General features: G+C 39.5%; 11 protein-coding genes across 14 annotated transcripts in view; 3 read left to right on the forward strand and 8 right to left on the reverse strand.

The window, feature by feature from the left end:
* Positions 1-10,641, reverse strand: part of elp1 (elongator acetyltransferase complex subunit 1) — a 12,813-nt gene extending 2,172 nt beyond the window's left edge. Inside the window, exons 1-32 of the mRNA XM_033985887.2 lie at positions 10,560-10,641; positions 9,967-10,136; positions 9,713-9,865; positions 9,468-9,549; positions 9,305-9,385; positions 9,088-9,173; positions 8,824-9,014; positions 8,624-8,747; positions 8,458-8,551; positions 8,022-8,252; positions 7,708-7,951; positions 7,481-7,636; positions 7,115-7,221; positions 6,574-6,677; positions 6,353-6,406; positions 5,717-5,822; positions 5,486-5,601; positions 5,163-5,236; positions 4,635-4,713; positions 4,477-4,556; positions 4,260-4,394; positions 4,102-4,187; positions 3,417-3,565; positions 3,218-3,341; positions 3,021-3,118; positions 2,623-2,824; positions 2,491-2,552; positions 2,362-2,424; positions 1,815-1,875; positions 1,584-1,697; positions 1,199-1,298; positions 988-1,115 (exon numbers count right to left, since the gene is read on the reverse strand). Coding sequence (XP_033841778.1) covers positions 988-1,115; positions 1,199-1,298; positions 1,584-1,697; positions 1,815-1,875; positions 2,362-2,424; positions 2,491-2,552; positions 2,623-2,824; positions 3,021-3,118; positions 3,218-3,341; positions 3,417-3,565; positions 4,102-4,187; positions 4,260-4,394; positions 4,477-4,556; positions 4,635-4,713; positions 5,163-5,236; positions 5,486-5,601; positions 5,717-5,822; positions 6,353-6,406; positions 6,574-6,677; positions 7,115-7,221; positions 7,481-7,636; positions 7,708-7,951; positions 8,022-8,252; positions 8,458-8,551; positions 8,624-8,747; positions 8,824-9,014; positions 9,088-9,173; positions 9,305-9,385; positions 9,468-9,549; positions 9,713-9,865; positions 9,967-10,113 — 3,631 coding nt within the window. The 5' untranslated portion in view covers positions 10,114-10,136; positions 10,560-10,641. The remainder of the gene's footprint in view (positions 1-987; positions 1,116-1,198; positions 1,299-1,583; positions 1,698-1,814; positions 1,876-2,361; positions 2,425-2,490; positions 2,553-2,622; positions 2,825-3,020; positions 3,119-3,217; positions 3,342-3,416; positions 3,566-4,101; positions 4,188-4,259; positions 4,395-4,476; positions 4,557-4,634; positions 4,714-5,162; positions 5,237-5,485; positions 5,602-5,716; positions 5,823-6,352; positions 6,407-6,573; positions 6,678-7,114; positions 7,222-7,480; positions 7,637-7,707; positions 7,952-8,021; positions 8,253-8,457; positions 8,552-8,623; positions 8,748-8,823; positions 9,015-9,087; positions 9,174-9,304; positions 9,386-9,467; positions 9,550-9,712; positions 9,866-9,966; positions 10,137-10,559) is intronic.
* A 2,886-nt stretch (positions 10,642-13,527) lies between these two features.
* On the reverse strand, positions 13,528-15,796 carry LOC117388426 (C-C chemokine receptor type 3-like). Its single transcript, XM_033985974.2, has 2 exons — positions 15,335-15,796; positions 13,528-14,418 (listed from the first exon to the last, which is right to left on the reverse strand). The coding sequence occupies exons 1-2, from the start codon at positions 15,532-15,534 to the stop codon at positions 13,575-13,577; spliced, it is 1,044 nt and encodes a 347-aa protein (XP_033841865.1). The 5' UTR covers positions 15,535-15,796; the 3' UTR covers positions 13,528-13,574.
* Positions 15,797-16,955: 1,159 nt separating this feature from the next.
* Positions 16,956-39,060, reverse strand: si:dkey-225n22.4 (collagen alpha-1(XXI) chain). The gene is made up of 32 exons (XM_055230313.1): positions 38,988-39,060; positions 32,459-32,567; positions 31,833-31,969; positions 31,631-31,750; positions 30,972-31,088; positions 30,716-30,902; positions 30,075-30,240; positions 29,745-29,964; positions 28,660-28,833; positions 28,029-28,106; positions 27,932-27,943; positions 27,745-27,834; positions 27,360-27,413; positions 27,231-27,284; positions 27,007-27,060; positions 26,882-26,935; positions 26,521-26,574; positions 26,397-26,450; positions 24,100-24,153; positions 21,348-21,392; positions 21,231-21,284; positions 21,051-21,104; positions 20,653-20,706; positions 20,460-20,531; positions 20,194-20,229; positions 19,703-19,747; positions 19,579-19,611; positions 19,258-19,413; positions 19,133-19,187; positions 18,773-18,967; positions 18,352-18,429; positions 16,956-18,164 (listed from the first exon to the last, which is right to left on the reverse strand). The coding sequence occupies exons 2-32, from the start codon at positions 32,559-32,561 to the stop codon at positions 17,977-17,979; spliced, it is 2,847 nt and encodes a 948-aa protein (XP_055086288.1). The 5' UTR covers positions 32,562-32,567; positions 38,988-39,060; the 3' UTR covers positions 16,956-17,976.
* Positions 39,061-40,101: 1,041 nt separating this feature from the next.
* Positions 40,102-47,645, forward strand: zcchc2 (zinc finger, CCHC domain containing 2). Its single transcript, XM_033985497.2, has 14 exons — positions 40,102-41,010; positions 41,685-41,745; positions 41,833-41,903; positions 42,360-42,431; positions 42,833-42,924; positions 43,050-43,123; positions 43,632-43,697; positions 44,099-44,147; positions 44,347-44,380; positions 44,671-44,714; positions 44,798-44,859; positions 44,932-45,072; positions 45,639-46,856; positions 46,946-47,645. The coding sequence occupies exons 1-14, from the start codon at positions 40,300-40,302 to the stop codon at positions 47,014-47,016; spliced, it is 2,766 nt and encodes a 921-aa protein (XP_033841388.1). The 5' UTR covers positions 40,102-40,299; the 3' UTR covers positions 47,017-47,645.
* A 150-nt stretch (positions 47,646-47,795) lies between these two features.
* On the reverse strand, positions 47,796-58,883 carry jcada (junctional cadherin 5 associated a). Of its 4 annotated transcripts, none has more exons than XR_008649163.1 (6): positions 58,752-58,877; positions 55,020-55,332; positions 53,814-54,563; positions 50,316-53,116; positions 48,293-49,898; positions 47,796-48,233 (listed from the first exon to the last, which is right to left on the reverse strand). XR_008649163.1 is itself a non-coding variant. In XM_033985496.2 (5 exons), exons 2-5 carry the CDS (start codon positions 55,256-55,258, stop codon positions 49,864-49,866), a joined length of 3,825 nt encoding a protein of 1,274 aa, XP_033841387.1. In that variant the 5' UTR covers positions 55,259-55,332; positions 58,752-58,883; the 3' UTR covers positions 47,796-49,863. The 4 variants fall into 4 exon arrangements, 1 of the variants encoding a protein (XP_033841387.1); XR_008649165.1 differs by lacking the exon at positions 58,752-58,877 and adding an exon at positions 58,573-58,659; XR_008649164.1 differs by lacking the exon at positions 58,752-58,877 and adding an exon at positions 55,418-55,508.
* A 3,287-nt stretch (positions 58,884-62,170) lies between these two features.
* On the reverse strand, positions 62,171-70,440 carry mtpap (mitochondrial poly(A) polymerase). The gene is made up of 9 exons (XM_033985884.2): positions 70,246-70,440; positions 69,265-69,434; positions 68,215-68,445; positions 67,226-67,450; positions 66,406-66,617; positions 65,783-66,009; positions 65,560-65,652; positions 65,394-65,467; positions 62,171-64,550 (listed from the first exon to the last, which is right to left on the reverse strand). The coding sequence occupies exons 1-9, from the start codon at positions 70,415-70,417 to the stop codon at positions 64,260-64,262; spliced, it is 1,695 nt and encodes a 564-aa protein (XP_033841775.2). The 5' UTR covers positions 70,418-70,440; the 3' UTR covers positions 62,171-64,259.
* Positions 70,441-70,906: 466 nt separating this feature from the next.
* lancl2 (LanC lantibiotic synthetase component C-like 2 (bacterial)) lies at positions 70,907-76,088 on the forward strand. Its single transcript, XM_033985885.2, has 10 exons — positions 70,907-71,196; positions 71,386-71,584; positions 72,078-72,195; positions 72,267-72,474; positions 72,545-72,692; positions 73,022-73,168; positions 73,273-73,455; positions 73,617-73,793; positions 73,995-74,067; positions 74,719-76,088. Exons 1-10 carry the CDS (start codon positions 71,027-71,029, stop codon positions 74,793-74,795), a joined length of 1,500 nt encoding a protein of 499 aa, XP_033841776.2. The 5' UTR covers positions 70,907-71,026; the 3' UTR covers positions 74,796-76,088.
* Positions 76,089-77,986: 1,898 nt separating this feature from the next.
* Positions 77,987-83,888, reverse strand: vopp1b (VOPP1 WW domain binding protein b). The gene is made up of 5 exons (XM_033985894.2): positions 83,597-83,888; positions 83,141-83,199; positions 82,116-82,193; positions 81,090-81,223; positions 77,987-79,804 (listed from the first exon to the last, which is right to left on the reverse strand). The coding sequence occupies exons 1-5, from the start codon at positions 83,861-83,863 to the stop codon at positions 79,653-79,655; spliced, it is 690 nt and encodes a 229-aa protein (XP_033841785.1). The 5' UTR covers positions 83,864-83,888; the 3' UTR covers positions 77,987-79,652.
* A 3,360-nt stretch (positions 83,889-87,248) lies between these two features.
* On the reverse strand, positions 87,249-103,415 carry LOC117388084 (E3 ubiquitin-protein ligase HECW1). Its single transcript, XM_055230064.1, has 29 exons — positions 103,251-103,415; positions 101,969-102,278; positions 101,448-101,555; positions 101,026-101,120; positions 100,579-100,654; positions 99,764-99,933; positions 99,468-99,610; positions 99,210-99,310; positions 98,035-98,861; positions 97,300-97,807; positions 96,361-96,459; positions 95,553-95,715; positions 95,159-95,262; positions 94,806-94,912; positions 94,495-94,680; positions 93,875-94,009; positions 93,677-93,785; positions 93,145-93,241; positions 92,956-93,039; positions 92,737-92,843; positions 91,935-92,049; positions 91,741-91,854; positions 90,924-91,076; positions 90,730-90,828; positions 89,927-90,056; positions 88,823-88,969; positions 88,587-88,701; positions 88,051-88,249; positions 87,249-87,382 (listed from the first exon to the last, which is right to left on the reverse strand). The coding sequence occupies exons 1-29, from the start codon at positions 103,275-103,277 to the stop codon at positions 87,271-87,273; spliced, it is 4,740 nt and encodes a 1,579-aa protein (XP_055086039.1). The 5' UTR covers positions 103,278-103,415; the 3' UTR covers positions 87,249-87,270.
* A 910-nt stretch (positions 103,416-104,325) lies between these two features.
* Positions 104,326-107,074, reverse strand: rbis (ribosomal biogenesis factor). The gene is made up of 4 exons (XM_033985548.2): positions 106,984-107,074; positions 105,941-106,056; positions 105,738-105,854; positions 104,326-105,654 (listed from the first exon to the last, which is right to left on the reverse strand). The coding sequence occupies exons 2-4, from the start codon at positions 106,049-106,051 to the stop codon at positions 105,586-105,588; spliced, it is 297 nt and encodes a 98-aa protein (XP_033841439.1). The 5' UTR covers positions 106,052-106,056; positions 106,984-107,074; the 3' UTR covers positions 104,326-105,585.
* A 402-nt stretch (positions 107,075-107,476) lies between these two features.
* On the forward strand, positions 107,477-114,060 carry LOC117388082 (carbonic anhydrase 1-like). Its single transcript, XM_033985546.2, has 7 exons — positions 107,477-108,122; positions 108,222-108,419; positions 110,041-110,159; positions 110,249-110,341; positions 110,630-110,692; positions 110,769-110,924; positions 112,281-114,060. Exons 1-7 carry the CDS (start codon positions 108,095-108,097, stop codon positions 112,398-112,400), a joined length of 777 nt encoding a protein of 258 aa, XP_033841437.1. The 5' UTR covers positions 107,477-108,094; the 3' UTR covers positions 112,401-114,060.
* The last annotated feature ends 27,001 nt before the right edge of the window (positions 114,061-141,061 follow it).

The raw sequence follows: 141,061 nt of genomic DNA on the forward strand, positions 1-141,061 counted from the left end.
TTTATTTGGTTGATATTGTATTTAAAAACTTTCACTGTACAATAGAAATAGTTGTTTCACTAGCTGACTATTCCAATCAAAAAATGTATTGCTGCTACCAAAAAAATCATTAGCCGCAGTCCATTTGCAAAAAAAAGATACATCTAGAATTTTTTAACATTTTTTCCCCTTCTACTTAATGACAGTGCACTGTAGTTCATTGAATTTTCTCAAGGTTGGATAGAATTAGTAGTATAGCTTTTTTATTGCACAAAAATCAATTTAGCTTTTGAAAACATTGACACAAAAGTAAATTGCAAGCCTCCAATGTTTCATTTTTTCGCAAATTAACTACTCTTATATAATATGCTTCTGCACTTTTTTTATACACCCACTTTTGTTCCAATTATCTTTCACTTAAATATATTCATATATTTTGAATCTTATTGCACTTTTTCTTAGTAACTGAATTGTATCATATATTAAAGGTGATTTTTTACTGTCTTAAAAAGATGAAAAATAGAACTAGTTCACTTTAAATAGTTTGCGGTGGTTCAAAGTTAATCTTCACTTATATGTATGCATTGCATGCATTATGCTAACAAAAAATAGCATGCTAACAGTGCACTTCCCAATTATGGAACAATAAAACACTTTATAATTAAATGCATTTTGAAACAAAGAGCTGCCTATACAATATACCTGTATTGGGTTAATACATGGAAAAAAAAATGGATACAGGGCCTTCAAGTGCAGATATGAAAAGTGAAGTTCTCCAATGTAATCAATCAACTCCCAGTGTCTTATCTCTGGTAACACAGTAACCAATGACACATACTATATTGCAAAGCTTGAATCATAGAGAGGTCCTATCAGTCCTATTTCTTTTAAGAAATAATACATTATTTATAGTAAATTGTCCATATACAGTCTGTATATTGATCCCTGCATAAAATTCTGCAGCATGACATGAACTTAAGTTCTATCCAAATAAGCAGGCAGGCGTACCTCTCATTTTGTCCACAGTGGTGATGATCTCCCCAAGGGCATGTATCAATGCTTTGTCCTCCATTGGACTTCCTTCTTTCAGACTTAGCTTTTTGCGTTCTGCTTTCCGACGGTTTTTCGATGACCTCCTTTGTAAACAATATATATAAAATAGCAGTGAAAGACTTGAATGCGTTGATATTTAACAGCATAAAAACAATGGTAGTCTTACGAGGAGATGCGTGAGTTGCTCTGGGAGTACTTGGATCCGGTCAGGACACTGCTGGCCTCACTGTACAGCTCTGCATCAGCACAGTCTGGGCCCTCTTCATCTGAAACGTTTTAAATGCTAGTTTCAAAATTGGAAAGTAAAAAAATGCATTTGATATCTCTGAAATATTGTGATAGAGCATTGGGATTGCAATCAATTAACAAAATTTACACCTGATTTGAAATGTAAATATTCCAAATACAAAAAAGGGGGGGGGAAAAGATAGCAAAAAGTTAAAAAGTTTCATATTAATTAGTTTGATTAAAAAACAAAACTATATTTACTCATCAAAACAATGAAAAAATATAAAAATATAATAAAATATAAGTTGAGATGTGATTCGTACCGAGCATGTCCACCCTGGCCTTGAGTTTTTGCTCTCGGACCACAGCCAGTCTGGCCCTGTGCCGTGTGAATGTGGACACCTGAGTTTCCAGAAAGGTTGATTGCGCACAGAATGCTGGGGACACAATAACAGTACTCAAGAGGTGAAATAGAACAGCTGTTCAAAAATGAGGTGGAGCATTTAAATGCAGATGAGGAGGCTTTGGTGCTACAACCAGAGCAGGAGAAGTACCTTCAAGCAGAGCAGGTTTGAGATTGGTCTCCGTGATGTCCTGCCTCTGATGTGTGTGAATCTGCAGGGGATAAAAGATAGATAAAGAGTTCAGGTACAGGTGAGGCTAGACCAGGGGTGGGCAAACTTTTTGACACATGGGCCACAATGGGTTTTAAACTTTGACAGAGGGGCCGGGCCAGGATATATTTCATATATATATTATATTAGAGATTTGGCCTGTAACAGGTAGCAAAACATGAATATGCCAGGCTCATTGTACAAATTGTTTTCCAAATGCATTAACTAAATTAATAATTAATTTATAAAATTTCAGTAAAATAAACACAGCAGAAAAACTCACATTCAGTTTTATCAAGTGCCAAAACATCAACAACTTGTTGAAAAGGTAAACTGAACTATTTTAATATAATTTGGTCACATTCGGCAGGCCGGATTAATAAGTCCAAAGGGCCGTGTGTGGCCCCTGGGCCGTAGTTTGCCCATGTCTGGACTAGACGTATTATACTGTTGATAGAATTGAAATGATAAGCCAAAATACACTAACCAATCGCAGAGCCTCGTCCCAAACAGCTCCAGTGATTAGAGCAAGGATGGCCTCCTCACAGTCCTGTTAAACACACCTGCTCAGTCAGTTAATTCATAAAATCAGCAAGGCGTCCTGTGACACACTTACATTGGCATATTGGTCCAGCAGGAGAGCCGCCTCAGAGTAACGCCGCTGTTCACTCAGCTTTTCTGAAACATTCAGAAGATCAGGAAATTTTACTTACGAAATGTACTAGTTTATAAAAGATGCTGTAGTTACCTGCCATGTCGCGGGCTAGGAGAGCCAGCTGGTCAGGGGGCAGAGGGATGACCTGCGCCACACACAGGGCCTGTCTCCAGCTGCAGCAGCTCACAAAGCTCTGCAGAGCCAAGTGTGTCTCTCCACACCTCCACAGCAACAGCCCTGCCTGCTCCATCTGCTGCTGACCCACCAGGTGCTCCGCAAAGGCAACCGTCAGCTCCTGGGGACAACGCAGAGGTGGAAGTCTGAGGGGTTTAACACTTTCACAGTATATGTATAAAAGTAAACGCTACAGGCAGGCATTACAATAGTGATAGTAAAAGTACTAGTTCATTCAGGGAAACCAGTACATAACAGTCTAGGAATCCAACATGGCACAATGAAGATGCTTCACAGTGCTACTACAGCAGAGGTACCTTATAGTGAGTCTTGTCAGCAGCAAATAAGTTAAGAGCTTCAGTGTAGAGCTTCTGCTCTTTGACCAGCTGCAGCACCTCAGGGAAATGTTCTTTTCCTGAACAAACACAAAAACATGTTAGAAATAGACCACATTGAACACATGGGTGCTGTGCTTCTTTAAGCCATAAAATGTATAACGTAGGCTTATACTGACCACACTGACTGAGATGGACCAGAGCCTTCTTGTAGCGCTTCAGATGTTTGTCGATGGTGTAGCGCTGATAGCTTGGCTCCAGCTTCTTCAGCATGTTTAAGAAAGGTAGATACTCCTTTGGATCCTGTATACAGACAAATATGAGTCCTATGCAAATGCAAAAATAAAAAAATACATATTTTTGGAATGTACTGCGTACCTTCTGAGACTTCTCAGCCACCATGAGCACCAGGTCAAAGTCATACGTGCCCAGAGAGTGTTCGTACAGGTCATTGACGTCCACCAGGAACAGCAGGTACTTCAGAGCCTCCTCAGCACTCACAGCCACCACAGCAGGAGGGGGGTTTACTGCACAGACAGACCATCAGAGAGAAAGTAATTCCACATTACATTACATTGCTATTGTGATCAGCTAACATATTTTTTATTAACTAAGATAAATAAAACACAATAATGTTAAGGTCCTCCATCTGATGTTGCAATTATGGAGTCACCCTTTAGTTATGATGATTGTCATAAACTTATTTTAACTCATTTTGATTATGATTGACAACAATGTTTAATTTACATTTTTGTTTAAATTTAACTAAACTTGTCTAAAACATATAAAAACATTGTAAAATGAAACATAGTCATCAAACATGTCATACATACTGTTCAGCCCTAGCTTACCCAACAGGTAAATGAGATATCCATGGGTTTCAGAAAACAGGTACATGAACAACAGGTAATTGAAACGTGGGAATAGAGGGTCAAGTTAGAGCAGCCATCACAGAAAATCATCTATATAGAAATTTGTATATTTGTCAAAGGTTTTACACTAGGAGCACTTTTTGACACAACCCTCATCAGCATTGAAATGTCAAAGTCATACTATGACTCACCTCGAAGTTCATGAACTTTCTGCAGAGCAATCTCCAGCTCTGGTAAGGTCTTTCTCACATGAGCCGTCAAAATGGACAAGCAATACCTACCCAGCAAAGACAAGTTAGAATCAAAACCTGAGGCAATTATTCAACAAGTTGCATTTACTAGCACTGACATGTTTGGGTCCATGGACTCCATAGTGTTCCTTAGAGCATCACATACAATATCAACCTTTGTCCCAGGCACTTTGTAAGGTTGGGAGAGGGAGTCTTCTGGCCTAGGGTACATGGTCTGTGTGGTATCTTCCTCCCTATAAAAAAAACAACAACAAAAAAACAGATTAGCGACGGTTGTAGGTGATGCAAATTCTAATAATCCAGATTGAATTTTACTTGAGTTCAGTGAGGAACAAGTTTATGTGGTTGATGGAGCCAAGCTGTGTGATAAATGTCGCAATGTTGTCCAAAAATAACTGAAAAAGGAAAACAAAAACAGTCTTTTCACTTTCTTTTTAGAGATAACTGAATTGAAATGAGAAGTCTAATCTTACTTTGGGATTGTGATCGTAAATGAGATTCAAGTTAATTCTCAGTTTCCTCATACACATAAAAGCTTCTTTGAATCGCAAACTGTAAACACAGATGTAGGGGAAAAAAACAGATTAATTTTAAAAACAGTTGAGTATTTGTAGATGTACAGCTAAGTATAACAATAAATAGAAGGGACTGCAGGGATACTACAAACATTTGTTACAGGCTATGTTCACATGCACACCAAAATCTGATTACTTTCTGATTTCTGGACTTTTAAGATTATTCAAATGACAAGCAAACTGCAAAATCTGATGTGAGTAATCAGACGGACCATGATGAGAACAATTATCATTTGATGTTTACATGCCATTTTAACACAGTCTTATAACTCCAAAAATCGTATTATTGTGCATATAAATGCAGCCAGTGGCAAATGAATAGAATAAACATTACAATAACTAATAAAATATGATAAATTAAGGTATATTAAACAGAAAAAAAACTTTATGCCCAGTAGTAGTATTAACATTTAGTACCACACAGACCTGTCTAGCCATTTTCGGAGCTGAGCCAACACTAAGGCGCGGTGATGCACAGTTTCAAGGTTCCCCCGCGGCATCTATGCAAGGTAAAACCAGATAATGTGTGAAATAAGCACACAATTCTAGTTAACATTTTATAATAACTACATCTTAATTAGCCTTAATAGAGCATGAACAAAGATTTAATTCTTAAAGAACAAATAATTTAACAAGAATGATTCAGGTTTTGTAAACAGTACCTGCACTAATTAAGGTATTAATTAAGTAGTTATTAAGCCTCACACAATTCTGTACTGGTCATGAATAATAAGCTAATGTGAGCAGACCTGTAGAATGACCCTGGTGTCCTGTGGCACTACAGTGACTATCCGCGCCCCTCTCTCCACTCTGCGCAGCGTCTCGTCATTCTGTCCTACATCTGCAGCCAGCGCCACCTGCAGGTCTGACCAGGAAAAGATGCTTATGTAAGGATCAGCTATGTCTTCATACTATTTTTGTACAGTACGCCGCTTAATAATAAAAAAGGTTTTGTCTGATAAAAAGTGCACAGAACTTACCTTTAACACTCAGGGAGGAGAGCTGGAGACATCTGCAGTGGTGCGAATGGGTTGTGACAAGCAAGAAATCGTTGCAGACAGAGAAGGATGAGACATTCGAGGCAAGCTAAAAACACACACACACACACACACACACACACACACACACACACACACACACACACAGTATGACATAAACCACTTAAAATAGTTTTCATTTACATATTTCTGTATCACTTAAATAATTATACGTTAATTAACCTTAGTAAAATATGAACAAAGCTTTAATTCATAATTAACAAACAGTTTATTAAAAACGATTCAATAAGTTAGTAAGGTTTAGGGTGTTAATTAAGTAGTTACTAAGCCTGGCTCATTCTTAATAAACTATTTGTTCATTATGAATTAAGAATTTGTTAAAGTTTTATTTAGGCTAATTCAAGTGTAGTTATTATAAACAGTTAATGTTACCCATATTTACCGGTATATTAAAGGCCAAGTTGTTAGTTATTTAAATCATGCTCAACAGAGTTTTAAAACGTTAGCTAGTGATTCATTCTTTATTTGGATCGCTATTAGTTTCCACCAAATGGTTGCTAATCTTTGTATGCAAATACACTGCACAATTAAAGAAATAGAGAAGCTTTGATAACATACCTTAGTGTCTCCAGCATACATGTGGCATCTGTCGGTCAGGCCAAGTACATACTCCTACAGACAAATTCAACCCAAAATGTGAATAGTACCACTTAGCATTGCATACCATTACTTGACTCTTTTGAAACAATTTTTGTCTGCATCTTCTGTTTTATACAGTATAGTTGTTACTGTCCTACCAATAATAAAGTTACAATCTTAGAGCATTATTTGTGTTGTACCTCCTGTACGATGTTGCACAGTGCAGTCAGGACACAGACCACAGGGAAGCGGACCAAACTGCCTCTGGAGTCCTCCCAGTCCTCCACCAATGGCTCATCACAATCTGACACAAAACACATTGCATTTACACTCTAGGTTCAAATGAGTTAGGAAAAAGGTACAAAGTTGTTTTAAAGAGCATTTTTACTATTTTGTCATGTTTGCACAGTCAAATAATGTGCATGTAATGTATTAGATGTTATAATGCAATTCTAGACAACTTAACAGCCGAGAAAAAAACAATTTAGTTCAGATGAGATTATGATGACTAATCACAAAGACTATAATGACTAACTTAATGATGGTTGATCATATACAGAGTACAAATATGTCTTAAATATTTAGAAATTGTACCGATATCAATATATTAATAAATGGTACAAATTGTAATTTTGGTTAGTAATAATCATCATTTGCAGCCCTATACTTCAATCATTACCTTATTGGGCCAAATGCCATACCAAAGTAATTGTAGTTCTTTACAGATAGAGAGTCACTGACCCCAGAGGAGCTTTTTGATGTTTCCGTCCTCCAGCTGCAGAGTCACAGAGCCGCTGTGAGCGCTGTGAGCCACACTGACCACAGCTCCAGACACCTCCACCTCACACCTGCACCAGAGGAAGACAAGAACACACATACTTTCACACATATGAAACTGCTCACATGTACTTCTTTGTGCAACAGCTTCTCTACAATTAATTGTAAAGCTTCAAAGGGCTTCTACTTTGAACTCCATAGAGTAATGCTCTAAAATGTTTGTTGCTGTATTTCTAAAATAATAAAACCAAAATGTATTTCCTTTTATCACTGCACACAAACAGAACAAATGATCATAATGCATAATGCCTGCTATTCCGGTCACCACACCTGAGGGCAAGTGTTTGATCCGAGGCCTGTGAGGGACTGAGGAACAGCACTTTGGAATAGTTTGTTTTTGGAAATGCTCTCACAGCCACAAACAGGTCCACTCTGAGCCACAGCAGGTGATGTAACTCCAGGGGGCGCTCCAGGTCAAGGTCAACGCTGCACACACAGAGAAGAACTCATGTATCTGCTCATCCAGTGCATTCCTCAAACCACTATGTGAAGTCTACCTGTATGTTCTCTTTGATACCAGCGGCTGGCACACTGTCCTAAAGGCACTGCTGTTTTCCTTCTCTCTCAGTTCTGGACCAAACACTGAGATGTGTCCATCTGCTGTATATGCAGCCAGCTCATTACTCCGGTTGGGCTGGCACGAAAACATCACTTGGTTGACCACAGAGGTCAGCTGGAGCTCATAGGAGCACATGGGTGGGGGTACCACGCACTGACGAAAGTTGGTGACAAGAATTTTACCTGAGGATAAAAACAACATTTACTGAGATGTTCACAAGGCTTCAGTCATTCTCATCTCACAATAACTCACTCCCGTCGATCACAGCCACACTGGCGTCATCAGCTCCATCCAGCCCTCTGCTGCGCTCTGTGGCCCAGCCCCACTCGTACATGAGTGTGGTCCAGTCCCGTAGTACCACATGCAGCTGCAGGGGGTGCACAGGGTCCCAGCACAAACACACTGGAGCTCTGTGGGGATCATCCCCAAAGGCCAGGCTCTGCTTCAGGTACCAGTGGTAGTTTCCAGTCGTCCACAGTTGAACTGCAGGCACAGGCAACAGAGTCAGAAACCTCACAATATGGTTAACAGCTAAATCATACAAATAGAACATTTAAAATGTAAACTAGTCTATTCAACACTATGGCAGTGGCACTATAGAGGACATGATGTAATATTTCTTTTTGTACAAAAAGAAATGGGTACAGACAATAGGCAGACTAAACTGCCTAATGTCTGTCCTGCTCACAGTGAGTGCTGAGCGCTCCCTCTCCAGCTGCAGTGGTGTCCTCCAGCCACAGAGCCAACACTGTGGAGTCACTGTTCCACCAGAGCTCCTTCACCTAAGGCACACAGATTACATCAGGACCTTATCACTAAGCACTCTTGTGAGGAGATTCAAGTGGAGCTCTTGCCTTGGTATGACTCGTGCTGCTGGGCAGGGTGAAGTCTCCATGCTGAAGCCCATTTTTCTCCAGAAAGACAACACAGTGCTTGTTGCGCTGTCGTTGGGTGCTAGCGATCAGATTTCCTGAGGGCCTGAATGCAGCACAAACATGTCCTGAGTAAACGCTTCAGTCACTGCACAGTGAGCACCACAGCTCTTCGTCCTCACCTCCAGCAGAGCGGTTGCTCCAACCCGCTGATGGCTTCACTGGTGGCCTGGAGCACTCCCTCTCTGTTCCACAGCCGGACCCTCCTGGCCCCGCTCTGAGGACACACTGCGCTCACAGCAAACAGTTGCCCGTCCCCTCGCCACGACACCCGTGGCCGGTGGTCGTCCCAGGCAGGGGCTGGCTGCAGCTCCTGTGCACACTACTAAACTTACAAACACAGTACATATTTTTGTTTCTTTTTAAACACAGTCTGATCTACTGACCACTGTCTTCTTCTGAGCTGCTTGTTTCCCTTCAGAGCCATGGAACTGAGTTTCCTTCTTTCCCCAGCCCACTGTTATAAACTTTTCTGAAAACAAAATATTTAACTGTATATAGACCAATCAGTTCAACTGTTTTTGTCATTTTATATTTAATGTATAGTTTTAACTTTAAATATTATAAATTAGTTTTGTATTGAGTGCAAGAGTTGTGCTGTACCTTCCCCAAAGTCTTCTTGGTGAATCCCCACTTCAATGATTGGCTCAAAGTCTTTGGTCATCATTATGAAAGTGTCCTGACCTGAAGTAACATGTAACATTTTAATAGTCTCAAAACTTTATTGTTATTTGTTGTTCCTGATTTGAAAGTTCAGTGCACAAACCTGTAGTGAAAATGACCAGCTCTTCATCAGGACTCCAGCTCATTGAGGTGAGGCCACTGTCTACACTTCCCACACACTCAAACTAGACAGAGGAGCACAGAGAGGAGATGTGAAAAATCAGCAGACACAGCCAAGACAGGAGCAGGGTCTTCTTTGAACTACAGCTATCTATCTATCATATCTGTATGAGTGCATCAACACTGCAGCATGAAAATGGTTCACTGAACTTTGTTCTTTTGACAAACCTGTCTGGAGCTGAAGTTGTAGAGGATGACATCCCCTGCAGCTGTGGCCACACAGGCTGATTCCAGTTCTGCTAGGTCCTGTAGTCCAACTACTGTCCCACTCCCATCCTCAGGGAGATAGCCCTCAGTCGTTAGGGAGGCCTCGTTCAGCACCTATAAAACCAGACAAAGCAATTATAATCATATTACAAATATACTTTTGACAGTACTGTGTTCATAAAAGTTAAAATTCTGCCTGTGGCTCACTCACTCACCTTCCCTGTGCGCGGGTCAAACTCTGTAATAGAGAACTGTGAGGCCCCCAGCAGAGAGCCGCTGTCACAGCGCACTGTTACACAGTGTGGGACCCCTGGCTGCTGCGCACAGCCTTGAGTGCTCCTTACAAGCACCAGGTTACGCATTCTGCTCCAGGATGCCTGGACCACTGACAAAAGGTGGGTTTTAGTTGCCTGGCATAACAAGAATGATATCTCTCTGTATTTTATACTGAGGGAGAAGTGAGTATTCAAGATCTCAGGCAAGAGTTTTAGTAAACCACCCAACAGCTTGATTTTAGGTGTAAAACAAACGGATACTAATTTAGCCTGGATAGTCTAGACATAATTATAAGCTCCATGATCATACAGTGTAAGATTAGCACACTGACAGTAGACGTTTCTGCCTAACCCATATCTTTTAAGAATCATAGACCTCTTAGAATGATGTCATATCATCTGAAAACCAGCAAATAAAACACAACAATGAGAAGACCGGATCTACAGACAAGATTTGGATAACAGGTAAGCGTGGCCCGAGTGTTCAAACTGTAATCTAGAAGAAAAGAATAGTCAAATCCGTCGCAACTCACCCTGAAGACACTATTTGCCGCAAAAACAGCAACAACAAACCCACATGTGGTCAGCCGTGACCTTTCACCGCTAGTACTGCCACATAATGGGAGCGCTGCCTCTGGTGGCGCGGAGGGGAATTGCCATGTAAACGTGTGTATCGGTCTGTGTGATGCTCTGTGCTGTATCGGTCTGTGTAATTCTCTGTGCTGTATCGGTCTGTGTGATGCTCTGTGCTGTATCGGTCTGTGTGATGCTCTGTGCTGTATCGGTCTGTGTAAGGATCTGTACTGTGTCGATGGGGCAGATGAGTAGGGGTTAAAATGAATATAATGTTTATGTTTTGTCACCATCAGATTTAACATTTGTGCATTTTAACTTTTGGATATAATGTAATCAATAGGAATACAGTTTTTTTTCTATTTATATGTATTTATAAATCATAAAACATATACATGTAAAATGACAACAACTTGAAATAAAAGAGAGCAATATAAGCAAACTATATATAATAACTTAAAGGAATACACACACATACATTTTGCACATGGGCTCAAAGGAGAAAAAAACAAAATAAAAAAACACAACATGTATATCATACAGTGTCTAAACTGAGTACATGAATATTTTGAAGAATTTTGATAGATTTTTACTTATAGGGTTTTACTTTGGCTGAATTTGGCTTTGTGGATGTGGTATTTGCCCAACAGTATAAATAAATGAAGACCTATATTGCAGTTTTGTGAGCTTGTGTGAGAAATAAGTAATTATATGACCACCATGTAGATGTATTCTATTGTTTTTTGAGAGAATAATGTTTTTTATGTGAATAGATTATTTTATCTGCATTCACAGAAAAGATGGATTACTGTCTCTTCATCATCATTACAGAAGGTGTATTTTGTTCTGGAGTCATTTTGGAGATGGTCATATTTGGTGGGTAAGTTTGGTGAACGATTCTCCAGTGCATTTCACAGATTTTCTTATTGATATAATATTGGAAAGGGATTAACCAAGTTGTGGACCAATTAATGTTAGGAAAATGGAAACTCTAGTAGCTCTTACAAATGATACGGTCACATTGGTAGATTGTACACAGTTTCTAATGTGTTTATTGGAGCATTTATGGCTATTGAAGTTAATTCCATTGGGGTATTGGGTCAGTAATGACTGGTGTCTGTGTCTTTTTGTGTGCCTTCAGTGCTTGGTTCCTTCAAACTTTTAGGGATGCTTTTTATTATATAATTAAATTCTTCGGAGGTTATATGGGATTCATGATCTCTTATAAAGACATTGTATTGTTTTAATAAGCTGTTATCATCAAATAAGTCTTGCACATATACAATTTTCTTTTCCAGTAATTTTTTGTAGAAATATTGATTTATTAAATTTTGTTATGTTCTCATTATTCTATATTGTGCATTTATGTGGTGAGAAACCGTGGGTTTTGCATATTTTCCACTCAAGACACTCAATTTAAAGGCAGTTTTGTTTGATTGTAATAGCATTTTAGTAAGCGAAAGTGAAGATTTTCAACCTTTTACATATATTGGCAGGAATAAAGCACCACAAAGATTCTGGGTTTTCAATATACTTCTTGATTTTAAAGGTATAGTTCAGTGTAGTAAAATCTAACAGTTCAATACCCCTGACTCTTTTGGACTGGTAAATAATGTTCTTTTGACACTTTCGTAATTGTTTTTCAATGTACATTTTGTCATCAGTTAATCAGTTTCTTTACAGGAAAACCCCGTGTGGGAGTGATGACATTATCACATTCTAGGATCTTAAAAATATGATTATTTTTATTATACATAATTCTTTTCCCCGCAAAGACATCAAAATGTATTATTTACTTTTTCTATTAGATAAATTAGGCTATAGTATTTAGTTGGCAAAGTAAAGTAAGCCTACCCTGAGCAAAGCTGCTTACTTTTAGTCCTAGAATCATTTTGACAAGCCTCAGGAGATGGCACCAGACACCAAAGAGTCAGCATTCACAAAACTCTTTACTCTAGGGCAAAAAGTGGTTGTAAGTTATTCAGATGTTATTTGTGGTTCAAAAGATTTCTTCTGAAAAACATGCATGTTTAAATGTGCATGTATAGTTTTCTGTAAGTTCACTCTACTCTGTGTACTTTGATTTGAAATTGAAGACTTGATAAACCTATGTGAATAAGTTAGAGTCAGGTTTGTGAAGATCCAAACTTGGATGAAAGGCAAAGTTGTTTATATGATTTTCAAGGAAATAAACACAACCAAAATGGATACGAAAAAAGCTGTTTAGTTTATTTTTAACTGTTAAAATAATACTGTAGCCAAGGAAAGACAAGTTTATTTGTATAGTACAATTCGTACACAAAGCAATTCAAAGAGCTTTACAGAATAAGAAAGACATTAAAATCCCAATACAATCAAATCAAAATGTAAATAATCATCATAAAATGAACATTAATAGAGAAGAGTGCAGAATAAAAACCTTTCAGTCATATGCACACCTAGACAGAATCATTTTGAGCCTGGATTTGAACATTGTCGGAGTAGAGGTCTATTTGTAAATTGTCCATCTAGCACCCTTCAGTCAACATATTTCACCCTTTTATTTGGTTAAAATGTGTTTTAAAAAACATCAGTTTACAATGGAAATAGTTGTTTCGGCCCTTGTTAATAATTTCACTAAAACATAGTTAAATTAACTATGTTTTAGTGAAATGAGTAGCCTAACCTGTCATATGAATTTTAACCCTGAGTTAGGAAAATCTAGCCCTTGCAATTAACAATTCAAAACAAAATATTATAACTTTTCAATGGGCAAAAGTTCTAAAACAACTGATAAACAGGAAGTTAAATGCACAAATACCTGACTCTTTTGTTCTAATCTGCAATCACTGTTGCTGTTTTCCACTTTCTGTCCATTACAGAAACAAATGAGACAGATCACGAGTGATAAAGGCTGTACAGCTGTGGAGGAAGAGAAACGCCACCACTGACACAAATATCTGGTAATCATAATTGGCAATCTTACAGACATGTGTCTACAGGTCATTGAGGGTACTTTTGGTGGAAATGTTGGTTTTGCTTTGACTGATAGAAATGTGCTTCCTTAGATCTGGGAAACGTTTCACCACTAACATGAGAAAGTAGTTCTGAAACTTCTTCCCCACAAAAGTGTAGAAGATGGGGCTGATGCAGAAGTACAGATGGGTGAAAATCTGAGTAACTTTCAGCACAGACGACCACTGTTCACGTTCATCAGGAGTGGAGGCGCATGCGTGCATCAATAGGGCGATATTAAAGGGGGTCCAGCAGGTAAAGAACAACAGCACTATGATAAATATGAGGCGCACTGTCTTAAACTTGGTGCCAATGTGAGAGGACAGAACGGTGCAGGCGATGCGCATGTAGCAGTAGATGATAAGGAGCAGGGGGAAGAGGAAGAAGAGCAGCAGCTGCATGTAAAAGCCCAACCCCCACAACACCGGGTTCTCCGTCTGTTCATCCTCCTGGCAGAAGATGCGGTCGTCCACCAGCCGGACTATCAGCTTCTGTCGAATCATGGGTTTAATGCAGGCCAGAGCAGTGACCATCCACACAACCCCACAGGAAACCAGAGCATAGGCCCTACTCCTCAACCTCCCCGAGCTGATAGAGTACACTACCGCCAGGTATCTGTCAAAGGTCATCAGGGCCAGGAAGAGCACAGAGCTGTTGAAGCCCAGGTAGTAGAGACTGCCCACTATCTTACACATGAGCCTACCAAAGGGCCAGTGTGACCTCAGCTGGTACACAGCGACGAAGGGCAGACTGCTGATGAAGAGTAGAGAGGACAGCACCAGGTTCAGCAGAAATAGGTTAGTCACTGTGGTGAGCTTCTCAAATCTGCACAAACACAACAAGCTTCTGTGAGTACAGACTATGCACTACGCACAGCACTGTGCAGACAGCTATATGTACAGTGATCTGCTTGAGTCATGAACAAGAATAGCCACAGGCCTCACACTATCCTTAAAGTTATTGGGTAGGGGTGCACCGGTCCGATACTGGCATCAAATATCAATGCCTATACTGAAAAAAATAGCTGGATCACATATTGTGTTCCAAATACTGATTCAGCCGATATCCTGGTTGGGCATATAATTTGATGTAATAAGTAAGACCATTCGCTGGTTGTAGTTGGCCCTTGTTCTGTAGTTACTTGAGATAAATAAATAACAGTTTTTATCAGTTTTGCCTTATTTTATTTTTGTAAAGTAAACAAATGGTGTTTTCAGTCTCTACACTGATATCGGCTGGTACTGGATATCGGCAGATACTTAAAGCTATTGTGTCAGAATCAATATCACAACTGAAAAAGCTGCATTGGTGCATCCTATTCCTGGGAATGTTAAATGGAGTCCAACATTTCCAAATTTATGAACAAATACATGATTACAACAAGTATCTTTATGTGGTAGTAATTCTCCACAGTTATAGTAATATTTTAAAGCACTGAAGAAATCCTTTACTCAAACACAGGTAATAGATAAGGACTATTCTAGCCCATATCTGGTTCATCAGAAGACGTGTCACTCATAGGCCTGCCTTATCGACTTATCGTTCAATATATGAAAGCTAGATTAATATATTTTGGGGTTCAATATTTATTGTGCGTGCAGTTTCTTTGCAATAATGGTGAGATCTTTCTGATTTGCATTGTAATACAAAAAAGATTCAGTTGTTGAGGGTTGAAAAGTCATTACATTTGTTGTGGCTCATGTCTTTTAATGATACTGTATATTTAAACTTTGTCACTCACCGATGGATGATGACGAGCACCAGCACATTGGCACAGAGGCTGAAGGCAAACACCAGGGAGTAGAAGATGGCCAGTATGTAGAGGCTTTGTTCCTCCTGCCTCACCTCTTCTGTATACCCGTAGTCACTGATGTTCAGAGACAGGTTGTAGTAGTCAGGGTACTCGGTGCTTGCATTTGTTGAATCCATTGCATAATCCATGGTTGTGTTGATCGACTGCAGATGAATGGTTACTGTTCTCCTTTCTTGTGTGGGTAGGAGCTATTGGGAGAGATAGTGACTCAACTTCTTCTTAGAATCACTCAGAGAAGGAAGGAAGTATGGCTCACAATCACCCCTGCTATCTTTGTATCACTGAAAATGTTCCATTAATGTAAATATCTAAAGTGCATATGACAGGTTTTCATGTTTTTCTAATTATCACTTGGTTTGGTGGGATAGTACCTGTGGTAAATATGTATAATAATTTTATATAAGTTAAACAGCCCATATTACACTATTTTTTAAATCTGTTTTTGATTACACATGTTTAACACAAAAACCCTCACAAAAAGTCTCTCAGACAGAAAACTCTTTTCTACCTGTGGTAATACAGGAAGTGCTCCACAGTGTTTTTAAACTTCATACACCTTCACTAAAAAATATTTGATTTAACAAAAAACGTGTTGTCATTTATTTTTATTGGTCTAATTAATTATCATATTTTAGACACGTTTTAACCCTTGTTAACATTATGGTTGCTAGATAACAGAATTGGAATTACATCTACCTACATATCACATATTGTCATATCTGCTGCCCGTGTCCAACCAGGAAATACAATTATAAATTACACCAGAATTTAAAAAAACTAGACAGATTTATGCAATCTTTTTTTTTTTTTTTTTTTTTTAAATCTTATGCAAATGTTTTTGTAAAAAATAATAATAATAATAATAAAAAATATTGCATAAATGCAATATTGTGGAACATGTCAACACCATTACATCTCACTAAATACAGATATTCAATCTTCAGAAATGTTACATAGTACTTTTTCCACCTATGTATGTGAGTAGCAGCAAATACTGGCTAAAATATACACAGTTCTATCTTACAGTATATTACTAGTTACTAAACTACTAAGACTATACAAAACCTGATTAATTGTGGACTTTGATGTACCCAGTAACTCATGCAATTTCAAATGTAACAGAATACAATTACAAGGCTAGAATTCTACTTAAATACAAGTAATTCAAGAAATTATCTACATTATGGTAATGCAAATAATATGCAATTGGTTACTTCCCCCCCATTCATACCATACAGTGGATTCCCTCTTGGTGTATTTCCTACATGCTCATGGCGTCAGGTCCTTCTCCCTCTGTTCATGCTTGCAAAGACTGACCCAGGTCAGCAAGAGGGGAGGCTGTTTCGTCAGACTAACAAGAAACAGCCATGACTCCTCTCACAGATGGGAAAGTTGCCCCTCCCATGAGTGTCCTAACTCAGGATCAAACCATATTCAATTTCGATGAAATGGACAAATACTGCTTTTCCTTTAAAATGACAAAGGTTTCAAGTGCAATTTGACTGTCATTATAACAATGATTTTTTATTTTTTTTCATGTTGAAAGCACAGAAACTCTGCAAGGGATCATGGTCTATAGCTTCTTGAGATTTTTAGCATGCCTCTGCAAATCAATGAACATGAAAATATTGTTTGGTCCAAAGTATTGTGGGAGTTCTCATCATTATAATCATATGTATATATCATAACATTACATTTCTAACATTACCTGTGCTTGACACAATCTTGTTTTATCAAATGGAAATCATTCCATTGTATTTTGGTCATTTACACAGAATGCCACACAGTATTTGCAATACTCTTAACTCGTGGTAAGACAGGGCATCACTGAAGAGGGGAGCCTCACATTCTGTGGGAGTGGAGCATTTGTGGAACGCACAGCTCCTGTGGTCCCCTATAGTTGTCCTCACAACTCCTCTGGGTAACTGTGAAATCTACATACAGCATAACCACATGTGTATGTTACACAGAGGAACATGCAGGCATGCATAGGTAGAACAGGAACTGTGTGATTATCAGGAAGTGTTAGTAAGTGCACTTAATAGAGCTCATAGTGGAGCTGGGCACTTAGGGTCCATACATTTTTTTCTTTTCCAAAACTCACCCACATGGACATGTGCTGCAGTAATGTCCAATCATAGGGTGTGGTCCTCGTTGCACATAATAAATATGACTCCAGTACAACGGCTGTCTCTCCCTCCTCTGTAGAGCTTATGTCTTCACTCCTTACTGTTCATCCACAGCTTCACAAAGCCATGCTGAACGATACAGTGTTATGTTCAGAGGAGGCTCCTGCACTACCTGCCTCTCATGTAAGAGAGACACTGAACTAATCAAAATACTCTAATTACAACAATCACAGAAAGTAAAAAATAAATATAAGTGAATGTAATTGTTTTTTACATGTGTGGCTCTCATGAGATGGAGGATTCAGAAGTAGGTATAGGCCTGTGACTGTTCTTAAGGGCACTGTGTTGTCCCTCACTGTCATGGTAGAAATGTCAAATGTGAAGCTCCAGACCACACAGCACACGGCAGAGCAAACACTCAGTCAGAAGTAGCCCCTGGGTTCACTCGCTGGGGCCTTTGCTGTAGTGGTCTCTGAGGTTGTAGCTCTGATAGCACATGGAAACATCACAGACCCCTGGTAGACCGGGGCCCCCACGTTTGCCAGGATATCCCGGAGGGCCCTGCTTCCCTTGAGGGCCTGGGACTCCTGGATGGCCGGTTCCATCGAAGCCTCGTAGACCTTGTGATCCTAGAATATACCAAACAGAATCAAAGTCCATAGTGCTTATACTGTAAGCTAGCAAATATAGGGAGTTTATTTTGCATACAATACAATCAGTTAAACTACATACACAATTTCAGATTACCAATAGCAGATTTTTTGTAATTGACGAAAATAAATAGTTTTGGTTAACAGATATTTCAGATGAGTATACCTGGCTGCCCAGGTTCTCCGGGGGGCCCTTGATGACCTTCTCCTTTACTGCCCTTCTGCCCTCTAGGTCCAACATCACCTGGGAACATTATATCACAGTGTTTTAGTGTGTTTTAGTGAATATATTTCTCAGACTACTGCTGGTCCCTGTACTGGATGTCTTATAGTGAATGAATGAGAATGAGCACTAGTCTGCTTTGTACAGTATGACCACTGACCACTGAGCCACAGAGACCAGTCAAACCAAGAAACTGAGAGATAGGTTATAGTAGGCCTTAAATAGCTTCTGTCAAACCATTTCTGGCAAGTGTTACTTTTGTATTGAGCTATGAAATTACAGAATGCATTTAACCCTGAAAGGTGTCACAAAAACTGCTTTAATTAGTTTAAATATTATTAGAGATCAAAGAAAATAGTCCTACCTTTAAGGCCTCGATCTCCCTGCGTGCCTGGAGGACCAGGATAACCTGTAGCTCCGTTTGTGCCAGGGTAGCCTGGAGGTCCAATAGAGCCTTTGGGTCCTGGTGTTCCACGCTCACCAGGGGGTCCCTTCACACTCATACAAGGGGCACATCTAGTTGGAGCGCTGACAGACTGCAGCAGCACGGGCAACTGACCTGTAGGCAAAGAAACAGCATTAAGAGTTAACATTTCCTTGTTTGATATAGCATATGGATACCTACCCTAATTAACTGTGAACTTTATAGTTGAAAAAAGATTACTATCATGTTTCGTTATAGCACAGTCCTGTCCTGTGCCTTTTGATGATGTGGTGTACTCACTGCGCAGAGCCTGGGTGCAGAGCTTCAGGAGAAGGTCATCTGATGGGGCTTTTCCCTAAGAACACCAACACTGTGACATATCTGTGTAACAGTGTGGTACATTTTCTTAAAAGCAAAGGGCTCACCGGTTTGCCAGGGTATCCGGGTTGTCCAGGCTGCCCAGGCTGACCTGGAGGTCCATCTTGGCCTGGAAAACCTCTGGGGCCTGCCACCCCTGTATGGCCTGTGTCTCCTTTAGCCCCCACAGCTCCTGTAGGGCCCATATAACCAGGGGATCCTCTCTGAGGAGCATAAAGATGCCGTTACATTTTATTTGGTCTGCCACTAGTATCTACCAGTAAACCTCTGAACCTAGAGCATACTTACAGACCAGATAAGTATGGAGTACAGAGTATGATGTGAGCAGTGTGTGAAGCTGTCATATCAGGATTATAGAAAATACAAACCTCTCCTTTCCTTCCAATGGGTCCCACATCACCCTGACAAAAACAGAAGGATAAGGATGTTCTGTTCACTTTTTACACATAAATAACCTCCTCCTGACAGCCTAACTAATGTAACCACACTTACAGGCAAGCCAGGATCTCCAGGATCTCCATCATGGCCTCGTTCTCCCTGAAACACACACACACACACACACAACCCCCCCCCCCCCCCCACACACACACCCACACAGACACACACACACACACACACACACAAACACACACACACATGCACAGACTTTATTTGGCAAATATTTATTAGAAAATGTATAATCTGGCTGCATTCTGTCTATTCTGAGTTTATTTCTTATTGCTTTGCCTATATTTCCCTTTCTTTCTTTTTTTACACTTTTGCTTGAGTAATTAAGGAAATATTTTAAAAGTGAATTATTATTTTTTTGGCTGTGGTCCTGTTCTGTCAAAAACCCAAGTCCTCTATTTCAACAAAGCCTCTTGAGACAGCTGTGGTAAAATATTGTACTATACGTGACCAGGAGACTACACATGAGAGACATAGTATATGAGAAGACACAGGCAGTAGCATACATAACTGTTAATACAATAAAGAGGGCATACCTGTATGCCTTTGCAGCCTGTTTCCCCCGTATTTCCCTGTGAGTGATAAAACCATGCATTTAGTAATCAAGATTTATATCAAATACAGTGAAATGTAAACTCTGCTCCTTTGAATTGTCATTCTGTTTAAGATAGGGTGTCCTGTCTTGAAAGTTCAGTGACAATTAGCCTTTAGATAGCCACAATTACAGAAACATATTTTATTTTGTTTATCCCTCTCACTGTGTGACACAGATGTAGTTCCATACATTACCCTCTGTACTCACCTTATGACCTTTGATACCTGGGAGCCCCACCCTACCGGGTACACCTGGGGCACCTGGCTCTCCCGAACAACCCTGCAGATAGCACTATTTACAAATAACTCCAACATTGCAGAAAGGAGTTATGTGAAGGAATTCTACATGGAACGGGTGCTGATAATTCGTTCACCTAATTTGTAATGTGTCTCTGACTTACCTTTTCTCCAGGTAGACCCAAAGTTCCAGCTGCACCTGGATCTCCGGGCTTTCCCTGAACACCGTAAGAAAGGTATCATTGGTACTCACATTAGCAATAATAAAACAGACACATTGGTTTAGTGATATGTGATGATGACACATGTTGGACATGGAATTTGAAGAGTCATATTTGACTTTTCAAATGTAGGTCAGTGCTATTCCTCTCTGATTCCCCTCTATGGTGTCCTCCAAGGAGCAATTTTAGCACCTATCTTTTTCTACACGTGTTGTCTTTAATTAAACTCTGTTTTATAGAGCACAACATTTACTTCTTTTCCTTATAATACATGAAACTGAAAGGTGTTTAGTTATCACATGTACCAAGCTATTTTAAGTAACCTGATACATATAACAAACCTTAGCTCCTTCAGGGCCAACTTCTCCAGGTGGTCCTGGGGCGCCCTGTGTTCCCTGTTGAAAGACAGCAGCAAAAACATGAAGCAGAACAATAGACTCGGGTTCTCATTTAGAGAAAAAATTAAACGGTTTATGTGTGCCATAAATATTTATGTAAGAATATGCAGAGGAATTACAAACCATTGTGCCTTTAACACCAGCAGACCCCGGAGGTCCAGCTTGGCCTTTGTCTCCCTGAATCAAAGTAAGAAAATGTAAGATACTCAAAAGATACCTAATGGTGCAGAGTGGACATACCGGGGGACCCAAAGGACCTGCTGCACCCACAGCTCCACGCTCACCCTACAACACAATAAAGTTTGGTTAGGTCTGTGCAGCTGCAGTTTGCTATGGGGAGTCACCTTTTTATCATAAAATATGCATAAATTACTGTGTTTTATGTGTGCATGGATTTGTTGAAGTTTGTGTGTAGACAGCAGTGGCATAATTTCCACCTGTATTGTTTGGTAATCTCAAACAATGATGTTGTTAACCTGTGCCATGACTGATCCTCTATGGTAGTCATGTTTTGGCATCCATTTCCTGGCCTCTGCACTTATCAGGACATGGAGTGGCCCAAACAATGCACTGGATAACTGCTGTGGTTGAATTACTGACTGTATACAGACTGGGTGTGAACATAATGACTTGAACAGTACACAGAGGATTCACATAAACATGAAACCACTTCACTGAAGCACTGCCAACCAGAGCCAGCACTGTCGGGGAATGCTTCTTTACAAAGACCCTTTGTGTCTTATCCTTTAATACTGCCCTGTGCATTAACGCTGGAGACTGTTTGTAATTAAATGCATTTAAACAGGACCTTGCTGAATGAGTAAATATAATGCTTTTCTTGTCTTTTAAGACCTGAATGCCACTGTTGGCACATACAGCTATCCTAGTCTTATGCATCCTGAAGCACAACGTATCAGCATTACAGGGTGCTGTATTGGCCCATAAAGAAATTTGTGGTGAACTAAGACATTCCCTGTACATCAATTAATTGACTAATTGACTACTTGAATAAATAGAGAGTGTGGTTCTCATGCAAAACCAACTGTGTGCAATGAGAAATAAAAAGTATGTTTATAAGTGAAAAGGCAGATTAAATTGTCCAGTCACTCCCTAAATTCCAGATAACTCACTCCTCATGCATGCATGCTGCTTTCAACTGTGGTGCATTTAAATCCTTATAATCCTAATAAAATGAATTAATTGACTAATAAAAAAAAAAAAGTTGGACTAAGAAACCATTGGAGCGATCAGTTGTCTAAAGGACTATACCTCCAGAAAACATTACAGTCCCTGACAAAAGTCTTGATGCTTATCCATTTTGTAGAAACAAAAGCTTATAACCTGACTTTAAATTAATCGATTAGTTTTAGAAATGTCTCATATGAAAGCTAAAACCCTCCCAAATTATGTTCAATATACTAAAATAAAATTGCTTCACTGAAGAAAGATTGATCATTTAATGAACACAGAAAGGTCAGATTTTGGCAAGGCAAAGGTCTTGTTGCCTTGTCATATGATGCACCCAATCCTAGATTACAGCCTCACCTGTGATCAGTTACTGATCAATCAATTAGTGGGTGTGTATAAAAAGAACCCTAGCACACCAGACCTTCACATCAACTGCAACTTGACCTCTGACAACATGCCTAAGATCCACCCTGAGACCAAAGCGTTAATTATCAAGAGGCTGAAGACCAGATCCACTGCTGAGGTGGCTGACACCTTCAATGTGTCTCAGCGTCAAGTACAAAGAATAAGAAAAAGATCTGAAAAGACTGGAGATGTTTTTGACAAGCCCAGGTCCGGCAGACCCCGCAAGACAACTGCTCGGGAGGACCGTTTGTTGATTCGAAAATCCAAGGCCAGCCTCTTTTCCACTGCAGCAGAGCTCCACCAGGCCTGGTCACCTCAAGTCCCTGTGTCAACCAGAACAGTTTGTAGAATTCTGTCTCGAAATGGCCTCCACGGTCGAATCAGAGCACAGAAACCAGCACTAAATAAAAGGCAATTAAAAAACCGTGTGGCATTTGCCAAGGCCCACAGCCTGCTAAAAGGATGAACACTGGAAAAGTGGCAGAAGGTGGATTTCTCAGATGAATCCTCGGTTGAATTACAGCCGCCGCAAATATTGCAGGAGACCTACTGGAGCCCGCATGGATCCAAGATTCACCCAGAAAACAGTTAAGTTTGGTGACGGAAAAATCATGGTCTGGGGTTACATCCAGTATGGGGGTGTGCGAGACATTTGCAGGGTGGAAGGCAATATCAATAGCCTAAAATATCAAGAAGTATTAGCTACCTCTTACATTCCCAACCATAAAAGGGGTCAAAGTTTGCAGCAGGATGGTGCTCCATTGCATACTTCTACCTCTACATCAAAGTTCCTCAAGGCGAAGAAGATCAAGGTCTTCCAGGACTAGCCAGCCCAGTCACCAGACATGAACATCATTGAGCATGTCTGGGGTAGAATGAAAGAGGAAGCATGGAAGGCAAAACCAAAGAATCTTGATGAACTCTGGGAGGCATGTAAGACTGCTTTCTGATGACTTCATCAACAAATTGTATGAATCATTGTCGAACCACATGGATGCAGTCCTTCAAGCTCATGGAAGTCATACAAGATATTAAATATGGCTCTCACAGCACCACTACTTAATTCACTGACGTTATACAACATATTTTTGTATTTGAAGTAAATTATTTGTTCAATTTTCTGTAGGCGACAAAAACTTTTGCCTTGCCAAAATCTGACCTTTCTGTGTTCATTAAATGATCAATCTTTCTTCAGTGAAGCAAATTTATTTTAGTATATTGAACATAATTTGGGAGGGTTTTAGCTTTCATATGAGACATTTCTAAGACCAATCGATTAATTTAAAGTCAGGTTATAAGCTTTTGTTTCTACAAAATGGATAAGCGACAAGACTTTTGTCAGGGACTGTAGTGTGCTTCTATCATTTTGAATCATCGTTATCAAGTGGAAAATATTTACCGGTTCCCCCTGAAGTCCAGCAGGACCTATAGGTCCAGGGTCACCTTTCAGCCCCTGAGAAAGAACAACAATGTATTTCATTGAGACTCACTTACACGACCAAAGACTGTAGTTTGTAATTTCACACACAGTAAAACGTGTCAATGTGCTGATGCTGCTGGGCACAACAAATGGGGAGAAGTGACACATAAATGTGGAGGACAAAACCGTACATTTAGCAGTCAGCTCGTAAAAAGCCACAGTGAATAGGAGCCAAGAGGCAGGAGCTAAAGTCATTCCACAGCACACAGTATGGATCATCTATCCTGTCCTTAACCTGAGGTTTTTTTGTTGTTGTTTTTTTTTAGCTTGTTGGCCTAACTAGACGAGGCGCTGACACTTTTCGTCTATATCCAATCCAATCCAATCCACTTTATTTATATAGCACATTTCATAAACAAATTGTTTCCAAAGTGCTGCACAGAGACAAAGTGACATAAAAAAATAAAATCAATAAAATCAATAAAACACATAAAAATAAATAAAAGAAAAGAAAAACACAGAGGACCACACAACTCACGCGGTGTTAAAAGCCAGAGAATAAAAGTGGGTCTTAAGACGAGACTTAAAACACTCCACAGTTTAGGTCCAACCACAGAAAAGGCCCTGTCCCCTCTGGTTTTAAGTCTGGTCTTAGGGACCACGAGCTGGAGCTGGCCCTCAGACCTCAGAGCGCGCACCGGGGTGTAAATTTTTATGAGGTCCGAGATGTAATCTGGGGCCAGACCATTCAAAGCTTTAAAAACAAACAATAAAATCTTAAAATCAACTCTAAAATTAACAGGAAGCCAGTGCAAAGATGCAAGAATTGAATTGAATTCTATATTCAAAGCCGTGATCATATTCGCTGACTTTGACCTGACTTTAAAGCAGGGGTGTCAAACACTTTTTCACCGAGGGCCACATCAGCAAAATGGCTGCTCTCAAAGTGCCAGGCATTAAATAAATCTAACTACTTTTTAAACTTGTTAAATAATTATTTCTGTATTTATTTCTTATTCAAGTTACAAATATTGTACATGCATTTTCCTAGATGTAAAAATATGGCTGTGTAACTGTGCATCTCCTGATAAAATGGCATTTTAAGACCATCGTATCTTTTAATTTACCCTATCGAGGGCCACATAAAATGATGTGGAGGGCCACATTTGAGTTTGACACATGTGCTTTAAAGGTATAGTATGTAACTTTCTGGAGGTGTCACGTCACCTGCATCCATGGAAACAGAAAGTGAAAAACATGTATTTAAAGTAAGATATGATTTGGCATGGCATAAGTATTATGCCATATTGTGGATGATCATAGCCAAGCATGGAAGCAAGTAAGACATGTTTTTATTTATCTATTTATTTATTTTATGGCTTTAACCTGTGTTCATAATGTTTATTGTGCTACATATATATATATATATATATATATATATATATATATATATATATATATATATATATATATATATATATATATATATATATATATATATATATATATATATATATATATATATATATATATATATATATATATATATATATATATATATATATATATATATATATATATATATATATGTGGGTGGTGGTATAAAAGATAATGATGTTAGCAGGTTAGTGGGGACAGACTGGGAGGAGCTGGTTAGGGCCTGTTCTTTTGGCAGAGAGGAAACTCACTTGGTTTTATTTCAAGTGTCTAGCCGCACTGCACATACAGAAGAGTGTGGGTCTACCACAATGACAAGCCCTTAATTACACAGACAAGTCGGCTAAACCAGAGGACAATGAGCGACACAATGTCATATATTTCAGTGTGTCAAAAAGGTCTGTTTGATGTGGCTTCTTCACAGATGAATGCACAAGAATACACTCTTCTCAGACTTAGATAGGCGTATATATATTGTTAACCTCCTTTTAATGCCCTTGTTTTTTTAATCATAGTTTATATTTACTATTATCATTCATTCTTTCATGTTCCACCATACCGCTGAAGCATGTTCCTAGTTTATGAGTTTTGTTCATTGACAATGGCAACAAAACTTCTGATACATTCAAGATACTTCCAACTCTATTTTAGGGCTCAAATGTGAATGAAATTACTGTCTGGTTAACACAAATAAATATCAAGATGATAATCTTGATCTAGTGGATGGGACATGAAGAAATACTATTCAATGTGGACTCGCATTTGAGTCATTAGTCCAAGGGAAAATTTATAAGAAATTGTTCTCCATTGCGCATTAAACTTTCTTTACTTTGTCTCACCTTTGGGCCTGGGGTTCCCACCTCTCCTCTTTTCCCCACAGGTCCTGGGTCTCCCTGTGCACACACACACAACATTTGAATAAGTGAACAGTGACACCATGGTCAATTCTCAAATCAGGTTTACCATTGGCCCGTGTTCTCCAGCTGGTCCTATTTCCCCTCTTTCACCAGGGACACCCTAAAACAAAGACAACAACAAACTTATCTAGTCACTGAAATTATTTTGACTGACATATACCAGATCTACACATTTGTGGCTCAGACCTGCACAGACTGATTTGGTAAGTGCCAAACTTATTTTCAGTTGATGCAAATTTGTACAAACTGGTGGAGAGGTTTAGACTAGTGCAGGCTCGATCAGACTGCTTTCAGCTCTAAAACTACTAACACAAAAGGCATGTATGCAGCTGAGCAAGCACTTCTTATATATAAACACACAACCAGAAGATAAAGCAGGCGAGGGAGTGCTATGTTATGATTATTACCTTTGGTCCACGAGGTCCGGATTCTCCAGGCACACCTGGTTCCCCTGGGTCTCCCTGCAAACAAGCATTTTCAGTTTTTTAGACAAAGTGTAATAACTGATCAATGATGTATTCACTTAACATACTTGAAGACCTTTGAGACCAGTCTCTCCTTGTAGTCCTGGGGGTCCAGGTTCACCCTGTCAAATTCAGACCCAAAAGATATGTAAGTTGTGCTATAGTGAGTTTTGCCATGAAACACCAGAATGTCACATTATAAAAACTATGTGCCCAGTGTTACTTGTTAGTACATTTAATGGTTAATTTAACATGGTGTGCTTGATTAATCAAATAAAGAATATCCATAGACCTTGTTCCCACGTGCTCCGGGAGGCCCAGGTGCCCCCACTTTTCCATCTTTGCCCTACAGAAGAAGCCATATGCTCATTACTTTACCTTCTATTTAGAATTTATTAAAGAGAGAAAAAAGAGCACTTACAGGTTTCCCATCAGGGCCTGGGGGCCCCTCCCGGCCCTTCTCTCCCCGAAAACCCTGCACACAGGACTGACGATTACTAAACATGAAGCCAATCAGAAGCATGTGTTCACCTGATGGATATGATGCAGTTACATGGACCATCAAAGTGGAAATAGTGCATGAATTGAAGATATATATAGTTTAATCTAAAGCAGATAACATATGTGTCATGTCACTGAGGGTGTGGTAATAAGAGTGAGGTTAGAAAAATACAGATTGGCCAAATGGCCACATTTCCACATCAGATCTGCTTGCTTTCCCTTTCATTGGTGAGTGTGGTCTCTCTCCTCTGCACCAAAATAACTAAATATAGGAGCACATAGTGATAAGGAGCAGCTGTATGTACCATGCGTCCTGGCGGCCCGCGTGGCCCTGGGGGGCCCAGGACACAGTTACAATCATCGGGCTCCTCTGGGGCTGTTCGGTTCAGAGGACACTGGGGACAGTGCACAAAGACATGTTATAGCACATGTTAACAGATCATTCACTTAAATGTAAAAATATTGAATTATTTCAAGCAATACAGCAATTACCCTCTCATCATCCTGCCCGATGCAAAAGAAGAAGACAAAGAGGTTATGGAGCATCAGACACAGAGAGCAGTGACTGTGAGAGGAACAGAAGGTTTACCACAGAGTAGATCTCACAGGCCGTCTCCCTCTCACTGTGCTCTGGGTCACAATATAGACGCAGCTTCTGGAGGTCGACCTACACAACAACAACATGCTCTGTGGGGTTTTAAAATACTCTTGACAGCTTCATTGTGCTCTGCTTCAGTACATGAAACTTTCTCTTCTAGAAACTGTGTGGTTTGAAGAATTTTGACAATAAAATTAGCAATGTGGCATTAATAGTTGTCAGCTTCCTGTTATATGTAACACTTGGTTTCAAAAGGTTTAATACTTTATTCTAAATAAGTCATCGCTAAGGCAAAGGTCCTAATTCTGTCTGAAACCCATAGATTGGCTATTTATGACTTTCAGTTTCCTGGTTAGAGGTGGCATTTTGAGGACTTTTGACCTTTCAAAAAATTTAAAATGTTCATTGCTAGACATGCAGCACATTTAAAAAGCTCAAGGAATTAATTCTGCACATGTCCACTTTACACAACATGGTATTTAGCCATTAAACAAAAATATTATGAAGCTGAAATATATTCCATCATTCCACTTTTATGTTATCTAACTATTTATTTCATTTCAGCAAACCATTACCTTTTTAACTGCATATCTTATTGTAATCCAATCATCAGGACTCCTACCGAGACAGTGACATCCGTGCGGCTCTTCTTGGCAACCTGCGTGTGTCCATTGATGAAGATGGGCTCCACAGGCTGCAGCTGGTGCTCCTGAATGAGTCGGTCATCCAGGAAAGCACTGACTTGCCTGGGCCTAACTACGATTTTCAACTGGTGCCACTTTCCATCAAAAAGGGCCTAGTAGGGAGAGACAAGAGAACATACATATTAGTTAACTCTGTAATAGATTCCCAATACGTTGCATTAACATTTTAGAATTACATGATGTCTGATGGAGGGCAGGGGCACATACCAATTTGTTTTTTGGAAGAAATATCTAAACTTATGCTTCACAAATGTTGACCCCTGTCATTGTTGGTTGTGAGGGATTGACTCCACAAACTCAAGCAAGCGAAAGAAAAAAAAACAAAAAAAAACAAACACATTTTCTAAATTAATGTTTTCCCCTCTGGTTTGTACAACAGCGTATAGGGGTAACAGTGAAAAAATTTATTAATATGGGCGCCACAAGAATAAAGTAATAACATTTCAGAAAACAATGATGCACTTTTTTTTTGCATTTGCCACTCTGGGCTGCATTTGCTGCTCTGGGCTTTCGTAATCTTCTGAATCTATTGTGAAAAAATAATTTCACTTTTGTTTATTTATACTAACAGAAGAATACAAAGACCTTGCCAGTTTTTTGTTTCATGTGGACAGGGCCAGCAATAAGAGAGATATTGACAATAAACCAGGTTAACAAATCTGCAGTCTGTCAAGTCAACAGCAAATTCTGCCATAAAATTCGACCCTGACCTACAGCTCAAGTTGAAACTATAATTACTGGATTAACCACATGAAACAAAAACAATATACTTTTTTCACAAGTGATTAATGTCAGCTGAAAAGACTTCAAAGAACCCCTGACTAATAATGATATGATCCAACAGTTGAGGATCAAAAATGTTGATATTTCTTGCAAAAATAATACACCTCCCATAGAGTTATACAGGTCCCTGGATCTGTTTGACATTTTAGAGCACAAGTAATCTACACAAAAAGAGTAATGTGAATTGAATGGGAAAATATAAATTGTCATACTGCCATACCTGGAAACCTGTGTGGAATTGGACTCTCTGCTCCCTGTCTGTCACACTTGTGGTGGTAAAGGTAATAGTTTTGTTCTGGCCGCTCAGGGTCACGGCTGCCTGGACCTCCTTGTTCTTGGACAGCACCCTCCACAGGTCAAAGGTCAGCTTGAAGCCACTCTTCAGACGCATTGTGGCCACAAACACGTAGGACGGGGGGAGGCCCTCTGGGAAAATGTTCCTGGAGAATAAATAAATAAGAGAAAGGAATAAGAGAAAGAAATAAGTCAATACATTTGTTCATAAAATAAAATTTAAAAAAGTTACTCTCTCCGACACGTGCTCACATACCTTGTGTGCTCCGTGATGTCCACATCTGCGCTCAGGGCATAAGCAGCCTCAGTGGACAATGATCCTGGGATGCTTTTGGCTTTTACAGGAATGTTCATGCCCAGCAGCAGCTCAAAGCCTTTCTCATCACGAGATGGTACAGGGATACGTGTAGGACATACTGACTCTGAAAATAAAAATAAAGAAAGCAAAATAATTATCCATAAAAACTAATTCAAAGTAAAGAGCACTATTTCATTTCAAGTGTGGAGATGTATTCATCTCCATGAAAAAGGAAAAATATTTTTTATGGAGATGAAACATGAATTGGCATAAAACTCCATGTAGACTGGTATTATTTTTTTTTTCTTTTTGGCAATAAAAATGCCTTGCAGTTGTCATAGCAATTATCTATTCAGGACAAATATATACTTCACCATTCAAATATATTTTGAATGGTGAAATCTCGCTTATATAAGCAGAAATTTTACATCCATAAATCCTATACTGTGGAACATTCCAGACAAAGAAATAGCATTTTCATTAGACAAGCATATGACCAATCCCCTGCCAGAAAGCTACATAGTGCATTTTTAAGGTCAAATATATTATAAAACATATTAGAATAAATTGGACTGGATTAACTACAGAACAGTGTGGACCTTCACAGAGGCGCTGCTGCATGGCCTCTCGGATCCGGTTGATGTTGGTGTAGTCCTGGGCATACAGGACGTAGGTGCTCGATGGCTTGTTGGCAATGGTGACCAGTTCTGATGTGGTGATTTCAGATCCTACCCCCACTGCGAACACGGTGATGCCTTGTGCACGGGCCGCCTCACTGGCATCCACCTATTAAACAGTGCTGATTAGACAAAAGCATCAGAGCATGGAGAGAGCATGGAGGTCTGACATACTGACCACATCATCCTGGGACTTTCCATCTGTCACGACTACAGTGATGCGATTCTTTACTGTACTGCCTCTCTGGGATGAGCCAAAAACGTGGTCCACTGCAAACTTGATAGCTCTACCTGTCTGTATGTAGAACAGAATACAGCATTTCAAACACTTCCTTTTACAAAATAGCATACACACAATATAATTTTAACATTCACATTGGTTACTTTATGAACTTTCCCTCCTCCTCTTTTATCAAGTCATGGGATTGGCACAATTAGTTAAAAGTAATTAATACAAATAGTCACGTTACTGCAATTGAGTTGATTTTGGGATAATTTTACTTTTTGTCACAATAATCCCACTGCATTGCCTGTTCTGATCGTCCAAAGCTCAGACAATGGGGCTCTGTAGTTTAAGTCAACTTTATTCAGCTGTAAACTGTTTGAGTAATAAAGTGTTATATAAAAGACTGGTTTAAAATGCTACTAAAACTAATTTGAGCAGGCCTAGTATTTTCTTGTGTACTTTATACTTTTTCTTAAGTGCAAATTGGGAAGGGCTGCAATACATTTACATTTACACTTTTACTCAACTTTCTGTACTTTTCCGCCCATTGCAATTAGACAGTCTACTCAAATGCATTGGCAAATATCACTTTATTCAGTAATAAGTCTTACCTGAGTGTTTCCTCCCATGTAATCTATGCTACTAATGGCTTGGATGAGTTCTGCTGCCCCCTGGTGTTTCTCCAGAGAGAACTCCAGTCGTGGTGTGTCACTATACTGCACAACGCCCACCTACATAACACATAGCAACAGGTCCATAGACTCAGGTATTTGAGAGTAGTGTCAGGTACTATGTGAATGGTGATTGTAGTACCTGTGTGTACTGAGGGCTGATGTCAAAGTTGCTGGTAATGTTGACGAGCCACTGTTTTGCTATTTCAAAATCTTCGGGACCTACACTCCAGGAGCCATCCACAATGTAGACCAGGTCATTCTGAGCAGTGCTGCAGCCTGTACACAGTTACAGAATATTTATCTCTATTTCAATCAAAGGGGCTGAATAATTTTTTTTTCATGTAATAAAGTAAAATTAGTTTTGCCCCAGCACAGATATATAAAAGCAGCTCTTAGAGTCAAAATTAAAACCACTGTGTGATGTCTGCATCTAATTATAAAGCATTTTTATCGTCTGCTAACCAGGAAGTAAGGCTGATGTGCTGTTAGCATGCTGTTGTTCACATTACCGTGACTACAAAACTCTGCTGTGGCCACTGAAAATTGTGAAAACCACTTATACACCCACTGTGGTGAATAATTAGGATGCTAGGAATGTGTTGAGAAAATGAATAGGTTTAAAATGAATCAGTTCAGTTTTTTACATTTTTATGACAGTAAAAATCAAGTACAGAGCCTTTATTAGAGTATGTAATGTCATTAGTGTGTGAATGATCTCCAAATATGATGTGATCGAGGTTCAGTGAACAGTTTGTAAAGTCTTACCAGCTCGTACATTGTCCTCGTCTTCAACAGCTGAACTCACAAGCAGCACAGCACTCCACAGGGCCCACAGAAACATGGCTCCTGACATGTCCTTCAGAACCATGTAATCCTGTAGAAACCAGCAAATAATGGAGGCCAGAATGTAAGGTATAACAGGATAAAATAACAACATCTCTTATATCAAACTTATATCTTGTTCAATTCACTCAATTACAGTAACATTGGTAACTGAGTGACCCATCTCATATCTGCAGTTTTTAGACAATCCTTGAAAAAGTTGTTTACCAACAGCTTACTAACTTTCTCCAAATTAACAACTCCTTTGGTATTTTTCAGAACAGACTGCTGTTATCAAAGTCACAAATTACATCCACCTGAACAATGACATGGGCAAAGTCTTTGATCCTGTTAGATCTGAATGCTGCTTTTGACACTGTCAATCATGGGATTGTCTTACAGAGACTAGAGGACTGGGTGCCTATCTCTGGTACTGCACTAAACATGGCCTATCTAGAAGACAGGAAGTACTTTGCTGAAATTGAAACTGCGTCTAAGATCACATGGCCCTAACCTGCGGGGTGCCCCAGGGGTCAGTCCTGAGACCTCTGTTGTTCAATCACAACAGTCACAACAAGAATGTGACTGACCACAAGTATGCAGATGACACTAAGATCTATGTCTCACTGGCAGCAGGTGAATATGGACCAGTGGATTCATCTACTGTCTACTGCACCCAAGAGATCGTTGTGTGGATGCAAAACAACTTTCTCCAGCTAAACTCAGATAAGACAAGTCTGTGGCTCACAGAAATAAGGAGAAAGTGTCAGCAGTCACCTTCAGTCTCTCTCTGTAAAAGTCTTAAATCAGGCTACAAATCTAAGGGTAATACTGGACTCAGACTTGAAATTTTATAGCCACATCAAAACAATAACCTCTACAGTTTTTGTCATCTAAAACATTACAAAAATCAAAGGTATACTGTCTAAACCAGACTTGGAGAGTGTCTTGTCTGCAGTAGATTAGACTACTGTAATGGCCTGCTCACTGGCCTCTCCAAACAAGCATTAAGACAGCTGCAGCACATCCAGAACGCTGCTGCTACTCAAGTCCTGACTAGAACCAGGAAGTACAACCACATAAGTCCTGTGCTCAGGTCTCTGCACTGGCTTCATGTGGCTCAGAGAATAGACTGGTTGTGTACAAGTCTCTCTATGGCCGAGTATCACAGTACATGTCTAACATGTCTCTCAGGACTAAACATGGGGAATCAATGTTTCAGTTTTATGGAGCTAAAACCTGGAACAGTTGACCTCTACTTTGACAATTGTTAAATCCAGGCTCAAAATGGTTTTGTTTAGCATATAACAGATTTTTATTTTTTATTCTGGACAGTTCTATTTTAATGTTAATTTTATTATTATTTATGTTTTGTTTGCATTGTGATTTGTTTGTACTGTGATTTTAATGTCTCTTATTCTGCAAAACACTGAAGGTGATGCAGTATAATTAATATATGTATAACTGATTTATACCATTTATATCATTGCAGCGGACCCTCTGTTCGAAAAGTTGCATAGCGCACCTTTAATGTACAACAATCATCAAATTCTTTTCTTCATAAAGTGATATGTAAACATAAACTAAAAATAAGTCCAAACTAAAGATGAAAAAATATTATAAAACTTCATGGTCATGATTCACTGTAGTAGTTTTGGCATATAAAAATAGCTTGGAGGGTGCATACTTTTGTAGGCCCATTATTAGAGAAAACCTTTATAGTTTTTATAGGCGCCACCATCATTCAATCCATCCAGTCTGACTATGTCATTGTCTCTTAGATCACATCTCCACAACACAAATAAAATTGTCATTCTCATAAACTCAAAGAGATGTTAGCAGGTTCATTTAGGGTTACTAGCAGTTGTTGTGTCCTGGGGTTAATAATAATGTGTGTCCATGCTAACTACAGATTCCAGTTATTATGGCCAGAGGTGGCGGAATGAGGATTTTGTTTGTATTGTCAATTTCTACTCAAATTTTAATTGTGCCTTCAAATTTGAAAATGCCATGCACCCCAGACACCCTGTCATTGCAGCACCAAAGATGTGGTTTTACCACCAACAACAGCAACTGCTATTCCAGTTAGTAACCTAGACTTTATCACCAGACTTTGCTAAGGAGAATTCAAATTATTTCCACCTGTCTCTCTGCTGCATGTTACCATTGTGTTGAGCATGACACTTATCCTTTCCTGCAGGGTCAGTGGATGTCACTATAGGTCTAGCTGTTATAAAATAGTTCTTGTGTTTGAGAGCTTTGTAGTATAGGAAATTTACAGTCATTTTGAGAGAAAGTCCAAGTGTGTATACTGTCTTTGTGAAAAGTCCAAACCATGGCACATGCTTGGGCGTCGCAGCTGTCCATAAAGCGGGCCATAAAAGCTGTCTGCTGCTGTTATGTGGACTTGGCATAAACATGAGATTTGATTTTCTTGTGAAATCCAGGCTAACCAGCAGTCTTTATAAGCACCATGTTTTCTTGGTGGTTGGGTTCATTGTGCAGAACAAACATGGTTAGAGTAACCGCAGAGCCAGATAAAACAACAAGCTCCAGAACAGGGATATCAGATCTAGCTAACAGGGGTCTGGAGGGATTAACGCCTGGACTCCAGACAATGTTGTAACGATGATGAGTAAGTTTAGCATTGTGGATGTCAACAGGAAGAAGCCAATAGTCCATGTATGATACCAGTCTAAAATGCATAAATGAATCCTCATTTGTGGAAAATGTAATTATCATAATTCATATACAGAAAAATGTGTGTGCATGTGTGTGTGTGGGGTGTGTGTGTGGGTGTGTGTGGGTGTGTGTGTGTGGGGGTGTGTGTGGGGGTGTGGGTGTGTGTGTGGGTGTGTGTGTGTGGGGTGAATTGTCCTTGTATTTTGGATGGAATTTTGTGTATTAATATATAATGGATTTTGTTTTAGAACTCAACTTTCCTTACTGTGATTTTGTGCATATGACAGATTTTCATGTTTTATTTATTATTACTTGATTAGTAGTAAATTATTATTATAGTTTTTTTTATAGTTATTATAGTTGAGAGGAAAAGCGCAAAAATACAGGAAGCTGAGGTGGGTTCTAAAACAGAATACTTGTATGTATGTCAAATCTGGTGTCCATGTCTAACCAGGAAGTAAAATTGTTTAGCTATGTATATATAAATATTTATTTTAATTCAAATGTTAAATATAATGATGTTAATTATGCTTTAGTAAAATAGTATAGTCTATCTTGTCCTACGCAATTTAAACCTTTTTCAACTTATTTCACAAGCTATCATTTGGCTGATATGAAACTAGGATGAATATACCCCATAAGTACTGTCCCACAAACTAATAAAAACATTACAGGAACATGAAAACCTGCCATATGCTCTAGGTCTTACATTTAACACACTCCTGGGTTCAAACATGCAAAGTAGTCATGCTCCGTCTGCTCACTTTGCTTATTTGTCCTTTTTTTCAATGTAAAGCATCTTTGAGTGTCCAAAAAAGTGCTATATATATGTTTGATGCATTCTTACTATTAATTCCTTGGGGTCATCTATCTGCTCAGGCCACCACAGGCTGCAATAAGGGACCAAATGTTGGCTAAACGACCCTTTCAGTGTCAATAAACTTACTTAAAATGTGATAGGACAATTTTGGAAAATGGCAAAATTAACTGTACAAAGGTCTGGTCCACATTTCTGCAATACATTTATTAGGTATTGCACAAATGTTGTGCAATACCTAATAAATTGCTTTATACAAAAGATTTATTGATTAATTATTGATGTATTTATATTTTGCTTGTTTACTTTTCTTCTGGTTGTAGGACTTTCTGGTTGTGGTTACACACCTCTTAGAAACCATATCCTTTGACTAATGAAAGACTGTGATTGCTGCACGATGAGATGGTCTGATCTTATGTCTTTGGGAGGAGCACAGTGATGCGGTCCAGATGAGATAGCTACACGCAACAGGACCAGTGAGGATAGGCCTCCTTTTTGAACTTTCCTGTGCTAACATCGGCTTTGGTTATTTCAAATTCTTCATGAGCTTTTAACCATCTTACAAAAGTGTTCCCTCATCATAGGCTTACTTACTTAAATTGTTTGATTCATTCATTCATGTTTAATATTATGTCATGTTAATCCCATCCTACATTGTTATTAACTGTGTTTAAATGTCTGCATTCTATGGGTCTACTATATTTGAGGGAGTTATTGCAGCCCTATACTCCAGTCAGAGCTCTGAGGTCAGCTGACCATCTCCTGCTGGCTGTGCCAAAGCCAGGCTCAAGACCACAGGTGACAGAACCTTTTCTGTGGCAGTGTCCAGACTATGGAACAGCCTCCATCTGCCTGTCAGATCCTCACAGTCTTTAATGCAGTTCAAGACTAGACTGAAAACACATTTCTTCTCCCTGGCATTTAATACTACCTAGACAGGATATCTTGGCGTTTTATTGTTCTTTTCCTATGTTATCTGTGTACTTGTTTTTTTTTTTGGTTTTTTTTTGTTTATCTGTTCTGAAGCAGTTTGGTTAGCTGAAGTTGTTTTAAATGTACTATATAAATAAACTTGAACTGAATTGAATACAGGTTTAAGTGCTTTGAAAATGCCTGTTTTCACCATCCCCCTATCTCCGTTCACAACTCTGCACATTACATTTGTGATTATTAAAAAAAAATCTGACTCTGGGTCATACAAGTCTAGGATTCAGAAATGTCATGTAACCTTTTGTCAGCAATAAAAACATGGAAATTAAATTCCTCTATGAAGCAGTGGGGTCAATCAATTCTGCTGTTTTCAATAGGAAATCAATGTACCTGTTTCCATAATCAAGCCGTTTTAGATCAATATTGCAGTTTGCAATGAACAAAACAGAAAAAAACATATTGTCTATAAATGGAACATGAAATTGTTCTTTGGAAAAGTGCACCTCTTCACAAACAAAAAGGAAAGTGACAATTGCGAAGCGCCTGTCCATTCCAAACCCAGGTGCACTTAGCGGTTGTGGGTGATGTGAGTCCTTTCATCTGAGAGCATCACACTAATGAGCAGAGGCCAGCCACAATCACAGCTCTGTGGTTGCTCCATCGCCCTCCTCTGGCCCCAGACCACATTGCATTCCATGTGTTGAAACCAGTGTCACCACCTTATAAAATATATGCTGTTTGATGCCCTTTCATACTTCCCGTTTATTTGTTTTTATTGTAGTAATGCAAGTAGCTCCTACAGTGAGTCAATTATCTTAATTTCACAAAACAAGGTGACATTTGTGTCTTTCAGAAAGAGACTTAATCTATGTTGAATTCTTCACATATTACAATGTAAGCTACAGTCTGACTTGTTATTGGATTGAAACAAACAAACAAAAATACGGGGATAAGTCATCACACCTTCAATGATAATCACTCATGCATTTATAATTGAAAGTTGTATGAAATTTGTTACTCAAGAGTACAACAGCAGTTCTGCAAGTAGCAGTTTTCAACTATTTTCAACCACAAATTTTCAAAATATTTGTCACACAATGGTCATATCTGTTGTACTATGGTCACACGTGTAGTACTATGTAACACCTGCTACACTATGTAACACTTGCTGAACCATGTAACACGTATTGAACTATGCATCACTTGTTATACAATGTAACACCAGCTGTACAATGTAACACTTGTACTATGTAATACCTGTCATACTCTGTGACACCTACTGTACTATGCAACACCTGTCATACTATGTAACACTTAGTTTTTAAAAGATCAAATCGGATTTTAATGACTAAAGGACTAAACAGACATCTATGTAACACTTGCCATACTATGGTCACACCTGTCATGTTATGCAACACCTGTCATACTAGGTAACACCTGTTGCACTATGTAACTGTCTTACTATAGTCACATGTGTCTTACTGTTGTTGCACCTGTCATACTTTGATTACACCTGATGTACCATGGTCACACCTGTCCTTCTATGGCCTCTCCTGTCATACTAGGATCACACCTGTCCGACTGATCAACTCTGCTTCCATCCCACTGTGATCACATCTGTCTATGATAACACCTGTTGTACTATGGACATACCTGTTGCACTATGGTCACACCTGTGGTACTATGGTCACACCTGTTATATGATATATGATTATATTATATGATTATACCATACTCATCACGCCTGCCCTTCATATTACACCTGTCTTACATCGCACACATGTCTCATGGACAGCCCTGTCTTTTCTCTTGACTCACACCTGTTGTAACTATTCCAGTTTTGACTCATTCTTCCTATTACATTCACCGGTCACACATGTACCATCCACCACATAGCCCCTCTGATACCACCTGTCAAAAACATCACATCATTTGCCTTGGTAATTGTCCTGCCCATCACACCTGTCTCTCTAGCCTCACCTGTCCTATCTACACACTGTACACAGGACATGCATGCAGGATCAAATCAATGAAATTACTTACCTCATGTGCTCTGCAGGCTCTGACAGAACCAAGTGAGATCCCGCAGCAGTCATCGGTACAACTACTGTGCAGAGGGAGGGACCAGTGGGAGGGGCCCCACTGCCCACACACTTAACACAGTAGCCTATACGTGCTATAGACAGTACTGCAAAAGACATAAATATAGCAGTGAGTGTCATGGGTAGAAAAGACATCCCATTCTTGCAACATTTATTTTTTTTAATATAACTACATAAAGTCTCGACGGTTTTATATTGCCATATTTCTCATCACTCAGTTTTAACTAAAACTAAAAACTAGTAATGGGTTTTGACTGGTCTATAAATGTAGGATATCACAAAGAAAAAAAATGGAATTTCAACTGAAACAGACAGAACAGTGTTTAATAATTGATCATCATAATTGCACAGTTCTACCTTCTGTCTTTTGGATTACAGATTAAAAATCTAAATTGGGTCATATAGTCGGTCATCTCTGTCATGTTATAGCCTGTATAAACTGTAATTATATAACATTTTGTTGTTAATTTTTATTATTCATAGGATCCCCTTGAAAACATGATGATGCATTCCTCCTGTTCTTCATGGAGAGCGCCTTTTTTGGTTAATAACAGACAAAGTAACAACCAGTGGTAGCAGTCAAACATTGTACTCAAGTAAAAGTACTTTTACTCAGGGCCAGCTCAACCTTATTTGTGGACTAACCAGTGCTGCTTTGGGCACTAAAGCCACCAGAGGGCCTCCAAGAGGGCCTAAAAATTTACTGTAAATAATGAAACATTGTATTGCATTAAAGCCTACTGAATGACATTAAACTACACAGGGAAAATGTCTATGATTTCATCTCTGATTTGGGCTAGTTCTATCGACCTCTGGCAAAAACATCACTTGTATTATTAAATATAAAGGTTTCCATTTTTGCTCTATATCTTCATTCTGTTTCTTAGTATATGCTTAAGTTAAGCTTCATGGTTTTACAAATCCAGAGTGAGAGGTGGGAGTGGGACTTGATCTTTGACAAAACTAGACTGATTTGAAGTAATGACGCTTTCTCACCCGAGGGAGGCAGCAGAGCGCCATTCTGCGTACAGTCCACGTAACGTGAAGAAGTAGATACCGGAAAAGGCTGCTCCTGCTCAGCCCGTTTGCTCCGGGTCTGCTCCGGTCTGCCCTGTATCTGACACATCTGACACTGAACACAGCACAGCTCATGAGACGGCTCCGGTTCTACACTTTCTAAAGAAGCGGAGAGCCGTCACACATGGGTCATACCCGCTTGTTTCAGCTCTGATGTCCTTTGTGAGGAACTAATAATGCCGAAAATGAAGCTACTGCAGAACACGTCCGAGGACGAGCCGCTCCAACGGCCGAGGGCTATGTGTGCCCCCACAAGTTCCCACGGACCGGGACAACTGCCACTCAACAAGGAGACGGTGTTTGAGTGGTTCGGCCTGCACCTAGACCCAGTCCGGCGTCTGGAGTTCATGTGCGGGCTGCTGCACATGTGCCAACCCCTGGAGCTCCGCTTCCTGGGCTCCTACCTCGAGGATCTCGCTCGGAAAGATTACCATATCCTGAGGGACTTTGAGTGTCGGGCGAACAGTCCCAGTGAACTGGGGAATTTAACGGACGTGAATGACCCTGTGGTTCGGTCCAAACTGCTTGTGTGCTTGTCGCTTCTGGGCTCTGACAGCAGGGAATGTGCTGGAATATTGTTCCAGACTCTGAGCCGTGTAGATCCTGCCCTGTTGTCCCAAACTTCCTTTCCCTGTCCTGCTCCGCCGCCTCGGGTGTCTGTGCGCTGTCAGGGCGGAGGAGAGGCTCCTGTCGACGGAAGCTCGGAGCAGAACCAAGCGGCGGTGGCTGCTTTGGAGCAGTTGGCGCTGCTGTTTACTATGGCGTCTCTCCACCCTGCTTTCCATTTCCACCAACGGCAAATGCTCCGAGCTCAGCTCGAGAAAACCCAGCTCATGGTAGAAGAGGAGCAGCGTCAAAGTCTGCTCCGGAGGACCGCCCAGGCCCTGGTAAAAGTTTAAGTTACAACCTAACATAACCATGTTAGCAGCTTATTCTTTTCCCCATACACCAGGTAATTTGGCTCAAGTTTTTGCTAAGTTAGCTAATCTGTCGTAACTGACGTATAGCAGGTGGGCTTCTCGCAGGGCTTGCCATTACATGAGCCATGTTTACATGAAGTCTGTCACAGACATAGGCCTGCTGTTAACACTTCAAGTGATTTCAATGCCTGGGGTTCTGCTGCATTGTTATCTTCATATCCATTACCAAATTTCCATTCCTAACTAGGAATCTTGTTTCCATGCATTTGCAAACATTTTTATCAGGTGCCTTAACTAACTGATAAACCTCTGGGATAGACAAGAAAATCCAGTTTCTATAAAAGCCATCGCACACCCATAAACAAGCCGAATAGTTCTACCAGTGTTTAGTGAGCATTTCATTTGTAATTTTAAGCTTGTTCACATTGTTTACATTTTATCTTCAGTATTTCCCTAAATATTAAGATTAAAACATATGACAATAGGTCTGTATTTGTCCCACAACGGGGAAATTGCAAAACAAAAGTACAAAATAGCAGAAATAGAATAAAATCTAAACTACACAAGACAACCAAATGATTCAAAACATGCTGAAGTACACTTTGGGACTGTACTTCTACACTTGCTGTGTTTGTGTCCAGGAGCTGCAGTCCCTGGTAGAGCACCGTTTGCCATCATCAAAAGTGGCTCCTCAGAAAGAAGGTACAGACTAGTTAATCATGCCATCACATTATGTAAATGTCTAATATTTTATATGAGATTATATTTATTTATGTTATTTTTGTGCAGCTGTCCATATTGAGAGAATTGTGCTGAGGGGCATCTCAAGAACAAAAGGTGACAGGGAATATAACTTTAAGGTACGCAACTCAAGCCTCTATGACAGTTTTGGATCACACTTTCTTCTGTAATAAAGGGACCTTATGTTTAAACTCAATTTTGATACTAAGGAATAGACTCGATGCTGAAATTGAAACAATTACAATTAAAAAATGCTCTTTTTTTAAATGCTACCACATGGTCATAGTGTAGTTCTATTAAAGCTCAAGATTATTATAAAACTGTTCAGGAAAGGTAAAATTTTGTCCTGTTGATGTTATTTCCTTATAACTAATATAGTAGTTTTGATGCTAGTTTTACTATTGATTAGTATCAGATTTTCAATACGTTTGGCAAGCCTAGTGAACTGAAGTACAAAGTAAAGTTGTTTTATTGAAAGTACCCATTTTATGCCGAAATTGCAAATGTTGTTGCTATTGTATATTCTTTTTTAAAGCATAAGAACGTTGCACTGTAATGGTGCTTGCTTGTTCTAGGTGACATGGTCCGACTCCTCCTCCAGCCGTGTTACCAAAACCCATTCGGAATTGGAGAACTTCCTCTTGAAGGTATGTCAATGCACAATATCCCAGACACATGAGCGGTAAAACAAGTTTTGCAGTGAACGTGATGCCCGCTAAGTAGTACTACCAAAAGTACACTTCTTCAGTAGATTACTATTCTGTCTAAAATATAGAATGGATTGATACTAAAGGCCATGTATCATTTTTTCCCCAATGTTTCTGAGCAAGTTTGTCTTGCCCCAGTACAGATATATTGTATAAGCCGCACTTGAGGTCAAAATATGTCTGTGGCTTTGTCCTAGGATCAGGAAATGTATGATTAACATGCTAGTTGTTGTTAGCTTTACTGTTTCAGTAAACCTTCACACTGATCTCTGACATTTGTGAAAAGCACTTATAAACATAGTGCACCTTTAAATAATCCAAACATTTGTGCTTTTCTGCAGCTTCCAAAACATCAGTGCAATGAGTCATTTGAAAAAGGCCTTCTTCAACTTTTGAAGCAAGTGGAGAACAAGAGCACAGAGGAACAGCTCAGGTACCACATTACAGTACTTGTGATCGGGAAATAATTTGATGAAGCTTTGTGGGAAGTTGTTGTTTTTTCTTCTTTTTTTTTGAGTTCGCCCAGTCCAGAGCTGATTATCTGTTCTTCTCTTGTAGGAATCACCTTCTGTCTGCTCCTCCAGTCTTCACACAGAACAGGAAAGTGTGCTGCTTCTTCACTTCAGACTGTGGTGGGTGGAAGACGTTCATCCTATGTTTCAATATTTTACACAATTCCTCAAATAAGAAAAAAACACCTAGTTGTAGAGGCTAACATTAGTTCATACTATTAGTAAAGCACAGATACTCTTCAAATTCACAAACCAAGATTCAAACTAATAGTCTCTGGACATACAAGATTACTAAGTGAACAAAGCACTGTGTTTTCATAAAGAAGTTATTGCCCTGCCTGGAATTCCACCATAGGGCATTAAACTCATATCCTGTAAAAATCACAAAAATCACAAACCCTCCGCCAGAAAAGTTACGCAGTGTACCTTTAATATGCTCACTAGTGACATGACTAGTATATATTGTCACTAGATGGTTTTGCGTTGCTTGTGCGATCAACGTAATTATGATAGCACAGGTAGCACATGTTTAAGGTAGATTGCATGTACAAAAAGAGTGATTTTCTTTTATAATGCAAAATTTTGTGGTTATTTTCAGTTGTATAAAATGTACATGTTGTTCTGTCAGGCCCAAGCGGTGACTCACGACAGGTGTACCGTGAACCTGCCTCTGATGGCTCCAGTCAGGACGAAGGTGAGAGCCATGAGCCCAGCAATGGAAAAAACTAACTGAACTAACTCCAAACTGAATAAAACATTGTATCAAAAAACCCATCTACACAAATGATATTATTAAAGTAATATGTATAGTTTCAAAGCAGGATCCTCCTTTTAGCTCTAACCATTCACCCATGATTCACTGTCTACATTAGCTTGTTTACTTGCTCTGCCGTTTCAGTTTCTGTTCTCAATTATTGCCCAGACCTGAAATGAAACTTAATTTGAGACATGCAGTACCTGTGTCTCACTGAAGGGGGCGTGTGTGACCAGAGTTTTTCTTACAGCTTAAATTCACTGCTCATAAGAGGTAGCTGTCACCTTATCACCTCAGGTAGTGTGTGGTGAAAGTGATGTCGTTTTCTCTTTTTCTCCTAGAGTGCTTTGTTCAGGGCTATAAGAAAAAGCACAGAAACAGAAGTCCAAGGTAAGTTTTGCCCTATATAATCCATGCAACCCAACCACCACCATCATTTCACCATTTCATACTTAACATAGTGGCAAATAGAATGGATAGTAATATGTGAATAGATTAAGTAAAGAGAATTCATTATTAAGGAATTTTTGTACCACAGAGCATCTGTAACCAAAGTTGTTTGTTGTTGTTTTTTTTTTTACTTCTGCAGCTTGACTTGCCCTGTTGAGAGCCATGTTACAGAGGTCAGTGATCCATTGCACATAATCATTCATTTTCACCATTTTTAATTTCAACGCATGATGTATATTATTTCTTTATTAAGTATGTCTAACTGAAATTCTAATATAAACAAAACATCTATCTATGGAACAATCATCAAGCTATTTTCTCATCAGTCTTGTCTTTTATGTCTTATGCTATTATTAAAGAGATATTAAAAAAAATTGCTGCATTTTGGTTAAATTGTTGTATATTATAATTGCTCGATTAAAAAGATCTTTAAAGTCACCTTTTACTGACATGTGTTTAATAGCACCACAAGTGTGAGAGCCAAAACTACGTGCAGCCTGCTCTCAGGTAGGTCTCAGAGTGCCTATGTGCCCATTGGCAATTTTAATGGCACAAGAAATGGTGGTTAAGTTTTCTCTGTTTGTATGCAGAGGCAAAGGAAAGACCAAGGGGACCCCCAATGGGAGTTTAGCCGCAAACTTTCAGTGGAAGGGTGAGTACGAGTGTGTGTTTGTCAGGTTTACAGTCACACACACCATTGAAACATTGGTCTGTTCCACTGCAGAAGCTGCTTCTGGCCCTGATACACTTGGTGAGAGTTCTTCAGAGCGCTCCAGTTGTGCCTCCAGTCCACAACACAGAGCTACAGACAGCCTGGACAGTGAGGAGGAGCAGCACTGTGCTGCCTGGAAACAAGCCTCTGCATGTAATTATACACTCATAAAGCACTTGAATCCAGCCATTTTTCATTACATATGGACTCATGGGATTTGGAGTCCTCTCCAGCAACTTTGGGTGGAACTTACATCTTACATATTATAAAAATATGTATTTATATGTTTTAGGATTATTCTAATAGCAAATAGTTCCTTGCTTAGCCATCTCTGGCAAGATACCACACTGCAGTTTTTTTTAAGTTTGACTTGTCCAGTAAAAAGGTACTTCTCAATAGAAAAAAAATTTGTTACTTTAAAGCGTGAGTATTATGCTTTTTTTTAAAGCTTTCTACTATGTTATAATGTTCCCTCATCAAAAACATGCATGAAGAGGTTTTTAGATCCATTCATGCAAGTTTCAGTACTGGTGATATCTCCTAGGCCCTAGTTGAACCCTTCTTAAAATTAGCTGGAAGCTTCTGCACAATGCTCAGCCTAGTTTATATTTTCGAATGAGTGAGTTCAGTTGAACTAAACATATGTTTAGTGACTGAGGCTGCACGAATGGTGTTTGACAAGGTTTTTAGAACAAACTAAAATCACTTTTTCTTCCCAGATCCTTGCAGCCACTTGGACCACACTGCTGAAGGCCTAGGAGCTGATCCACTTTTACCCATGAGCCTCCAGACTCAGATGGAGGCCATCAGAGTGGACAACCCAGACATCAGTGCAATCTCCTTTATGCCATATACTCTGCCCCCTGGAGCCCCGTCACTTTCCAAGCCTGGTCCTGGGGCAGTAAGGATGCATCTACCACCAGCGATGGGAGGCCCTGGCTTTATGGTGGAATCAGAGAAGGGAGACCATATCACTACATTTGGAGTAACACCCATCAGCCTACCCCCTCCAGAAATCTCTGCCATGCAACCACTGGTTCAGAGGTTCAAATCTCTATCCCATGCAGCAGGAGATGCACCCCCATCTCCCTCTGCCCCACCAACTCCTTTGCCCACGCCCATCAGAGCTATCAGTGTTATGTCCACCAGCCTGCCTTCCTTATCTGCCAGTCTTCAGCCTCCTTTGCCATGTCCTGATCCGGCTCCGATGCCCCTGGTGGAGACACCACATACCAAGCTCCCAGCCTTAAACCTGCCTTATTCCCTGCCCCCTACACCCACCTCTGTCATGACCAGCGTCGAAGCCGCAGTGGCAGCAGCACCCCCTGTTCAAGGCCTCTTACAGGCAGCAGTCCCTCCAGTGGTGCCCACACACACCCCCGGGCCAGCCCCCAGCCCAAGCCCAGCCCTCACTCCCAGCATGGCCCATAGTGACTGTACGTCTTCTAGCCCCAGCAGTGAGGTATGTGTGGAGGGCCCTGGGCAGCGGCCACAGCCTACCCTCAGCTGTGGCTTATGTGGTTGTCAGTGTGGCGGTCGCCCAGTGAGCGCCTCTCCAATGTTCTTCCACCAGGTTGGTTCCGGGGCACGACCACTTTTGGGCTTGCCACATCTGTTCCCACTCACAAACTACCTCCCGCAGGCACATGCTGCTCCACAGCCCCAGCCTAATGGAACCACTCTGGCCCCCATCTACGCCCCCTACGGCCCGCTGCACTCGCACACAGACCTGCTGGGTATACAGCAGCAAATGCCAGCCTCTTTCTGCCAGCGCCTGTACCCACAGCCCTACCCCAGCCCTGTTGGTATACTGCCAGCTGCAACAATGGGGGGTGGGCTCAATAAGAAGAATGGTATTGTGTCCTGTTCCAACTGTGGGATGAGTGGGCACTACACTCATGACTGTAACCAGCCCTCCATTGATTCCACACAACAAGGTAAAACGGGGAAAAGCACTTCCCACACAATTACTGGCATAAAGGCATAAATGTACACATAAAGCTATTCTACTCTCCTGTGTGTGTAGGGGGCTTCCGTCTGAAGTATGCTGCATCCCACATTTCTGAGGCACCAGACAAGGCTGAAGGCGCTGTGTGATGGAGGAGTTCACAGTGATAAAGTTGCCTGAGAACATCTGGTTCCACTGCTGACTGTCTTAAAGAGTTTTTATTTCCCAGTTTTGCACTGACAGATAACTTATTCCTTAATTATTAGGTAGAGAATGGCTTTGTTTGAGCATACTAATGTAGTCCTGTTTAAAATGTAATTCTAAAAGAATTCATGTATTCTTTGTGTTTTCACTGTTCTGTGGAATCGGATTGAACTGATTGAAGTGTAATTCAGTTGCATTGCAGGTGCAACCTTTAACCATCTTAAATGGGTTTTAAGATTTTGAATGTATTTAATTTTAGACAATTGCCATCAAAGTTTTGGCTACTTGACATTTGGTTTCAACTTAACTGCTGCTTTATAATTGAATTTTTTGACCAGGTTTTATGCGTTTAAAATACCCAATGGAATGGATACAGAAACTGCCAATCTGACCTAATATGCTGAGTGCAGAGATTACTCTTTGTGCCAGAATGTAATGCTAGCATTAGGGGTACACACGACCAGGTAACAGGCCTATGATCCCTGAAGAACACAAAGTGCTCTGTGCCCTTCAGGTGTCCTGTGGGAGGAGAGCAGGCTAGTCATTCTAATCCAATAAAGCTGATGAAAATCCAGATTTGTCTGTGCACCATTTTTTATTTTGCTTTTTTGTGATGGGGTTTATCATTATTATTCTTATGATAAATTTATTTCCAAAGTGAAAGTGTTCAACTGAACATAGTTATACAATGCCTCTTGAAAAAGACAAAGATAAAGAAAGAATAATCATGCAAAGAACTTTATTTCTGAAGACTGCAGCACTGCTCTGTACAGGTGCTCACTGTCTATGTGATTAGACAACACTGTGCCTCCAGTTCTTTTTTCACAAGGATCTAAAAATACATTGTTCTTATTTAAATATGCAGTATAACATTTGAAATAAAATATACAATATAGCAAATATAACATTGTTATTGGATAAACTATAGAGTACCAAATACACCTGTGTGACGTCACACATTCCATGCACAAATAGGAGAAATGCAGCACATACAAAAGAAGCTGAAAAGACCTCTATATGAAAATAGAAAATATTAAATCAAAATGTGCACCAGTGGTCTGTATGAATTCTGCAGTAGAAAAGTGAGCAGAGACACAGAGGTACTGGGTTCACTATTATGAAGACTGCCCCAACAGTTGAACTGGCCCTGGCAACCGGCACACTCGCCAATAAACTGCCCCACTCGCCAACAAATTGTCTCATTCCAAAAAACTGCCCCACTCCAACAAACTGCCCAACTCACCAGCAAACTGCTCCATTCCAACAAACTGTCCCACTCACCAAAAACTGCCACACTCTAACACACTGCCCCATTTACCCACAAACAGCCCCACTCACTTAGCAATGGCAAAAGCCATGCTATTAGCCGATTGCCACATCTGGATACAGACCATCCCATGAAGTGCCAAACCAGCAGCTACAGTTTCCAAAGCCATTGCCACAACTGCCCCTAATCTTGACTGATCCAGCCAAAAGCCACACACAGCAGCAAGCCCAGTGCATAGCAGAAAGTTCCATTTGGTAAGTACTCATCTTTACTAATAATAATATTGCTACCCCATATACAATGAGAGTTTACCAATTGCAGTTGCGCATACAATGTAATATACTGATATGTTATTTTTAATTATTGAGAAGATAATGTTAATCAACATTATTGTGTACAGTCTAAATACCACACTCAGTATCATGTTTCTATCAGAATTATTGCCATAAAATATATATTTTAAAAAGTAGAAAATAATGTTAAGTTGAATGAGTGAAATGCTTAATGGTTTAAACTTTACATTCAACCTAATAACCTGACTTGTCCACAGCAGAAGTCCTTACAAGGAAACAACACTTCACCAGCAGCTGAGGAACTGGACACTCAAATAGCACAGATACGCCACACGTTTGACTATGCCACAAGATGAGTTCATAAACAGATATCTCCAGACCCACCTGTAGAAGGGTTAGGCATTAATATTTTTAAATATCATAAACACACAGGGATTCATTTCCAAATTATTTAGCTTCACACTGGGTTTGTAATAATTATTATAATCATTATTTTAATAATTATTAATAGGTTGTGCTTTTGATAAGCCTTCCTTCTTGAACTACTCTAGTACAGTAAAAGTGAGCTTCACTGAGAGGAAAGAGTGGTGAAACTGGAGCCAGAGTACTGGGGAGTACTTTGAGTACATGAGGTGATTGCTAACATAAATGAGACTGGCGTACAGACACCACACACACTGTGTATAGGACAACAATATTGCTGTGAGTGAGACTCAAGGAGCACAGTGTTGATCATTTCAGTACATTCTCTATCACACAAAAGGATAAAGAGCAGGGGACACATACATAGTAGACTTGATCTCTAAAATGTAACACACTGATAAGAAAATATACATTTCTTCTGCTGAATAGTACTTTATAAGTCTGTAAGAAACGCCTTATGTACATTTGGGGGGAGGGGATACTGATTGTGATGCAATACTATAATGATATTTTCTTTTCTACTCTGACATGTAATATTCCAAAAGAGAAGCACTTCTACATTCATTTTCCACACAAGCTCAAGAAGCTAGAGTGCAGATGGAACACTGACATTTGCCAAAAGAAAGAGATGTGCTGAAGGCTCAGAGCAGCCCCTGCGGCCAGGACATGTAGAGGATGTGTGAAGAAGAGACTGGACCCAGAGGGACCCAGAGGAACCCAGAGGGACCCAGAGGGACCCAGAGGAATCCAGAGGGGTCCAGGACCAATGGTCATTCCACAGTGATGGAAGATGTTCCTCTGTGCCAGGCCTACACTCTCTCCACACGGCTTGGGTCGTATGTGTCTGAGGAGGAGAGCAAACAGGTCAGGAATCACTTCTCTTATTGCACCTCAGTCATTATGGTCTCAATTCCAATATTGACATATATTAATATAAAATTTGATATTAACCCTACAAAAACAATCACACTATTATCTATTTATATATAAATACATGTATTCACATACACCTAATTTAACTATGTAATAATATTACTTATGTACACAAATGTTTTGTGAATTGCTTAAGTTGGCCTGTGTAAAAACTTTAGATGTTAAGGATAAGTTTAAGTGTCTAGAGTTTACAAACTCATTATACACCACATAAGCTACATTGCCAATTTGATGTAAGTACTTGCGTACTTTATTTATTATTTATTTCCCAGAATTTTAATACAAAATCACTTTCCCATGAATTAACAATGACAAAGGATATGCTTACCAGGAACAGTGTCCGGGGCCTCCTCCGTGGTGCTGGTGCTGTAACGGGGCAGACTGATCTCCCTCTTGGGTACACAGCGCGGTTTGGGAAGTAGGGCTGGTTTTTGGAGCCTGGTACGCTGTTTGGGTTTCGGTGGTTTGGGAGGCGCTACCCGGCTTTCTTTGCTTACTGTTGCTTTGCCCACCTCTGGCCCCTTCTCTCCAATACCTCCCTCATCTGTAAGCTCAACTTTACCTGGATGCTCTGTTGTCAGTTCACCTACTTCTTTGATTCCCTCATCATTTACTAGTGCAATAACAACCTCCTCCTTCGACTCTAATCCCTGTATTTGCTCAAAATACATGTGTAAGTTGTCTTGCGTTTCATCTATTGCAACTTTCTCATCACTGTCTTCCTGACTTACTTCACTAACATCTCTACTTAACATTGCACATTCTCCCAGCTGCTTAGTCTCCTTGTTTTGGTTATCTTTCACAGAGTCCGGACAAATTGCAGCAGATAAGCTACGCTCCTCCACTGGACTTTCCACAATGTCCAGGTTTGTCTCCTCACAATATCCAGTTTTTGTTGGTTCTACGTTGTGAACCAATGGTGTGGACATTGTACATTTGGCAGGATCTTTCTCGACATTTCCCTCCTCTTCATCAATGTTAGACTCACCATTGCCTTGTATCTCCTCTTTGTCAACACACAAGGCTCCAACTGGAATAGCAATGCCCAGAATCCTTGCGGCTCTCTGCTCAATTGACTCATTTTCGGGGATCCCTTCGGCACATTTGATCTCATACAGGTGACTGAGGTCCTCCGCCGGTAGAGAATTGGTTTTCTCCTTTATTAACAAGCTCTCTAAATGCTCATCAGCTAATGTAGGCTGGTTACCCCCGGGACACGACTTGACACGGTTAAGCTTGTTGACATGAGGTGAACACTCCCTCTTATGAGAAGATCTGCTGCTCTCGCTGCGGCTCCGGCAGATCCTTAAACTCACTCCAGATGTGTGATGCTTATGGCTGCTTCTAGCTTTAGACTCTCTGTTTACCTTGTGCTCCTGGCTGTCTTTGCACATGTTTACGGTGGTCATTTTTTCCCATGATTGCTCATCAAAAGATTGAAAAGGTGGAACAGAGCTTGATCGTGGAGCTGCCTCCATTGGCCCAGTCTCAGTGTAGACTTTGAGGCCGACGTCTCGAAGCATGGACTCCTGAGGAACTGGGATGTCCTGTGGGGTTAGGTCACTGTCCAGAGTAAAGTCGCTGTGCTCTTGAGATGGTGGGACATTTTCATTTTCATGTGGCCTGAACAATGAACAGCTTATGTCCGTGTCAGTGTCAGCAGTAGAGGTAAAAGACTTTGAACGCATGTTAATATAAGTAGGCTTCTCTAAATGCATCTCTTCCATAGACTGTGCCCCTGATTGGTGCACATTGGCTTTCTTCTTTCCTTTCCTGCCCAAACTCATATTGGCCCTTTTGCTAATGGTGTCCTCCATCTCTTTGTTAATGCTTTCTAACTCACCAATATAATCACTGGGGCGCCGATCCACAGGTTTTAGCAGGAACTGACCAAAGTTGACATGCTCTGTGTTGTCTGCTGAGGGCTCTGGGGCGTAGAGTATGGGACTGGACACAGGCTGCTTCTCTTTGTTGGAGTCTGACAATGGAGGCTCCTTATATGGAGCTTGGGTAGGACTAATTAGAGAAAACGCACTATTGCTGGAAAGCTGGAGGTTTTTCTGGTCTTTTAGACAGTAACCATTTCCTGATGTACTGTCTACGCTGGTGTCTGGCACTGCCTGAGTAGGTTTATCCTCAGGTTCTGGACTCTTGACCAATGGGGAACCGGTCTGAGTTTCCTGGTTGCGGTACTGGTTCCCAGGCCATGACCGGGAGTACATGTCTTTGCTGTCACTGGCCTGAAGAGCCCATGCATCAATAATCTCTTTTCTGAGAGGAGCCCTCTTATAATTCCTCAGGGAGGAGGTACCACTGGTGTCAGGGAGAGAGCACTGGCTCCAGATGGGCACTTGGTTGACTGACCTGCTCCTCACAGGGCGGCTCTCCTTCAGGCCCACTGCAAAGGTGTCTGGGATGTTGTGGCTGGTGGCAGGGTCATTGTTGTTCTGGTCTGCTGGAGCATTTTTGTTTAAGTTTGTGGGAGTGTGGACTGGGACAGACACAAGGCAGAAGATGGTCTCACTGAATCTTCTCTTGGGGTTCCTGTTGTTGTCTGCGCCAAAGTCAGGTTTGATCTGCTTCACTTGGGTGATAGTTTCTAAAAAGCCTTGCTCTGACTTGCACCTCAGACTTGAGGAGGACGTTGGCACATGGAAAGCTGAAAAGGGAGATGTTGGACGGCCATGTTGGATTTTGTGGTATCTGTTATTGTAGTTTTGGTCAGTTGCTGGGATGTTATCTACAGTTTCTTTGTGCAAATGTCTGTGCCACCTGGTATTGTCACTGTCAAACTCCCCATAGGTAGAGTCATTAACCACGAGTGAAGAAGGTCCCAGTGGAGGGGGCAAAAAGGCACTGTTACCGGAAGCTGGCTCGGACACGGTGAGGCTTGGAAGCTCCTTGCGAATGTGGCGGATCTTGTCAGAGTCCGTTAGGGAGTTTCCTCCTAATGATGAGGGGTGGTCAAAGGGCAGATACTGGACCCTCCCTCCTGGCCTGTCCTGGGTCATGTAGACAGGGTAGAGCTGCCTGGAGTGGGGCGTGGTGCTGCAGCCTCCAACATGTGGGGGGCACCAATGAGAGCCATCTGGAGCCCTGTGCAGCTGCTGGTACATGTCTCCTCTGTACCTGAAAAAACACACGCACTCAGACTTCAGTAACTGTTTCAAAATACATGCACCATCATCACAGACATGGATCACAGATTTGAATTCAATGGAAGAATTAGCTGTTTAATGAATTTTTATATATATATATATTTTTTTTTTTTATTATTTTTTTTTTTTTCTGTTATTATCATTAATAGTGGACAATGCATGAAGACACAGGATTAATAGAAGTTATGGACTAATTGTTATATGAAATTTTGTAGTAAAACAGTTGACTGGATTGAACATTTCTGGATGTTGTGTTTGGATATTTGAACAGTAGACAAACTGTGTTGATCACTGGCAAAAATTTCATAAGCTTCTAATAATATTGACATGTTGAATGAGTGAATGAAACATGAATGTATCTATGGTAGAAAATTATTTTAAGTATTATTAGGGATTTACTATTAACTAGCTTCTATAAAAGCCAAACTTTACCTCTTCACTCCTACCCAAAAGACCTAATGTTACTTAGGTCGTGGTTCAGAGCTCCACAGTGGCTCTTTTCATGTGCCAGTCTGGCTAGCACAGCTAGTAAGCAAGTAAGATATAGCCTACAGAGGAAAGTGAATTTGAATGCATTTTGAATGTCTTATCCTTGTTTTGATTTTCATAAAATGTTCACAAAATAATAACAAATGTGATGCATATGATGTTATTAACTGTAAGTATACCTATAGTTGATGGCAACTTCCCCATAATCCCTGCAGACGCCTTCCATGATGGGGGCTCTCTTATAGGATGGGGGAGGGATGTACCCTGGTGGTCCACAGTCCTGTGCAAAGTAGTCCAGCTGAGACTCTGTTGTTCTTAACCTTGGGAGGGGTGTTCTCTCCCTGGTCAGCTCTCTCCCAGACAGTAGCTCACAGCTGCCCCTGATCTGCTGGTGCATCTCATAAGAGGGGGGCCTGGGGGGGCGTGTGAAGCGTGGCTTTGGTGTGATTGACAGAGGGTTTGCACTGGCAGGTCTGCCGTTTTCTGGCCAGCGTGGGGCTCTGTAGGTGCTCTGGTGAAACAGAGGAACGTACTGCCGACAGTTGGCCTGCATCCTGGGCAGAGACTGAGTCCTGGCTTTAGTCCGGGGGAGCACCATGCCCTCTGGAGTCCTGGAGAGCAGGCGTTGTTCAGCTGGGTGCCACTCCTCTGCACCCAGGCTCTGGCACTTCCTCTCAGCCGTCCTCCAGGGCAGCAGCAGCTGACTGTCCCTGCAGTGAGGCCTCTCTGACCTGGGACACTCCTCCAGAGGCCCCGAGCCCCTCACCTCCTCAGCCCTGTCTGGTCTTACATAAGCTCCTTGTCGACCATTAGCAGCACCTTCTTTGTAGTCTGTGTAGTCTAACAACACAGCAAAGTCCTGCCCTTTCCTCCTCCAGTAGGACACATCCTTGGCCTGCAGCTGAAGACTGCGGTTTGCATCACAGAAGCTAAAAAGGAGAGGGAGTAATTTAATGTGATTTCATTTATGTAATCTGTAAACATTTATGTATCTTGGGGTAAATGAACACTAGATGGAGCTAGATGGCTGCAAGCAGCTACAGGTTTATATCAATCTAAAATAAAATAAAAAATAAATAAATAAAAAACATTTGCTAAAGTGGCACAGATGGAAAGAAGGAGATGAAATATTAATCTGTTATTTTAAACTTGTAAAGCAAATATTAAACTCAATTTTGACATTCATCTGATTAAAACAAACTGGGCCACTAAAGGCCATGTTTTGTTTATACATTACATAACACATTTATCTTTACTATTTGCACAAAAATTGAGCTTTTGTATCAAATAAAGACCCACATAAACAAACAACTATAACCTGGAGATAGCATCTCTGACCCTGACTACCCTGTCTCAGAAGACTACCTACAGAGAGAGACACTCACCCGGTGTCGTTGAGGCGGCCCTCTTGTCTTGACTGGCTGCGGTCCCGCGTGTGGCTGTGGCTGAGGGTGTAGCTGCAGAAGCCGTTGACGGTGCGGGGCCGTTCCAGGAGCTGCTGGTGCCTGCTGTAGGAGGGGGGTGAGGCCGAGGGGGCGGGCCGGGCAGGAGGGCCCGAGCTGGAGGGCTTGTGTTTGGGCAGCTTGTATCCATGAGAGATGAGGAGGTCCTCCACACTGTACATGATCACATCTGAGGCAGGTGGAGGAGTGGGTCCTCAGTGTAGCAGCAGGATCAACGCCACCGCAGGCTCCATGGCTGAGGCAGAAGAACAGAACACACATGAATGACACAAGGACATAAGGTCTGTAAACATATGCTGATTCTTAACAGGTTAGATCACCTGTCTGACCTCCTGCATCAGTAATGACACATTTCAGACACAAACATCCACAAAACAAATAGACTGAATATTGTGCTTTCTCATTGCAAACAAAACACTGCTGCTGCTCTTGTGCATCATAATTACCCTATTTATACCAATCCCTCAGTTTGTAACAATGAGGGCTACGTCTTCCTCTTCCAAACATGGAAGCTTTATGCACAATACCTCAGAAGGAGAGGGGGAGAAACAGAGAGTGAGAGACAGAGAGGGAGAGGGTGAAAGAAGGAGAGAGAGGGGGGATGAAAAAGAGTGGAAGATAAAAAAGAGAAAAAGTCAGTAGAGGGAGAGATGGGGCTGTTGTGCAGAGTGAGGAGGAGATCTGTGACGTAAATCACCCGAGACACACATCTGGAGAACACATGTGTCTGAGCCACATTGGGAGTGTGCTGGATAACACGTCTAACAATTACTATTCTATTCATTCTTAGTAAACCACAATGTCTCACATCGTGTCAGATTTAACTTTACTCTGAATAAGAGTTTAAAAGATGCCTCCTTCTGCTTTTACACCATAAACATCAGGTACAGAGCCAGAGCTCACAAACTTCAGCCCCTGACCATGTGACATCCGAGAGCCTGGGGCTTGGCGCTTCCTGAGGAAGGGCGCTGTCACGGCGACACAGGGGTTTCCATCAGAGCCCTCAGGTCTGATGTGGACTGTGTAAGGCCACACCAAAGTCCAGGTCCCCTGGGATCAGACTCTTTAGGCTGTAGGCATCTAACATTTAGTGTATGCTCAAAGCTTTGTTCAAATTAAGAACATAAAGACGTGAGACTGAATTTCATTTTTAATCGTGCCCTTGTAGATCCATTTCCTTAAGTCAGGATCATGATCCACACCATGTTTCTCTCATTATTAACCAGGGTTAATAATGAGAGAAACTATAGCAAACCACCCAAACACGCAGAGAACAGTGAATAGTGAATTGGACTTGCCCTGAAAGAAACAGCTACAGACAAAGGCATATCAACCATATCTGTACCTAATATTCAGGCTATAGTAAATGTATGAATCATGTCAGAGACGTCACGCTTGTAAAGTTCAACACCGTAATAAATGGCATTGCCTTTATGTAAAAGTACACACATTTTTAGTTTGAAAGAAGACTGTTATACACTAGATATGTGTGGAAAAGCCATTTCAGTGGCATCAAGTATTGTTACACTACACTTAATAGCTATGGTAGCAGCATTGGTATGTTTTTACATTGTTCTCCAGTCACTTTGATCAGCCTTTCTGTCATGACAAAAGTCACCCTGCTCTCAGACACTGCAGCTGCCTGCCACACACTAACACATACATATAGGCCACATATGAAAGCAATGGAGCATGATGAGCAGCTTGGCCCCTCCCACCTGCGTCAGCCTGTGTCACATGACCCTACCGTGCTGTGGCGTCACATGACATGAACGCAGCTCTGAGGGGATCCCTGTAGCACCACAGCGACAGCACAGCCTGGCCTAGAAATGATGCACACACAGACACGGGGACTGATTTAAATGGCAACAGTTGCATAACATCCCTCTACAGCAGAGTGAGGAGAGAGTGATGTGAGAGTGATGTGACAGAGGTGGAACAGGAGCCTGAAGAACATCCTGGACCTGCAGAACATCCTGAACTTACAGAACACGGGGATGGTGCTCAGGTTCAATACAGAGCCAACTGAACCTGAATCACATCTGGAACTAAACCTTTACTCACATATGACAAGATCAGTTGAGGGAGAACTGCAGCTGTTACCCTTCCATTTGCTATCCTATGATATTAGTGTAAATAACATGGATTATATTAAGATTTAGAGATTCTCAGAATAAGACAATTCTGTGTTTTTTCCACTGCGCACTGAATATATAAGGCCTATGTGTATCAGAACTGAGCCCATAGTCTGGGTGCTGCCCGCTGAAGGCCGGAGCACCCATTGTCCTGAGTTATGGGTGACAGTAGAGCAGTGCAGCAGAAAGGAGCAGTGATGGGTGGAATCCTGTTCAAGCTGTTTGGAGCTGGAGGAGTAGGAGTAGGCTTTTGAACAGAGCATTTTGTATTGTACAAAAAGCTCTGTGTATTGTAAACTGAAGGTCAATAGAGGTGAGGAATGGTGAGATGTGATCCAAGAGCATGGAACATTACAGATGAGTTTTTGTGGTATGATGATGACTACTAAAATGTTGCAATAATCTGGCATTGATAGAGGTGCAGATAATGCAGTGATAGAAGAGGCAGTAGGCTTAACATAATCACTTATAGTCAAATATATCAATCAGTCAAATAACTATCTCCTGTGAGCACAGTAAGTACTTTTGGTGCGGAGGTTAAAAGGAGGACTTGTCAGCCAGTCCTATGTCAGTGCAGTTTGATTGAGGAGGGTAACAGCCCTGGGGACAAAGGTGTCCTTCATCCTTTGTGACTTGTAAATGCTTACACACACCTCTGGCCCTGCCTCTTTCAAATCTGCACAAACCCTGTGAAAGGACAGGGAGAGACTGGAGCCTAGAAATAACCTAAACTTTGTTATTGTGTTGCTGAATATAGCCAACTGACTTATGCCCCCAGCTGTGTAAAAGCAAAAGTCTTTAAGAAACCAACATTAGCTGTGTATCTCTGTACAGAACTACAGTAGTGGCGGAGCACAGGAATGAGGGCTCTCGGAGAAAAACAACCAGGAGAAATCGGAGCGACAGAGTGCCCTCCAACATCTGCAGCAGCCCACACTTGACCCTGTGCTCCCCGTCTCCTCCCGTCCCCTCCCGTTGACAGCTGCGGGGCCCGACAGCTCCACACACCCAGACAGGACGGTCCAAAGCGCACATGGATGACCTAGTCCAGAGGAAAATAACAGCGCCGTGTGGGCGGTACGGCTGACACATCACTAAAAGCACAACGCCATCAACTTCCACATACCAGTAACGCCATCGAGTTTCACCGGAGAGCGTCTGCAGCCCATGCCACTAAACTCATTTGTTTTGATCACATTTCAATGATGGCAGTGCGTGCTTTAGACGGAGTTTGGCCTCTGTCCATAGATCGGGGCTAGCGCTAGCTGCTAACAGCAATCTTTTAACCTTCAGCTCAGAGAAGCGCGTCCGCACACACAGCTCTCTCCTCCCGCTCTCACCTCTGCGGCTCTCCGAGCTCCACAGCCTCAGCCCGGGCACACAGCTCTGCTGAGCGCCGCTGATGATGCTGCTTTATAAACTATACCCGTCTGTCTCTGGCGCTGCTCCAGCCTTAGTCCCGCAGCACGGAGCACATCCATACCCCCGCCAATCTAATGCCCCACACACGCGTATTTACCTGCACATGCACGCTGGCGTCGAACCCCGTCCTCCGGTGTTCTCTGTCCGCCGCCACCGTGGACACTCCGCCGCTGTGACTGCCCTCCTCAGGAGCACACCCCGCTGTAACACCCCCAGTCCCCGCTCCTCCAGAGCTGCTCGGAAAACTGCTCACTCACCTCGGTTTGCAAGTGGCCACCTTCAGCAGTCTGTTTATGTCTATGTTATCACTATGAGGGGCCTGTGGCTGTCTATAAGGGACCTGTGAAGGTCTGTGAGGTCTCAGAGGGTCGATAGGTCTGTGAGGGTCTGTGAGGGTCTGTGAGGGTCTGAGGGGTCTGTGAGGGTCTGAGGGGTCAGTAAGGGTCTGTGAGGATCTGTGAGGGTCTGAGGGGTCTCTGAGGATTTGTGAGGGTCTAAAGTTGGGTCTGAAGGACCTATTATTCTCTGGGGGTCTCTAATGGTGTCTTTACACTTTAACACAATTCCCAATTTTAAAAGTCTAATTGAATCTAATCTAATCAAATTTTACACACTACAGTAACTTTGAGAATGTCCTAGAGGCCTATTTTATCCAGAGATGGGCATCCAAAAATTGTACTCAATAAAGGTAATGTTACTTCAAAATATTATTACTCAATTAGTACAAACTACAAGTACAAGTAATGGTCCAAGAAATTACGCAAGTAAGAGTGTAAAACTAACTGAGAAAGTAACTGTTGGGATGTTAATGTAGTAAGTCAATGTAATTAGAAGGACAAAACATTAAATAATGCTCAAAATCTGGTATTTTCAAATGTTAGAAACAAAAATTATTTAAAAATAAATAAATAAAAAATTATATCTGAAGGAGCGGTACAAGAAACATAAATGTTCAAATCATTTCAAATTGTCAACATAACGCTTTTGTCATTTGACTTACTCACAGTGGGAACAGTAACCAAGACTATTTAGAGTACCGTTACTTCAAACTAACAATTACTCAAGTAGGAGTAAAAGTATGATATCCAAAAACTACTCTGAAACAATTTTCTTTAAAAAGTTACTGAAGTTGTAATGTAACTACCACCTGTGACTGTATCCTTTCTATTAAAAACAACTGCACAACTCAAATTGGTGACATATGCAAACTGATGAAAACATAGAATACAATATGGACACACCCACTGCCATCAGTTATGTTTTTATCATGAGCACTGAGAATAGTTTTGTAAGGACCTGTGCATGTTACCACCACTATTCGAGATCTCTGTCTGGTGCCTGTCTAGCTTTGGCCTTGCCCGCGCTGCAGTGTACCTCCTGTGCAGAGCTGTAATTAGGTATATTTTAAGAATGTCCGAGAATCCAGCGGTTAGAGGGAGAATGTTTAAGCGGCCCTGAACCCTGCTGCTTCAGAGTAAGGTGAACATAGAGCTGCATTCCAGTCTGTCCAACAGGAAACCAGCCTCCCTATTCCAATCAAACAAGTGTGACTGTGCACCACTGTGGCTCTGCTCCCCCAAAACCAAGAAGGGACTGCATCAACTGGCTTAAAAGTGCATATGACAGCTTTTCATGTTTGTTTGATTTTTATTCATATTATGACTAGGTTGGTGGGATAGGAGCTGTAAATGCTTATCAAAGTTTTGCATAATTTAAGTGGCAAGGATGGCTTTCGCTTTCTTAACACTTTAAACAAAATTAAGTTGTTGTGATTTATTTGTATTAGTCTAATCATAGCTAATGTGCAGTTCAGACAAGTTTTGGCCCTTTTTTACAATATGTTTGTTAGGTAATAGTTATGCAATTACTTCTGTTTATGTCATATCTGCTGCCAGTGTCCAACCAGGAAGTGAAACTAAAACATCACCAAAAAAGAAAACAAAAACAGGAAAAAGGCAAGATTTTTAGTTAAAAAGTATAATTACGTGAACTATGTGAAATAGGTAGTCTAACTTAGATGAGTGTGTTCAGCAGTTTACACTTGGCTAACCATACCTCTCCGCAATATTTGTAGAGCAGACTGGCTTTGGATGCAACAATTCCAACAGTCAAATCTCATGATACAGTAGCATTACGGTCTAACCCATATTGTTTAGACTGGTTCTGACAATAGAAATTCCACCATTCTCAGATTTGCCGTGATTAGCCTTGTTGATATATAAATACATTGTCAGATTTCCAATGATCAAGATCCTGTTACCAACAAACTTTGACATGCACTATGTCATGTGCTTGAAATGTAATTTTTTTGCCTGGAATGTTCTGCAATATGGCTGTCAACATATCTATCCTGCATTTATTCAAGTGCATTTTTCTATTGCTGAAAAAATACATACTTTCTGACCCAATTCTTACTTTAAGCTGGGTCACCTCTACACAGATCTAACCTGTAACTTGACCTAGTGCTGTCACCTGCTTGTCTCCATGCAGATACAGCAATGCCATACTGTGAAACATTCCAAGCTGTTTTCTTTTCTTAAATAGGATCATTTAAAAAACTTTGATATTGTACACCCCAATGTCTCACTTGTACTGAGCCATGGTTGAATGGAAATGATGACCTCACATCACGGAGTTGGAATTTGCCTTTACATCTGAGCCAAGCAGGTGGTAAAAAGTTTGCTAGTAAAACAGTACCCCAGATTTAAGGTATTCTACTTGTTCACAGGGACTTTCCACTTACTAGAGTGAGAGACAGTTGTGTAATAGCAACCAGTATTGTTGATGGTATTCAAATTTCAAACTTAAAGGTGTACCCGTTTTTTCTTATGTATTTGAGCAAAATTGGTCTTGCCCCAATACTCTCTTGAAGTCAAAATAAGCTTTGTACTGTCTGCATCTAGTTATAAAGCATTTTTTTTGTCAGATAATCAAGAACTGCGTGCTTAATGCTCGTTGTTCTTAGTGTTACAGTGACAGCAAAACTCTCGTCTGGTCTCTGAGAGTTGTGGAAAATGATTATAAATTCATTGCAGGGAATAATTAGGATGCTCAGAATAAATAAGGTAAGTGAGGAATAACTTTGGACCACTGCAAACTATTTAAAATGAAATAGTTCTGTTTTTCATATCTTTAAGACAGTAAAAATCAAGTACAGTGACTTTAGTATTGATATTAAGCAGAGAGCTTGATCCCACATTTTTATTATCATGTGGCGTTAAATTAGTTTGTGTCTATAGCAAGAATCTATATAGCAAGACTCTTCTAAAAACTGATTAAAAAAGGTTTAAATTTGTTCTGCAATATATATTTTTTCAGTATTTTTCCATTGTAAAGGTTTTAGTATCACTTAGTATGAGAAACAAAATAACATACATTTCAAACTCATATTACATTTTCATCGTTTTGTCAGGCACTCTTTTCAAAACCTGGATTCCTAAACAGTAGGATTTACAGAGGTTTAACTTGGACATAACTTTGCAGTAGTACCTCTCTGATCCTCCTAGAGGCTGGGTGTGCGTGGATGACCCCCAGGGATGAACAACTGAACTGCTAATGTAAATATAACCAGAGCATAGCACTTAGAAGCTTTGTGCTGGTGTTGACCTAATCTTAACCGAAAGTGCGCTAACTCTCATTCGTGGAAGTGGACACACCCTTTTGCTCCACTGTGGGAAACACGCCAGGGCCATTGCATTCCAGCTGATAAGAGCATGAGAACAGTGATAGAGGTCCAGAGCGCGGCCTGGCTCTTACAGGGAGGGACTTCAGACAGAATGCACTGGGGTCACACAATGCAGTATTTCAAGCAACACTTCAAGCCTGGAGGAGCTGTTGAAAGTACAAAATATCTGTCTCTAAATGCAGTACTTGATTTGAGATTAGGGATGTCAAAAGTATCAAATGAGATAGTAAAAGATACTAAAACAAGTATAGAAACTAGATACTCATTTGAGCAAGTATCAATACAAAAAATAACACATAACATCCTATCACATCTGAACCTGGGTTGCAAGTGCCTTAAGCTGAATACAGAGGACATATACAAGATTTTTTCAGTATATGGACAGGCCAGGCATCTGAAAACTCAAAGCCTCTAGAATTCACTCACTAAGCTGCAGAGGCTGCACTAGCTCTGATAACTAATAACTCAAAGTTCTAGGCTTTCTAGGGTTTAGGTAGTGAAGACTCAGCGATCAGAGAGAGTCCTTTTAGGTTTTAACCAACCATATTTTAGACTGGCAACCCAAATGAGAGACTCGTGTGAGGCTAATTCAGCTTTCTGCTAATTGTCTTGAAAAACAAATGAAAACATGGTTTCTTTAAGAAGACAAAATCTGACATTTTTTCAACAGTTTGAGAATGATCTTGAGCTTTATCAGAATTAGTGTATATAACTAGAAAGTACTATTATTTTGTGTTGAAAATGTTAGTGTATTGTCTAAAAAAAAGCATTGTTAAATTGTGGTTTCAAAATTAGTATCAGGTCTAATTCTCAGTATCAAAATCATTTGAGTTGATAGTTTAAAACTTCAGTATACAGCAACACTGTTTGTAATGTCATGAAATTACTTTGTAGGGGATAACAGAATCATTTGCAGAATTGATGGCAGTCATTGTTTTTAGACTGTAAACCATGATGAGTTCATGCTTTCAGATGGTATTTTTGTTTAGATTATACAAAATGAGACATCCCCAAAGGAAGGTCCCAAATGTTAATTATTATTTACTAATAAGCAATATCCCAGCGAGTGTTGTGATGTCACGTGAAAACATTTAAAGGAGCCTATACTTTACTGTATACTCAAGGGCAGGTCAAAATTCTAAGGTAGAATGTGATAATTTTATACCCTCAGTTAGGGAACAGATGCAAAGTTTTGATTATATGACATATTGCATCAACGACAAGATGGAGCTTTATCCTTCTATTCTTGATTTTCAGTCACATTACTTTTTGCCATTATAGACAGATTTGGCAACTTTTTATTAGGGCTGGGTATTGTCAAGCACACCACGATATGATAGACTTCCCAATACTGGTAATTTGATATGCCACATGTTCTGATACATGGCTATCCCTTAAAAAAATGTTAAAATTGAACTAAATCAGTGTTTGGATTTTAAAGAATAATTAAATGTTCACTATCCCCTTAATATCAGAATACTATTATTCAATTAATAAGTCAGCCCAGCAGATTCATCCTTCATGCAGGTGTCGTCAGGTTAATAAATGTACAGCTCTGCAATTCATAATTAATTAATGTAGTTTAAAAGTGATGTGAGTCATGATACGTATCTTTATATCGATACACATACTGCCAAGAAGTCGTAACAATGTATTGCCGTACTATTTTGAATGCATTTTTTTTTTATGTAGAACTTTTTTTATTGACATGGGAGCATACCTAGTTTTAAAGTTGCTTGAAACCAGTGAATACTTACATCCCAAAATACAATTGTAGTTTAACCATCTGGCCAGTTCCTCATTTCAAACAAGACTATTAGAGTGTGTGAACTTGTGGTGTAATCTGAAACACATTTAAGTTATTGATATATATGATTTCCTTAAAAAAAAAAAAAAAATGAAGAAAACTTGTCCATAAGTTCATTTCTTCTGCACATTATTTTTGGTCCTTAGAGATTCCAGTAAGCCTTTGATCCTCTCACTGGCAGGTTCTACCTTCCTCTTTTTCCTGCCCCTGACGGCAGAGATCTGAGAGGGCAGGAGCAGTGTGGTGAGGGTGGCTCCACTTTGTAGCATCCACGCACTCTCTTGGCACAGGGACACAAAGCGATCCAGCTGAGATATATTGACGTTCTTACTGACGTTCAGGGACGTCTCAAAAGGGTTCTGGATGTGCAGGGGCCCCAACTCCGGCTTGTGCTCCTCTTTGCCCTGTCAGATAAGAGAGTGTGTGATTATGGCTTTACAGACTATGGCAAAACTACTGGTTCTGCAGTTTAGATGATTTGAGCTGGGAAGCACTATCTAAATCATAATATTGAGTGTAACTTTAATAGACTTTAAATAGACTTTAAAGCAGCTCTGCTTGTGTACAAGTCTCTCCATGGCCTCGCACCAAAGTACATCTCACACATGTTAGTGCCATATGAACCATCTCACACTCTGAGGACTTCAGGGACCAGCCTGCTGGTGCCCAGAGTCAGGACTAAACATGGGGAATCAGCGTTTCAGTTTCCTGCAGCTAAAACCTGAAACAGTCTTTCTGAAGATGTGAGACAGGCTTAAACTTTGACAATGTTTAAATCCATGCTCAAAATGCTTCTGTGATTTTAATATCTTTCTTATTCTGTAAAGTGCTTTGAATTACTCTGTGTACGAATTGTACTATACAAATAAATTTGCCTTGCCTAACTAAACTTTTTTCATTCTTCAGCATGTTTGACTATGGTAAATCTATTTCTTTGACACCAATGAACAAGATTTTCTTAACTTCACTATTTTTTTTTAAATGAGATTTTTGAACTTCTGTGAAGTTTCCCTGCAGCTTTTACACACATTTCATGTAAGACGTCACTGCATTATTTTTTTATTAATTGTTCAACAGAATGGTCAAGACTCCAGATAAGACAGTCCTGTTAAGTATGCACTTTAGGTTTGATTTATCCTGACCCTTATTGAGGTGGTTCAGGTGTTATAGTGCCCTCTACAGGAAGCAGTTCATTACTGTAACAGATCCCATTGAAATTACAGTAAAGAAGGTAGGCATTTCCATACCTTTCTGATGTTGATAGACATTCTGTTGAAGAGAAACGTGCTGTAAAACTCAAAGAAGTCCCTCAGAAGTTGATCTGAAACAGAAAAGTTAGGAAGCCGTAAGTATTAGGACTAAAACGGACACAAATTTGTTATCAAAATAATAATTGTTTTCGCTGAGTCCCACCTAAAGACTCTGTGTTGATCTCTAGTTGGATCTTGCGGAAGTCACTGGTGAAAGTGCAGTCGTTGCCATCAATGATACACCTCTCTGAGGGCCCTGAAAGGAAAAACATATTAATTAGATAAACTTAGATACAGAATCCATGATATTTGGATTTACTATGCTCAAATGAGTGGAAAAGGGCTTCCATTCATTGCAGCATGTTGCTTCAGATGACAATATATACCTGCCAGCTCTTTAAGCCTGTCGAGAGTGGGCAGGATGGGTGGGCTCCTCCTCTGGAGGAAGAAAACCACCATGAGGGTCAGGGAAAAATTGGTGATCCAGGCTCCAGGAATGGAGCTGGTGACACCATTAGCTCGAGCCCAACAGCGCACAGTGAAGACTAGAGCCCGCACCCGAGGATCCAGCTCTCCAAACAGGTACAGCAGCTCAGTACTCCGCATGGCCACCCTGACAGACACAGCATCAAACTTAGCATTTTTATGTAATTTGGAGTGTCTAACTTTTTCTAGTTAAATTATTTATGCCCATGTGGATTATACTGTGACATATTGAGAATAATTTTTGATGAGAACATAAAAAATTTACAAGCAAAAGAAGAGAAAATAATAGTATAATAAAAGTCTTATCACATTAAGCATTCAGCACAATATTTCAGGGCAAAATTGTGGAGAGTCCTGACAAGCTTTTAATGAAATCATAAATGTCCAAATTAAGGCTTATTACAATCGGTACGCATTTACTAGCAAGTTGTGACAACTTTTTTACCATGCAGCGCAACATTCGTTTTATTTCATATACTTGGTTTGTTTCTGTAAAGAAAGAGAGCCTCAGGGGTGTTTATACCTGTTGTTGGCGGTGAGGTCACACTGAAAGCCCGAGGGCTGGTGGGCGAAGCGGACCAGAGGACAGCGAGCGTTTAGGATCTTCTGCACTCCCACACAGCCTGGCCCAAATTGTTCTAAACACTCTGCGATGACCGACAAAACGCTCTGGGTAACTGCACGCTCCGAATTGGTCCTCTTCATCTGATACTCCACGTACATGCCGGACCTGGGCTGTGAACACAAACAAAGAATATTCAAGTCTTCCTGGTATGAGTAAAGGAAAATGAGCATGCTAAATTGTCCTACTCCTTTTGGCCTTGCTTATACCCTGATTTAGACCTAACTTTCACCTGATTTAGACCTGTATTAATACTATATTATATTTTATTTAAATCTTGTTCAGACCAGATATAGTCTTTGTTTTGTCCTGGTTTAGTCCTGTTTCAGTCTTGGAGTACATTCACACTGGCGGATACACAACATCTAAATTAGGACTAACCTGGGAGTAAAAACAAAACAAAACTTAGCCTATACCAGGACGGAACAAGGACTAGAACAGAATCAAAGCAAGTCTACATGAGGACTAAACTGGGCTCAAAAGGGACCAAACCAAGTGTGAATGCAGCCTTAGTGTACCCTTGACAGTTCAGTCCTGGTTCAGTCCTGGTTCAGTCCCGGTTCAGTCCCGGTTCAGTCCCGGTTCAGTCCCGGTTTAGTCCCGGTTCAGTCCCGGTTCAATTTTAAGTGTAGTTCTGGTCTAATCCCAGTTCTGGTGGAATTTTGAAAGCCACATACCATCTGTGATAACGTTGATATTCCTAACCGCCTAAAACAATTACCATATTTGTGTTGCTTGCACCAATGGCATCCAGGTCCAAGAACATGTCGAGGTCACAGCCCAGCTTCCCAAAACCATTGACAGACGATCCGAAGGGCCTAATGGAGCTCTCAGGGAAATAGGCAGCAGCGATATCATTGAGCAAAGAGCAGACCAGAAAGCGTAGACGAGTGTTCTCCTCCGTCAACGAGTGGGCTTCTGTCAGGGACATGATCTGCTGCTCCAGCTGGGTCAACAAAGAGTACGACATTTCATTATAAACAGAGGGCAGTGAAGAATGAGTTCCATGGGACTAAGAACTAATCACTACATACTCAAGATTTGTTTTGTCGCTTTGTGTCTGACTGCATTAAGGCCATGTTTTTTTCTCTAATCATTATAATAGCTTTTTGGAATAATCCTGTTTAAGGCTTCTTGTGACAGTGGCATAGGATTGTTTGTTCATATTTTTTAAACAATATATTGCATTTCAAAATATGTTATCATGACATGCGTAATTACAATGCCTCTGCCAGATAAATAAATGGAATAATAATAGCATAACAATTTGTGGTAGAATAATCGAGAGTATACTACTGAGGCTAGCGTTAAAGGTGCACTATGTAACTTTTCCAGTGAAGGTTCTGCTGTCTTCTTCTATGTTCTTCTTCTATGTTATTTCTTAAACAACATGCATTCTTATTTTAGGCAGCATGGCCTCTAAGTGGGGCATAAGTGGGGTAAGGCAAAGCAATTGACACAAGCAATTGTCATTGACACAAGCAGGTGGAGCTCCTCCAGAAAAGTTCCATAATGCACCTTTAATTTGTCCTCATTATATTGATAGGCCAAGTCACTGTGAAACACTGAATTTAAAATCTTGAGCAGCCAATCCACTTCTGTGAATGATTCCTACCTACCCTCCATCTCTGCGCTAAACTCTAGACCCTTAAGTTAATGTTATGACATCACATGAACACAACCAGAACACCACCTATCATCTCCACTTACACTGTTGCAGGAGGACAGCTGCTGGATGAGCTCATTGATGGGTACAGTTCTCTGCGGCTGACACTGAGGGGTGGTCTGTTTGTCTGTGTCCACAGTGTTGATGTTTCGTAGGGACAGTAGTCTGGATCTCAAAGGCACTACAGATTCATGACTGATGCTGGGGATAGTTGCACTGTCAAGTAAAGACAGCACCCCATCCTTATCCGAAAACTCCACCACAGCGTAGGTGCCCTGTGAGAGGAAACATCCAGAATGTAATAATGATTATTTCAGGGTCAAGATTTTGTATTATATTTATACAAACACACACATATATTCATACATAGATACATACATACGTGCATACATACATACGTACGTACATACATATTACGTATATATAAGACCTTACAGCTCACAGTGATTTAAGGGAGTCTGAATACTAATATTATAACAACTAACACTATAACAAAGTATTGAGATGAACTTTTGTTATTGACCAAATACTTATTTTCCACCATAATTTGCAAATAAATTCTTTAAAAATCAGACAATGTGATTTTCTGTATTTTTTTCTCATTTTGTCTCTCATAGTTGAAGTGCACCTATGATGAAAATTATTATAATATATATAATATTATATTATATTATTATATATTTCAGATTGGTGGACAAGTGTTTGAACCACATGCACCACTAGAATCCAAACACTAGCTGCTGTGTTTACATGCACATCAAAAACGTGATCATTATATTATTTCTGGAGTTATCAGATAATAGAAATGTCATGTAAACTGTTAGATTTGATAAGAGTAATGAGATTTCTTTCTGATTGTACACATCTATGCAGGTTTTGACAAAGGAAAATGATACAAAAAAGGCCAAGACAAAAAATATTACATTTATAATGTTGTATTCACTGCTGACTACACACTGATGTATTGTGTTTGGGTTGTGTGAATGACATGTAACCATTTGTGATCATCTTTGTACATTTTAACCATTTACTGCTGCCTTACTGCTGTTATATTACTGCTAATATTCCTCTGTAGTGGATAATGCATTACTTACAAAGCTTTCGTAGAAGAAGCATTTGTTGACATTTCCATGTTTGGAGATATACTTGAGGAACTTGTTCTGGTCAGTTTTGGGGAGACAGCTGATCAGGACCGACCTCTCTGCTTCTGCTCGGCGCTCAGCTTGGAGGACTTTCAGTGCCTTAGGTCCATTCTTCTTAAGCTCTAAGAATAAAAACAACATGTTGTTTATTTTTAAGTTCACATATTGATGGTAATTTTTCCAGTGAGTTCAGATAAAAATTGGTACATTCATAAACTATTGACAAATATCCAGTATACTTGTAAAATCTTACAGACTTTCTTTCCTATTGGGAACTGGCAAGGCAAGTTTATTTGTATAGCACAATTCGCACTCAAAGTAATTCAGTAATTCAAGCGCTTTACAGAATCAGAAAGACATTAAAATCACAATACAACAAATTAAAACACAGTCATAATAAAATTAACATTAAAAGAGAAGAGTGCAGAATAAACCCCTTTCAGTCATATGCACAGCTAAATAGAACTGTTTTGAGCCTGGATTTAAACATTGTCAAAGTAGAGGCCTGTCTCACATCTTCAGGAAGATTGTTCCAGGTTTTAGCTGCATAAAACTGAAACGCTGATTCCCCAAGTTTACTCCTGACTCTGGGCACCTGTGTGTAATGAGAGTTCTACAGTTCTGATGTGCAGTGTAAGTGTGTGATATAATGCCCTATAAGGTCCTCATCTCAAGTTAAATGATTGGGGAAGTTTTTAATAACAAGACTGGACTTAGACTGAAGCAAGTCCCAAATTACATTAGATTGGAAAGGCATTTTGTTAATAAAAAACAAAGGTCCAAACCAAATGACATCCTCATTAGATATGTTCAGTGCAGAGTATTTTCTGCCTGGATGATCCTCTGTCAGACTGTCAATAGTTTAGTAGGAATGACCAAGAATCACCATCTAGCACACACTACAGCAGAAACCAGGACCAGCACTTTACGCACCTCCCTCGTCCTTCAGTGCGTCTTCGGCCCGTGTCACGCCTACTCCAGTTCGGGTAGAGAGCAAAGCTTCGAGCGTCTGGAGACATTTGGCATGACATTTTCTTTCTCTCACATTGAACCAGCGCATTGCAACGGACGCTGCCATTGCTGTTGTGACATAGACGGCACGCATGCGCACAAACGTCTTCGTAGCGCTGTACTGCCTCATCCTGGTGCGACAGGATTATTACACCCTGCTGAAAATCACAGACGGAACTTATGATGCAAAAATGGGAGTCATCGTTCACCAATAAAAAAAATAACACTGTCCCCTCTTCGGTCACCTCCCACACAATAGCGGTCTACTGATCTCTTCTATTGACAACCTATACCCCTCTGACTGACCCGCTCTGACCCCTCTTTCCTCCTCTCACCCTGAGCTCTCATTCTGGCAGCGAAGCATCCTTCATCACTGTCTCCTTGAAATGCTCATTTCCATTCACTTTTCATTTCTGATTCAGTACTTTGAACCCTTTTCTAAAGCCGTTTCTGTCGTATTCCCCTCCCTATCCTCCAGTGTATGAGGATGATTGGTGAAAGTGCATCGTGCAGGGGGCTGTACTGTGCATGAGTGCAGGCGCACCAGTGCCATCTGTCAGCGCGCCTGGCCCAGCCCGCTGTGAGGAGGTGGCCATGGTGGGGAGCTGTCGGTGCGGCCGAGCTTCTGGGAAAAGTCACTGAGTTATGGTGAAAAGGATGAAAAAAAGATGAATAAAGGGATGAGTGGTCACAAGACGCACCGATGCCAGCTCTGACTGGGGGGGACATCGGCACTCACCACCGGAGCACTGTGGGATCTCTGTCTGCCACAGCCGCAGAGCGCACAACCCCCCGCCGCCTGCTGCTGTCCAGAGCCCTGCACTCCTCTCTCCACAGCTCGTTTCGCCCTTTCGGTAATTCAGCCAATACAAGGTAAGATTTCTCTTTCTGAAAATAAATGTTTTCTAACACTCAGTCCACCTGTAGACTAACCCCAAGGGTCAGTGGCATCTATTTTGCCATAAAACTATTGCCTTTTTTCCCAGATTTAGTGTGTTTTGTGTTTAAATAATAATAAATGCAGTGTTTCTGGATGCTTTGTAACCTGCGTTTCTCCTCCAGTGTGCGGGAGGTGTTTTGTCCTCCCGCAGCCGCCGTTGTGATGGGAGAGAACATGTCCAAGCGCCTGAAGCTGCTGTCCTCAGACGCTGAGATGGAGGAGCGCTCTTTCCCAAACCCGTACCCAGACTGGGACCCAGGCACGGCCAGCTCCCCTGTAGAGGCACACGCGGACCCCCGGGAGCCGATCGACGATGGCAAGGTGACTATAATACGATAGACTGGATATATTTTATAACAAAAATGCTGCTAAGCTAACTTTAGCTTGACATAAGAGCTTCAAAACGTCTGTTTTGACAGGCCGTGTTTCATCTTTACCAGCGTGTGCTTTGTCACCTCACAGAAATGTTGCCTAAATGTAATGAAACGTAAAGTGTATTTTAGACTCTACACCTGCTGAAATGTATAAATGAAATGAAAATATTTCCCAGAGACATGTCAAACGCGTTGTTTATGGATTTGTACGATTAGCCCAGTCAGCCAGGTCTGACTCTCAGATAGTTTGAGCCAAAATGGTTAATCAATCCCAAATATTTTTTACACGGTAACTAGATATCCAGATTGTGCTCATTGTAATTATTAATTTATATTTCTTCATTATTCTGTAGAAGTAGTGTGGCAAGCTCACTATGTATGGTAAGGTTAGGGTTTGGTATAGTTTACCTCTAACATGTGCTTGTATTTTGTATGTTTAGGTTAGTGCATCATTCCAGATGAGAGTGCAGAGTAAGATAAAGGACCTACTGCAACAGATGGAGGAGGGTCTGAAGACCGCAGACCCTCACGACTTCTCAGCCTACACTGGATGGACAGGTGTCACCTTATCTCAGCTGTTTATTTGGAGCATCTTTGGTAGAATGCCTCATGCTTTGTCTTATGTGTAGGCATTGCCCTACTGTACCTGCAGTTGCACAGGGTGTCAGGAGAGGCCTCCCACCTGCAGAGAGCGTTGGACTATGTGAAAAGGAGTATGAGGATCCTTAATGGGCGTAGAGTGACCTTCCTGTGCGGAGATGCTGGGCCCCTGGCAGTCGGGGCTGTGGTGCACCACAAACTGGGCAACAGTGCTGAGAGCAAAGACTGCCTGTCCCGGTGAGTCCAGTGTTTCTAGTGTGATCTAGTTCACCCACATGTGTAATTGTATTGGTGTTTGTGTGTGCAGTCTGCTGCAGCTGCAGGCCTCTGTGCTGGGCCCTGATGTAGACATGCCTGATGAGATCCTCTATGGGCGCTCAGGATACCTCTTTGCTCTGCTTTATGTTTGCAAAGAGATTGGAGCTGAGGCTGTGGAGGAGGCCATGCTCTCACAGGTGACTGGAACATATACAGCACTTAAGCAGACAAGATATTACAGACAGAACACTATCGCCAATATAGTTGGGCAATATTTGCATTTTATTTACAATTTCTTATTGATGCTGGAGCTTATGTTCAGGCACTGACTGGAGTGACTACCTGATGGTATGTCCTTATGCATGAGGCTCTGCTTGAATGCATTTAGTGTTTAAGTATATTTCCATGATGAAAATCAGTCAATGCAAAATTTTTGGATGCTTGCACACTTTCTGTTTTACCCGATAAAGTGTTGTGTGCACTGTAGTATTACACCATTACTGAGTAGTGGTATTTTGGTTTACAGGTGGTCACATGTATTGTGGAGTCTGGAAAGAGCTTATCAGCAGAGCAGAAGAAGTCTGAGCGTTGCCCCCTGCTGTACGAATGGCACAAGAAGCAGTATGTGGGAGCAGCTCATGGCCTGGCTGGCATCTACTACATACTCTTGCAGGTTAGTTAGTGTCCTTCTCCCTTTAGTATGTACAGCGTACTACAGAGACTGAGGCACTTTACAGCACTTGACATCACAGATGACTGTGTGTATGTGTGCCACAGCCCAGCGCCAAAGTTCACCCTGACATGTTGACAGAGCTGATCCGGCCTAGCATCGACTATGTCCGCCACAAGAGGTTTCGCTCAGGCAACTTTCCCTCCTCCCTGAGCAATGAGTCCGATCGCCTGGTGCACTGGTGCCATGGGGCGCCCGGGGTCATCCACATGCTTCTGTTAGCCCACAAGGTGAGCTGCTCTGCCCCCTATGTGCAAGCATGTATACTGATCCTGTAGTACTGTCAATTATAGACATGTTAGGACAGCACGCTGCATGGGAGTGTTCTGATTATCTTTGCCACAGTATTCCTAACATTATTATCACCATGTGGTTTGTCACTGACATACAGGTGTTTAAAGAGGAGAAGTACCTGAAGGAAGCCTCAGACTGTGCTGAGGTCATCTGGCAGCGCGGCCTGCTTCGGAAAGGCTATGGCATCTGCCATGGCACTGCGGGCAATGGTTATGCCTTCCTCTCCATGTACAAAGTCACCCAGGAGCAGAAGTACCTGTACCGTGCCTGTAAGGTCAGTCTGACCACCACAGTTCAGTGACAGTGTACTGAGTGTACTGAGTGTACTGAGTGTACTGAGTGTACTGAGTGTACTGAGTGTACTGAGTGTACTGAGTGTACTGAGTGTACTGAGTGTACTGAGTGTACTGAGTGTACTGAGTGTACTGAGTGTACTGAGTGTACTGAGTAGGAAGAGGCTCATATGTGTGTGCAGTTTGCAGAGTGGTGTTTGGACTATGGCACCCATGGCTGCCGGATCCCAGACAGACCCTACTCTCTGTTTGAAGGTACGTGGAGAATCTAACAACTCTGAACATTGTACTCAGGGCTGTATATGTAGATAATAAGCCTTTAAATAAACATGTGAACTGTTACATTGAATAAAGAATATAAATATGTTATTTGAGGGTGGCTCGGGCATCTGCTCAGGATGCCTCCTGGACGCCTCCCTAGGGAGGTGTTCTGGGCATGTCCCACCGGGAGGAGGCCCTGGGGAAGACCCAGGACACGCTGGAGGGACTATGTCTCTCGGCTGGCCTGGGAACGCCTTGGGGTCCCACCGGAGGAGCTGGAGGACGTGTCCGGGGTGAGGGAAGTCTGGGAGTCCCTGCTTAGACTGCTGCCCCCGCGACCCGGCCCCGGATAAGCGGAAGAAAATGGATGGATGGATGGATATTTGAGGGTGAAGAAACTGCTTTGAACAAACTGTATTTTATAACTAGGATAAAAATACACAATCCGTAACCCTGTGCGTAAAAAAAAACCTAGTATGTCCATGGGCAGAGCGTTTGCCCACTGATTTCGCTAACCTCACTAACTTGCTTTGTACTTTGGAAACCCACAAAAACATGAGAGCCAGACAGGGCATCTCTGAGGCCAGGCCATCTCTGTGCCACATGCAAACACATGAACACTGCTTAATTAAAGTCTGGTTTCAGGAATGGCTGGGACCATCTACTACCTGTCTGAGATGGCAAACCCTGAGGCGTCATGTTTCCCGGCCTTTGAACTCTGATACTGACTTAGGACCTCACAGAGGAGGGACCCTAACAAAGGAGAAGGGTCCTTAGGAGCCCTTGTTGTGTTGTACCTGCAGGACTGTGGAGCAGGCGTGGACTGTATTGTGTGTTGTCTGTTCTGGCAGCACTGAGGCCAGAGACCCTGGCTGTGCATGCTCTGTGTAACTGGTGTCTCTTCTTCAGCTCTGCTCCTGTCACCATGCAACATGTGTTCTGAATACGACACGTCCAATAGCATGCACAGGGCACAAAGGATGCTTTGCCTGTTCAGCTTGGCTTCACCACCATTTTAATTAACTCTAACTGCATTATCCTCCATGTGCCTGTTTTGCATAAAACTTTGACTCAAAACCACTAATAGAACAAAATGGGGGTTCTAGACATTCTTTCTTTGTTTTTTGTTTTTTTTCATGTAGGCCATTAAATATTTAGCCTGGCCAGCTAAGAAAGTAGAGGGGCTGGCTCCTCAGGTTATCAATATGCAAATTCCTTTCACTGAATATCTTTGACTTTAGGATGACAGTGGTTTAGAGGGTAAAGATTTCACCCACAACTGGAAGGTTGCTGGTTATATCCCCCATGTGCATACTGCTGCTACATGCATACTAGTATTAAAGATACAGGTGCACTTTTATCTCTGCACTTGTCAGAAGCAGTGAGAAACTTCAATTCAGCACCTGGGGACCCATCTCCAGATTGTACAGAACCTAGAGGACACTGGGAGAACATGCAAACTCCACACAAAAAACACCCATCTAACCTAGGAGTTGAACCAGCTTGCAGTGGGAAAGAATGTTTACCACTTAGCCACTGTGCCTAGACAGTTTGTCCTCACTACCTACTCCAATGTCTTTGTGTGGTTGGTAGGAAGGGTCTCTGACAATAAATGCCAAACTGAATAAAGGGTAAACTAGATTAAAAATAATAGAATATCATTTTAGTGACAACATTTATGTGACATGTTTTGCATCCTAATGATTCCAATCTTCTTTCTTTTTGACATCATTATACGTTTCTGTGGGAGTAAACAGTAAGAGGACTGTACTTGTCTGTGTTGTACCTCCCTCTGCAGTGTCCTGTCTGTTCTGTAGCTGTATGTCGTGTGGTGCCGACAGCCCGTGAATGCACAGACCTCCTGAATGTGAGTGCATGCGTCTGATTGGCCAGCCCTGTAACTATGCTTCTGTGTCCATGCAGCCCAAGAATAAGTGTGTGCTTGTTTCTATTTCACATTCTAAGTACCTTTAACAATTCTCAAAAGTGCCAACTAATAAACTGGTGTTCCCAAACAGAGCCTCCCTTTCTCTTTTTAACAACAGAAACCATTTTACTGCAAATGATACAATGGGGCAAAAAAGTATTTAGTCAGCCACCAATTGCGCAAATTCTCCCACTTAAAAAGATGAGAGAGGCCTGTAATTTTCATCATGTGTACACTTCAACTATGAGAGACAAAATGAGAAAAAAAAAATCCAGAAAATCACTGTCACGTGTTTTTTAAGAATTTATTTGCAAATTATGGTGGAAAATAAGTATTTGGTCAGTAACAAAAGTTCATCTCAATACTTTGTTATATACTCTTTGTTGGCAATGACAGAGGTTAAACTTTTTCTGTAAGTCTCCACAAGGTTTTTCCACTCTTGTTATTAGTTTGGCCCATTCCTCCATGCAGATCTCCTCTAAAGCAGTGATGTTTTAGGGCTGTTGCTGGCCAATGCAGACTTTCTACTCCCTCCAAAAATTTTCTATGGGGTTGAGATCTGGAGACTGGCTAAGCCACTCCAAAGCCTTGAAATGATGCTTCCACCCCCATGCTTCACAGTAGGTATGGTGTTCTTTAGATGCAACTCAGCATTCTTTCTCCTCCAAACACGAGTTGAGCTTTTATGAAAAAGTTCTATTTTGGTTTCATCTGACCATATTACATTCTCCCAATCCTCTTCTGGATCATCCAAATGCTCTCAAGCTAACTTCAGACAGGCCTGGACATGTACTGGCTTAAGCAGGGGGACATGTCTGGCACTGCAGGATTTGAGTCCTTGGTGGTGTAGTGTGTTACTGATGGTAGCTTTTGTGACTTTGGTCATAGCTCTCTGCAGGTCATTCACCTCATAGGGTGAGATCTTGCCTGGAGTCCCAGATCGAGCAAGATTACCAGTGGTCCCGCATATCTTCCATTTTCTAATAATTGCTCCCACAGTTGATTTCTTCACACCAAGCTGCTTACCTATTGCAGATTCAGTCTTCCCAGCCTGGTGCAGGCCATTAATTTTGTTTCTGGTGTCCTTTGTCAGTTCTTTGGTCTTGGTCGGTGAGAGCCAGAAATTTTGCTTGTTTGTAGGTGACCAAATACTTATTTTACCAAAGAATTTTAAATAAGTCAGTAAAAATCCTAAATGTGATTTCCTGAATTTTTTTCCCCATTCTGTCTCTCATAGTGGAAGTGAACCTATGATGAAAGTTACAGGCCTTGCTCATCTTTTTAAGTGGGAGAACTTGCACAATTCGTGGCTGACTAAATACTCTTTTGTCCCATTGTAAGTATGGATGTTTGTTGAGTCATTAGTTGTGGAATGATGGCTTGCAATTTTAGATGGACTGGATTTGTCAAGTTGAGTTAGATTATTTAGATTTGATAATTAGTACCGATTTCAAAATACTGATGCTTGAAATGAGCAAATAAATCTGTTAATGAGTAATAAGAATGCCTTTGATTCATATAGCACTTTCTGGACACTATAGTGCATTATTAATTTACTCCATACTCGGTGTTACTCGGCTAAGCTACTGGGACAGACTGACAGAAGAGATTTCCAGTCTGCAGCATGGGCCCCTCCAACCACCACCAACACTCAATATTCACTCTAGACTGGGTGAAGTGTCTTGCCAAAGGACACAACACTTTTTGCCATGGTGTCCCATTTGCTATTTCCAGCAGTCCCCGATTCAAGTACTAACTGGCCCTGCTTAGCGTCTGAGAACTGACAAGTTTAAGCCTTGACAAGGAGTTTACACCACAATGGGTTCAGTCATTGTGCCCTAATTGTCTTACCTCATAAAAAGGTTTGTGAAAAAAACAAACAGAAGACAACATACTTTCATCCAATACAAAGTGCATTTAGTAGAATATTAAAATATAGACAAATTACAACACGGGACATTTTGAACAGAAATTACTACGCTTCTTTAAAGTTATGGGATGAAAAGTTTTTATTTGATTTGGAGGACTGGCATTACTTCAGGTGGCTGTGCAGGTTGCCTCTCACACACCTCAGATACACACCTCCATTTGTGCTTAATACAAGTTCCCATCATATTTGTCCACTGTCTGCACAAAGAACACAACATGCAAAACGTGAGCCCTGCTATCCAGCGACTCCACAAGCTATGAGAAGTCCACCAAACCACCACAGAGAAACGGCTGAATTCTTTGCCTGGGCACAGATATTTAAAGTGTCATTCCTTTTTGGTGGGGTGAGTTGTGGCCTCCTTCCCTCTCCTAGAAACTTTTTTCTGAAGGTACCAAACTATTCCTGCCCAAGTGTTGAACAGGTCAGCTAAAAGTAGACTAAAAGTAGACTTTAAAAACACACAGGAGCACTTGTTAAAAAGGAGGGAGGTGTGGCTCTGTCCAGGAGGAAGCAACAAAAAACGTATTCAGGTACAGGATAAATCTGAAGTGCAAAGATGGACATTGGTTTCAAAGTCGATGAGCATAAAATTCCAGCTGTCTTCAATTTGCTAATTCAAGAATAAGGTAAGTTAAGAAATCATTAAAGGCCCTGCACACGATTTATTTCCATGTAGTTCAGAAAAAAAATTCTTCCTGTAAAGATATTTGCAGCTCTTGAGGTCAGAATGCTGTGTATGTGCTGAGCATGCTAGTTGATGTTAGCATAGTGATGGCAAAACACCGCACTGGCCTCTGAGAGTTGTGAAAAACACTTATAAACTCATCACAGTGAAAAATTACAATGCCCTGACTTCAAAAAGTAAATCTGGAATAACTGGAATAACTCTGCAAACCGTTTAAAATGAACTAGTACTGTTTTTCATGTTTTTAAGAATGTAAAAAATCAGGTACAGAGCCTTTAATGGACTATTTCAAGCAACAGTTGCAAGCTACTACCGTGAAGTCATTTACTCCATACTGAACTTGTAAATACATGTTACTTTGAAATGACCAAACTTGCCTTTTCATAAAGAGAAGTTATAAAAAATGCAGAGAAATCCAGTGTATACTTTTTTTTAATTATTTCTGCCAGTACACCTCAGATGTTTTTGCCACCAAATCCTGTAGCCTACCCTGTCTTTTGTAGATATATGTGTTGGAAATTTGTACTTTTAGGCTGAAAATCTGTACAAAGCATGTGAAAACTTCATTAGAACATTTGAGTAAATCCTGTAGAACCATGCTTTTTAAAGATCAGTATTCCTTTGGCTTCAAATGTAGTGAAACAACCACGCTTCAGCATCGCTACTCAATTATTGATACTAGTCCTACCTTAAGTCCTACTGCAATGACCTTAATGGCCTGCTCTTGTAACAGCGCATAGAGTAAAAAGGAGAGACAAAGTGTGATATGTGCTCTAGCTTTAACCTTACCTGCACATTGTGGTGGAACACATCATTTTTTTTGGTCCGTTTTTTCAAATGGAAACATAGAATCGCAAAGCTAACCGTTAAATACATTTTCAAGATTCACCCTCAGGTCTCATAGAAACATGGACGGTTACTTTAAATCATTGCAGTGTCATGCTGTGTGTTTGGTGCTCCAGAACCATTGAAACATACTCCAGTTCATCTGAGAGAGGGTTCCTCCAGCCCCTCAGTTCAAAAGTCTGTGGCCGGAGTTACGTTTTGTCGCTGTTTTGGAATATTTGTTCATAAGAGGGCGGGGGGTGGTTGCAGTAGGACGGGGGTGGGGGGTAGGAGACCGGGTACACCACAGGTTCAGGGACCCCGCTCATCCTGTAGGCGTGGACAGAGCCTGGCTGCTGGGACACTGTGGACAAGAAGACAGCAGTCAAACATCATCATAATACACTGCCTGGCCAAAAAAAAAAAAAAGTCGCCACTTAGATTTAACTAAGCAAATAGGTACGAGCCTCCTCCAGTTGCTCAGGTCTAGGTTCAGCAAAGTCTATGCTCAAAGAATGAGGTCAGCTGACACTTGAATATACTGAATGACCAGGTTATTCCATCAATGGATTTTTTCTTCCCTGATGGCACGGACTTATTCTAAGATGACAATGCCAGGATTCATCGGGCTCAAATTGTGAAAGAGTGGTTCAGAGAGCATGAGACATCATTTTCACACATGGATTGTCCACCACAGAGTTCAGACCTTAACCCCATTGAGAATCTTTGGGATGTGCTGGAGAAGGCTTTGTGCAGCGGTCGGACATTACCATCATCAATGCAAGATCTTGGTGAAAGATTAATGCAACACTGGATGGAAATAAATCTTGTGACACTGCAGAAGCTTATAGAAACTATGCCACAGCGAATGTGTGCCGTAATCAAAGCTAAAGGCGGTCCAACCAAATATTAGTGTGTCCCCTTTTTTTCTAGGTGCCGAGTTTTGGCCAGGCAGTGCAATACACACTACTGTTTGGATTTTGTGTGCTGCTGTGGAGTGATTTTGTTTATAAATGGCCACCTTTTGAGTTTTAAGACACAAATGGCAAAAAAATAATGAATTGTAATTGCCAATAAAATTAAAATAGGTTTAACCTATGATTATAGGTAATTTAGGCCAACATATAAGGACATAAGCCTATCTTATTCTATAGCTGTTCTTAGGCTCTGTAAACAGAATTAAGGTTTAGATACACTAGACTTTATTGTCCCAGCTGGGAAATTGTCCTTCAATGTTACTGGGGCAACCGGTCAGGAGCAGTGGGAGCTTATAGTGCAACTCACGCAAACCCATCTCAGATCTTGACCTAGGCTTGATCAGGTATACCTGGTAGGTGGAATAGGTTAGTCAAGCCTGCAGAGCATGTTTTTGGTCAGGAAAACCTGTGGAAGTTTATCGCCCACTTCTATATGATGGAATCCATACGTATCAGCAGCAGGCTATGAGACATAAGTTCTGCTGATTTGCTGCTCATCCAGCAAGTTTAGAGAATACACTTTTTATATTAAATAAATTACATATTGGAATCAGGCAAATTTAATTTACACTCCCTTATATCCACCATTTAACAAATACTTGGAGAACACAGATGTAGATTTGACACGCTGGCCTCCTCATGCAGTGCACACATATGCCAGTGCTGTGATACCTGGAGAGTTGACAGGATGTCTGGTGAAGGACACATTGAAAGCAGGCTCATCCCTCAAAGGAGAAGGGTACATCCTCCTGCGAATGAAGAAACCCGCTCCGCAGCAGAACAGCACAGCCATCATCAGCAGCAGCCTGAGCACACACACGTTCTGAGTTTCCATATTTTGAGGGGACATTACACTGACTTGCATTCATTTCCTGGACACTGATCCCAACTAGGTTTGTCACGATATTTGCTTTAACAATAATTTTTGGAGATCAGTATTTATTGTGGGTACTTTTTGTTGTTTTCCTGTGCTTCCCCATAAAGGAGACATGACCCCATGAATTGAGTTTGTACACATATTTTTGTCCCACAATGTAATAAATATCTGCCCACACACCAACATACACATTGTCGGGGCTATCATCGTTTTTTCCTTGACTTTACCTTGACTTACATTGATTTTCTGGAGACAGGTGCTACTTAACCTAAACCCTAACTTTAAGCTATTTTCACCCATATCCTAACTTTATATCATGATGTTGATCTAAAAATAAATGATTATTTGGTAGGCCGGTGCCCATGATATGAGTGTGTATACAGATTTTAGTCCCCACTATGTGATACCCAACCCAACCGCACACACTCTCACAAATGAACTGTCTATGGCTGGTGAACCTGAGCATCTGCCGACAGAGAAATGCAATTAACTGCTCATCGGAAATATCCAACCTCCATTGTTCTGTTTTCCAGATCCTAGTTAGATAGTATTTGTTATAGCTTGGCTCCTGTACCTTGCCATATTAATCTTTTGGCTTTTGACCTCCATTTTTGGTTTATTTATGCTCAGAGAAGATGTAAACTTTGTGCTAGTTTTTATTTCAGGTGGATAGGGCCAGTAATCATTCTAGAAATTCTAAAAACAGCTCATTTCCATGTACATTTCAGGAACTGATTTGGCCCCTTGCACAGAAATGAGGAAATGAAAAAAAAACTTTAAAATCTCCACTAGGCCTATATCTGTTAGAACTGAAGTCTCACCAGAAGTACCAGAGCCTCTGAATGGACAGGGCCCGCACACAGCAGCGAGTGCCACAGCAGTCTTCATATGAGCGGCATCTGCAACTCACAACATGCTTGGATTAGCATTCTGGTTACATATAGCCTATTGCAGAGTGTACAGTTTGTGTGAATGCAAAGACAAGTAATCAGGGGATTATTCTGCCTATGTTTACTGATGCATGCTGGTTCTACCTTTTTATGGGTTTAGCTAGGGACGCACCGATCCAGGTATTTCAGTTCGGATACAGATTTCAATACAATGCTTTAAAGAATCTGCCAGTGTCAACCAATACCAGTGCAGAGACTGACAATAGCATTAAATAATAATAATAATAATAATGATAATAAATCCCTAGTTTTAGCTTCCTGGTGCCATTTTGGGCACTTTTCTACATTAAAAAGATATATTTTTTATGAATTGTTGATTACTATGGCAACAGTCCAAATGTTATTTTTTTTAATCATTCTAAAACCAAAGAATAGGCCACAGTGAAACGATGGAACTCAGAAATTCACACATAGTAACAGTTTATGACAATGAGTTCAAGGCTGTTACACAGACAAATGTTCAAGTGTTTTCCTAAAATAAGCAAGTACATGTCCTATGTGAAATGTAGACCTACAAGTTACAACAGGTAGTAGTAGGACTGTGCATTTAATACATTTTTTAATTGATATTTGGTCATTTCTAACCATCAATGATCAGCATGCAAATCTTTAATAAAAGAGATCTACAGATGTCTAAAATGTGTCATGTTAATTAAATTGACATTTAATGCATTTTAAATAATTTTTGAATTGATGAAATCCAAATGAATTCTTGTAATAAAAAGGCTTGTAATAAACACACCGGTTTGAAGTATTCACTGTATTGGCGACCAGTCTATGGCCCTCAGTCGGCCCTCAGCTTTGTCTGTGTTTTTACATGTGGCCCTTAATGAGAATAGTTTTGACACTCCTGCCCTACCAGGTATAGTCTATTGTTAAAAGAGCAGCTTACTCACATGAAGTAGATGGGATATCCTCCTTCAAAGTACCAACAGTACTTCTTAGCTTCAATTACCTGCAACAAAGCATCACTTAGACCACAGAGAAGAACAAAGACCAAAACTGTAAATACAAAACTGTAAACACATGCTCATTTTGTGGGAATGGGGCAACAACTGTTATAGACGTCATCTGTTAATTAGCTCATAAGCATATTTAATTACCAAAAAAAAATTAAAAGAGATAGATGTCCTACTGGCCCTGTGACCCGGAAAGATTGTCAAGCTGCATCTTAACAACACTGGAGAAGGGAGGGCACCTATGTAAGGATGCTATATGCAAAATCACTTTCTATTGTTCCAGACTAAATCCAGACTACAATGTGTTATAATCTTGTTGAAAAGTAGCACTTCTCCATGACATTCACAAAATAAAATGACAAATTCACCCTAAAACAAAACGGATCCACTCACCTCTAACAACAGCCCGGATACGAGGGCCAGCAGCGGAACCAGTGCGCTCGGCATGTTTGGGTCAGGACAAGAACTCCGAGACGACGGGGGAAGGACGCTCACATTAGCCGCTACGTGGACGGAATGGAGCTGGTCATTTGGCCCGAGCATCCGCAGGCTCCTCTCGGCCCTCCATCCGTGCGCAGAGACAGCAGACTCAGGGAGAGGCGGCGGCGGAGGAGACACGGGGCCTGTTCGGTTCCTGAAAGAGCGGAGACAAAGCTGCATCAGGCGGTGACGTCAGACGCATTACGCACAGTTCCGCCCCAGTAAATCAAACAGAGGGATGCTGGGGATGGATGACAACTATTATGTAGGCCTATTATTAGATTGTTTTTTGAATGTCGAATTAGATTAGGCAATGTCAGGGACGTTTTCTAATATCCAAAAAGACAATTCATAGCATGTTTGGTTTATTCTGATCAAGCCTCTAAAAAAATTTGTTCATTTCTTTTATCATTATAATTTTTGGTAAAACTTTATATGCCTGAAGATTGAAGATTGCCAAAAGATTGAAAAAAGATTGAATCCATATATATATGTGTGTGTGTGTGTGTATGTATATATATATATATTTATATATATATATTTATTTCTTAACTTAGCTTTAATTATCATCCCTGTAAATATATGTTCTTATTTTGACCCAGAAAGATGACAAATATCAAAATAGCTATATTTTAATTTTTACTAGGCTACGTTTTACTTCTTTACTACCACCCTAGTCAAAAAGTCCTATTTTGATTCTTACAGGATTCTAATAGGAATTGTAAAATCTAATAGACTTTTTGACAAAAAAACAACAACATTGCTTTTCATAACAGCTGTGACTTTTCCAGTCCTGTCATGTCCTGTGGGGTCCACTGCCTGGCTATCCCATTGTGGCAGCTCTGCATGTTATAAAGGTGCACTACGTAACTTTTCTGGTGGATTATCTGCCACCTTCTTGTCTCTACAGAGCTGTTGTTTTGCCTGGAATGTTTCACAGTATGGCATTAAATCCTATCTCTCTTTCCTTTATTTGAATGCAGGTGATTTTTACTGATGCCATACTGCAAAGCAATAACATCTTTACTGAGACAAGAAGGTGCTGAAAACTCCATAAAAGTTATACATTGAAACTTAAAGTTATACATTGAAACTTAAAGTTATACATTGAAACTTAAAGTTATACATTGAAACTTTTGAGAAAATACTTGTTGATGTTTGGTTTAGAGTTTTCTTTATTGGACAGCGTTGAGTGACAAATGCAGTAAACAATATTAATTTGACTTATCCCACATGACATTCTTAACACATGCAGTTCTAAAATGGCTTTATGAATACATTAAGGAACAGTGATTTCTACTTAAAAAAAAACCCCCAAAGAAATAAACAAACTTACACGCATGAACAAGGCTTGCAGCGAAGGCAACAAATGTAAACACATAGTAGAAATAGCTACAAAAGAGTAGAAAATATGCACAGCCTGGTGGTATATAAGGCCTCCACAGTGCAGCCATACTAACAATGGTTTATATGTATTAGAGCAGAGTACTGTTGAATACTGGTGTAGATAGTCCTGTTTTTTCATATTGATTCACATGTACTGTTATGTGCATTGAGAGGAGACTGTAAAATGCATAAATAAATACATAAGTACACATAAGTGGAAAAAATTAGCAAAATTATACAGTATTGCCAAATGCAGTTGTGAATATAATTAGATTTTTAAATTAATTAAGGAAATTATTGATTCTAAACAGGACTGTGAATCATAGGGCTGCAAGAAATATCACAGTTGAAATTACATCACATTTTTGGGCCAAATAAATAACATAAGCAGCAGTTATGCAACTTCCTCTGCAAACAACAAAATATCCTGTCTACATGAGGTCTTACTGTGTATAAAACAAGTTGCAAGTTTGTACGATTGATGCCACAGAACGTACATTATTGCATATCATACAGTGTTATTCGCACCAGACCAGAATCACATATTGCAGAGCTAACAAAAAATACATACAAAGAATTCTTTAATGTAGATTTCAAATAATGTAAACATGATATACCATTCTAGAAGATAGCAAGTGGAAGACATGCGTAAGACCAGTTCTGGTAGCTGAATACAAGCCCTGTTAAACGGTAAAAAAAAATTATAATAATAATAATAATTTGATTCAACTAGTCACAAATAAATAAATAAACAAATACATAAAGTAGTATATTTTTGCTGCCCTGATGTCAGGCAGTAAAGATTGTACTAGTCACATATGTAAAAACACAGTGGAATAGTTGAAAAAGTGTATTTGTATTGCACTTTTTGCTTCCACCAATGCAATTCTATACACTGTACATTAACATACGATTTAAAAAAAAACTTGGGAGATGACGGCAAATTTACAGAGGATTTGAATGTTTTGATAAAGATTTAAAAACTACTAGTCTTAAATTCTAAGTAAAAGGCCCTGTACCTGATTTTTCTTTCCATGTATTTGGGCTAAACTTGACTTGCCCTAGTACAGATGTAGCTCAAGTAGCTCTTCAGGTCAAGATAAGTACGCTGTGTACTGTCTACATCTGATTAGAAATCATTTTATTGTCAAAAAATCAGGACGTGCATGTTAGCATGCTAGTTAGCATGCTTGTTCACCATCTCAACACAACTCTGCTGTGGTCTCTGAGCTTATGGCTCACTGTAAAATTTAAGCATTTAAGATTAACTGCTTCTGTTTGTTTAGTTTTTAAGACAATAAAAATCAGGTACAGCACTTTTAAATGACCAAGAATGTCTGAATAATTAACCAGATTGCCAATAAAGTCTACAATCTTATTTTGAAATCTCTTGTCACGTTAGGGGCTCCATACTAAGCAAAACCCTAACAAAAAATACGGCATCTAATTTAGACAATATTTGAGACAATTGTTGAGTTTCTTGACCTGCAAGATTAATCTCTTTTAGTATTGTATTTTAGAACAGTTTGGTCCTAAGCTGTGTACAAAGTCTATGCAAAGTTCTGAATTGAAGTGTTTTCCACTGTTATGAGATAAAGACTTTTGATGCCATAATTAACTTAATTTAAATGGTTGTATTTAAGTACAATAATAATTTATATCTACATGTATTGTATGTATATAACACTTAATAATAGGCTTCTTGAGCATTGACTCTATAAAAAGGAGTGTTTATGGCTGCCTATAATATATGATCCACAATAAAAATGAAATAGAAATGAATAATTTTGAAAAAAGAAATATTTTTACAGAATTTCAAATAAAAAACAAAATTCATTCATTACTTAGTCCTCTTGAGATTGTTTACTCACAAGGCCCCCATACATTATTACTGAATGAAAATAGATATAAGGTTAATGTCACCTCCTGTTTGTTTTAAAGTATTTTAGAGAGCATTGGTTTTGTATATATCTGAAAGCAATAAAAAAAGGTGGATACTTTTCTCCTATGTATACTTTTTGACAAATATCTCTCTTATTGCAGTCCTCGTGTTTCATGTTTGACAGTGTTAGTGACCTCTGTAGTGGTAGAATCTGATCTTCCACATGGAGAGTATACAGACTACATGTACTGGCTCCATCACACACGCTCTGGAGAAGGACTCTGTGTTTTGACCTCATGGGATGATGTCCTAGTGGGGGTCACTCCAGACCAAAGGTGCTAGTCTCCTCCACAGCCGTCAGCAACTTCTCGTACAGCATGGAGTAGGAGGGGTACGGAGGCAGGTCCAAGCGGTTAAAACATGTGTGCGCCCTAAGAGACACACAGGCGCAAGTCAATACTTTACATATTTTAAGTCATGGAAATCTGTGTGGAAATGTGGTCTTAAAGCTGGAATATGTGCTTTTACTGGTTTAAAAACAACAATATTGTCAAAACTGAATCTGTGTCACCATTAGCTGTCATGTACTGAGCGGACATTATTTTGTGGGTTTACGTACTACTTTCAGCCTTAGGATCTGGCAAATAGCAACCCAAGATGCGGTTACTCATTGAAAATCAGCTTGAGAATCAAAACACAAATTCACAACAACAAAAAAAACCCTTTAAATCATGTAATTTTTAAAAAAAATTGGAATTTTGAGTAAATCATAGCTGTAAGTAAAATAAATATTTGATTTCACCATATTTACTTCATATCAATATCTGTGAACTTATATAAAACTACTTTTATCTTACAAATTATTTTGATAATGGCTTGAATTATGATTCTTTTGCTAATATATGAGACATTTGCTACATCACTATATTCAAAAGCTTAGCCCTATGACAATGCTACATGGGTAAGTGAACAAGGGGGGGATTTCAGTGGCAGCTTCGGTGTCTTACGGGTAAACTAATATAATGGAAATACATGAATTACAAAACAGACAATATAAGCTTTTGAAAACTTTTTTTAAACTTGTTTGTGTGGGTCAGACCTGGGCAGTGATGTGATCTTGCCCCACTTCTCGATACAGAAGCGCCGCAGACCGTTGGACCCCCGCAGAGCAGCGAAGCCTTCATAGGGCACACTGGATGTCCCGGTGACAAACTGCAGGAGGCGCAGTCGCTGCTCGTTGTTGAATCTCTCCACAGCAGCCCAGAACCAGCGCATTACTATGTGGCCATCGTGATAGCCTGCCAGATTCACACAAGAGGAGACAAGGGGACTGAGTTTATCTGGAACACAGAATCACAGCTTAACATTGAGCTACAGGGCAAGTTTCTGTAACTTTTGTACTGGTGTGTAGTATTGATAAACATACATACTTTCCTCTTGCTAATTAATTAATTGCTGATGGGTTCCATGGGTACTTTTTTACTACTTGAGTAATTTGAATAAAAAATATATAAACGAAAATAATACATAGTGAGGCAAATCCTGTAATGTTAACAATGCTTTAAGATAAAAAAGACAGATCAACTTTATGGCATTCAGTGTGGACATATACTTTGGCATACAGTTACAGCATACCTCCTCTGTACTCAGTATTATTCCTCCAGTCGTTGAGGTCGATCTCCACTCTCCCTGCGATCACCAGCTCCAGCTCACGGGCATCAAACACTGAAACCAGCCTGGAGTCCACCACCTGAGGGACACACAGCATTCAGAACAGCTCCCCATGATTTTAGGTTTACAGTATAGAGAGCTCTTCCTGGTTTTAGTGTGTTTTTAGTTTTCCAGTACAGAGACGCCATGTGCTGCCTCACCTCATAGAAGCCCCTGATGAGCGCCTCTGTCTGCTGCACCACTCCTCTCTCCACTCTCCACTTAGTCATTCTTTCAATGTAGTCCTTCTTGTTCTTCTCTGTCACCTGGATGTTGGCTCCTCCAGACTTCAGCTCTCTCTCGGTTACCTGTCGGCACATGCACAAGTTTACATTTAATATTATTTGTTAGTAATTAATAGGCCTGTCACGATAACACATTTTGAGGTGCAATATATTGTTGAAGTAAATATAGGCCATAAACGATAATATTGAAACCAAATCTTGGAGCAAAAATATCTCCAAAAAACTATTATACATTTACAATATTATTAAAATGTGAGCTGTAATAAATAAATAAATAACAGAATGCAACACTTAAAGTAGTTATTTTGTATATATAATAGGTCATAGAAGCTCTGATCTCACTGTAGTACAGAAAAATTTTCCCACTGGTACAAAGAAAAAGTACCCACAAAAAATTATTGTTCCATCCATCATGTATTAAACATAAATTGATATAGTACTTATTGTTGTAGGCCTAGTAATTAAGCCACTGGTGATTTTATAACCACTGTATGCCATTTGGCGCCAATGATACAAAAAGCTAAATAGGCTTTTGCAGTCTCACGGCATAACTTTAGTAATAGGACAATTACAATAGTCCTTTATGTCTGTGTAATCCCTCAGTCATCCAGGTCTGATCCAGAGTAAAAGCCAAAAGTAAAATCTGTCAACTGGACAAAAAGTTGTAGCAGTGAAGATGTTTCGCTGCTCATCCAAGCCGCTTCTACAGTTCTGGTCAGATTGCTGGTGGACACTGCCTTATATATCTGTCAACTGGACTTTTTACTTTTTTACTTTTAGCTTTTAGGATAGTTCTTTATAATATTAGGTGGCAGATAATAACAAACCAGGCAAAATTACAATTTGTAAATGTGATGGCAACTGTTGGCCTGGTTTAACTTCATGATTGAACTTTGATTAACAATATGACTGTACAATTAGGGTTAGTTCATATTTTGTAATGATGAATTATAAACATAGTCACACTGAGGTATGTTTTAGGACTTATGGAATATTAAAACATTTAGTCCAGAGTCTGACCTGCCCGAAGACTTCCTCGTTGACAGTGAAGGTGAGCTCCAGGATGTTGGTGATGTCATTGTCCTTGACCCACTGTAGAGACTGGTGGAATTCCTCGTCCAGGTACTCCAGATCAGACAAGTCTGTGGGTCTAAACAACCACAGAAACAGAAAAACTAAGTCATAAGTTTCACATTTTACACACAGTATTATGCTGATACTGTAACATTATGATATTTACTATGGCAATGTTTTCTACATAAAAACCATACCTGGAATTTTGTTATGTTTCATTTATGCATGTTTCATTAATACTGCATATTCAAACCTGCTTCTCAAAACCTCAAAATGCCTGATCCCACTGCATGATGTCATCAGGTGGTAATCTGGAAATTGCACTTTTGTACTGATAGTCCATACACCTTCATCTCACTCATTCTGATTCACTGCACTTAGACTATCAAGTAGATATTGTTTTAAACATTACTCAATGCATCAATAGGAGGCAAATCATGACAACTACTGCTCGTAACCGTGGTGATTTGAATGTTCGGAAATCAGGACTGAATTCAATTATTTTGCCTACAATATTTTAGCTACCATTTGTAATTAGATTGGTCAACGCAGCCTCTGTACTATCACATAAGACCACTAGACACTACCTATGTTAATGCTGTCTGATAGTGTGCCAGCTTTGGTCTGACAAAAGAAGACCAGAAACCACAGTTGAGACTGAATAAAGATCAGATGGTAGCTTTAAGGCCCATATAATATAATTAGTTTTTAAAAAATATTGTAGAAAAGCTACTAAAAATGTCACTCACAGTCTTAGAAGAGCCTTGTAAAATGGACGGGTGAAGAAAGCATCCAACAGGTACTGATGGATCAATGCCAGGCCCAGGATACGACCACAGAAGCGGAACCTGTAGCGAGTTCAACAAACATGTGTGAACTGAGAGCTAGTGTGGGTGGGACTATGTCTGGGACCCTGTGTATGTGTTGGTGCTGCGATGCTTACCATTCCAGGTAGTTCTCCACAAAGGCAGACATGGGACTAATCTGAACCGTGTACGTGTCGTTGGCCGAGTATTCGAACAAGCCGTAATAAGGATTAAACAGCTCCTGAGACAACAGGAAGAAGAACTCTCTGGATGGACCGCTATAGTCCAGTCTGAGAATAAAATAGCACATAGAGATCAAATGAGGGGATTGGTCAACAAATGTTTAGTGACACTTTAGATAAACTAGTAAAAGCACAGAGTTAGGGATAGGTGGGAGATATATTGCATGAAAATAATATAAAAAACTGAGAAGTGTTTAACTATCCAAGCATTACTATAGTAATGTTCTGATATTTTGTGTTTAGTTCAGAGCTGACCCCTATTGTTGTTCTTATAACTGTTTATGTGTTGTTGTTAATTTAATTGCTTTTGTATGTCATACTTGGTTCCTACGCCGACAAGTTAATATAAAGATTCTATTTGTCAGTTATTGGTCTGTTTTGGAGACTGGCTCTAGTGAGTTCAGACTGCCATTGTTTGCTCTTGTTTGGGTGTGGGTTGCTGCCTACAGTAGCCCTTACTAAATAAATAAATAAACAAATAAACAACCAGAAGAAATTTGGTGTGTTTCCTTACATCAGAACGCTACAATTTCTACTCTTTTGTGATCACTTTGGTGGAATACTAGAACCTGAACCAAGCTATTTACAGGTACATTTAGAAATTTTCTTATTTGACTGGTTGGAAAAAATATTATCTGATTTTTGTTGTTAAAAAAAATTATGATTTATAGTAACCCCCTACACCGATAAGACAAAATATTCAGTCACATACCCCTCTTCTCCATGAAAGGTGACGTAAAGCTTGCTCCGCTGTAATTCTTTCCGAGAATAGGCCATGATCTGGTTAAACGTCCCCTCCAGAAGGTGTTCTCGTCTGATAAGTAGTCTACATAGAAATATTGTTAGTATATGATATTATTTTATAGTGACCAGTTAACTGAGCATATGAAAGTGTGTTGAACTGACTTGATCTTGCCTGGTCCCTGGCCATAGCCTTTAGCTTCTAGCTTCCTGTAGAAGTTTCTGAGTTTGGCTTCAAAGTCTCGACGGTACGGAGCCGGTGCCCTGGCTCTCTGAGGCCCTACTCCACAGAACAGAAGAATAGAATGTTTGACAAAGGAAATACACTGGTCATTTGTGTGTAGACAAAAATAGACATAAAAAACACGAATCAGTTTTTAAAATGTTTTTGTCCACTTTCTTTCTACAAAGCATTAAATAGTAATTTACTGCCTCCATTCTTATCTTCCTAGAAACACCAAAATCAATATAATCAATCAGACATTAATGGGGAAGTATCATCTGTCAAAAACTGTTCTCAAATGCTGATAGGCGTCTTACTATTTATTTTTATTTAATTTTATTTATTTTTATTTATTTATGCAATTATTATTAGTATCCTCAGTGGTAATAAGAATATAGAAAAGAAACATGCCAACTAATATTCTTACTTTCCTAAACTGTAAAATTCACATAAATTACACATAAATCACATAAAACACATTGACAACCTTACTGTCCTATTAATTAAATGCATATTTGCCTTATAGTCCAGAATCTCCTGAATGTCATGATCAATCGCATTAGCACTCTCCAAGTGACTCCTGGCATGAACTGTGCCAATCAGCCAATATCTTTCCCTCTTGTCTCTCCTTAAGTTGACAACTCACCTAAGTGCTCCATGAAGAACACACTGTACTTTCATTGAATCACATCAATCAAAAGAACAATATTTTTTCTTTTCCTAAATTGTACAAAATGTCCATACCTGGAGAGTTCTGTGGGGATGAGCCGGGAGAACAGCGGGGTGAAAAGTTAAAACCAGGATGGATTGGATGAGGGGACACATAAGACATCACCTCATCCTCAAATAAACTGCAACAATACACCAAATATCACCATTAGGACATAAATAGTGAAGAAACTATCTAATACAGTCTATTGTAAAGTGTCTATTTTTCCTTCTATTCACTGTTACGTTTTTTACCTGAGAAGAATGACCAGGTCTGCATCACATGATAGCTTCTCCACTGCTGCAGTGCCTTCTGTGCGGATATAGTGGATCTTTTCTCTATGAAAAAACAATATCACATCAGGAAAAGGCTATTGGTTCTAAATTATATTATTTACTGTATTAGATGGTGTTGGGGTGTTTAGTATTAGATCTGAGAGATACCTGAGAGCGTGGTTTGTGCTCAGACTTGGCTGGCGATCCTGAAGCATGTCAAAGATGTTTGGTTGTCGGAGGAAGGCCACAATCTTGTCGTTATAGGCTGCAAAGTACAAAAACACACACAACTTCAATTATATCCAATAACTTGATTATAATTTGTTTTTTATGCATTTGTTTTTAATGCATTTAATACTTCATATTACTACCACCACTACAGAGTACAAATTTCAGTCAGGTGCACTATGTAATATTTTTTGTAGAGGGTCCACCACCTGCTTGTTTACTCTACTACAGTATGGCATTCACGCTTATCTATTTTGCATTTGTTCAGTTACAGGTGTTTTTATTGTTTGCATTTAGGAGCAGGGTTGCCTCCACAGATTTAAACACTTGCTAATTTAATGCCATACTGTGGAAAATTCCAGGCAATAAAATCTCCATGAAGACAAGCAGGTGGCGGACCACCATTAGAAATGTTAGATAGTGCACCTTTAAAATTGGTACAGTTGACCCATAAGAATTGTGCAACACTCACAAGGAGGGGACATTTGTTGATCTAAGTGCTGGTTGCGTATTGCAGCTATTAGCATGTTCGCCGGTCTGGCCATTAAGGAAGTCCCACGGTTTCTGGACACTTCTGATGCCTGTAAACATACATAACACCATAAACAAAGACCTCCTTCAAACTTAAAACAGGTTTAAAACTTTGTGTTGGATTAGGGAAGAGTCGTACCTCTCCAGCACTGTAGCTGCGCAGCCTCTGAAGGTGCTGTTTGTGAGCAAGGTAACCTGGAAGGCGGCCATTTTGTAGAGGGATTCGAGGGTCGATAAAGGTGGTAGCACGACTGTTATGATCTACAAAGAAAGACTAATAGAAAAAAGAAAGTTACATAATGTAGAGAGACCCATCCAGTCTCCTTATCCATGACTGAACAGAGAATAGCTGAAATGCCTGCCAGCAGAGTTCAGTTTAATCCTCACTGACCACCAAAGCTCTGCTGCTGCTGAACGCACTGTTGCCAAATGAAATACAATTGCTATTCCCTTTTTGGGTGCAGTTAATATTGCATATATATGCACATAATACATAAACAAACAAAAATAAACAAAATAAATAAAACATAATACATTGCTCATTGTTAAGATCAGGAAAATCTTTGGTGTTATAGTTTCATTTTCCAGGAGAGTTCTGCTACTCATTTTGAATTCACAGACTTCACAAATTGATTCTGAAGTGCATCAGTCAGGGTTCAGGATCTAATAATCTAATAATCGTGAATTATAACATTCTGATGTCTCCTCTCATAACACTACAATTTGACATAGATAGTGCTACCTGGACTGTTCTCCTACCTTGCCCTGTGGATCTGTCTTGATTTCCCAGCCCCGTGGCAGCTCCAGTTGGGTATCTGCAAATTTATTGAGAAAGACCACCAAGTCTCTGTTGTGTTGATAGCGCTCGAAGTTTCTGGCATCACGACGGACTTTTAAGATCATATGTTTGACACAGCTACTGCTGGTGAACATCCTGTAGGCTGCCTGTCACACACAAGAGAAAAGTCTATGTAAGGATTCAAAACAAATACCATACCAGAGCACAGATTATAAACCATAAAGTAAAGTATTTTTGAAGTCATTACATCAATGTTAATCCTATGACTCACATAGTTACTGTGCAACACAGTGAAAAACTCCGGGTGTGTGATGAATTTGACCGCAGGTGACTGGAGGAGATGGCTGAGCTTGGTGTTACTGGATTGTGAGCCTGGACCTGCAGAGTTCACATGGGTCAGTATACGGTACACTTACTAACTAACTAACATACATGACCACTCATACAGACAGTGGTTCAGTATATGTCAGTGTGTAAAATAGATGAGGTTTTGCTCTGCATTCAAAATATGCCATGAGCAAACACCTGCAGCCCTGGGAGGCCACCCTTATAATGTACACTGGACCAACAATAAGTTTCCTGATGGGACACTGTCTCACTCTGACCACACAAGTACATACACACCTGTTGGAGTCCACTCAGCCTGTGTATCAGAGCTGTTTGTGCGTTCTGGCCGTGAGCTTTCCCCCTCATCTTCTGTGGCCATTGTCCTCTGGATACTTTCGTATCTGTGTCAACAAATACATTAACACATGCTGGGAAAAAATCAGGCACTATAGACATGAGATTGATATAATTAGTAAAAAATTTTAAATCCTTTTGTTTGGTTTGGTACCCATCTAGACTGGTCATGGTTTTCTATGTGTAGTTCAATCTTTATACCCAGTTTAGAAGTGCAGACTGAAATTATGGTTTAAAACATAATGATGCAAAGCCCAGACCTGTCAAATTTTCTTAAAAATGTTATTATTTCCCATATAAAATGGAATGTTGGTGATATGACAGAACTTGTACTGACCTGCGGTTGAGCTGCTCCATCTGCTGGGTGGACCCGGAGCGGGGCAGGCCATGGCTACACTTGGTGCCACACTCGCTGTGGTTGGGCCGGTGCCAGGTGGTGGTCCGGTGCACGTGGTCCACATAGAACACTCTGCCATGGCTGTCCACGCGGGCCTCCCAGTCTGCAGGACATACAGCAATAGGTTAGGTTCAGGTAACTTCATAAACTTATAGTTTAGTTTAAAATTTAGCTGTAGGGCAGGTCAGAATTCAGTGGTAGAATTTGCTGTTTAATTCTCAAATTGAAGATGTTTTGTCCTGGTTTAAGGGTAGTATCTCAGTAGTCACTGGGCCTATTTACATGCAACAGTGGCCCAAATGTCAACATCATTTCTGTCTGCACAAAAGAACTACGGTGAAATTGTTTTCTGACTATATCTTCAAAAAAGTGATAGTAGCATTACTTAATCACAAAGGTTACAAGGAGTTTGCGCCAATAAATTTAATATGACAAGTGGACCCTCTTCCCAACAGGATTTGTGGAGTTTTTATATTTGGATTTCTTTTAAAACCAATGAATTTTAAGTTATCTTGACCATTCCTATACATTTGACATAAATGTCTAGAATATCGTGAACACAACCTATACAGTAGACATTTTCATATTTAGAAATACAGCCATAACAACTCGTACTATTTTTCTGACTTGAAGGTATATGGGCAGTTTTCCCTTTCCATGAATAATGTGATGAAAATGACTGCATTAATAACTGCATTAGTGTGAGCAAGCAGTAGACTCCAGGGTAAGACTAGAGACAGGGGCTTACTTGGAGGTAAGGCTGTGTCATTGGCAGGAGAGAAATGGTTTAGCTCATGGCTGGGTCTCAGGACGGGAAGATGACAAAGAGGAGGAATGGAGTCTGAGCCTACAGGACAGACACCAGAGATAGAGGATGTGATGTAATGACTATAAGGAATGGACAGAGGCAGAATGATTAGAAAAACATTGTTGGTTCATTTCAGACAGCCAACTGTCTGAATGTGTGAAGAAAAATAGAGAGACAGTAGAGAGACAGTTGACGGAGAAATAGGACAGCAAACAGGGTCAGAGAAAATGTTGCCATAGATGAAAAGGATTTGACAATGTTGTTAATTACAAACAAATCAACTAAATGATTGATGAGAAGCAGATGTGGTATGTAATTTCAATCTATCAATCTATGAGAAATCTGCTATACTTCCATTTTGCCCTAACACCTCAGATTAACAGATTGGTTCTTTGTTCAATGATTCTGCAGAACTCCTAAATGTCTTTCAGTCCCCTGTAATATTTTTTTCCTTTCTTTTTTCCTCATAAGCATCCATAATTGTGTTGATATGGATGGACTAATGATTGTTGCTAATCTACCTGTCAATCACACTCATCTGAACTCAGGGGGATTCAATGGCATCTTTAGAAATGTGTGTTCTGGAGCCCTGGCAACCTGGATACAAAATTTTACCAGCAACATACCAAGGCCATGGCACACTTGATCTTCCTGATAGGAAAATCAAGTTAGAAAAACATGAAACAAGCTTGCCAGCTTAAACCATAAATTTGATTAAAACCTTTACTTCTTGTTGACAAGGAGAAAAACAATGATGGTGCTGAATAACCTCTAGACGTTGAATATGGACAACATTATTGGCTGAGATCTTTTTATGTACAGTATGTATAGTTCCATGTACGATTACCAATATACAATGGACTTGGTAAAAATACTCACCTATGCCATGCCGCTCACTAGGACCTGGGACCCCCGGGACAGCACACATTCCTGTCTCCCCTTGACGAGCTTCTTTCTGGGTGAGCGGACGTCCAGCTCCTCCCTCCTGCCCTTCGTCTAACGCAGACCCGAAGGCGCTATTCTCCTCATCCTCCTCGTCCTGGGAGGAGAACACGGTGCTGCCGGAGAGCCGGTTACTGTCGGCAGAGGAGAGGCGTGCGTGCTCCCTGCCCTCATACATGGAGTGGCTCTGAGCAGAGGTGCTGTAGCAGGACGTACTATAACAGGAGGTGCTGTAGCAGGACGTGTCACAGAACTCACAGTCGTGCTCCCCTCCTGCTCTGGAGCTGCTCCCGGGACCACCCTGCTCTTCCTCACTGTATGAAGAGGACCCAGGCGGCCTCCTCCCCTCACCGCGCTCCAGCAAGTGGTTCAGCTCGGACAGCCGCTCGATGGACAAGCTGCGGGGAAGAGTGCGACGACAACACCGGCCTGAACACTCTATGACCTGCAACAGACCACATGTACAAAGTCATTATTGTGTAGTTACAGTATAGTTACGATTTAATACATGTGCTGAGTTATGTACATTGAATTGTAAATATGAATGATGTAAACACTACTAAGGATAGGCAATACACATTATGACAATATCACCAAAATATCATATTGTCACACATGAGCTCACAGTTTAGTTTTTATCTTCTTGCACTGACTCTGCAGAGCCAATCCTACCTGTGAGGGGGACTGTGTCGCTTCATCCTCCTCTTCCTCTGGCACTTCCTCTGTGAGTTTGGGTGTCTGGGGCGCTGAAGATGTTTTTTGGCTCTCTTCCTCCTGAGGCTCCTCCAGGCTGGATGCTTGAGCTGAGGGCAGGCTGTGGAGCAGGTGGTGTATCCGGATGTAGTGAGACCGGGGAGTCTCAGGCTCCCCGCAGGCAGAGGCTATCACTGTCTCCAGCTCAGACACTGGTAGAGAGCAGGGGCGGGTCTTACGCCCTGAAGGAGCTTGGGAGTTGTAGTTTGAGAAGAGGGACTGGCAGCCACAGGGGGCAGGGCTCAGGTCTCCATTAGTCACTGCCTGAGGTGTCACCAGAGATGCCTCGATATTTGAGTCTTGGGTTGGGTCAAATTTATCTGAGTTCTCGGTTTCTATAGTTAAATCTTTATCATTAGTTGTTTCTTGTGGTGGTTCAATCTTTGTCTCATTCTCAGTATCTCTGGGCCCTTCAATCACCTCTATGGGCACTTCCTGTAATTGCTGTCCCCCCTCTTCATTGGTATTTAGTTCTTCAGCCTGGACCTCATTGTTCTCAGGACCATTTGCCACTTCTTCTAACGTCTGTTCCTTGTCCTGCTCTGGGCTCTCTGATTGGGCAGGAGCAGTCTCAGGTGTGGGGGCAGTTAGCTCTGGTGCACAGGGGTCTTTAGGACTATCACCAGGGAGATCCATGATGTCCGGTCCAACGCTGACAGTGTCCTCTTCAGGGTTGTTGTGATTATTGTCTTCTGCATTGGTTTCAAGTGCTGGTACTTCAATGACAAGTGACAAGTCCTCATCATCTGAAAGCACAAAGTCATGAGATTACAAATTGAAACAGACTTAATACTGACATAAGCCAGTGTTCCAAGTGCTCACAGAAAATTTGGCATAAACATCTGATAAAATACTAGATTAAGCACTGTAGGAGGCAGATGATTTAGTGATATTTGAGAAAAGCTACTGTCATAATGACTTGCTGGAACCTAAGGTACTTGTTTTTGCACAAAAACACAACTTAAGTACATCTTCTCTAAATTCATAAAATAATTTGTAATAAGCTATTTTTTGTAGTTTTTAAAGCAGTATTTATGAACTGCAATATTGAAGTTAAAAAATAGGCCATAGACAGCAAAACTGAATTGAAGTACCTGGGTGAATAGATGAAGTTAGCTCAAAACGGAACTGCAGTTGTCCACAGACATGATCTGTGGGCAACCTCCGACCTAAAGTATAACTCACAACACGGTCACTGCAAAAACAGCCACAGCAAAGTTAATTAACAACTATCAATATAAAATTAAATGGAATAAAGAACTTAATCACACATAGAATTTGCAAGAGCAGACAAGCCTTAGAAAAATTTGATGATTGAAAGGAAAGTGCAAAAATGAAATCAGTTGTTTTACCCAATGGCATGTTTTTCCAGCAGCCTTTGAACCGGGATGGACAGTTTTCCAAGGAACCGTTTGATGATTGGTCGACTTTTGGCAAATTTGTCCTTGACCTCTATCTCCAGGACATCAGTGGGAAGAGACACAAAGCTGAACCTCTGATGACAAAAATACACACAACTTCATGTTACACAACCTAGCAGTTAAAAAGTTCATAAATAATTCTTCATCTCTGCTGCCATGTTTTTGTTGATAGTGGTCGATTAAGTAGTCTTAAATCTTTCATACGCTCTTCCATATTATAAATGTACCTCTGCAGTCCACTGAGGGTTGACGGTGTTGCAGGCCACTCCAGAGCGCTTCTCCTGTCCATGGTGAGGCAGAGATGGGAAGATGCTGTGTTTTCCCGGCTGAATGCACAGTTTCAGGTAGGGATCCGGATTAAAAAACATCCCCTTCTTTATCCCCACAGCCTGGATGTCTTCAAATCATACCCAGAAAAAGGACAAGTTTAGAAGTTAGAAGCGTTAACTAGAGCTCTCCCAATATTTTGTAGCCGATATGTACGGCTTTTTATATACTGTGTCCTTTTTATTATGTGATATGAGTGCTAAGATAGATAGATAGATGGATAGATGGATAGAGGGATAGATGGATAAATAAATAAACCTATAAAATCAAATAAAAGCCAAATCATAAAATAGCAATAAATAAGTAAAACTATTTTAACTATGATAAAGGACCATTCTTTTCTAATTCTTAAAATAAATATTATTCCTTTTTAAACACTGACATAAAATAGAATAAATTAAGTTATTCTTATCATACAAACACTGGATTGCACACTAGATGAAGCACAGGCTGGGCAAACAAGGAACGGGGGAGGAAATCAACACAACAATATAAAGGACCAGCTCAAGTGAAGTGAAAAAGAGGGACTGAGGAACATGGAGATCTGGAACTGTAATGAAAATTCATCATGTAATAAGTACTTATAAATCAAATCTGTACATTCAAGTGGTCAGATGATAACTGCATTAGATCTGATTATGTAAGTTGGTTGAAGTCTGAAATATGAGGACTATAAAACGGATAAGACCACACGATGACAAGTATAAAGTGTTACCTGACAGAGTGAAGCTGATGAGCCTCCTCCTGCCCTGTTCAGTGTTCACTTCTGGGCTCACCACTGTCTTTGACACCTGCAATAACAATGACTCATTATTCAAATGAATTTAGGTGAGAAACTTATTCAGAATAAACAGGTAACATGGGAAATCATCAAAATATAAGATTTAACTCATGGGTACTTCTTCAGTTGAAACTATTCGATTTCTAATTATGTATGAAAAAATATATTCCCATTCAATCTAAATATGTCTTGCTCTCTACTATCACTTATATATAATCATACTCAGAGAGTATCTCAGCGCATGCATTCAAATATACAAGTAGACAATGTCTTAATAAACACTGTAGGTTAATGTTTTTAATGGGCATTGACTACATTCCCTAAAAGCATGCCCTTTATCATCTTGACATTTTTGCATTGAAACAATGTATTGAACCATACTGTAGACGTGCTGGTCTTGATGGTGACACTGGGGGTGGTTGCTCTCAAAGCTCCACTGTCTCCATGGTAATACCTGAAGCACACCTGAGTCTCAGCTGAGGACATAGAGAGGACACAAATGAGAAAAGCTATCCACTAGACAAAGTAAAGGACATGGACAGGGCTGAACTTAACTGTCCCTTTATAATAAGAGTATTTAACCCTTTTATTTTCAGTTACTCAAAACAAGTAACATGTTAGCTGTATACAAAAATCCAGCTAGACAAAAATAAATTGCATAATACATTGTGCCATAGTTGGCTATATCTTACTGGTTTATTATATTAACCTCCTGAGTTGTTGAATGAGTACAAGCATTGTAATTCTTTCTTGAGTTTAGAATTGTAGAATTATGATTATAATTGAATCATAATTAAACTTACCATTAGGGAAGGGTATGCTTGTGTCAAATTTCCACACAATCTGTCCCTTTTGGGAACCGCTAATTCCTCTGCTTTTGTAGTCCAGGAAGTTTTCAGAAGACGTTTCATCTGGAAAAAGAAGTGTTCAAGAATATAAGATTTTAATGATCCCATTTAAGAATATGTGTTTGATAATATTAGTCGTACTATGCTACTTTTCAGGCGGCAAGTACACCGTTTGCGTTTCCATAGAGATGTTACTGCTCTGACTGAAATATTCAACAATATTAAAAGTATTAAACTTTATCTATCTCTATGGATATAACCAGGTGACAGTGTAGTGTAAGTGTAATGCAATAATGTGGAACATTCCAGGCAAGGAAATAACGTCTCCACCAGAAAAGTTACATAGCGCCTGCCAACCATCACACTCAATCAACCCCATACAGGCCTACTCACATACACAGAGCAGTGTTTTTGCCATATTTTAACATTATTCAAAAAGAATAAATAGAAAAACAACAATCACACAACTTTATTACCAAGGAGATACATTCCAATCCAGTCCCCAGCATCCACATGCTCTTTAATGTCCCAGGATATGACCAGATCTTGGGACTGCCCCACGGTGTAGTGTGAGGCACTGGCCGTGAGAGTGGAGCGGGCATCGGGGGAAACCAAGTCAGTGTCACTGGTGGAGCGGGACAGACCCAGCAGTAGGGAGTTGGACACAGCGTAGGTCTCTGGACTGAAGTTGAGCCGGACCACATCCTTGGAGCGCTGCTGGGCCTGGCTACTGCGCGAGGGGGAGGCCATGGACGCCAGGCTCAGGAAGCAGTTCTGGTGCAGGTTCTACAAAACAACAAAATCAATGGAAATAAGTAGCAGTTAGTAGTTTGCTTCATTAAGAGGTTAGGAGTTAAGTAGTTACTAAGCTTTAATCATTCTAAATAAATCATTTGTTCATCATGAATTAAGTCTTAAGTTAGTTTTGTTCATGCTTTAATAAGGCTAATTAAAGTGTAGTTTTACAAAATGTATCACTCTCTGAGTTAGGATAGCTAGGACAAGAAATAAATCATGTGCATTAGATCATCATCAAAATTTAGCCTACAGCTGTTTAATGTGTTTTGTTTATTGGCTATTTACGAAAAAGTCCGAAATATCGGAGAAAGGTGGAGGGAAAGTAATAGATACAGTGTTTGTCACAGATCCTGCTGTAATTATGGTGGCACAGGCGATGCTTATTTGATTTACTTTTAACAGTCTGTAGTAAAAATGTCACAATGAATAATCTTTTTTGTATAATATACTTAAGTTGAATTTGTTTATGATAAACATAGAACATGCTTTCCTCTAATGGAAAAATGTATGTTGCTATAAACATTACAGTGATACAGGAAATTAATCACAAACCTAATTTAGACATATTTTGACACTTCACCAGCAAATTCTTGTGAGATGAAATCATTGAATCTTTATAAACATGCATTACATACATCATTTAGCCTACTAGACCAGTCTTCAGTGTTCAGTTCGCTGATACGGAAGACTGACATGTCGAATACTCTAAACATTTTAACTGAGACCCATAAATCATTGAACAGCTCATAATAGAGAGGTACTTCGCTTAGCCCTGTACCTCTCATTGTTATTAATGGCACCACATGACTTGGATCATTAACAATCAGATCCTTCCATTTACAGGGCAGTGGATGGATGTCACCCGAGAGCACAGCTAAGGTGCGGCCGCTGCTGAGGAGAGGAGGAGGCTACATCGTTTAGCATCACTAAGAGACGGTGGCAGAGGCTAAACGCTCCTACCTGAGAGAAGAGGACGGATCGGATCATGCTCTGGCAGAAATGTTCCAGAGCCAAACGGCGTACACGCGTGCTGATCTAACATCCAACAAGATCCATCGGTTCTGGGAAGGCAAAGCGGAACGGACACAGGAGCACACGGGCGGGCCGAGTCACATCGCTCTCTGGGATAATCGATAGTAAAGCCGGACAAATACTTAAGAACTTCCGGTACTTCATCATAAAATACATAGCACATATGAGTTCCGCCAGTGCTTTTTGAGAGCCACCATTTGATTATATGTAATTTAGTCTCCTTGTTTTAATTTACGCATTAACTTATGCCTCATTAAATACAAAATAATCCATTTAGGCTTTTATTTTGTAAAACAACTTCCGTTCTCGTGTCACAGTAGGGCTCATGACAAAGACGAGCTGCATTGCCCTTTAGCCCATTGGAGCGTTAATTTTTCAGCTCAAATTCAATAACGTGCGAGTGTGCTGCGAGGATTTAAGTGGGTCGAGTCTGCGCTATTTTATTATTATTACTGTTATTATTATTTTTGTTGTTGTTGTTGTTGTTGTTGTTATTGTTATTGTCATTTATTATTATTATCATCATTATTATTATTTTTACTTCAAGCATACAATAAATAATAAAAGGACATCAACGTGTAACTGAACTGAAAGTGATAAATGTGTAAAAACAGTCACTAATTTGTCAATATCACATAATAAAAATACAGTACATGCAACCTAATTTAACTATGAATCCGTTTTGAGTTTGTGTTTAAAAAAAAAAAAAACCTAATATCAAAAGTTATTTTGTCATGTAGGGTAAATATATATCAGGGAGAAAGGAGAGAAAGAAGTTCAGTAGCCTTGAGTCCCACCCGGACAAATGATTGGAAAGGAGCTGTCCCAGGGCTTCAGTGCTGAACGCTCCTAGCCGCGTGCGGAAGTTACGCTGTCCATTTCAGCACCACCGGGATATGACAGCTGCTCAGAGGCTTTCTAACTTAATGTCAGCGTACCGACCAGTTCCAGCTCGCACCTTTTCTGTTAATTGTCTTGTCACTACATGAATCAATGGTCAGTTGCTTTCACACCTCATTTATTAATTGATGTGAAGTGTTTAGGGTGACATCTTGTGGACATGTAACTAAAACGCAATGGGGTAGTTATTTTCTACATTATAAGATAAAAAAAAATAAAAAATCTTAAAGAAAAAAAACAAAAAACAACAACAAAAAACCCTTCAATTTATGTAATAATCTAATTCCTTTATAATTCTCCTTCTGTCTTGTGACTGGCTGGTGATGTTTTTCATCTTCTGTGGTTGGTTGCAGAAAAATGGTGTGGAAGTACTGGTCTGTTCAACTGCAAAGCCATCTGGATCACAGTGGGGGTCACCTGCACCCAGCCTGACTTCTATTCACTGCATCTTCCCTACTTTATTCCCATTAAAAATGCTTTCTGTCACAACACACAGCATTTAATGCTGAAAACCTTTCGACAGATATTTTTAAGGACACTACACTAGATAATTTTGAATTTTGAATTTCATTTGAGTATGTTCATAAATCATGTAGTACATGTCATTACAGTCCATAAAAAAAAAAAATATATCTTCCACAAAAAACAATTATAACAAAATAATTATCTTTGTTATTAAATCTGAAATTCCATTTTTGCTCTGTTTAATTACCTTATTATTTTTTCTGGAATTTGCATGTCCATAACTGAAATAATTTCCCCTTGGGGTTGGCAAAAGTACAGCGTACAAGTTAATTATGAAATTCATAGTACTAAACATGGGTGCATGGCTAAACAATATTAAAATGTTATGCTATTAATAACCCCAGTCATTTTAAGGCTAATTTCTAATTACATTGTTGGAAGCATGTTTCATTATCATATTATTACAATGTATTCTACTTTTCAAAATAAACAAACTCTGAGTTAGGGCTAACCATGCTCATGATGCAGGGAAATTAGCATAATCATTAGAAATAAGCAAATCCCATGTGGCCTCACAAATAATTCAGTAGGCTGTACATCCCTTCAACAATTTGTTTTGTTACATTTAATATACAGAGTATGGCAATTTTACAGGATTGTAGTTCTCTTAGTGGCATTGTTTAGGTTGATATGACTTGTGCGCTTGGATTTGCACTGAATCCAGAGGCTCTCGACACACTCCAAAGGTTGTGATGTGAAAGCAGTTGACAAAAACAAGTTGAAATAATGTTGTTACTTCCGTTTGAGTGGTTTTCTTGCAATTCCCTCTCATCACTGAACCACAGAAAATCCATAATTGCACAAGTAGTGATGAAAAGTGTCTCTAATATTTGGTCCATTACAACTGAGAGAAGAGCTGAGCTGCATTGTCCACATTCACAGCCTCTTTGGGGGGCTCTTTGACAACCTGAAAGAAAAAAATGCGTCATATTAATAAACGTACGTTTATTTAGAGCAATAGGCAAATAAACTCCCAACTTTCTCTTTTACCAGAGTTTGCTTCTTGGGTGTAGGTGCAACAGATTTTGACACACTTTTCACATCCCTCTGGACTTCTGTGAATATCTGATTGAGATTCTCCACCTTCTCTTTCTTTAATGTATTAATCTGTAATAAAACTTTTTTTTTAAAAAACCTCTGAAAACTCAAGAGATGCACAATACATTTCTTACACAATCAAGATAAAAACTTACGTGTTTTAATGTGGTCTTGACTGGTTTGGCTTTGTTTTTCACCTTTAAATGTTTGTTTGCCACTTGGAAAACATTCTGCTGTTTTTTGCCTTTTTGTTTATTCTTCCCCATCTTTCCTGCAGCAATAATAATAACAACAACAATAATAATAATAATAAATCATTAATACATTTTTCTCATCAAGCAAGGCATGTAGAGATCTGCTCAACTTCAATAAAACATGTTTATGTCTATTCCATAATATTAGAAGCAAGCTAATATTTAGGATCCTATTTGTTTACCATTATCATTACCATTTATCATCATGTTGTAAGATAAGAGCAAATATAACTTAAAGGGTCTGTTATAATGTTGTTTCCTCAAAAAACATGCCCAGAGTTGTGTTCTGTTTCATTCACGTTTAACACACAAATCCTGCGAATCTAGGCTGTCTACTTCTCTCAAACAGAAAACTGATGTCATGTGTGGTAATAAAGGAAGTGCTCCACTGTGTTTTAAACTCCATACACTCAATATAAGTGAATAATTTTGATAATTTCAGCTGGAATCGACCATCTCTAATGAAAAAAAGGTCAAATGTAGCCACTAACTTGAAAACTACCATAACATACATTGCAAGGTGGAACAGAGCAATTCCGGGTATGTTTTTGATGAGGTAACAACATAAAAAAATGGCTAAAAGCTCACAAGAGTCAATTTTGCATAATATATTTAACTGTAAATAGCGCCATCATGGTGGAATTAAGAGTATAGGCCAACTGATTTGTCATAATTTCCTAAAGTATTTTCTTTTTCATACAAACAACCTTGAATTCTTATCCATGGCTTTAATAATCCGAAATTCTACCCAATATAAATATCTACTGGATGCTGTACCGTAACGAAGCTTGATGGACGCAAGCGTGTTTGAGACCCACATATGCACAAAATCACTACTAAGATTGTAGATTTAATTACACTTCGCGACCTAAACCTTCTCACTTTACGCAGTATACCTTTCATGTGCTAATGCCACATATGATTACCTTTACCCTAATGATTACCTTTAAATGTGGTTGTTGATGTTCTCACGTGAAACTGAGAACTCGTGCGTCCCTTCTGGACTACGTCATACTTACGCGACAGTTTCCAACATCTGTGGCCCAGCTGTGGCCACCAGAGGGCAACAGAAGCAGGTACTGTGAAAGAAATCTCAGCACTGTAACGATTCTCTCAGTTTTAAAAAAATGTTTATCTATCATTTTTCTTCTTATTATTATGTCATGTATTGTTAATATAATAATAATAATAATAATAATAATAATAATAATAATAATAATAATAATAATAATAATAATAATAATAATAAAGACATATTGTTATTGTTATTATTATTATTATTATTATTATTATTATTATTATTATTATTATTATATACACGCAAAAACAATACACTGGTAATCATCAATAATAGGAAATGTGAAAAAAAAATAGTTGCACTGTTAATAACTAAACAGCAGGTGTCAGCAGAATCTCACCACTGGCCCCTGCGTAACCAAGGGAACACGGTGGATTTCTGAATGACAGCGTCTTCTATCTTTTTGAGGACATCTGTGCAATATTATGGCGCGGGGATCTGATTTGGCGCTTCTGGACTGCCCCTGACGTTTTATTTTATTTTGCGTCTCTTCATCTTTTACGCATTCCTTCACAAGTGAATAATGACTGACGTTTGTCTTTGACTGGCGTGTCCTTCAATGAAAACACTCACTACTGATTAACTCGGCTTGGGAAATCAACGCGAGAGTTCAGTGTCAGGGCTTATCCTCGCACAGAGCCTCTCCAAACGCTACTGCGGGCCCCGTCGTGTCATGATGACTGGAGAGCGCGTTAGTGCAGTGGGAGAAGAGGAGCCGTATTGATCCATGGCGGGCTATGCAGCAGCGGTGCAGCTCATCTAAACTCCCCCCAACCCTGTCAGAGCGCAGCCACTGCGCACAGCCAACGGCACCAGCCCGAGAGTCCCACATGCACACACGCAGACACGCACGCGGACGGGACGGGGGGACCCTATATAAGTGCTGCAGCTGTCAGGTGGAGGACACTGCCTGCCTTTGCGTAAGGGAGCACGCACGTCATTGGGATTCCTGACTCATAGACCCTCACTCAATAACCATGTCTTGGGGATACGCACCACATAACGGTGAGGAGAATAACCTGGGTGGATTTAATTGTCGCCGTGCACGATTCATTGCATTTCCACTTAGGGTGTGAAAATGATGTATTGATGTTGTCATTACAGGACCAGACAAATGGGCCGACAACTTTCCGATCGCCAATGGACCACGGCAGTCTCCCATTGACATCGTGCCCGGGCAGGCATCCTACGACCCCGGCCTGAAGCCCCTCAACATCAACTACGACCCCTCCACCTGCATGGACATCCTTAACAACGGACATTCCTTCCAAGTGACCTTCACAGACGACACAGACAGCTCAAGTTAGTCGCATTTTTTTCTGCACCTGTTTTATTACACTACAATACCAGTATAATTAATTGCAAAAAGCATTGGAGATTCACATTGTGAGGAATTCTTTGTGTACCAATTAGCATATTTGCACTGAAAGACTTTCAATTGGTTTCCCTACACAAAGAGACTGAATATGATTGGATAGCACCTGCAAACCACTTCACCACCAGCAAAATCTAGACAGCATCATTTAAGGGCTATTACAAAGAATACATTGTGCCCTACCTGCCTTTTTATTTTATTTTATTTTACATATATAGCTATTATTTATATCTTAGAATGTTTTTTTCTCTACATTTTTAATGAACTGAATTCCACTGTAGGCACTCAGTGTTCCCATGACGAGGGCGAGCACAAAGCACCCCAATTGTAATTGAATTCGTAACGTATTCCCTTCTTTTCTATTCTCCTAATTTTTTCCCACGACAAAGCTTTATGTCCAAAGCCATGGGGTCAAAAGAGTAGAAAACAAAGGTTACAATGAAAGGAATACAACCACGGTTAACTATTAATGTGCCATGTCAATCCTTTATGGTCATATGACAAAGAATTTCATGTTCTGTTGAACTGTAATTCCTCCCAGTTGTGTTTTTTTCTTTTTTTTTTTTTTGTATCTAGATTAAAAATAGTAATTGAAAAGACTTGTTATGTAACCACACAATATGGATTACGTTTCAACCAATGTAAAAAAAATAAGCAGCTTAGTTCTTTGTCATCTAATTCAGTGTATGGCTTTAAAATAATGCTCTTGTCGTGTGTTCTTGTCTTGTCACCACTCATGTGATGCATCATGTGTTGGAATACATGGCACCATAGCTATCCTATATTAGTTCTATTTATGAGTTGTCTATTTCCACACTTCTCAGCTGATACAGTAGGACAATAGTGAGGCTTATGCACCAACAATACACATATTTGCGACCACGTTTCCTCCTTAAACAGGTAGCTAGGTTATGTAAGACTGGAAGTTGTTTTGGAATTGGTTAATAATACAGAGGAATCAGCTTGAGTCTCTTTAGTGATTACACAACTTGGGTCCATCAGATATGAATGAGTATTTGTGCAAGTGTAGACGTCTTATCACCTTGGTAACATTTGTATTATATTATGCTGGCCTCTTGCGTCAAAAAAATTAGTTATGTGACTTGGCAGTTGCTAATAAGTGGATTGAAAACCAGTAGATGATGATTTTACATGTGTATAAACCCATTTAGCAACAGTGTATCTAAAACAAGGCATTATCTCAAATTATGGCTAATCCAGTTTTAATAATCACAGTTCATTTCTAATCGTCAGTGACCAGCACGGGTCTTTTTACAGCCAATCCACTGTCAGTAAAAGCATGTGGGTTGGAGCAGCGTTCAGATTTTAGATACATTTGCACTTTTTTTACTAAATGGTAAAGATTAAAAATTGGTATTAAAGTTATTAAAATTGTAAATAAAATGTTTAAAAAAGTAAATAAAAATACAAATTTTTCAATAAAAAAAAAAGTTGTTGTTTTTTTTGTTTGTTTTTATTTTTATTTTTGCCTATTGTTGCAGCCCTACCCTCTATAGAATAATGCCTGATCATGCTTACATTCTACAGCTCTTCGCGATGGACCCATCTCAGGAGTCTACAGGCTGAAGCAGTTTCACTTCCACTGGGGGGCCTCTGATGACAGGGGCTCTGAACACACGGTGGCTGGGACCAAGTTTCCTGCTGAGGTAAGAGTCCTTTATCAATATTTCAACACAGATATAATGTTTGCTCATTGCGTAATAGCATTCTAAGAATATGACCTTTTGCCCTCCAGCTCCATCTTGTGCACTGGAACACCAAATACCCAAGCTTTGGGGATGCCGCTAGCAAACCTGATGGACTTGCTGTGGTTGGAGTTTTCCTGAAGGTCAGTAAGTCTGAAGTTGGATATATGCAGATGCAACTGTATCTTAAAATCTAGTATTCACCTGTAGTTGCTCAGGGTGAGGGTAACAGGGTCCATTTATACAAAATATTCATATGTTCAAAATGGTTGTACGTTAATTTTCTTCTATATGGCTCATTGGTAAAACTGCTACACATATGCAAGACAATTCACTTGTTTATTGAAGGTTCCTCCCTGCTGTACTTTCTCCACTAAGTTTAACCAAAAAACCCTAAAGAAAAATCATTATTTATCTTGTTTTCTTTTCAGGCTGGAGATGACAACCCCAACCTCCAGAAAGTACTTGACTCCTTCAGTGCCATCAAGACCAAAGTATGTCCCATTGTATTGAACTACATTTCCAGACAATTGCGTGTTTTTATCTCACCTCCCATTTACACTTATTTAGGGCAAGCAGACCTCCTTTCCTGGCTTTGACCCTTCCATCCTCCTGCCTGGGTCTCTGGACTACTGGACGTACGATGGCTCTCTGACCACGCCCCCTCTGCTGGAGAGTGTGACCTGGATCGTCTGTAAGGAACCAATCAGCGTGAGCTCTGGGCAGGTAAGGCCATTCACAAGGGCTATTGAGGTTTTAGCTTACACCTGCACTGAATCGTTACCCCTTATCTTCAATAGCATAGTCTTCTAATGCGCTCAGCAAAATAATGGATTACTTGTCTGGTTATCCTTGCAACTGAAATGTGAAGACGGCTGAATTAGAAACAAACCTTTACTTAAATGGCCCATTTTATGCCATTTTCTGATCTATGTTATAATGTTGTTTCTTCATTACAAACATATCTGAAGTTATTTTTTGTTTCACATTTTGAGCTTTGGAAATGTTAACAGGCTAATAAAAAAGGGTTACTCAAATATGTGTGAATGAAACAAAACACAACTCCAGGTGTGTGTTTGACGAGGTAACAACATTATACCATGGCTTAAAGCACAAAAGAGTCAATTTTGTGTAATATAAGCTTCATGTCCAGCTATGCTACACTGAAGCGGTAAGATGTAGACTACATTCCACAAATGACATCTAACCACAGTGTAGGAAGTTAAAATGATTCTAACTTAGGTATATGATGATGTGTACTTTCAATGAGCAATAATCCAAGTACAGGTTATATACTTATGACATCCACATTGGTTAATTTCCCTTGCAAATTGCAGTGTAATCCAATTTACCACATTCAAACCAGACGTAGGTTTAAGATGGAATTTGCATTATCAAAATTGCGGTGGTTATCTGTATCTATTTTACTTTAACACTTCCCACTCATAATCTCACTGGATTTAGGTGTTAGTCATCTCAACCTTTATGCTGATTGTAAAAGACGATAAGAAAGTAATAAAATTAATGACATAAAACAATATAAATATATAAAACAAAAAATACAATAAACTTTTCTGCACATTGCACATTGGAAGAATAATGATGAAACAGGAGATTCAAATACATTTAAAAGGGTTGTTATTAGCCATATCACAATTTTATTTTATTTATTTTTTGTTCACAATTATTGTTATTTATTATTCAGTTATTCAATTATTATTATTATTATTATTATTATTATTATTAGTAGTAGTAGTAGTAGTAGTAGTAGTAGTAGTAGTAGTAGTAGTAGTAGTATTAATAATAATAATAATAATAATAATAATAATAATAATAATAATAATAATAATAATAAATCAAACAGATACATTTACTTTTATTACAGTGTAGTGTTGTCTTAAAACGGCCTAATTAAAATTTTTATTGTGATTATAGTTTTTAATCAGAATATTAACAATTATTACATAACCCTGACAAGCCTAGTTGTCGATAATGATCTATACACATACACAGCTTCGATACAGCCCTGTTGTTTTTGATGAGTGATATGGGATTCATTCTAACCCTCTTGTATTTTCACAGATGTCCCAATTCCGCAGCCTGCTCTTCACGCCCGAAGGTGAGGCCGAGTGCTGCATGGTGGACAACTACAGGCCCCCCCAGCCGCTCAAGGGCCGCCCCGTTCGTGCTTCCTTCCAGTAATGCCCCTCCCCCATCACGACCCCCATTCTGCCCCAATGCCCTCACCCTTCCCCCTTTTGCCCTTTGACAGTTGCAGTGAGCACCCGTCCATTTTTAAACAACTTCTGCACTGAGATTAATTAATGAGGAGGAGTATCCTATTTTATCCAACCAAAAAGAGACAACTTAATATTGGGCTGTTACATTGTTTCAAGCCACATCAAATCAGAGAAACTTAGGCTAGCACTAGCACTGGTAATGTCTATAGTCAAATGGCGGTTTGGTAATGCAGCGTAATGATACTATTGCAAAGCGGGCATGAAAGAGTACACGCCATCAAAATGCAAAAATGCGAGCTTACAGATAAACTGTACGCTTTAGCCATATGGCATTTGTTAGCTAAGTAGCTTGGGTTTGTTGACAAAGTTTGATTTTGTTCAATATTTTTGTTTTGGGAAAATTGTACTCAAAAGAATCAGTTACGCTAAGTTGCAACACCAACTACTAAAAAAAATGGTACTTCTCCTTTAAAGAATTGATATAACATCTGCCATCCTTGGATTATACTGTTTTGTGCCAATCTCTTAAGCCATAAGAAAAGGGCTTGTCGTTCCTTACATTTTAAACCAAGAACATTTGTGTGTTATTTTAAATGGTGCTTAGTCGTGAGCTAGCTTGGAGCAAAAAGCACAAGCAAGCTGCCTGGTGCGGAGGGATGGGACCACAGTAGGACCATCTGTGAAGTGCAGGGTACAGATACAAAGTCCTCCGTCCTCCCGTCGCCCCTTCCACTCTGAACGTAATCTGTCCAATGTGGTGACAGCGGCTTAGTAAAATGTTCTGGACCACCCCCATCACCACCAAATGAGTCCGAAATCCCCCTCTGGCTTTTACACATAACATCACTGTAAGAGCACACACTAGTATCGGCACTGACCTGCTTATTGATTCACAGAGTTCATAGGGACAGTGGCTTGTGCATTCACCAGGAAAATTATTGCTTTTTGTTTCAATTGTTTAAAATGCATGTGTAGGTGGATTATGTGTGTTTTTTCTGATAAGTCTGATGCACAGCTTGGCTACATTCCATCATGCAATGGATTCATTTAAATACCATAATGAAAATATTAAAAATAATAATAATAAAACATTTATCATGCAATTGAAATTACAGCTATATACCAATTATTATGAGATGAATACATTTTTGGTGTGCATTTAGCCAGGCCTGCGACGTTAAGTCTTAAGTCATTCTGTACAAAAATGAATAATTTTGATACTCTGGTATGCAATATACATGAATGAAACTGCATTTTAATATTTTTACAAATTCAGCATGTTGATGCTTTAAACTGCAAGCGTCTGGTAAGCTATGCCATAGATTGGTCAGCAAAAAACTGCTAGAATATATAGCCAAGGAAGAGAAACCTGCCAACAGATAAGTCCCTGCAGAGGAGAATCATTAACAAAGTGTGTTCGCATTGTAAAGGGTCTCCGTTAGCACTTGAGCAAAAATGCAAGAGTGGTTCAAAATTGCAGTATGTATTTACGTTACGATTGTAATGAACTCAAATGGATTATGGAAACGCCTTATGCCAGTCACTTTTTGAACTTGTCCAGCACAATGTGTTGTGTTGTTGTGGACTTTTTAGTAGTAATAAATATATTTTATGAAAAAATACCGCATCTTTTGTGTCTTCATTTTATGTTGTTAGTAGATCATCAGAATCATGTGTCAGCTCAATACACCGTAGAAATAAGAGTAACATGTTGTATAGAGTCCAATATCAGATCTCTGTCGGGAAAAGATGAGATAATACTGTAAAAGAGACTGTCAAAAACTATACAAAAAATATATATATAAATTAAAATGGTATAAATACATATAAAATTATATGAATAAGATATGATTTAATGATTTGATTTCTAATAATTATTGCAAGATATTTTTTTTTCATACTTAGTTATTCTTAGTGTCCCCTTTCCTTATTTGTACACTACATGCAACATTTTAGAAACGTTTGCTAAATGATTTGGTGGACTTTGCAACGTAGTACAGTCACCGTGTTTACGGTTCATTTGCGAACATCCACTAAGGCAGGTCACCAAAAGTTCATTCACTGGGGTCACCATTACCCAAATCTGACATTGAAAAAAATCTACAAAAAAACTCATTCCTGTCTAGTTCAAGTCTTAATTGAAAATGGCAATAACTACTAGATCTCAAGTAGAAGCTGCAGTTGCGTTTCACTCACACATTGCGATCACTTGTCACATCTTTCATAAATGCTTCACAGTAAGTCGAGACAGTGTTGCTGTCTATTCCTGTTACTGTTACTGTTACTACCAGATCAGATTCAGAATAAATGAGAAAGGCCTAATAATTCATGGATGGTTCTTAAATGACTGAGCTATTGACGGGCAGAAATCTACCGCAAATCCATTTATAGTATAGCTGTTGCTGTTTCCTCTAGAGCAGTGGTTCTTAACCTTGTTGGAGGTTCTGAACCCCACCATATGCACATTCACTGAACCCTTCTTTATTGAAAAATAAAATATTATTTTTTTCAAATTCAAGACTTATGTATGTTTTACTGGTGCACAAAATGAACCATGCATTAACATCACTGTGTTCAAAGAATAAAACCAGTACAATGCATGAACTCACAACAAATTACATACATACCTTTTTACAAAGACATGACCTTTTTTAATTCTACCACACTGAAATTATTTTAATTTTGTATTGTATTATGTATTCCAATAATGAACTTATTGTATTTATGCTATTTATTATTTTTAACATTTTAACACACACCCATCACCTAATTTCCATCAGGCTAGAATAATAATGAATATTTACTGCAAATCAGTGTGACTTCTGTTGTTGCCTTTGAGAGACCAGTTCAGAAATGCATGGCTTCACCTTGGCCACTCTCATGACATTTTCACAGCAAAGTCTGTTCCTTTTCTTCGTTTTTATGTCATTTTATGTTTTTATGCCGTTCGAACGGCTCATTTAAGTTGGGCGGGTTCTTCGATAGGCACACCAAAGGGTGCATTTGTCGAATTGGGACACGGCCAGCGTCTGGACACGCTCGCAGTCCACGAATCATATGAGTCGGGTGTGTGTCTTGACCTCTGCCGAACCCCTGAGACTGACCAGGTTAAGAACCACTGCTCTAGAGTAAACCATAGCCGTGTCTTGATGTAGTATTACAAGTGTTGATAACATTAGTGCCAGTGCTATACAGTTATTGTTATAAGAAGAAAGACAATTTCGTAGAGGTATGTTTTGATGCTCGCAAAGCTTTGATGGCACACATTATCAGAATATTTTGTCTATGCCATCTCCACAAATGGTGATACTGTCAGATTATTTCCTTTGCCAAGACCATAAACAGGCCACTGCTTTGATTTACAAGCACATCATGTAACTTTTCTAGTGAAAGGATCTGTCACCTGCTTGCCCCATGAGGATGTTATTGCTTTGCCTCGAAAGTGCATGACATTAAGTATATCTATCTCACATTTATTTGATTGTATTTTAATAGCTAAAAATACCTTTTAAAACATGCTTTCTTTCTTTTTTTTTGCTGGGTTTAGTTTAAAAGTATGAGGTACACGGTCACATGATACATTTCCATATTACAGGCAGGTTCAGGCTTCTGGACCTTTTTGACACATTAACAGTCAGACGAATGGCATAAATCAGGAACAAGTAGTTAAGAGTGAACACCTATAAAATGAATTAGGGTTAGCATAGCCTACATTGTTAATTTGGAACTAGAGAGAACAGACTACACCTACCACATAAGCGCAACGACCCAGCGGGCCATGACCTAAAGTGGACGGGAGCACATGCCAGCGAGGCTGACCAGCATCACGGCGCTGAGCTCAAAGACAGTGGAGACAGACTGACAGCCACTGCACTGTTACACATGCATGTTTGAGTAATTTTGCAATCTATTCTGAGCTCTACTTGAACCCTTCTTACAGTTAGCTCTAAGATTGTGTCCAATGCTCAGCCCACAAGCCTATGTCAAGTCACCCATGCTCCCACATGACAATTCCCCATAAATATACAACAGCAGGATGCAAAACTGTACACAGAAACTTGACAAACCTGATGCAAGGTACAGTAGTTTCATTAGGGGGATGCACGCTGATTGTGTTGTGATAGTGCTGTGAAGGAGGAGTGACTTTGCATGGGGAGCAAAGGAAGGAAGAACTAAAGTGAAACTTACTAAACATGTTAATACTTTGTTTTCTGTGAATGTTGCATTTTCAAAACAATGAAAGTTAACATGGTAATCTAAATATGTTATGTATTAACAGTTAATTCCCCATAGAAGTGTAATAGCCCCTCTTTAAGTTGGTCTGGTGGTGCCACTTGCTTGTCCCCATGGAGATAGATAACTTTAATGCCTTATGTAGAAAATTTGAGGCAAAGCTATAACATCTCCATGGAGACAAGCAGGTGACAGACCCGTTGCCAAAAAGTTACACATTGGACCTTTAAAAATAAATACAATAATATTACTAATAATACTAATGTTCAATTTCAACTTTTCTTCAACTGATTAGTGCTGCTCTAAGCCCCGATCCAACAATCAAAACCTTTTAGCCATTTGAAAATTGGCACAACATCCCATCTGTCTGAGCACTCCAGCCACAATCAATACACTGTACATTACCAACACATTCAGTACTAAGCAATGATACATGCCTCAAAACCAGTTAATGTGGAAGATCAGGTTCCACTATAAATGTGACCAACGTTATCTTTCATTATCTAGAGCATTAAGTGAAGATTTTTCCAGGAAATTGTTTATTTGTTCTGAAAGTGATAGTAGCTAAAGTTGTGATATAATGAAGTGGTAGTGCATTATAGTGAGCAGTGTTACCACCCACGCAACAGCGCAATGCCGTAAGTCTTCTGATGTTTTTAGTGTTGTGACAGCTGCTGAGAGGAAGAACCTGCTGGGTAAAATCCAATATAGAATCAATGTGAAAACCTCTTATCTATTCACATGAACTGCTAGATGATGAAAAGTATTGATAGCTTTAGTACAACATGGAAACACGGAATACTGCAGTCTCTTTACAGTTGTTACCAGAGTCACCGTCCCCATTGCTGAAGCAGGTTGCATAATGAAGCGTGCTAGGATAGTGACATATATGAGGCAGACAGGAGTCCATGGCTGTGATGTGTGAGGACGGCATGTGAGGGAGGACACCAAAGCCCTTGAAATGGTCACAGCTGCAGTGGACCGGCTCAAACTGGTTGCCAAGGGTGTTGACTATATACATAAAGAATTGTGTGAAGTGAATATTAAAATTTTTCACATTTAAAAAGGGGGTATTACACTTCTATGGGGTATTCATTGTTAAAACATAACACATTTAGATCACCATGCTACGTTTCCCAAAAACAACATATTATCATGTCCATAAGTTTCAGTTTCATATTTGAATTCTGAATGCCCCCTCCCTTTCCTTTGTATCCTGCTTTTGTATATTTATGGGAAATTGCTGTGTGATAACATATGTAAAGAGGCTGAGTCTTGGACCTAATCATACTGCTAACCACAAGGGCAGTTGGAATGGGGCCTGGGAAAGATCGTTAAATTACTCAAACATACATGAATGACATTTAAAACCACTTCAGTCATGTTTTTGATGAGGGAACAACGTTATAACATGGTAGAAAGCTATAAAAAAAAGAGTCAATTTTACATAATACCCCTCTTATATTTATAGCTTGCACATATTGCCACTACGGGAATTTCTTAGGATGTTTGCCTTTAGTTTGGAAAGATAGGGCAAAGGTGCAGGAACATTCTTGGCTATCTGCCCCTGGGCAACCATGGCAACAGTAGTTTATATGTAGTGCTGTGTGGCTCAGTGGTTGAGCATAGGCCTATTTGTCTGCCTCAAGTTCAAATCCACTGATATCACGAATGCCTCTCCATGCCCTTGAGAAAATGTCATTCATATTAATCTTTAGATCACCCACTTTCTTGCGTCTTTTATTTTGTGAATGGTAGTTCCAGCAATTGATGTGAATGTTGTTTCAATGATAAATCATCGGGTGACACGAATAGTTCATTCTCTTAGATATGCACATGTCCAGGAAGCCTCCTCTTACCAAAGGCATTTTTCATTCTGTGGACAGGAACGGCTCACGTAAACATCTCAATGGTTAATTTCCTCTGTGAACTCCAGGTCATATTTTTCTTCTATAGAGTAAACATTTATAGCTTAAGATGTCCATGTGACAACTGTCCAGTTTCATGTAGGCCTGTGGAAATAATAAAAATTTAAATTGTGATTTCAATTATTAGAAAAATGCTGCAATCAAATCTGCATAGGTATTGAAAAAAGTGTCACAAAACATCACTGATACAATATATGATGTCTATACTTATACGGTTGCTTAATTTTGACAGGCTAGCAGTATTAATTTGAAAGTAATGGTGATTTTAATAACAAGCCTACGTTTTCCTCTAAAGATTAGACCTGACATCACATAAATGTCAATACAATTTGATCTAATGTTCCTTGTATGTACTGACACAGGGACAGCAGGATATTTGCATCAAGCGCCACGGCTGTGCTAATTCCTAATGATGACATTCAACCATTCAAAGATATTAAATAATAACATACTGTAGAATACACATTAATATAACCGTAATCTAATCACAGAGCACTCTAACTCTATTTCATTTCTCATGGGGGAAAGGGAACAAACACAGCTGTCTGGTCAAATTATCTCTCTCAACATGACCTTGCACCTTATATATTAAAGCCAAATAATTATAGTGGTTTAAAGTATATATACAGAGATCTTGTATAATGTCTGATAGTGTTTTGTAAAATAGAACTTTTCTGACACAGAGTGAACACAAATGCCAATCAGAGAGGAGGCGTGATCAGTGAGCTGCTTTACTCTACTCCACTGTCCACACAAACTGACACAGCTCTCACTTTAATGGGCTTAAGATAATCCATGTGAACTGCAGTCTCTTAATACAGAGCGCAGACTATCACCTTCCACTGTAGACACAAGACACATAGTACAGTCAATTTGCATATCCAGAATTCATGAAAAATATATATGGGCCTTTAATTACGTACAAATTAGGCTACTGTTTTTCAGATTACGATTCTGAACTTCTGAGAGAATCATCAGTGAATAACAGGCCTGAGCCAGCCCTCTAAACATTTAATATTACTATTAATTGAACCTTGGGGGGGAATGATTGGACATTAAAATAACAAATAGGCTACACAATAACACTAAAATATAACTTTTCAACATTTTTGAATGAGAAGCACCTATGCCCATAAATGCATGTTGTTGCATAAGTAAAGCTAAGGCAAGACAAGACAAGTTTATTAGTATAACACAATTAGTACACAAAGTAATTCAAAGTGCTTTACAGATTAAGAAAGACATGAAAATCACAATACAACAAAAAAACAAAAATAATCACAAATAACCATCATAAAATAAAAATTAAGAGAAGAGTGCAGAATACAAACCTTTCAGTCATGTGCACAGCTAAACAGAACCGTTTTGAGTGTGGACATGGTCAAAGTAGAGGTCTGTCTCACATCTTCAGGAAGACTGTTCAAGGTTTTAGCTGCATAAAACTGAAACACTGATTCCCCATGTTTAGTCCTGACTCTGGGCACCAGCAGGAGGCCGGTCCCTGAAGTGTAAGATGGTTCATATGCACTAACATGGCAGAGATGTACTTTGGTGCTAGGCCATGGAGAGACTTGTTCACAAGCAGAGCTGCTTTAAAGTCTATTATCTCAGCCACATGAAGCCAGTGCAGAGACCTGAGCACAGGACTTATGTGTTCGTACTTCCTGGTTCTAGTCTAGACCTGAGCAGCAGTGTTCTGGATGTACTGCAGCTGTCTTAAGGCTCGTTTGGAGAAGCCAGTGAGCAGGCTGTTACAGTAGTCTAACCTACTGGAGACAAATGCATGGATGCAAGTCTCTCTAAGTCTGGCTTTGACAGTACACCTTTGATTTTTGCAATGTTTTTTAGGTGGTAAAAGGCTGCAGATGTTATTGATTTAATGTGGCTGTTAAAGTTCAAGTCAGAGTCCATTATTACCACTAGATTTCTAGCCTGATTTCAAGATTTTAGAGAAAGAGATTGGAGGTGGCTGCTAACACATTCTCTATGTTTCTGTGGCCCATAGACTATGACTTTAGTCTTGTCTGAGTTTAGTTGGAGAAAGTTGCTTTGCATCCACACACTAATCTGCTGGATGCAGGGGCAGACTGAATCCACTGGTCCATATTCACTTGCTGCCAGTGATAAATCAGTGTGTCATTTGCATAGTTGTGATAGGACACATTATTGCTGCGTATAAACTGGCCTAACAGCAGCATATAGAGATTGCACAACAAGGTTCCCAGGATTGACCCCTGGGTCACCCCACAGGTCAGATCCATGTGCTCTGAGACACATTTTCCAATTTCAACAAAGTACTCCCTGTCTTTTAGATAGGACTTGAACCAATTTAGTGCTGTACCAGAGATGCTCACCCAGTCCTCTAGTCTCTGTATGAGGATCCCATATCTGACAAGCTCAAGATTGAGTCTTTGCCTGCATCAATGTCCAGGCGGATGTCATTTATCATCTTGATAAGAGCAGTCTCAGTGTGAGTTGTTAATTTAGAGAAAGTTAATAAGCTGTTGGTAAACAACTTTTTCAAGGACTTTGCCTAAAAACGGCAGATTTGAGATGGGTCAGTAATTGTGCAGTACTGTTGCATCAAGATTGCTTTTCTTTAGGACAGGCTTGATAATCACAGTTCTCAAAGCTCTTGGGAATGTTCCAGATTGAAGTAACTATGCAAGCAGGTGGTGATAGAAAAATGTTGAGCACTGACTTTAGAAATCTAGTGGGTAACACATTGAGGATGCATGCACTCATGGACAGTTTTGTCAGTTACAGATGCAAAGTGAATCAGCTCTAAGTGTCTAGGTGGCTGCAGGGGTGTTATTTGCCTTGTGGAATTGATGGCATTTTTAATGCCCTGAACCTTGTCATTAAAAAATACTGCAAACTCATTGCACTTAGATGCGGAAATTAGTTCTAACAGCAGCAGAGATGGAGGGCTGGCTAATCTGTTTACTGTTGCAAACAGGACACGAGAGTTGTTACAGCAACTTTCAAAATGTCCCCCCAAAAAAACCTTTCCATTTTTCTATATAAATTGTGGTTGTACATGTGCATCTTTTCTCTGTAAATCTCATAATGAACCTGGAGCTTTGACTTGCACCATTCCCGCTCAGCCCTTCGGCACCTTTTCTGTGCCCTGACCATGTCGTCATTCCTCCATGGCACTTTCTGCTAATTTTTAACAATTTTAACCTTCATTGGGGCAATGGTGTTCAGAATATTCAAAACACTTGAAGTCACAGATTTCAACAAATCATCAACATTAGAACATGAGGCACTTCCAAAGTGCATCATTTCCATGAACAGTGCGCCTGTGTTATCATTTGTATCTTCTTTGAATAAATGCAGGACCAGCCACTGGTTTGGGAATAACAGACAGGTCAAAGAAGATACAGAAATGATCGGACAGAGAAAAATTCACCACACTGACAAATATTTACTCCTTTTGTAATGAGCAGGTCCAGAATGTGCCCTTTGTTGTGGGTGGGCTCGCAGAGATGCTGAGTCAGACCAAAGGTTTCAAGGACAGAACTGAGCACTTTAGCGTTTCTGTCAAACACATTGTCCACATGTACATTAAAATCACCTGTAATGAGTAAACTATCAAAGTCTGTGCATACGACTTGAAGCATCTCAGTAAAATCATCAAAAAGGTTTGTATATGACTAAGTAGAGTTTGGAGGGTGTTGTTTTCGCTCCATTTTAAAGAAAACAGATTCAAAAGATGACAACACTCCAAATGATAACCTGTGAGTAACTAAATTATCTCTAAAAAATGCACATACACCTCCATCCTTTTTGTCTGCTAACATGAAGAAATATAGGTTATATGATTCTGCAAAGCTTAGAAAATGTGTAAAAATGTTGGTCAATATTTCCTGCATGTTAGCTTAGTAGATCAACAGGTAAATGGTTTTAGCGGAGGTAGTGAAACAACAGGTAAACAACAGCAGAGAAACCATGTCATTGGGCGATTTGGCACCTTTTTAATTTAACTTGTTTAACTATTTTAAACATGTGTATTATGTGTACTGTCTGTTGTAGCCACAAGTATTACTAAGCTAAACAAAATTGCTTTGTTTTCTAACATTTATTAATAGTTTAAATACATAATTTTCACTTGTCGAAACTTCAGTTAGTATAGCAACTTCAGTGTTTAATTATGCCAGAGTATCTGGGCATGTGCAGTGCCAAATCGGATAATAACAAACCAAACATAATAATATGCTGTTACTGTATATGACATAATGCAGCATCCATCCTGCTCTATATTTAGCTGTCTGCTTGCTACCATCTTGTTACATACATATCTGAGTGCAAACATGCTAGTTTTTCTACTGATAATAGCAACGAGTTTGGTGATAGCGAGGGGGCTTTTACCAATTAGATGCTGCCCCGTCGCCATCTTGTCACGCCCGCTCTTTATCTAGGTCACCTACAGGAGCGTTCCACTGGCCCGGCTGATAAGAAGAATGGCTCTATTGAATGGGCCTATCGCACTGGCAGTTTGCTCAGTGAAAGTGTGCCAGACCGGACCAGTCCTGGGCTTTTCTTTGTTCAACTGATTGCTCATTTCGACTTCTGCTTGTGCCCTTTGTCGCTTTGGCGTTTTCTCACACACAACTTTCTTTTTGAAACACAGGAACTTTCGCCTGAATAAACACGAACAGTCAGTCACCTATCCGCTGGGGCTTAAGGGGGCGCTGCCAGTGAGACATGCATGGATTTTATCCATGCAGTGCCCCATGACATTTTGGTACAGCCTGAATATCCACATACCTTCTCACTGATGTCGATTAGTAACAGAGTAGTAAAAGTAAAACTTCTGTACTTCTTTAGATATCTCAATCACTCATCTTTATCTGTATTTTACATTGGATACTTTTTACTTTACTAAAACTATCCAAAGTCTGTGCACACGACTGAAAGCATCTCAGTAAAATCATTAATAAAACTTAGACAGTGCTGGGAAGGTTTGTATATGACTAAGTACAACTGATTTTGAGTTCAAGATCTGGCTTAGAGCAAACTTCTTTATCCAGGCTACTATATTTGACTTGTTCATAGCTCTAAAAATATATGTGAAATACTTACATTTTTTAATGGGCACATCAATACTTTTACTTTACTTTTTGCTCCTGTATGTGTACTTTTACTTAAGAGTAAAAGTAAAACTGAGTGCTTCTGCCACTAATTATTCTCTATAAAGGGAATAAAGAGTGGGGCATAACACTCAATAACTTGTCAATGTTTGTCAATGTTGAGAATCAATCCAACAGTTTCCAGCATACATGAGCTGTAGTTAAAATCCATACACTATACTGCGCTGCACCACAATAAAAATAGGACAAAAATTACAATTATAACATCCTCTCTCTCATTCCCTTTGCATAAATTCTCAAAACCATATTTTCATAAGTTGCAGTCATATATATTGATTAATTGCAATTATTTCATGAATATGAAAATATATATGAAGTTCTTGCATACCCTAGTTGGGAGACATAGTTTTACAGTCTAACAGAAGCCGGGGTTGTATTTGTGCGTCCATGTTCTCTTGCTGCTTGACTGGAATGCTAGCTAACATTACCCAGGGGAGTAGGATTTCTCAAGGCGGAGAGGGGGCTCACGTATCGCACATTACCACCTGTTAGAAATAAGGCTTTTGAGGCTGGTGGCAGTAGACATCTCACTGACGGTGTTTTAATGGGGAGCTGACAGCCATTTCTGATTGGGCCATAGCGTAATGGGCACTATTAGCTTGAAAGGTGTGTATGTTTGATTAAGGTTAGATATTAAAGGTCTTGTTTGGCCTCACCTCTGGCCCACACTGATTATGTTTATCTACAATAAAATGATTCACTTGATATTAAGTTCTTGTTAAACATTAAACTGATTGCTATTATTCCTCATATGCAAATAAATGCAATCTTGGTCACCACTTGTTACAGGAACAAAGACTTCAATGTAACAGTTATGTTACCACAAAGATGCAATCATTTCTTATCTCATTGTGACATGCAGTATTGTTCAGGATTTCTCCCACTTCTCTCTAAATGACTCAATATTAAGATATGCATATATAAATGCAGCCATGTGTACATAATCTCTATGCATGGTTTGTAAATGTCTTAGTCAATATCATATGAGAAGCATAGATGAAGCACATGAACCCACAGCCTCACAAAAGATCAGATCAAACCAAGATGGCTGGCTTAGATGCTGCAAACATGTATGTAAACTATTTGATGTTATGTAAGGGAGTGTTAAGGAATTATTTCATTAGAAAATAGTTTATTTACTAATAAGAATAATAATTCACTGAATACAATGGCAAAATTAAAAATAAAATATCTATTCAATGAAGGTGGTACAAACAATTTGCGACTGTTATTACATTTTTTTACAAATATGTATTGTCTTTACATATTTAAGTTGTTCTACCACGCTAATTTGAAAAAAATATATTTATTATAAATCAGATATACTGTATGGTGTAATATATGTTCAAACAATTGTAAGGACTAAACATCACAACAGCTGTATATGGAGAACATGTCTGGCGCCATATGGTACATACGAGGAAGGAAACTCTTTCTCTACTTATCAATGCACAGACAGATTCCTCTGGCGATAGAGCAGGACAGTCTAAATAACTTCAACAAACAGAAACCTTAAAGAGCAAAGGAAAAGTGCCGCACACTACAGGGGGTGATGAGATGATAAAGGACAACACAAGTGCCTCTTATCATTTTCAGACTACATGGCTGGGGCATATGGCACGACAGGTGGCTCTACAGACTACTGCAACATAAAGTTCAAAGAAATGTGTTTTAGATGTTTGTAATGACAAATGTGATTCATGACACAACTACAGAGGCTTTGGGGAAGTTGGGTCATTTGGTGATACACATTAATGGAGGAAAATTTGGTTTTCTAGTAATACTGTGTAATAAAAATGCACTGGATTTGTATAGACTTTCAAGACACCTAAAGTGATTTATATTGCATCATTCATTCATTCATTTGTAAGCTACAACTGTAGACACAACTTCCTTGGATTAGAGTGCACCGGCGGCCCCTTTGACCACCACGGATCACTCTCTCACACACAATATATTCAGTGTTACATAATACAACATTGAGCTGTATAATATGAAATAGCAAAGTTGTTTGTTTTTTGTGTTTAACATATGTTAGAACTTGCTTATGCTAACTTTTGGGAACTGCGCATTAAAGATGGAAAAATATAATTCTAGTCAAAACTCTAATGGGTACAACACATTTTTACCGTGGAGTAAGCATGTCCTAAATCGCTATAGGTTTCCACAAGGATCTGAAGATGCAGTGAGGCAGATTTTATGCATCAGCGAGCGGTTTAATGAAGGTAAACAGACAGTCGCTGGGGACATTTGGCACTGGTGCTCCCGCTCAAAAGATTTAACAGCGCATTAAAACAGGACACATCATGTCTGTCAAAATAACACTGGTTTATGAGTGAGTTTTATTGTTTTATTGTGTGTAGTGGCTTTAAATAATAGTTTTGATTGTATCCAACATTTGAAAATAAATATATAAAACAAACAAAAACAAAAAAGTAAAATATGTCAAAAGCTTCAGCCTTTTGTACATAGACGGACCTCACAATATCTGATTCAGCTCAGGGAGGGGCCTCTCCAGACTGTCTACATGTACATGTACGATAACAGTATAATCACTCTGAGAACACAATGTTCTTACGTTTAGGTGAGATAGTGGTCAGACAAATGTATGAACAACAAACAATCATAGAAATGAAAGCACTTTAGTCCAGAAATGAAAACATAATCTGATGTGAAAAGTACCAACCATTAACAATCTGTGTAAATTATATTTAATTTCCGATTAATAAGTCTAACCAAAGTAGAAAATATTTTATTGAAATATAAATGCCCAACATCACTCACAACAAACAGTAAAGTGTCATATTCACTTTCAGCAGTGTTTAAAATACATCAAGAGGACTTCTTTTTTAGCCAAGAAAATAGTCTTTGATTACATCACTTATGGAATGTTCGCTGCTGCTTTTAGCCAAGCACTAAATTCTGTTTCTGCTCTCATCTCAGACATTTCTTTTATATAGGTCTACTGTATGCAGCTTTTTAATAATGTACATCTCTATTGGTTGAATGTGCTTATGTTATAGCTTAAGATGCTACGATGCTTGTGCAGTGAAGCAAATGCAGTGGTTTGCCTCCAGGCCCCACGCTTGCGTTCTCCAACATGGAACATCAGATTCATGGTGAATTTAGCCCACAGGACAATGCAGAGTCATGGGTCAGGGCTGGAAATGAGTGGGAGGAAGGCTTAAGAGACGGTAAGTAAATGCTAGATCTGTTAGCCTGCACTCCTTGCAGTAAGTATAACACCTCCAACTTTTCTTGCAGACAGATATTTGTTCATGCAAATGTAATAACAATAACGATTATACAAGTATCTTGTTTCACATGAGCAATGACAAATAACTTGAAAATCATGCAGTTAGGTCAGGTAGCATCACATTGTGTAACAAACTTAATAATTGATCCTCAAACATATGCTAACATGCTAATTCTCAAATGATATTTATGACAAAAACAATGCAAGAGTAGGGTGACCAGATTTTCCAAATTATAAACTTGGACAGACCCAGGTTGGGTCTGTTGTCCCTACACTGGCCCACTTGTGGGTCAGTGTAGGGACAACAGACTGCATTTTTTGCTTTATGGTAATTTCAAGCAGGTTTTCTGTATTTTATCTACAAATGACGATATATTACCACTTTTACTGTTGCTGGGTGTTGAATTGGTAAAATATTGGGACATTTCTTGTACTGGGACTGTCCCGGGTAAATAGGGACGTCTGGTCACCCTATGCAAGAGCTATGTTTATTTAACGTTGCATAACCAGGCAGTTTTTGTGTGATTAGCGTATTTATGTTTTTGGAGATAAGGATCACTACCACTAATTACTAAGCTATCTTACTCATGGTGGGATGCATGTTTTTCCTCTTGTTCCTGTCCCTGCTTTGATGTCCTTGGGCTAAATGTCTTCCTTGTACAGTCTATAGTGACCACTGAGTTTCCCCGTTCACCTTATTCCAGAAGTTGCTGTGGGCTGCCATTACTATTCAGGTTGTACTGAATTATTTTACATAGGGCTGCTGATCTTGACAACATTAAACATTGCATTTAACATTTGACACAAATCAATCTACTTTATACCATTTTAGCGACAAAACTTTAGTAGCATTTACTGCAAAAGTGGGCAGGGCAGAATAAAGTCAATAGGTTAGCACTGCTGCATGTTGTAGGACTTGATGGAAGGTGCTTTATGGAACTCTGTTCCTTCAGTCATCTACCATGTACTTGAGAGAAACGGCACAGAGAAAGGCCAAACTGGGAAATGAACCTTAAACCTTTTTGATGGGAATGAAACTTCTAACCACCTTGCAAACACAATATCAGGTCATTATCAATGTTTTGTCTTATTCTATAAAGACAATTATAGAAACCTACTCATACATACTAAGGTGCCCTATGTAACATTGCTGGTGGTCTGCCATCTGCTTGTCTCTCTGTTTGCCTAAAATATTCTACAGTATTGCATTAAACTTAGCTATCTTGCATTTCTTCAATCACATTTTTATTGTTAATAAATTCCATGGAAAACATGCAGTCTTATTTTGACTAGGGTCACCTCTCCACGGATCTGACTTTGTGTAACTTGGGCTGGTGGCTTCACCTGTAGTCTCCATGTAGATAGATAAGTGCAATGTCATACTCTGGAATATTCTAGGTGAGGCAGTAGCATATCCATGGAGACATACCCACCACACAAACTGTTTAATTTTGAACCTTTAAAGTCATCCTACCACATTTAATCTTGACTTCTCACTGATCCCTACAATGATGTCTCCAAAACAGGTTTCTTATCAGACAGGCTCCACAAAATCAAGATACAAACTTTTTACATGTTGGCAAAGCAAGCACCGGCATTTGAACTCAAAACAGGAGTCTACTGGTCCAGGCGATCGCATCACACTTCCTCCCCAGAGAGAGGCTGAGGGGCCAAACTCCTTATGTAACACAGCAATTTATCCTCTTCTGGATATTAGTGCACAAGCCAGGCCTGTGACCGAGGTGTGTCAAAGCAGAGCAGAGATAAGGATCAAATGCTTAATACTACAGTTCATCGAGTGGACATCTTGATGAGCTAACAGAGTCTTTCAATTTCAATTCAATCAACACTTACTCAAATAGTCACTTAGTTTAAATAAGTAAACTAAGCGTTAAGAGTTTAGAGGCCAGCACAGAAACAAATCAACCAATGTATTCTCCTCCCCAAGTTTGCGATTACAGTGTTGTTATTATTCACTTCTATGGCTTGTCAGGGAATGGGATGAATGCAGTTTTTTATTGTTAAAATATCAGATTTATTGCATAGCAGCATTAGCTAGCAAATGGCTAGTTTTGCAAAAGGGGCCCTCCTCTACAGTGTTTCTCTGGATGAACAAATGTGTAATGTCACTTTCTATATAAGAACCAAGAAGAACAAGCAACACATTAATTTATTATAAATGGGTCCTTGACATGATGCCTATTATCGGCGTTATCACTTTAAACTACTTTCTAAATAATGTTTTTCTTCCTCCAAAATTCAACTCAAGTGTACACAAATATGCATTCTACAAATTACACATTTTAGAATGGATTACATTTCATTTCTTTGTATTTTAACAAAAGACACTCAAATGTACCGCAGTGTGACTGTAACATAGTACTGTAAAATTCTAAAATGAGTCACTTTAGTCAGAGACAGTTCATAAAAGTGTTGGCAAAGGGAAGCATATTCACATCATTTAATAAAATTTTTGTGTGACAGCTGTATTTTGTGAGTAAAATACTATTCTAATTGTTAAAGTATTATTTTTTACGATGGGACAGTACAGAGCTGTAGCACTACAGACATATTAAGTAATGTATTCGATTTTTTTTTTACATGTCAAATTATTAGTGAATGTCCAGCAGGGTGTCAAGAAAAGTCACACCTCAGGGCATGTTGAAAGGTCTAAAATTAAAAGATTATGTCATTTTTTTGTGAAAAAGCTTCCTTTGTTGCTGATTTGTTTTTGAAAATCATTTTTAATTTTGTATCAAAGGCGTGTCACATCGCAGGACAGAAAAAAGGGGTTACACACCCAAATGCCAAGTACTCAACAAGTGTTTAAAATTACAAGCCTATCCACTACAAGTCAAGTTTAGAAATGTAAAATACGTTTTAGTTTGTTTCACAGTCACTCCTTCAGATCACATGACAACACAATCAAACAATGAAAAATCAATTGTAATGGCCATAAATGGGGGAAGATCGTAAACCTTAGATAAATAGGGATCAATTTTCTCTTACCCCCTCTCAGCTTTGTGTCACAGGCTAATATTTTCACTCACAACATGGACCTTTGCGCAGCTTATTGTGGTATTAAACCAAACCATTTCCTCACGTATAATCCCCCGTTTTCCATAATACGCTTAGTCCAAAACAAATGTCAGTATTCAACCAAAACCTGTTCAAAATGTTTTTACCACCTTAAGTTTAGACTTATAACCCTGGCCTTAAAACTTCAACAAATCTGCCAAAAATACAATGAGCTGCTCTATTCTGTTATGTGTAGGTCTGCATGAGTAAGCTTCTGATTAGTTATACAGACTTAAACCGTAGATTAGTCTTAGAATCTCAACATGCCTAATTAAACAGTGAAACTTATGCCAAATATTAAACAGATCAACACAATTTTTCATACTTACTTAACTTTTCCTGAAAATTAACATATATTAACAATTAACAACATATACAACATATTATTCTTGGTATATAGTTATAATCGATGACACCCGTGGATATTTTTTTTTAGCCATTATAATAAAGTAAAGTAGCAACAGACACACAAACCAATTAATTATTATCAGAGGTTGTACATTCTGAGGTATTGTAGTGAGTGGGAGACATAGCATTTATCATTTTTACAGCAGTAACATGAATTATAGTTTACTGCTGCTAAATGAGTACCATGGTTTACAGCACCAAGCCGCGTGCAGATAAGATAAAGTTGATGTGTTCTAGTGTGTATTTTAGGGAAGTGGGTCAGTGGAGCTGTGAATTATTTAAGACCATGAGAACCAGCAGGGCATAAATGAAAGATGACGAGGCATAGAATTAAACTAGGATTTGTGATTTAGGACTTGATACTTACATGTGTTAACAAGGTATGGAGCAATATGTAAAAATATAACTTATATTTTCTATGATTTAATCTACAGCAAAAAAAAAAAAAAAACTAACAAAGATAGTCAGTGCAATATGGACTCAGAGGTAAGAGCACTTGTCCACCAGCCTAAAGGCCAGAGAATAAATTTGTGTTTGGACCACTGCATACTGTCCTTGTGTCCTTAGGCAAGATACTTCTCCTTACCTAAGATGAAAGTGGTGTGTGCAGTGAGTGAATGATATCTTGAAATGTGCAGTACAAAAGGCATTATTATGATTAACAATGATTGAAGTTCTCCCTACTGTCAAAAATATAGTACTATGAAAATGTGATTTATGGCCTACTGTGAGATTTGGAAATTAGCCTATATGAAATGATCATCACATCACAGCATCTAATACAGATCCACTATTGATTGACAAACAATACACTAATGTGATAGCACAGTACAAAGCAGCAGATCCTAGGCTTGGCTGAGCAGACAGTAATACAGATAGGAGAGGGCACATAGCTTAGATCCCTGTCAGGAACAGAAGCCAGAGATGGAATCAACTTAGCACCCGTGTGGCATTGCATCATCATAACTATAACACAACCATAACACTAACCAGCAGCTAAACAATTAGGCCAGTGTTTCTCAAACTGTGGTACATCCTTCAGAGGGTGCTTGGATAGTTCTTCAGTTTATGAGTTTGCCTAATTTAGAGTTTATTTTATTCACTTATTTATTTCCTTTGGATAATTTGATGTCTTTATTTTAAATCTGGAAATCTCGGATTAAAGGCTAGGTAAAAGAGTTTATCTATTTACATTTTCACTCTTTACTTTTTTGTAATGTTTACTCACTGTTACACAGTTAAAAAACATACAACAGCTGATCCTATTAGAATCATCCAAACAATTGAGTGTGTTATTTGTCTCAGGTTTCATAAAAACTGCTTTGGTTTACTCTGCCATTAAGCAAATTGTTTGTGCGCCTTTAATCTATTTAAGGAAATTGTTAAAAGATTTGCAAAACCAAGACTTAAGATGTCAGTAGCGATGGAAAGATATACGATAATATCGTTAATCACAATCAAAAAGGTCTGCAAGAAATTGTTTGAGACATTTTTTAATAATCGTGATCATCACACACAATTATAATCGCCTTTACGGCACCAGACTGCCTCATGTTTCCGGTTTCAGTACAATGTTTAGATGTTAGTTCTGGTGTTTGCCCACAAGGAGGCCCTCTATCATAAATATAAAACTTGTTAGCTTCTGTGTCTTTCCTGAATTGGGTATGGTTCCTCACCTGGGCAGACAGTGGCTCTGGATGCAGGTGATGCCATATATTTATATCCTCCACTCAAGAAGGTGAAGACTGATGTGTGGAATTATTATGGCTTTACAAAACAAGACCAACAAGGCGATGAGCTACCAATCTGCAGAGCCTGCCGAAAAAAGTTGCGGCTCTGAGGGCAAACACATGCAAATTTGCGAGACAACCATCCTGCATTGCTTGACAAATTTGAGCCATAAAATATCCATCGTAAGTGGCATACTAAGTGGCAAAATAAACTATTGAATGTATTTGTGTTAGTTTGGATTTGTATGAATAATGGTATGTGTCGACTTTGCTATCGCTAGCTAGCTGGCTAGCGCTAGCATCTTGCACAGCTGATGGCTGCGATGCCAGCATATCCTTTATCATATCCTTTTATCCTTTTTTTTCATATCCTTTTTCTGGGGGCTTTCTCTGGTTGCTTCATGTGTTTTTTTTAATAGTCGAGTTATATAATTGACACATTTATTATTCATTCATTGTTAATTTCACTAGCAGCAAAAAACAATAAAGGTGATTGCTCAGACACCTGCAAATTGTATCATAATTAATGTTTTAGTGAGTTTTTTAAAAACTGTAAATCTTGGTTTAATAATTATCGTGATAATATCATTAATCGCGATTATTTTGGTCAAAATAATGGTGAGTCTAAATTTTAAAAACATCCCATCCCTAGATGTCAGCTAGACTTTTTCCATCTGGAATAAACAAAACAGGACCAGTCAAGCCTTATAAACATTAAGAAGCTTCAATCATTTTTTATTTATTTTGTATGTAAGTGTTGTAAAACACCACAGACTAAATCACAAACCTTGAGTCAAATGTGGAAAAATATTGAATCTGGAGGACAACTGTTGAAGCGTTACACGGAGAGATCCAACATGCCGGCAAGTGTCAACAGAATCTTTCAATAGACCTTTGAATTCCTACTCGAGAGGGTTTTTTTTATAAACTGTAGGCTGAGCTTCGAGCCTTAGAGTGCCGACTGAGAATACGAACAGAATATTAATAGGATTGGCCAGACATTTTTCCTTCTAAAGATTTGCCCTGTACCCCCTGTGCCCCATTCAGATGCATATGAAGTCTGCTACTCTTGGCTTCAGCTTAGCTCCTCTTTGTAAACTGGGGTCTTTCTCTCTGCAGCTCATTTTCAGGCTAAAGTGTCCAGTGAATAGCCCAAACAGCACATGAGGCACTGGACAATGAGGCCTCTGCACTGAGGAGATGTGATCAGCATAGCAAGCACCAGGAACATAGTGACACGGACTATTACTAGTATAGTAGTTGTATTACTATATATTTGGAAAGGGAGGTGGTCCATTACATTATATTAATCTGCGTATTTTAAATGGATATAATGGCAATGATGCTCGGAAGATTGTATGTCCATATCACCATCGATGGTGATGATATAGGCTGTCATCAAGTGTATTTACTATACAGCCCACTAGTCCAGTGGATCACTTACAGAGTAAACATGGAAGCTTTTTGACATTGGGGTGTAGAAATAACACTCGCGTCAGCAAGGTAATATGAAAATCAGTATAGTCAGATGATGATGTTTTTGTTTTTTGTAAAAAAATTTTTGGGGGGGCTGAAGAACCCCCTTACAATTGGTTAAATCCAACTGATTAATCCTTTAATCTAATACAAATTGGGATTATGTGTATGGCTTTATTATGTAATATAATCCCTGAATACAAATCAAATATGTGCCTTAGTGTGGATCTCAGCATTCTACACAAAGCCTGTACATCCTTCATAAACACACAGAGGCCCACATAATGTCCCATGTCTGCCTGCTGTGAACCCCATACACTGACCAGACCAGTGCCATCCATCATCCTGCCTGTAACACTAATGAAAACAAGACTGCACTCTTTACAGTCACCAGTCTTCTTATCATCTCTCCAGAGACATTTATGAACTGTTACATAAGTCTAACCTTAGCATCAGCACCTAGGTTTGCTGGTGTTTATGCCCTCAATATCACAGTCATACAGACCCAACACAAGAGATTTACATAGAATGAGTTATAGCAGTTACTTAATAATGTTGCTCATACATTTTGAAATGCATTTTGATGGATTCAATCAGAATCATATGAAAACCATGTGGACACAAGTGCATGTCATCTCAGAGAGTAGTTTGAATAGTTGTTTAAGGGTCCTCTTTATTTGAGAGAGTTACTGCAGCCTTATACTCTACCCAGCGCCCCGAGGTCAGCTGACTAGTTGCTACCGGCTGTGCCCAAAACCAGGCTCAAGACTGGAGGTGGCAGAGCCTTTTTCTGAGGTAGCACCCAGACTATGAAACAGCCTCCCTCTGCCTATCAAATTCTCAAAGTTTTTAAGACTAGACTGAAAACCCACCTCTTTTCCCTGGCATTTAATTCAAGCTAGACAGGATATCATGGTGTTTATTGGTGTTTTATTGTTCTTTGCCTATGTATCGTATTGTCTTTATATTTGTTTTTTGTTTGTTTTTTTTACTTTTTATGTGAAGCACTTTGACCAGCTGAAATTGTATTTAAATGTGCGATATTAATAAACTTTTTTGAAAAAGCAGGTTCTCAGTCATGGTTCAACATCAGAGTGAGAGATGGGACAGAGTGGGCAGGGCTTACATTTCAATCTGAAACATGCCCTTTCGTTATTTTAAATCGGGTACAGGACCTTTCATTTTACTATCTTTCAATATAGGGATAATGGATATGTGCTACAACCTTACCACTGAGCCACATAGCATAAGATTACATGACAAATTACTTCTGTTGTCTACAATAAGTCACCGGCCACGCAGACTGTCGTACTGTGCTATGGCTCAACTGCTTTGGGTTTGGTCCGGTTGAGAAGTTTGGGTGGAGAGAATCAGAGGTCACATTCAGACCCTGCCTACAGCCCTGAACTGCTCTGCAATTTAAAATTCAGGAGCTATACTTTACATAGATGACTGCAATTTGACCTTTTCCACCAAGATTATAATAAACACTCCAACTCCAAACTGACAGTGAAAATTATACAAAGCAAACTGTTTCTGCTATTCCGTAGGCTACATTGGTGGTGGCTATTGCTCCATTAGGAAAATAAAAAGCTACGTGACATTAACTACTGCTCAGATCAGATGAAGGATGTGGGTTCCAGATATTTGCATTGTTTTAACTAAAGTTAACCTTGTCATCTGCAGAACATGCAAAACCATTCAAACCTAGTAATTTGTTTAAAAGATGAGACATTGCAAAATCTACTTTTTTGGGGCGTTAATCATGTTATAATGTGTTTCTTCTAATTACAGTCTTGCATTTTTATTGTTACTACATTGGTAAGTAGCTAAGTTGCTAATCTGTCAATGCATGTCCTACTGTTGCTTACAAATCAGATCAATCCAAGAAGCAAATAAAAAGCTAATACAGTACAAATTATGTTTCATGTAATATTTTTGACTAAAACACAAAAAATATATATAGATCTCTTGGTCCAATTCAGTATTTTGTCAGTTTAGATTATTATTTCTACATGTTATAGCGCCTACGCCTTGCTAAAGAGATCAGATCGGCTATGACTATGTCTCACAGTCACTCAAAAAGGTTATGACCCCAGAGATGAGAAAGATCAGATGGTGAGTGTAATAAATTCAGTGGCTGAGGAGGTGACAGATTACTCAGCACTGCGGCAGATATAGACTCTGCATTCAACACTATTATGTCTTCAGGAGGAGGAAGCCACGGTTACTATTTAATTGCTACACCAACTGATAGAGGCCAGTCAGTCATACTGATAAGTTTCATAGGGGCCTTTTGACTGATGGCTTGAGGTTTATTGTGATAAGTTACATGTTACTTAATGTATTGTCTAATGAGGTTGACTCTCCCATGGGCGTATTTGGTAAAGGTGAAGGATGCAGGAATAAAACTGCCAAAAGATACAGATATGAAGTCACGTAAAAGGGAACAAAGTTAACAGCATCATACAGAAAACACAGCTAGTTCACATCTGGCAACTATCTTTGTAACAGTAGCAAAATACAGTACAATATGATTTTAATTAATTTAAACATGGTAATTTTTCTTTTCCTTATTAAAGTATTTAGAGGTGAAAAATTGTTAATAGAAATGTATTATAAGCTAGCATAACCCTTAAAATATTTGCTTTGTTTACGTCTACCTGGACCCCAGTCTGAGTTATTGTGACTGAATGCAATATCACAAGTATGCTAGGATTGCAGTATCTCATATACTCTTGGTACTCCCTGACCCACTTCGTACATTAAGTGTCTAGAACAACCTAAGAACATGATCGACCAAAAAAACAGACCAATGCATTTACACAGCAAAGCGATGGCTGTCTTTATATTAATTTTGCATGGTGTACATAATTGTTTCCTGTGAGATGTTAACAGGATGTGAAAAGGTCTTCTAAAATTAGCATCATGGCTAATAAAAGCTACAGTTTCCTCAGTATCTACCTACTCCTTCTCTCAGCAAGATGTTTTCTGAAGCTCACAGCCTGGCCTATAAATGCTGTCTGGTCATTTTGAAAAGACACCCGAACCCACAACAGCTCCTTCATTGGTTTACATTATCTGCCAATTATGAATTATGGAGAAACAGAGCACCGCTGTTCTGTGCTTTAGGCCTGGCTTGAATGGGATGCAGCAGATGTGGTATGATGAGGCATATCGTGTTTGTACAGTTACAAAAAACACGTTAAATATTGCACTGGGCCAGTAGGGGGAGTCAAGAGCCAATGCAATCTACGGAACATTAAAAGGGCCATTAGGAACTAAGATACTGTTAAACATTGTATATTTGTTGAACATAAAAATACTAGGCTACATATCTTTTTCAACAACTATATGTCTAAAAACATGTGTGGTTGTGGTTTTGTATTCTATCAGTAGCAGTATATAAGTAATGTATTTTTAACTACATGCATTATCACCTCCGTATAAGGACGACCTGAAACTGAAAGTGAAGCAAACAATCCATTACTAATGTAATATTTTTAAGAAATGCATTGAAGAAATGTTGTGTACTAATATGACCACGTAAAATCTATACATCATTTGAGCCTCATGTGTGTTACTTGTATTAAAACCATATGTGAAAAAGACAAATTATAATAGTGGTAATTCTTTGAAGCGCAAACGGTCATTCTCCAACCAAGTTCAAACTAAAGTCATCCAGATAAATTAATGAATAAGCTGTATGCATATAGACACATGGGAGGATATAATTACTATTTAGAGATTCTGGATTACTTAGACCATAACATTGCATGGACAACCTCTATGAACTAAGGGGCATAATTCTCTAGGGAATTTTAGGAAATGTGAGAAAATACTTAGTAGTCATTAGCAGAGCAGCTATGGCGAGGTTCTAAATGTGACCATATGTTAGGAACTTGAAGTAAAACTGCAATTAGGGAGCTATATAATAGATTACTATCAGGGACAATCATTGCAACTATTACAGGTCAGATATGGGATCAGCAGTGAATTGTGGGCGAATGAATGGTAGCGTTTATGTGTTATGTAATCACGTGGAGTGATGGGGGCTGAACAAGAGGGTCAAAGGCCAGACTAAACAGAGGACTAAAGACGTACTGGGCGCTTTGTGAAGGTGGTGAATGGTTGAAGATATAATCGTGTTTCCAAAGATAGGCCTGAGTGTACAAAGCGAACTCCAGGTCGTCTCTGTGTGTGTTTGTGTGAGGCAGGTAAATGAGGGAAGTCACCTTGAGTGTAATGTAACTACAAACATAAGGCAATGCACCTGTCTCCCTCTGCATGTAATATGAGAAGGATTAGAGGAGTATGAAGTCATTGTAAAGATCTGAGTAAAAATACGTTAAAAAAGAAAAATATTCAGCTTGCAGCAATACTGATGAGAGGGTAAAGCAGACATGGGTGAAGAAAATGGGTGTATTAAAATAATAATAAATGGATGAACCAAAATGTTTGAAAAAAGGATTTTAACTTAATAATAATAGAAGAATATAATAAATGATTAAGTCAAAATTAAGTGAAAATTACTAAATTATTTTCTGCAACACCTACTCCTCATAATAAACACAGACTAAATAATACAGAAACCATTTAAATAACAGTTTTACTAGCTACTACCTAACTAAAAGAAAAAAGGGTTACACTCGCTGTCCCCCTACAAGACCGCTAAATGAGATGCTGAGGCTGATACACTCAGGTCACACTCTGGCACACAGACCTAAATGCACGACAGAGATCATAAGTTTGACTTTTTTAACTATTTGTGAATGAGATACTGTATTTACCTTTAGAGAGCTACATCATGCCTGTAGATCCTCCAAACTGTGTTTAGTTACTTAAATGACACTGCCTTTGCGCAAGGTGAAAAAGAAAATATTGAAAGTAAGAGGGCTCACTCTGCTGGTGCTATATTAAACTATAAAGATCCTTAAGAGCACTGACCTCTCACTCTGACTATTTTTGAAGCCAGTATTTATTTAATAGCATTTTATTAATTAAACTTACTGGCTAATAACTCTTTCTATTTTTTTTTATTTTTTTTTACACAAAGAAAAAGTAAATTATTAATGTTATTTGATCAAATTAAGATAAAAGAGAAAAGATAAAACATAAAATTAGTCCTTGAAATATTATTTTGGTATTTTTTTCTTTAATAAGTGAGTAGTATAGAGTATGTATTGAATATCCAGGTAAAAGTTATTTATTTAGCTCTTATTGTTGAGGAAATATATTACAATACTTTACATAAGTGGCGGGCCTTTGTGCACCCAAATCATTTTTGGTGCACCCAAATGAAAATTTTAGGTGCACAGGTGCACCCAGTTCAAATGGTTAGTCTGCCGTGAAGAGCAAAATAGATCTGGCATTTTTGAGCAGCAAACAATTTTAGTTGAGAGAGTAATAGTGACTAGTAGAAGCTATTCTTTGAAGAGGCACTGAATTCTGCCTGTATATAAAATGCACAGGTCTCTTCCTGGTGCACTGTTTGATGTGTACATGTGACCCTGGCGCTGCAGATAGGCTAGCTCTGCTTGGATAGGCTAGCTCTGCTTGGATAGGCTAGCTCTGCTTGGATAGGCTCACTATGTCTCACATGATTATTATATGTAAAGATGTGGTTCTTCTAGCCTACCTCACAAGTCCAATGGACCACTCTTCCATAGCAGAGCGTTGGTGGTGATATGAAACATGCTTATATTCAATATATTATTTTTGTGCGTATGAGGACATCTTGTGTTTGAGTTCCAAATACTACAAGTATTATTCAATCACAAAATGAAAACATGAATAATTGCAGCTCGTATTACTCTGTTGATTCCGTAGTCCCACATTACAGTTATATAGATGCAAATGACCCCACATGCATTTGTGTATTATTGTGTACATGGAACAAAATTAAGATTGAAATATCAAAATCATAAATAATTTTTACCCAGTTTGAATGTATCTTGTGTGTGTATTTTTTGACATTGCTAAACTTTTTTTTTTTCTTGCCACTACTGATATGTAGATGTTGATGTCAATTTTGATAGAAAGAATAGACTCAATATACCATACCAATTCTGATACCTCAATAATAATTAAAACACTCTTTCTTTAGACAAGTGACAAGAACTCAAAGCTCACCTGTTCAAAATTGCTTTTAATGTTTGATTTTATGTTGTAAATTTTGAGATATTTTATTCTTGTATGTATTGTGAAGCGAGTATCTTGAAATATAGTACATATAGTAAGTATCTTGAAAAGCGCTATATAAATAAAATGTATTATTATTATTATTATTATTATTAAGTGAATATAATTTTCATCATTAAATGGTAGTACTTTCTTATATATTACCATGTGGGGTTACATCTGTGCAATCCCTCACTCGTTCAGGTAGGTTCCATAGAGGTACATGGGTGTTTACTAGTCTCATGTGTCTCATACTTATTGTGATGCAGCTCAAGATCATTGTCAAGCTATTCAGGAAAGGTTAATTTCTGTCCTGTGAATGTGATTTTTTTTAGTATTTATACCTGCTCAAATAAGTAGTTAGTTAGATACTAGTATAGATACTAGTATAGACTAGTTTAGTATGAATTAGTATCTTATTTTTATAGTGTTTTGGGGTTGTATCGTTCTGGAGGTAAAAGTTGTAAAAGTTATAATAGAGCATGTAGCAATAAACATGCGATTAGTGGTAGTATGACAATTTACAGTAATAGTATTTTTACAGTGTTAGTGGTGCTTGCCTAGTTGTATACAACCAAATATCCTGTCACTGTTTTATTTTCAATCTTTATTTGTTTGTGTTGAGTACAAAAATAAAATGTACATCCTTTTGCTTCTTCTCATGCCATTGTCCCAGTCTGGTCTAATGGATTGTTCACATTGCTTATTTAACGTATCCTCTGCCTCCCCATTGTGTTTTGGTGGGGGTGCAGCATGTGGTGCCGCTACTCAGAGGTAAATTGTTTTGTCTAATTACGCCGCAACAGGCCCCTATACAGTTGTAAACAGGAGGCTACAGTGGACAGCAGCATAAAATATAAATAAATATCATAGGTAAGGAAATGTTTTGATGGCACACTACCTTCTGTTTCTGCTAAGTGAATCTCGGTAAAATTGTTGGTGTATTTAAAAGTGGAAGTACTTTGAAGTATACCTTTTAATCAGAAGATGCTGGAAGCCATATTGGTAAGCAATTAGTAATCTGTTGTAGTGGTGATGACGTAGGGTTGCATGAGAAAAATGTTGCATAATAGATATAATAGATATAGACATTGAATTATTTTTTTTATTATTATTATTTGGTTTGTTTGATTTTAATTCTTGTGAGAAAAATTGGTCTGTAAAATTGTTCTTTAATT

The sequence above is a fragment of the Periophthalmus magnuspinnatus genome, chromosome 20 (assembly GCF_009829125.3).
Source record: "Periophthalmus magnuspinnatus isolate fPerMag1 chromosome 20, fPerMag1.2.pri, whole genome shotgun sequence".
Lineage (NCBI taxonomy): Eukaryota > Metazoa > Chordata > Actinopteri > Gobiiformes > Gobiidae > Periophthalmus > Periophthalmus magnuspinnatus.

What these genes read in the sequence shown, in the direction of transcription:
- LOC117388426 (XM_033985974.2), bottom strand. Translation starts at nt 15,534, where the DNA reads ATGGATTATGCAATGGATTCAACAAATGCAAGCACCGAGTACCCTGAC. An exon ending in GTGCTCGTCATCATCCATCG is followed by an intron (nt 14,419 to 15,334) that starts GTGAGTGACAAA and finishes GTGTTTGTGCAG; the next exon opens with ATTTGAGAAGCTCACCACAG.
- si:dkey-225n22.4 (XM_055230313.1), bottom strand. Translation starts at nt 32,561, where the DNA reads ATGGTTCTGAAGGACATGTCAGGAGCCATGTTTCTGTGGGCCCTGTGG. An exon ending in CCGGACCTCGTGGACCAAAG is followed by an intron (nt 26,575 to 26,881) that starts GTAATAATCATA and finishes TCTTTGTTTTAG; the next exon opens with GGTGTCCCTGGTGAAAGAGG. An exon ending in GGGAGATCGAGGCCTTAAAG is followed by an intron (nt 18,430 to 18,772) that starts GTAGGACTATTT and finishes TAATGTTCCCAG; the next exon opens with GTGATGTTGGACCTAGAGGG.
- zcchc2 (XM_033985497.2), top strand. Translation starts at nt 40,300, where the DNA reads ATGCCGAAAATGAAGCTACTGCAGAACACGTCCGAGGACGAGCCGCTC. An exon ending in TGGCTCCAGTCAGGACGAAG is followed by an intron (nt 43,698 to 44,098) that starts GTGAGAGCCATG and finishes TTTTTCTCCTAG; the next exon opens with AGTGCTTTGTTCAGGGCTAT. An exon ending in CGCAAACTTTCAGTGGAAGG is followed by an intron (nt 44,860 to 44,931) that starts GTGAGTACGAGT and finishes GTTCCACTGCAG; the next exon opens with AAGCTGCTTCTGGCCCTGAT.
- jcada (XM_033985496.2), bottom strand. Translation starts at nt 55,258, where the DNA reads ATGTACAGTGTGGAGGACCTCCTCATCTCTCATGGATACAAGCTGCCC. An exon ending in GGCCGCCTCAACGACACCGG is followed by an intron (nt 54,564 to 55,019) that starts GTGAGTGTCTCT and finishes TCTCCTTTTTAG; the next exon opens with CTTCTGTGATGCAAACCGCA. An exon ending in GAAGTTGCCATCAACTATAG is followed by an intron (nt 53,117 to 53,813) that starts GTATACTTACAG and finishes GTGTTTTTTCAG; the next exon opens with GTACAGAGGAGACATGTACC.
- mtpap (XM_033985884.2), bottom strand. Translation starts at nt 70,417, where the DNA reads ATGCGTGCCGTCTATGTCACAACAGCAATGGCAGCGTCCGTTGCAATG. An exon ending in GACCTCACCGCCAACAACAG is followed by an intron (nt 66,010 to 66,405) that starts GTATAAACACCC and finishes TGTGTCTGTCAG; the next exon opens with GGTGGCCATGCGGAGTACTG. An exon ending in GATCAACACAGAGTCTTTAG is followed by an intron (nt 65,468 to 65,559) that starts GTGGGACTCAGC and finishes TTTCTGTTTCAG; the next exon opens with ATCAACTTCTGAGGGACTTC.
- lancl2 (XM_033985885.2), top strand. Translation starts at nt 71,027, where the DNA reads ATGCCAGCTCTGACTGGGGGGGACATCGGCACTCACCACCGGAGCACT. An exon ending in AGCCTACACTGGATGGACAG is followed by an intron (nt 72,196 to 72,266) that starts GTGTCACCTTAT and finishes TCTTATGTGTAG; the next exon opens with GCATTGCCCTACTGTACCTG. An exon ending in TCTACTACATACTCTTGCAG is followed by an intron (nt 73,169 to 73,272) that starts GTTAGTTAGTGT and finishes TGTGTGCCACAG; the next exon opens with CCCAGCGCCAAAGTTCACCC.
- vopp1b (XM_033985894.2), bottom strand. Translation starts at nt 83,863, where the DNA reads ATGCAGCTTTGTCTCCGCTCTTTCAGGAACCGAACAGGCCCCGTGTCT. An exon ending in TATCCGGGCTGTTGTTAGAG is followed by an intron (nt 83,200 to 83,596) that starts GTGAGTGGATCC and finishes GCTTTGTTGCAG; the next exon opens with GTAATTGAAGCTAAGAAGTA. An exon ending in CAGAGGCTCTGGTACTTCTG is followed by an intron (nt 81,224 to 82,115) that starts GTGAGACTTCAG and finishes GTGTGTGCTCAG; the next exon opens with GCTGCTGCTGATGATGGCTG.
- LOC117388084 (XM_055230064.1), bottom strand. Translation starts at nt 103,277, where the DNA reads ATGATCCGATCCGTCCTCTTCTCTCAG. An exon ending in TCAAGACCAGCACGTCTACA is followed by an intron (nt 100,655 to 101,025) that starts GTATGGTTCAAT and finishes TTGTTATTGCAG; the next exon opens with GTGTCAAAGACAGTGGTGAG. An exon ending in GCAGCTACAGTGCTGGAGAG is followed by an intron (nt 93,786 to 93,874) that starts GTACGACTCTTC and finishes GTATGTTTACAG; the next exon opens with GCATCAGAAGTGTCCAGAAA.
- rbis (XM_033985548.2), bottom strand. Translation starts at nt 106,051, where the DNA reads ATGGGGAAGAATAAACAAAAAGGCAAAAAACAGCAGAATGTTTTCCAA. An exon ending in TCAAGACCACATTAAAACAC is followed by an intron (nt 105,855 to 105,940) that starts GTAAGTTTTTAT and finishes GTTTTATTACAG; the next exon opens with ATTAATACATTAAAGAAAGA. An exon ending in CACCCAAGAAGCAAACTCTG is followed by an intron (nt 105,655 to 105,737) that starts GTAAAAGAGAAA and finishes TTTTTCTTTCAG; the next exon opens with GTTGTCAAAGAGCCCCCCAA.
- LOC117388082 (XM_033985546.2), top strand. Translation starts at nt 108,095, where the DNA reads ATGTCTTGGGGATACGCACCACATAACG. An exon ending in GGGATACGCACCACATAACG is followed by an intron (nt 108,123 to 108,221) that starts GTGAGGAGAATA and finishes TTGTCATTACAG; the next exon opens with GACCAGACAAATGGGCCGAC. An exon ending in TCAGTGCCATCAAGACCAAA is followed by an intron (nt 110,693 to 110,768) that starts GTATGTCCCATT and finishes ACACTTATTTAG; the next exon opens with GGCAAGCAGACCTCCTTTCC.